The 144179-nt window shown below is 35.5% G+C and overlaps 10 protein-coding genes across 13 annotated transcripts; 5 read left to right on the forward strand and 5 right to left on the reverse strand.

Annotated features, from left to right (window-relative positions):
- Positions 1-1940: 1940 nt before the first annotated feature.
- LOC108206405 (pentatricopeptide repeat-containing protein At3g23020) lies at positions 1941-5054 on the reverse strand. The gene has a single exon (XM_017376695.2). It carries the CDS (start codon positions 4884-4886, stop codon positions 2316-2318), a length of 2571 nt encoding a protein of 856 aa, XP_017232184.1. The 5' UTR covers positions 4887-5054; the 3' UTR covers positions 1941-2315.
- Positions 5055-6407: 1353 nt separating this feature from the next.
- On the forward strand, positions 6408-8545 carry LOC108207264 (uncharacterized). Its single transcript, XM_017377724.2, has 5 exons — positions 6408-6477; positions 6561-6731; positions 7217-7221; positions 7342-7589; positions 7786-8545. The coding sequence occupies exons 1-5, from the start codon at positions 6408-6410 to the stop codon at positions 8543-8545; spliced, it is 1254 nt and encodes a 417-aa protein (XP_017233213.2).
- A 1987-nt stretch (positions 8546-10532) lies between these two features.
- LOC108209769 (uncharacterized) lies at positions 10533-16557 on the forward strand. The gene is made up of 5 exons (XM_017380862.2): positions 10533-10692; positions 11090-11257; positions 11414-11641; positions 13479-15380; positions 15718-16557. Exons 1-5 carry the CDS (start codon positions 10680-10682, stop codon positions 16395-16397), a joined length of 2991 nt encoding a protein of 996 aa, XP_017236351.1. The 5' UTR covers positions 10533-10679; the 3' UTR covers positions 16398-16557.
- A 2699-nt stretch (positions 16558-19256) lies between these two features.
- On the forward strand, positions 19257-24351 carry LOC108209633 (receptor-like kinase TMK4). Its single transcript, XM_017380637.2, has 2 exons — positions 19257-21645; positions 23174-24351. The coding sequence occupies exons 1-2, from the start codon at positions 19407-19409 to the stop codon at positions 23671-23673; spliced, it is 2739 nt and encodes a 912-aa protein (XP_017236126.1). The 5' UTR covers positions 19257-19406; the 3' UTR covers positions 23674-24351.
- Positions 24352-24871: 520 nt separating this feature from the next.
- LOC108206528 (probable glucan endo-1,3-beta-glucosidase A6) lies at positions 24872-26665 on the forward strand. The gene is made up of 2 exons (XM_017376858.2): positions 24872-26339; positions 26418-26665. Exons 1-2 carry the CDS (start codon positions 24965-24967, stop codon positions 26453-26455), a joined length of 1413 nt encoding a protein of 470 aa, XP_017232347.1. The 5' UTR covers positions 24872-24964; the 3' UTR covers positions 26456-26665.
- Positions 26666-26884: 219 nt separating this feature from the next.
- Positions 26885-30131, reverse strand: LOC108206530 (uncharacterized). Its single transcript, XM_017376859.2, has 6 exons — positions 29686-30131; positions 28822-29115; positions 27838-27998; positions 27578-27683; positions 27375-27500; positions 26885-27288 (listed from the first exon to the last, which is right to left on the reverse strand). The coding sequence occupies exons 1-6, from the start codon at positions 29875-29877 to the stop codon at positions 27148-27150; spliced, it is 1020 nt and encodes a 339-aa protein (XP_017232348.1). The 5' UTR covers positions 29878-30131; the 3' UTR covers positions 26885-27147.
- A 1829-nt stretch (positions 30132-31960) lies between these two features.
- Positions 31961-42486, reverse strand: LOC108210205 (uncharacterized). Its single transcript, XM_017381498.2, has 8 exons — positions 42215-42486; positions 41865-41927; positions 41527-41593; positions 41272-41372; positions 36777-36821; positions 36414-36689; positions 36229-36331; positions 31961-32191 (listed from the first exon to the last, which is right to left on the reverse strand). The coding sequence occupies exons 1-8, from the start codon at positions 42350-42352 to the stop codon at positions 32109-32111; spliced, it is 876 nt and encodes a 291-aa protein (XP_017236987.1). The 5' UTR covers positions 42353-42486; the 3' UTR covers positions 31961-32108.
- A 4144-nt stretch (positions 42487-46630) lies between these two features.
- LOC108207265 (uncharacterized) lies at positions 46631-81308 on the forward strand. Its single transcript, XM_064086801.1, has 15 exons — positions 46631-46723; positions 71731-71857; positions 71961-72103; positions 72204-72313; positions 72531-72614; positions 76903-76951; positions 77029-77120; positions 78236-78343; positions 78430-78436; positions 78549-78676; positions 78799-79339; positions 79388-79591; positions 79697-80217; positions 80559-80637; positions 80946-81308. The coding sequence occupies exons 1-15, from the start codon at positions 46631-46633 to the stop codon at positions 81306-81308; spliced, it is 2649 nt and encodes an 882-aa protein (XP_063942871.1).
- A 1046-nt stretch (positions 81309-82354) lies between these two features.
- LOC108206177 (APETALA2-like protein 1) lies at positions 82355-91950 on the reverse strand. Of its 4 annotated transcripts, none has more exons than XM_017376395.2 (10): positions 91176-91949; positions 91003-91028; positions 90850-90880; positions 90621-90708; positions 90361-90506; positions 89919-89963; positions 89717-89820; positions 86075-86205; positions 85593-85694; positions 82355-82396 (listed from the first exon to the last, which is right to left on the reverse strand). In XM_017376395.2, exons 1-10 carry the CDS (start codon positions 91604-91606, stop codon positions 82370-82372), a joined length of 1131 nt encoding a protein of 376 aa, XP_017231884.1. In that variant the 5' UTR covers positions 91607-91949; the 3' UTR covers positions 82355-82369. The 4 variants fall into 4 exon arrangements, with proteins under 4 accessions (XP_017231884.1, XP_017231882.1, XP_017231885.1 ...); XM_017376393.2 differs by lacking the exon at positions 82355-82396 and adding an exon at positions 84685-85003; XM_017376396.2 differs by lacking the exon at positions 82355-82396 and adding an exon at positions 84965-85003 and having other exon boundaries at positions 85600-85694.
- Positions 91951-98071: 6121 nt separating this feature from the next.
- LOC135150481 (uncharacterized) lies at positions 98072-108816 on the reverse strand. The gene is made up of 3 exons (XM_064086802.1): positions 108784-108816; positions 100996-102449; positions 98072-98177 (listed from the first exon to the last, which is right to left on the reverse strand). Exons 1-3 carry the CDS (start codon positions 108814-108816, stop codon positions 98072-98074), a joined length of 1593 nt encoding a protein of 530 aa, XP_063942872.1.
- Between the last annotated feature and the right edge of the window lie 35363 nt (positions 108817-144179).

The raw sequence follows: 144179 nt of genomic DNA on the forward strand, positions 1-144179 counted from the left end.
GATTTTTCTCTCCTCTGTATGGTTTCCATCTTGGAGAATTCCTCCTTGATTTGGTCCATCTCAAATTGAGCCTTCAATTGTTGATGTTTCAGGCTCTTCATGAAAGTGACAGAAGCCTTCATATGTGATAATATATCAGGATTAGAGACAAAAATTTTAGTTGTCTCCAAATGCTTGAATGTCGTAACTGACAGAAGTCGAAGTCATGCTCCTTCCATTTAAAGCCCATTTAACCACTTGACATGTTCATCATTCTTTTTGATAATCATTGCTCAAAAGTCCCTCCCTCCGGAGCATTATCAGATTTAGGATTTGGTTCAAAATATTTTAAACAGCTAGATACTACTTCATCATCAACATATGTAGTGGCTTCTTTGCCCAAATTTTAGTTGGTGCCTGACTATTTGAGTCACCTCTTCTTCATTGACAATAATATTATCTTTTTAAGGAGACACATCTAGAGTTAGTGTATGAGATGCCAGTTACTCCTCAACAATTTTTTCATGAGTAATATCAGCCCTGTCAATCTTATGAACTATGGCTTCAGAAGGAATATATAAGAACTGGATTGCGAATCTTTGTCTTTGCTCAACTTCCATAATAACCTTTACAAGGAAGTTAAAGTTTAAATTTTTTCTGTAGTATGTGTCTTCTCTGCAATCAGAGTGTTCTCTGCTACTAGAGGTTCAGCAATTAAGGGCTGGACCAATGGAACATCAGCTTTAAATGTAGAGAGGGGGATAAACAATCCCCTCAAGATCCATCTCCAAAATAGGCTCCTCAGTCTCATGAGCATCAGATTTGTCGGACCCCCATCGAGTAAACGAGTACGATCGGTGCGTTGGAGTTAGTCACAATGTTCCTTATACAATAGTTAATCTCTATAAATATATTGCGTCAACCAAAACACACAAACAAGATCACGCTAGTCACAAATATATAAAACTGAAAACCACGCTTTAAGATTGTTAGCCAATCTGTGAAAACAATAAATTAAATAAAAATTGTGTTCATGTGTGTATACGTAATAATAACATAAATTAGATGAGACAGAAAACAAACGATGTAAACAAATCCGAGTCCGGTGTAAATCTGTCTCCTTAACATGTATTCGCCCCCTCACCGTATGTCTTGAACGATCATTGATAAAATGGATTACAATGTCATTGCAGAAGAACGACACCACTAGCGAGCTAGAAATCGAGCAAGTAAATTATCACCAAAGGAGAGAAGACATATAAAAGATGGAACGGCTAGGTATTTTTGAGATAACTAACCCTAACAACCTTTAAGAATATATATAGGTGCAGGGAGACCAGCACACTACTCTTTTCCATAATTAAATATCATTAATAAGGGAATTCGTGTAAAACTTACAAGCTATTCTATTTCATAAATTATGAGAAATAGAATCAGATTAAAACGTGCAAGTTATTCTATTTCATAAATATCATGAAACGGAATCACACTAATTTTTATCAAGATATACACCATATCAATTAATATGAAACAAAATAATATTAGTTTATGCCATAATATTTGAACCCAATCCCAATGAAAAAAAAATAGTTTCCGCCGTTAAGGAGTATCTTTGAATCATCTTATCTCACACTTCCCTTATCATAATGCTCTAAACATGTGACTTGCCAACAGGGGACCTATACCCACTTTTTCCAACAATAAACCCCTTATATCATATAACATAAGCGAAGTGCCAAGTTGTCGATTGAAATATGTAGCAGAGCACTAACACATCCTCCATAATATGCTAATAACCAACTAAAATGCCAAGTGGCCCAAGTCGGTCGTATGAACATTGCAACCGCTGTCATATATGTTCAGTGACAATAATGTTTAACTTAGAAAACCTTACCTCTACAACTTATTTCTTAGTATAGGCAGGACAGCATCACACGCTCGCAGCAGGAAGGAGATGAAGATTGAAAGTATATTATGCACCTCCGTCATAGATTCCCCATAAAGCCGAGATGAATAACAGAAGCACAAAATATCCACGACCTGGAAGGATGTTACAAGAAGCTAAATGTTTAAACAACTTCCACGTAAAATTATTTATCTATACACCTCCAACTGGCCAACTTTTACAGATTCTACTTAAATCACTAATACATATTAAATTTGGCATCGACTTCTATCACCGGCCATATACTATAAACGAGCAAAGAAAACTACATCCTTTATGATTGTATTAAAGCATACAACAAGGCCTTAGTAAAGTTACCTTCCCTCCTACAAACTACATAGTAAATCTTCCTTTTGAGCTCAGAAAAATCCTTATAGGATGTGGTTAATGGTTATGCATAATCAGCAATAAATGTTTCATCGTCATCATCAGCTTTCACATCCATTGAATACAGTGTATTCGTCCATTCCTTTAAACCGTTATGCTGATCCTTTTTCCACATCACTTCTAGATTGTTAACAGTTTGCTTGGGAACTCCCCTTTTCACAAGAACAATTCCTAGTGATCTTAATGTAGAAGCATCAGGTTGCACACCAGATTCCAACATTTCCCTAAAAGTTTTCATTGCTTCCTTGAATCTCCCATCTGATGCATACAACCCAAGAACATGATTATAACTCAACAAAGAAGTCAAAACCCCTAATTCTTTCATCTTCTCTGCTACCTGTATGGCATCCTCTATTCTTTCAAGTTTTTTGTACATGCACAATATCATAGCATATGAGAACTCATTTGCTTTCCCCTTTACCCTCAAGTTTTCAAAAATTTCTTCTGCTTGTTCAACCATATATCGTTCGCTGTACAGATCGATCATACAGTTTGACGGATAGACATCAGCACCCATGTCTGATGACAGAAGCATACGGTATGCTTCTTCTGCCTCTTTCAGGCAACCAACTTTTGTGTAGAGCTTCATTAAGGAATTACATATAACATCATTCATGGGCAAGCCCATTTCTCTCATTGCATTTACATAACCTAAAGCCTCATTGACATTTCCAACATCAGCAAAAGCATTTATCAATACACCATAAACAATAACATCAGGATGGACGTTCGAAGCGATCATCTCTCTGAATACACCGACAGCCTCTTCCAGTTGATTTAATCTAATATAGCTTGAAATAACTGCACAATAAGGGATGCAATCATTGACCACTACGGCCTCCTGCATCTTCCGCAAATAGGATTTTGCTATGTGTGGCAGTTCTGCATTAGCTAACATCTGAATAAGAGAATTATAGCTAATCTTATCTGGAACTACACCATGTTGTCCCTCCATACTATCAATTAAGTGGCATGCTTCATCATATCTCTTGTTGAGACCATATGCCTTGATCATCACGTTGAACTCAAGTACAGTAGGATTACTCTTCTCAAGACAACATCTGAAAACTTTCTCGGCTTCCAGAACATGACCCCGCTCCCCAAAAGCATCAATATTCGCCGAGTAGCACTCCGAAGTCATATACCCCTGAACATGAAACCTGTGGAACCATGCCCATGACTTGTTAAGCATATTAGCTTCTATGTACATTCTGGTTAGTGCAGACTGCGTATACTCATCAATCTCGAAACCCTTGTCATCCATTTCGGAAACTAGTTCTTCTGCTTCACCAATCATATGCCTTATTGAGAATGCATATAAGAGAGTGCGGTAACTTACAAGGTCTGGCTCTAGGGAAGCATCCTTCATTTTCCTGTAGTAGTCAGCTGCTAATTCAATATTATCATGCCTGGTATGGAGGGATATAAGAATATTAAAAGTCCTGGTATCAGGTAGGCATCCAAGCTGATCCATCATCTGCAGTAAAGAAGCCACTTCTTCTAATTTGCCATGGTTACCGAACATGTGAATCATTGTATTAAAAGTCACTGTGGTCGGGGCAATCCCTTCTCGAAGCATCCATGCAAAAGTCTGGGATGCCTCTTTAAGTTGTCCAGACTTCCCGTAGGTATCTATCAGTGTGTTATATGTATAAGAGCTTAGACAAATATGAGCTTGAGATTCACCATCAACAGCACCATTTGTTGCCAAACTAGGTGCTCGCTTCTCTTCATAAAATTTATCTGCTGACCACTTCTTGAAGAAATTTTCAGCTTTCCGAAACTCCCCAGCCTTCTTATACATTTGAACCACAACTCCCATAGTTACCTCGTCCGGTTCCATTCCTTGTTTTTGCATTAAAACAAACCAATTTAGTGCCTTCTCCCTATGTCCACCCTTGGTATAAACATCAATCAAGGTCCCATAAGTCGAATTTATCGGAGTAATACCTCTTGTCCCCATCTCATCCCACAACCTCTCAACCTCATCCCAAATCCCTGCTCTCCCAAGACTCCTAAGCATTATATTATAATGAATTACATTCACCTCATAACAACCCCTCATCTTAAACCACTCGAAAATCTCCAAAGCTCGTTTCCAGTGCGTCTGCTCCTTCAAAATTATAGTCCTCTCCTTTTTATTCAAAGTCTCTTTCCATGGCCTCAACGCTTCATCCAAATCCTTAACTCTTTCCAAAGCCTCCAACATAGGGACAATGCGACCCCCATAACGTGCCCATTTGGCGTGCACTCTCTCCCTGTCCCTAAATTTACCATTACACTCCCTTATTTTGTCCATTTCACCAATGCTTTCCTTATTTCTCTCAGACTTTTTCACAAACACATGGTGGGCACTGCTTGCGCCATCACCTTCTACAGTTTTTCCAATACTTCTGCTGCTTGTTTTACCAACCCCGTCTGAATTTTCAACAATTAGGTGTTGTTTCTTGATGGGTTGGTGCTGAAATGTGCTAACTTGGGGAGAAATGGAAATTGGAACACTGGTAATTGGAGCTTGTCCAGGACATAGTTTGTGGAAGGAACTTGTATCTATGTTCTGAAGCTTAACAAACATTTTCTTGTCTACTCAGTTTTCAACTAATGAACAAATAACTATAACGGAAATGAGGATTTAAAGGTTAACTGAGGAAATAAAGTTGACTTGATAGTTGATACTCTGCTGGGGAGCCCAGAAACTTTGCAAATTTTCAAATGAAAGTTTTTTTTTTTTTTTTTTGGCTAAATAAATGAAAGATTTTCTATCCCAACCCAAAATTATCCAAGCGGCCCGCCAAATCATTCCCAACTGGAAGGGGAAGTAAAAAATTCGAAATTGACTTCGACTCAGATTCAAAAAAAATAAAATTCTGAATGGAAAATTATTCAACTCCGATTTAAAAAATGTAATCAGAACCTTAAAATATTTAATTAGAATTTTAAGTTATGATATAAAATTGGTTAGTATTCGATTGAGATTTTAAATGATATTTAATTGGGATTTTTAAAATTCATTACAGAAGAAATTAACTAGAAATAAATTAACAAATATATGCTTTTTCTTATTGAAAACATTTATATTTATATAAGCGATAAATATATTAAATAAACCGTAAATTTAATTGTAGTAACAGCAGAAATCGAAGTAGGAACAAATTTGAAGTGGGGGAAATATGAGAATAATGTTTTCTTCTTTTTTACGTTCACGACTCTGCACAATTAAAATAAGTACATTAATAACTTAAGTATTCAGAAAGGATCATATTAAAAATCATCATCTCAAAAAGTAGATTAGATAACTATCATTCTTTCTCAAAAATAAACATTAATTGCTATGTTGTCTTACTTGGGAGGAATTATCAATAGTTGCAAGGGAGCTGTTGCACAAGTTTGAGTACTAGGAAACAATATAGCTCATCACATGACGAGATACAATTATAATATTGCCGATTGTATTTAGAGGATGGGCACTACACATTCGGAGTTCATCAATAATTTTTTTATGAATGATTTGATTAATGAATGAAATTAATTTCTTCTTGAAAAAAATTGAAAAATAATAACTATCTCAAGCACAAGTTCAGGATATATTCATGAATGTAATCTTATTGTCAATATTTAAATATAAATAAATAAATTTTATTACGAATTTTCTATGGTGTGCCCAAAGGCACACAATAATCACTAACTTTGATATTAATACTCCCTCTGTCCCAGTTTATTAGTCGCTCTTTCATTTTACACACATATTAAGAAGTATATCTACTCCACCTATTTTGTTATTAATTCACCCTTGTTTTCATATTTTGACCTAGATATCATCACCTATGCATAACTACTCTCATATGTATTAAATACACTGGAATAAAAAAAAGTCTCTTTCTTTTCTTTTTTCTTCCGTCCTTTCAAGTTTTAATCTGCTTACATGTTTTGTGCTGTACAAAAAATTTCATTCCCTCCAAAATTTTCAATTTGAGTTAAATTTTGTTTGTTTGAATTTTTTCAAGTTTTAGATTTCCCTCCAATATAGACTATATATACATAAAGAGAATCACCAAACATTTTCAACATTAGTAGAGAGTTTTATGATACGTAAAAAATGAATGTTAGATATAGGTTTGATTTGAATGTTTCTCTTAATCTTCAAGAAACTTCATCAAATGTAACAGGTAAAGTCTCTTCTATCTTTTTGTATTAGGGTTTTCACCTATTGTTTATACTCATAATTCACAAACTATATTATGTTTGCAAGGTGAAGTTTTGCATGGAGAAAATATATTTCAGGAAGAAGAAACAAGTGATAGAGCAGCCCTCGTCACAAATGCAAGACATAACCCTTTTGATTTTGATTTAAACAACCCTCCAGGTTTTGACTTAAATGAAGCTCCTTCTCCAGAGCCTCCTACACCTCCTCATATACAAGGTAGAATTTTTATTTTTAATTTACAAAGTGCACTTTTTTTTGGCAAGAATGAATTTAGACCAAGTTAATAAAGATTAATTTTGTTGTATTAGATTTTGTTTTATAAGAGTTAATATTTTAATGTTGAGTTACTATTTTTAATTTTTTTAATATTATGAATCAAGTGTATGTTAATATATCTCTAATGTTAGAATTTAATTTTTTATAAAAAAAATAAGTTGCAAATGTGATTTTTCAATGGAGTAAGGTAGAAAGTTAATTTATTTTATTGTATTACAACTATTAAATAATAACATTATTTTATTTATAATTTTTCTTGTTAATTTTATATATTTCTATGTTAGTAAATTAATAGTGATTATTTATAATTTTTTTCTTGTTAATTTTGTATATTTTTATGTTAGTATATTAATAGCCATTATTTATTCTTGTTAATAGTGTTTAATTTCTTTTTCATTTGATTTATAAACAAATTTATTTTGCAGGTGATGTAACTAGTGGTCCAGAGGGAGTGGCCGTCACCAGAACCAAAACAAAACATTTGTCCAATGATCAACGTACTGCTATATATATGGCTCTGTTAAGAAAAAGTGCGAATGGAAAATTATAGCGAGGCACAACAAAAGCAGTTGCAAATGAGTTCTCTGTGACAATGCGTACGGTTCAAAGAATTTGGAAACGGGCCAGGGAGACTTCTATCAACGGGATGGTTGATGTGTCACATCTTAAAGCAAAAAATTGTGGTCGTAAAAGAGTACAAGTTGATCTTGAGCAACTTAAAACTGTTCCTTTGTCTAAGCGGACAACCATCCGTTCCACTGCATATGCCATCAAAGTCTCCAAATCAACACTGCACAGGTGCTTCAAAGATGGGAAAATAAGGAGAAACTCTAATTCTATCAAGCCACTGTTGACAAACAAGAACAAGAAAAATCGGGTTGAGTTTTGTTTGTCAATGTTGGATGCAAACAGTTTTCCAAACAATCCTCGCTTTGTCAATATGGAGAATATGATACATATTGATGAGAAGTGGTTTTATCTGACAAAAAAAAAGGGAGACTTACTACCTTTTTACTGATGAAGAGGAGCCTTACCGAACATGTAAAAGTAAAAACTTTGTCATGAAAGTCATGTTTTTGGCTGCGGTAGCGAGACCACGGTTTGACATACATGGAAAAGAAATTTTTTCAGGTAAAATCGGAATATATCCTTTTGTTACTAGAGAGCCAGCCAGGAGGAGTAGCGTTAATAGAGCTGCAGGTACTCTTGAAACAAAAGCCATGACTTCAGTTGGAAGGGACATAATAAGATCATATATGATCGACAAAGTTCTACCGGATATCCGAGCAAAATGGCCAGATGGAAATAGGGTGACAATATACATTCAACAAGACAATGCACGGACACATCTTGATCCAAATGATGCACAGTTCTGTCAAGCGGCCTCACAGTATGGGTTTGATATTCGTTTGATGTGTCAACCATCAAACTCTCCTGATCTAAACATCTTAGACCTTGGGTTTTTTAATGCCATTCAATCATTGCTATATAAGGAGAGTCCAAAAACCATTGATGAGCTTATTGATGCAGTTGAAAGATCATATCAGGCATATCCTCCAAGAATTTTGAACAGAATATTTTGCACCTTACAGACATGCATGATAAAAATTCTGAAAGGTCGAGGTTTTAACAAGTATAGCATACCTCATATTAAGAAAAACATTTTGGAGAGACAAGGCAGGCTTCCTAAACAGATGAGATGTGACGCTCAACTCATTCAAAGTGTAATTCTCTGGTTAAGCTCAAGTAGTTAAATTTGACAAGAAAATTGTAATTTTTAAGTTTTTCTATTGATATAATATTACAATTAAAGAAAAATTATTTTTAGTGCAGATTCATATTTTGACAACTAAGTTTTAAGTCCTTAAAAAATTAAAAAACTTTTTTTCTAATGTCCCGTAAGAAATTGTTTTTGAGCTATATTTTTTAATACAAAATTACTCCAAAAGTGAAAGTATATAAAATCACAAAATATCCAATCACAAATTTTTGGTTGTTTTTGATAGTTCTATAATTATACAATTAATTCAAAATCATAAAATATTGTAAATAGATTTATTTTAATAAAATTAAGATTATCAAATCACAAGTATTTGTTTTTTTTTTCCGTTTGTAATACTTCTCTATAATAATAATCAAAATCATAAAATATTGTTAATAAATTGATGTTAAAATTTTGATATTTAACAACTAACTTTTGAGTATTTTTTAACTTTAGCAAACAAACAAAAACACTATTTTTTTTAAATTACTGGATAATCACATGTTTAAGTTAAAGTCGTCAAATATTGTCAAATAATTCTTTCCATTTATAAAAGATATTTTAACAACTAACCTTGGAGTATTTTTTATAACTTTAACAAACAAAAAAAATATCTTTACATACAAAAATTATGTCTTTTTGGTGTTGTAGTGCTACATTTTTAAATTGTTGTTAACAAATTAATTTTTATATTCTAACAAACATGTAAAAAAAGTAACTCAAAAAAATAATAATTAAATGTGCACTAAATAGATAAATTTCATTCCAATAATCAAAAGCTTTTCATTGCTCATACATATAAAAACCAAATCACATATTCTGGACATACATCACATGTAATCTGAAAATTATAATAGAAATTATTCAAATAATTTCAAAACAATGGGAAAGTAGATGCTCCACATCATGTAAATGACCTGGAACATTGATTCTCGAGGGAGAGGTATTCCTTCATCTTGTGGAATCTCATTCAGATCAAAATCAGCTTGTGCCCTTGCATCCCCATTAATCTCAGCTTGTACTCTTGCATCACCGTTAATCTCATTTTCTACTCCTTGCTCGTTATCTTTCTCAACTTTGTTTTTCCCCTCTCCAGACATTTTTTATGACCGCTATATTTATCTTGTGTTTAACATACATATAACTGAGATGAAAAATGTAAGTATAATATAGAGTATATATACAGGTGAAAGAGAAGGTGAAAGGTAGTAGGTGTACGCGTTGAAAAATAATATAGGTGATTAATAAAACTTGGAAACAGATACTAAGAGTTATTAGGGTATCATAAATAAGAGTAGTTTAAGTGTCTTGAAAATAAAAAACGACTCTTAAACTGGGACATCAAAAAATGACAAAAACGACTCTTAAACTGGGACAGAGGGAGTACTAGTTTTTGATTGGTGGATAGGTAATAAATGTTAATGACCCCCTGCATTCACACCAATTCCACCAATCAAAATAGCCCATCTTCACGAGAGTTTGTGCTTATTGTGTGCCCTTGGACACACATAAGAAAGACCGATTTTATTATAACTGTTTAAAGTTTTTTTAAAAAAAAATATATACTCCCTCTGTCCCATTTAATTGTATACGTTTCTTTTCAACTGCTCGACACGCATTTCAATGCTCTTATAAAATATAGTTCCGTAACTTATTTTTGAGATTTTTTTTTCTGAATAAAAATATAACATCCAAATTTTAATTCAGAATTTTTTTTTTAATAATAAATGACACAACTATACTTTACAGGAGTATTAAAGTCCGTGCCGCGTCCCCGTCCCCCAAATGTATACTGCCCGGGGACGGAGGGAGTAACTGTTTAAAGTTATTCACCGTATTGCCTGCGTTGACTAGTGTAGGAAAACAAGTCAAGTGAGAGTCTAGAAACATTAAAGAGAAAAAGGCGAAACGGCCAAATGCCATAAATTGTGGTCTCGGGGTTGGGTTGGTGTACAGAGAGCCTCAGTGAACAAGGGATCCGAGGACAATCACTCTGTACAAAACTTTTCTAACCTCCATTATTACGAGTCTCAAACTCACTCAATCTAATACCAACACTACACTCTCTTTTAGTCTTTACACCAACTACTACTACTTTTCTTTTTATAATCTCTTGTTGAAAAAGCATGGATTCTTCAGGTTTTGCCTCTTTTTTAATTGTTTTTCTATGTCTTTTGGGTTTTACTCCCTCCGTCCCTTTTTACTTGTCCCTTTTGAAAAAATAACGCATCTTAAGAAAATGTTAGGTGGATATCTTGTTTTCATACATATCCCTAATAAATGTAATGAATTAGATAGAGTTGTGTATATATACATGCTAGTCAAACATTGGAAGTTGTTACATTTTGAAAAAACATACAAAAAGTTGCTTTGAAAAGAGAAGTGGACAAGTAATTTGGGACAATTTTTTTTTTCAAAAGGGACATGTAAAAAGGGACGGAGGGAGTATATTTTAGGCTTCTTTTCTTGATTCTTATTGTGCAATGCTGTATACTCTCTTACATTTTCTTGTTTCATCATGTTTGTATGTATGCAGTTGCTGATGAGAATAATAATAATCAAGGGGTTCATGTGTGTCACAAATGTGGTTGGCCTTTTCCGAAATTACACCCAAGCTCCAAGCACAGAAGGGCCCACAAGAGGATCTGTGGAACAATTCAAGGCTACCCTGTTTCAGATGATGCTCAAATTTGTGAAACCCCTAGTACATTTCTTGTCTTTAACCCCGAACCCTTGTTTTTTTATTTCGGATAATGCTTGTTTACGTTTGAATTTACTGTTATTGATCTAATAGTAGTTTTTGGTTTATGAGTTGTAATTGGTATGTTATTGAGAGCTTAACATTTGCTGGTTTTCGAAGGTCCGGAAGCCGACAAGAGAAGCATTGCTGGAGTTGGGGAAAGATCTTACAGATCGGAAGATGAAGTGTTTGCAGATGCTGTTGCAGAGTTTTCGGATAGTGGAATGAGTCCAGCAAGTGAAGAGCGGCAATTGGAGGATGTTAAGGAGTTGGAGAAGAATGTTTCTATGACTGTTGTGGATGATGATGTTTTTAGTACCGGAACATTGAAACTTGATGACGTTTGTGGTAAGAAGGATAGAGTCATGTATTGCTAAATATACTTATTTACTACTCCCTCCGTCCCACCAGGTAGTTTACGTTCACTGTTTGCACGCATTTTGAGGCTTTTATAAAGGATAGTTGAATAATATTTTTTTAAATTATTTTTTTTCTGAATAAAAGTTTAGACATCAAACTTTTTTTCAAGATTTTTTTAAAAATTATATATATAATGTAAGTATACTTTATAGGAGCCTTAAAATGCGTGCTTAAAAGTAACGTAAAGAACCTGGTGGGACAGAGGGAGTACGTAATTACTTCAAGTCCTGCTAACCTACCCGTAGATAGTTTTGTTTTGTCTATTGATTATACAGCTGGTTCCTAGCTTATTCTTGTTGGAGAAATATTTTGATGGTCATGGCTCAATTATATGATGAAGTCTAATAAAAAAATATTATGAAACTAGAATCATTTACATTATGTAGGATTGAGCAGATTGTATAACCTCACCTTTGTCTTAAATAAAGCATCAAAGAGACCCTGCTTCAAGTATTATGCTGTCATAACTATATCTGTGAACTTTACTTGATATTGAATTTTAGGAAAATTTATATTTTTTTTAGTTGTATGATTCCATTGGTTCTCTGCGGGGATTATGGTGCTGTCCTATGTTTGATATTTACTAGGTTTACGTTATTAACCTTTAAATTTTTATTGACAACAATGAAAGTGTGTGCGAAAGAGGGGGTGGAAGGGAGTTCTAGATATTAGATAATAGGTTAGGTAAGTAAATAGGACTGTCTTATAAAATGAGATGATTAAGTAGACCAATAAGATTCATGCGACATGGCAAAAGTTTAAGGATAGTTGAATAGAAACATTTATGAAAACTGAACAGTTGTGGTAAAGGGGCTTGTAATTTATATAAGCTTATTGAGGAGGCAAGAACATTTTTAGGCAGGCAAGGAACCTGTTTCCTTGTAGATGTTATGATGGTCCAAAGTAGATTGTAGATACACATATGCTTACAATATGCAATATCGAATTTTTCATATCACACTTTGGTAGGCTGTTGTTTTTTGTGTGTTTAATTGGGTAGTTGGTTCCTGTTGATGCAAAAGTATATGGTTGCTGTGGATTTAACTAACGTAGTTAATGTGCAATCTTGTGTAATGAAAGTAAAATAGATTTTTATCAAACCAAGCGTTAAAGGCTAGTATATCTTTTATATTTCCTGACAAGGTAGATAGAGTCATGCCAACTATGTAACTTCTAATTTCTTAACATGAGATGAAGTCCTGAACCCGAAATTAGGGATGTACTTATGTCCTTGTAGCATATAGCAGGTTTTCGCTGAATTAATTCTGACCTATGTTTTCCGGACTCGGCTGAAAGTGTCCAAACTGAATACGTGTCCGAGTGTCGGACTCGGCAATATTTTGAAAATTTTACATGTTTTTGGCCTAAAATAAGTGTTGGAGTGTCCACACCCATGTCCGAGTATCGAGTGTCGGACACGGGTATTCGAGGCAAAATGAAGAGTCCGGGTAACGTAGATTCTGACTAGAGCAAATTTTTTTAATTAGCATTTTATATTCTATGTTGCAATAGATTTGTCCGCAACCAATATTGATCAACTTGTTAAATTTACCTTTTCATGATTTTTTTATGTGAATCAGATATATTAATGTATAACCGTTTCTAGTTTCAGCTGTGTTTCTTGCAGTTTTCTAGCATTGTTTCTAATATTGGCATTATAATAATCTTTACCTATTTGTTGGATGTCCTTTTGGTTTTGAAGTTTAATTTCTTGTAAAATAATTTTTCTTTGCTATAGTATACTTTTGTTTTATTGCTTTTGTAGATTCTGTTAAACCAATGAGCAGCCAACCCGCACATAACATTGCACCATCAACTGGTCTTGCCGAATCATCACCATCTGGTAAAGATGAAGCTGAGCTTTCTAATAATGGTCTTTTCCTTCTCTCTGCACCTGTCGAAAACACAGAGGTTGTTGTTGATGCAGTTCAGAACAAAGGTTATCTTACCCAGGACACCATTGATGGTAGCAGTAGTAGATTGTCAGAGATTCATGGTATGAACGGGGAAGAGAAGGAAGCTACACATGTACAAGCAGTTTTCAGTGATCTGCCTATAGTAGAGGATGCTGATATCATGCTGAAAGATGTGGAAAACCAGAAACTGCTGAAGTCTGAAATTCCTTTAGTTTTAGGCTCTGTTACTGTAGACAGAACCCTCACTAAGGATAATAAGAACATGCCAGAGAGTCAATCAATTGAGCCAGGTAGATATTTGACAGAACTTGAATCTCAGAGTACTGAACATGAACTGTCCCACCTATCAGGACGTGCTAAACAGGAGGCATCTGCTGTTACTGTTCTCATCGGAGAGGTTGTTACCCAGGACGAAAAGTCTGGTACTCATTGTGATTCGGTTGAGGTTTGTAATTCAAACAGGGAACCTGAGGAAAATATGCATGTGCTTTCCGTGGCTAGTGATTTACCTATAGTAAATCATGCTGATCTTATGCTTCAAGACTTCAAAGACCATAGAATAGTCAAAAGTAGGTTTCCTCTGGGTGAAAATGTAATCAGATCTCTGGAAGGTGATAATGAACTCATGGTTATGGAGGGTCCTTTGAACCTTCATTCTGTTAATCTAGATGGTGCTGCTGGTAATTCTGTAGGTAACATGAATGATGTGGAAGAGGACATGATTACAATTGAAGGGCCTGACAAAGGATTAGCTGACAGTTTAAAATCCAGTGTCACAACTTGTAAGAGTTTTGAATCTGAGGATTTAGAAGTTCCTCCTAGTACATCCGGAAGTGAGAAAGGGAATATTCAACCAAATTGCTCTCTACAGGGTGTAGAACCTGATTATGAAGCGAGAAATACGGAGTGTACTGAAAATGATGGCTCGAGCATATTAACTGACCATATTAAGCGAGATGAAGTCTGCCAGATGACCATATTAAGCGATGACAACAAAAATAAAAATGCAATGGCTTTAGCTGAAGAAGTCAATACTGAAGGGAATGATAATAGTGCGGTGACAAGAAAAGAACATTCTGCAGAGGCAAATATCATCTTATTTCATGGAGATGATAAACAAGCTATTAAATTAGGACAAAACAATGAAGGTGAACTTGTAGATATTACAATGAACTTATCTGACGAAGCTTGGATTGAAGACAATACAGAGGCAGCAACTGTAGAGAAGTTCCCGACACCCACAATGGCAATCCTTGAACCTGAACAAGAACTTTTAAGTTCAAATCATTCAGCTTCTGTTCAGGATACACCTCTATCAAGTATTAAGACAAGTGTTGCAGCTACCATCATGCCAGCTCATCCCAGTTCCAGAAAATTATCACATAATGACTTTCAGGACGTAACCGAAGCACCTGAATTAAACAGTGAGAATGAGAACAGCATTTTTGTTAATTATGTTGATGGAGGCATTGTTGATTATGATAGCCAGGGTGGGGATGTTGAAGTAGAAGAAGTTAATTCAAAGAGGACCATCAGAAAAGAGTCAGAAACTTTGCCTATACATTACAAAACTTCTCATGAAAGCTTACCTGATATTAAAACTAGAAACGAAATAGATAGCAAATCTGAGATAACGCAAGAGAGTAATGTCAAGCTCATTGGGCAACCGGGTGGTGCTTCTGCAATTAACCTATCAGTTGATTTGAGTAGCCAAACTGAGAGTGTAGAAGGCAACTGGGGATTAGTCTCAGGTAAATATACATTACATGTTATCCACTGCCTATCAAAAACTATTGGCAACACTTTTCCTTCTTGACCCATATTTAGGTTTGTTTGATTGTATATTGAAAATATGATGGATTATATATGTTAATTTTACTAAAATTATAACATCTAATCAACTTCGAATAGATGGCATGACATTTGATGATTATGTTAGATAACTGACATGTAGCACTGCCACTAAGACTTCATTTTACTATATTTTACTTATTTGTCTAGGGTTGATGCCCATAGTAAAAAATGATAAAATAAACAACACCATGCTTACTTTGTAATCTGTATGTTCACATGTTCTTATTGTATTAGCATGTAGAGCCCAGTCAGATGAACCTGCTGCTGGGACTGATGTCCAACCAAAGACTGATCCTGAAGGACCTGACAAATTAGAAGGCACCAAGTTGCAACAAGAAATTGCATCCGAGAGACCAGATCTGCACAAGGCTGATATTTATGAACCTCCGTCTTTCTTGACACTGGTTGAACCAAGAGGAGGATCAGATCAGGGAAATGTCACATTTGAGATCGAGAAAGTACAGGCCAGCCAACAGCCAAAAACTGAGGTTTTACAAGCTGGATGGTTACCTCTACTTTCTAACATAGCAAATGAGTCTTCAGGAAGGAAAAAGAATGAAGAAATGATCGCCAAGGTGACAAACTGGAGTGCGGCCAAACAACATAGTATCCCCTTAAAAAACCTTCTGGGGGAGGCAAAGGTGGAAACCAGAACCAAGTCACCAAGCCCGAAGCAAACAAAAAGCAACATTCAGATAGATGCAACAGTGGCCAAAAGCAATGTCTGTTCCACTACGACTGTGAAAGAAGTTTTGGGCTCTGAAGTTTCTGCTAGTGATCGTACTGTAAGAGGTGTAACAGCAGAGGAATGGAACTCTCCTGCAAGGTACTCAGTTGAGATTAAGAAAGTGAAGAAGAAGAGCAATGGGAAACCATTTTGGGTTCCCTTTGCTTGCTGTTCATCAGTAAATTGAAGCCTCCAGGAGTTCCTGGTTAGTTGGCAAACGACGATGTAGAGATATACAGTTCTTTGCTGAAGTAATTTTTGCAGTTGAATTTTATTGAGCAGTATGGAAGAATGGGGAAAAATAGTTATGTTCATTAATATGAAAAGAGATCTAGAACTTATTATAATTCAGTAGATAAAAAGTTTATTTGGTGTAGAAATTTGGGTGATATTATCAAACTATTTGACACGATTAAGAGCTAATGTAGCACAATTAAGAGCTACATTACCACCTTTAATTTATATTTTTTTTTATAAACAATTGGTTATATTAACAGAAATCATTAATCGGAACCGGGACAAACTCCTAAACTTCAACTATAATCTGATTGTGAAACAAAGAACGAGCGAAACAAATAGATGTTTTGTTTTAGAACGCTTAACACATATTGAATATTCAAATTCTTAGATCTAAAAAGTATAAAGTATTATAATTGACCTTCACATAAGTATCATCTGTAGCGGAATGTAGCGCAATGTTCAGAATTATCATATTGGAGCAACAAATGCCTCCAAAATATGAACAAGTTTTTGTTGCAAAAGGTGAGCTCTTGCGATATCTATCGTCGTCTCAAAATCGATGCGAGTTTTATAGATCACCGAGAATATCATATGAATCCTTTTAGAGAAACTTCCGACAACAGTACGAAGACACACACAAAACTCAAAACATAACATACCAACATCCCAAATATATGGGCACGAATAACAACCTTGATAACAAGGTACTCAACGACATCTGACAGAGAAAGACTGAAATATAGAAGAGAGGATAGGAGAATGAAGATGGCTTAACCGGTGAATGGATGAAATTTTAGAAGAGTGAGAAGTGGCGGCTTAAACATAGGTACGGGAGTCGACTTTCAAAATAGAGGAGCCAGAGACTAGTTCTATTGATTTATTTCTTTTCTACCTTTAATTTATATTTATTTACTAAAGAAATGTATACTTTCTTCTCTTTCTTTTGTATTTTTTATATCAGAATTATATTTAATATTAAAAAGAAAAATACATAGTTGCTATAATTACATATTCAAAATGCACCTATTAATATAAGAAATTAATGCATAACTATACAGCGCTAGTTTATCTCCAATAATCCTCTTGCATCTCTCTTTGTTTGTTGATTTTTTTTTTAATACTAAACACACTTGAAGTGCATAAATTACAAGAAAATAGATGCATAAATAAAATAAAAAATGTTTTTTGAAGATGTTTAACAGATATTATTGGAAATGAGCTAAAACCTTAAAGCTAAATAACATTTTTCTTTATTTCGTATGAGTAATTTATTATATTATTCTCGGAGATAACAATAATAATAATATTGATTTACTTTATATTTGTAATATTTGTTTAGAAAATTAAGTTCCGATAAAGATGCCCGGTAATACTTTATAGGAGATGTAAGGGTGTAAAAGAAGTAAACAAAATGCAGACGAAATTCATATTCTCAATTATATTTTCTTACAATTATCCTTGTCCTCGGGGATAACACATGTTACGGAGAAATCTGATAATAATAACATTCGGTAATGGTTGTTAGAATTAGTGATGATTGATGATAACGTACGAAGGAGCAGAGTTTATGATTTTGAATTTGATTGAGATTATTTGGAAATTACGATTTTCTCACAAGATCGAAGGAGTATTTTATCTCCAATGTAGTTGAACATCTAATCTAATTAGAATAGGTTTGTTATTTCTTGGTTCCAACTATAAATCATCGACTTAGATCAGACAGATATTGGTCGCTGAGATGCAGCCTCCTCCGACGAGTATGACATTAGATGGGTTGATCCGATCTAGGCCATGTGGACCTCTCCAAAGCTAGCCTTACGGGTTAGCCCTATATCCCAATACGCTGAGATCTAGTATTCGCAGGGCATCAAAGAGACTACATCCTTCGGTAGGGTTGAAAGCAAATTGGTTGCGAAAAACGTAGTGTTGTTAAAGTAAGATATGGTTGAGCAAGAATGGTCGACTACTTCGGAAGATCTTTCCATGACCTGCATCCGAAAGCATAAATGCCCAAAATCTACGAACATGTTGGAGGCCGGTATAACTAAGGCCTATTATGGGCTGATTGGGTCGAAGTCCGTTTAGACACAATCTATATCTGTATTCATGAAATCCGAGACCAAATCCGAGATCTAAGACCTCGTTGAGATGTTGCCGATACAACATCCACTAGGTTTGTTTTACGTGGTTCACATACTCCCGCTCTCTTCGATCATGACTGAAGGAGACATTAATATTTTGAATATAGACCGATCAAATTTGAGTTTCATTTATTCATTACTAACATACACTCAATAATATTTCTAGTTTTCTCTTTAACCGCAAAAATCCTAACTAACTTATTCATCGAAAATGAATGAGAAGGGTTACTTACATTTTTCTCTTTGCAAATCATCTTGATCGGCTTCTTAGGTAGAAAACTGGTTTCAAGACACATAAAATTTTAATAAAAAATATAAAATTTTAAATTTGCATGTAAAGTTTTAATTTAAAAATATATCCGAGGTAATATGCTTTTTGACGATGCTTGAGGATTAATTTTGAAATAATTTGTATTTCCGATATTGAATATCAAACATGATAATTGTAACAAAACATACACTCTGTCACATGACATACTCAACAATAAATGAAGTAAACATATATTTCTTCCGCGCTAGTTAAACATGTAATAATAAAATAGACTCTTTTATAAATCTTCTAATGCAAATATTAGTATTAGCTATTAGGCTAGAAGCACATGACAAAAATTTTTTAAAGCCGCGGTTAAGCTGGATTAATGAAATTATGATACTCCTGTGAAAAATCAAAATGGTGGAAAAAGAAAGAACGATGAAAAGCAATAAAATGCAATTGAATTTGAGTCCGGTGAAAAGAAAGTGAATATTTTAATGGTGACGCCGTTAAACTCTCCATCCCCACCCACCCACATCTCGATTCATTCAGGGTAGCAGCCATGGCGACCCACCTCCTCCTCCTCCTGGTTATGATCTCTTTCGCCGCCGGAGACGACGGCGATGCAATGTCGGAACTCATGAGCTCCCTCTCCCCAAGCCCACCAGGATGGTCACCTTCGAAATCGTACTGCCAATGGCAAGGCATCAACTGTGATGACTCCAAACAACATGTCACTGCCATTAACATGCCCTCTAAATCTCTCTCCGGCTCTTTACCCTCCCAACTCTCGTCTCTCTCCCAGCTCAAAACCCTAGCTCTTCAGAATAACAATCTCTCTGGATCTCTCCCGTCTCTTGCAAATCTCTCTTCTCTTGAACAGGTTTTTCTCGGTGACAATGCTTTCTCTTCCATTCCCCCAGATTTCTTTGTGGGTCTCTCTAGTTTGCAGTCTTTTAGTATTAGTGAGAACAATAAGCTTTCTTCTTGGGTATTGCCAGACTCTCTCAAAGATTGTGTTAGTTTGGTTAATCTTAGTGCTAGTAATGCTAGCATTGTTGGCCCCATTCCTGATTTCTTTGATTCTTTTCCCAGTTTGCAGAATCTTAGATTGTCTTATAATAATTTAAGTGGCCCGTTACCTAAATCGTTTGGGGGTTCTGAGATTCAGAATCTTTGGTTGAATAATCAGTTGATGGGTTTGTCGGGTACCATTGATGTCTTGTCGAACATGTCTCAGCTTTCGCAAGTCTGGCTTCAAGAGAATAGGTTTACCGGTCAGCTCCCCGATCTTACCAAGTGTGACAGTTTGTTTGATTTGCAACTTAGGGATAATCAGCTTAGTGGGCTTGTTCCCCATTCGTTGACTCAGCTTCCCAATTTGGCTAACATCTCTTTGCAGAATAATAAGTTGCAGGGTGAGCTGCCTGTATTTAAGAAAGGTGTTCAGAGTTCGCTTGGTACAGAAACCAATAGTTTTTGTAGAGATACACAGGGGCCTTGTGATCCTCAGGTTAATGTACTTCTTTCTGTTGCTGGGGCAATGGGGTATCCGGGTAGTTTGGCGGAGTCTTGGAAAGGTAATGACGCGTGTGCAAAATGGACATTTATTACTTGTGATACGCAGGGAAAGAATGTCACGACTGTTAATTTTGCCAAGCAGCATTTTGGAGGTACAATTTCCCCAGATTTTGCTAATCTTACTTCATTACGAACTTTGTTGTTGAGCGATGATGATCTTAAAGGTTCTATACCCCAGAGCTTGACAACGTTGCCTGACCTCCAACTACTTGATGTGTCCAATAATAATTTAAGTGGGCCGATACCAGTTTTCCGACCTGGTTTCAAGTTAGTGACAATAGGCAATCCTTTACTTGGAAAAAATATAAGTGATGGCGGTAGTGGGGATAAACCTGGGTCAGGACCAAATTCCACTCCAAATGAAGATTCGCCTGGGGGATCCAAGGGGGTTTCAGGAGGTATTATTGCTGGTGTTGTTATTGCTGTTCTAGTTTTTGTTGTAGTTGTGTTATTTGTCTCTTACAAGTGTTATGCTAAAAAACATCATCAAAGATTTGGGAGAGTCACAAGGCCTGATGATGGGAAAGATTTGTTTAGTGACAATGTGGCAGGTGGTATGAATGGTATTGGTGGAGTGAGTGAATTGCAAAGCCAGAGTAGTGGTGATCATAGTGAGATGCCTGTTTTTGAAGGTGGGAGTAGCATTGTGATTTCTGTCCAGGTACTTAGACAGGTAACTGACAATTTTAGTGAAAAAAATATATTAGGTAGAGGTGGATTTGGTGTTGTTTACAAGGGGGAACTGCATGATGGCACTAAGATTGCCGTGAAGAGGATGGAATCTGGGGTGATGGGCACGAAAGGACTAAATGAGTTCCAAGCAGAAATTGCTGTCCTTACTAAAGTTAGGCACAGACACTTGGTTGCTCTTTTGGGATATTGTATCAATGGAAATGAGAGACTTTTGGTATATGAGTACATGCCACAAGGAACTTTAAGCCAGCATTTGTTTGAGTACGAGGAACTTGGGTACCCTCCACTTTCATGGAAGCAAAGAGTCACAATTGCATTGGATGTGGCCAGAGGGGTGGAGTACCTACATAGCTTGGCACAACAAAGTTTCATCCATCGAGATCTAAAGCCTTCCAACATACTCCTAGGAGATGACATGAGGGCAAAGGTTGCAGATTTTGGTTTGGTCAAAAATGCACCTGATGGTAAATATTCTGTTGAAACGCGGTTGGCTGGAACCTTTGGGTATCTTGCACCAGAATATGCTGGTAAGTTACTCCTGCCTTTGCTAATTTACATATCTCATGTAATTCCATCTTGTCTGGTAATATATATTGCCTCAAACCTGTCTTTTAATGAGGAAAAAACATTTCTCAGAAATGGAAGCTAGTGTACTTTATTTGTGCAAATAACTAGATCAAAATTGGGTAAGAGTCTGTGCATCAGGTTTTTTTTAGGACACAGTTAAGCTAGATATAATTTTACAATTTATCAATCATGGACAGCTTGATAATAACGCTATGTTTTTATTTAAGCATTAACATATTTACTATGCAGATAGGAGATAGCTGTCTGTTTAAAGTTGCCCGTATCTGTATATGTTTGTTTTATGCGGTAAATTCTACTCATTTATATCCTTTAATACATGCATAGCATAACATTGTTAAATACATTTAAAACCGCTTAATTATAGTTTTTAATCTAACTTGAATTGTGGCTAAATTATCTTCATAATGAGTATTGTATGACGAACTATAGCAGGTACACAGTTTCTTTTGTATATAGATTATATATTTAATTGGAACTTGAGAATAGGAAGGATTGATTTATGAATTTAATAACTTCCTTTGTATTTAATTATGATTCTATTATGTATTAAATTCCAAATCATTTAAAAAAAAATCAAGCATAAGTTTGTTCATCTTATTGTTTCTGCGGAGATCTTAAAGTGAATAATATCATGTAGATAGTCGGGTTTTGGTTATTTCCAGTAACATACAAAGACAAACAATAAGCAGACAAACAATAAGCATAATGCTTAATAAGTTCCTCTATAACAAAGTTAGTGTTGATGCAGCTGGTTCTTTTTTCTTTCTTTTGGAATGATTTTTGTGGTTGTCTCGTTATGTGGTTAAAATTTTCTAAACATATTCCCCTCGTATGCTTTTATCCAAATAACTACCCCACAGCGACTATATCTGATTGCTCTCAGCACTATTCAACATTCTTAACTAAGCGCCAAATGTAATGGTAAGAATTTCTAATTTGGCACTAATTGTAAAAGTAATAATTCATTAACTCCTACTTTGGCATTAGATGGTTCTTGTGATGGTTTTAAGAAGCATTAGAACTTGTGAAGGTTAAGAATATTTTCTTTGTTTTTTCTCCTTTGATCTTTTCCCTGGTTTAGATGTGAGCCAGGAAGAGGCAGAATAGAGTTGAATTATACTTTTTGTTTGTTGGCCTCTTTTCCTTTCATCTCTATGTTCTTGTCTGCTTCAGTTTTTTGTTCCCAAGATTAACTATAGATTTGTGTGCTTGCGTTGTTACACTATTAAACAATTCAGCGTTTGTGGTTATATTTTATGTACATGTGTTTTGATTAATCATGAATTAATATATGTTGAAAGGGCCGCATCAGAGACAAGCCTGTTAATGTTAAAAAAAATTGTATTACGTCCTGGCTCTCATCTAAACCAGTATTCCAACGAAAACAATCTGAAGGTTTCCTGATTTTCTTGTAAAGATATGTATCCAAATGTGAACATCACTAATCTTGTATGTTTTCCCTAACAGCTACTGGCAGAGTAACTACTAAAGTGGATATCTATGCTTATGGTGTGGTTTTGATGGAGATAATTACCGGCAGAAAAGCTCTAGATGAGAGTTTACCAGAAGAGATTTCACATTTGGTTGCATGGTTCCGGAGAGTCTTGATCAATAAGGATAACATACGAAAGGCAATTGATCAAGTTCTTGATCCTGATGAAGAGACATTTGACAGTATTTCTAAGGTGGCTGAGTTGGCAGGACATTGCACAGCTCGTGATCCATTACAGAGACCAGATATGGGCCATGCAGTTAATGTGTTGGGTCCTCTTGTAGAACAATGGAAACCTTCTCATCGAGAGGAAGAAGAAAGTTATGGTGTTGATCTCCATATGAGCCTTCCCCAAGCTCTTCAAAGATGGCAAGATGAAGGTTCTTCCACGATGTCATTTAGCCAAACTCAGTCAAGCATCCCATCAAAGCCTTCGGGATTTGCAGACACTTTTGATTCAACGGATTGTAGATAACATAAAAGGAAAAAGAGTATTTTGAATTTCGATCAGAAATCAAATTGTGAGCACTGAGCAGAGAACGGGCAAGGAAGAAGACAAATTGAAAGACATATTCCTCATTATCAGATCATTATATTTGTCAATTTTTGTTCCACTTATGGAGATGGCTATTGATATGGGTGTTTTTGATGGTTACTGTTATGGGTTTTCTAAGATAATTTGTCGTAGCTTAAGCGGAGACAAGAATGGCAGAATATTTCCGCACCCTTTTACTGTCCTCATCAAAGATGCATGTATATACCTCTTGTAACATTCGGGAACTTTGTTTTAATCTATGTTTGCAAAAATAAGTATGCACTTGTGAGGTCTATTGAAGACGATCTTGGTACCGCCATTCGAATGTCAGGTGTAACCAAGAAAAGTTGCAAAATCAGAGCATTACGGGCAATGTTTTTTGTGCGAGGAAGGTAGGAAGAGGTCAGTGGATGAGGTTCCAGCTATTTAACAAATTGTTCTGCTATAAATTTCAGTTTTTGGCTCCTTTTACTTTTCTGTTTTACTGGATTTGCAGATTTACAATAGAACTAAAAGGAGTTGTCTGTTTAATTCAGAAGTAGTTCTTTGTATTTTGAAAACCTATACTGTATAATACAACCTTCGGTTTGCAGATTAAAGACTATGATGCTTAGTGAATGTGTTTATCAGTGAATGCTGTTTTCTGCCAAGCTTGAAAACAAAGGTACTAGTGTATTCTTATATTGCTGCATACAGGTTATATACAAGTTATTTCCAGGGTTTATAGGGCCATTGGAGGGAAGGGTCAACCATATTAGATTTGATCTCAAATATTACAAGCAATGTCCTGAAAGTCAGTGATTAATCACCGATTCATCCATGTTCCGTAGCTCGCCAAACTGATTAAATATCTGATTATTTCAATAATCATCCGATTAATCCCCGATTAATTCTCGTTCCGTGATTAATCGGATACACCCAAAATAAGATTACGCTAAAAATTGAATTAGAACGCACGGGGGATCCATAGAGAGTGCGTGAGGCAACTGATCTGGAATATCTTATGATCTTGAATGTACAAATAAGATCTGGTCATCATGGAAATATTGTGCTGTGAGAGATTTTCTACTTTACTAATCTCTCACAAAGATCATTCCTTTTGTTGTTTATATTAACCTCGTCTCAGTTAGTTCAACTGTCTGCAGTTTGGTCTGCATATAAATATACCCGACATAACAATCATCCTTTCTACATCACTTCTTGTTTCTTCACTTTCCCCTGTCCCCTACAAATGCCTCTCCGTGGTCTCCTCCTCTTCTTTGTTCTCTTCTATTCCTCGACCGGATCAGGGACACCAACAACCACAGTGGTGGGAGTGAATTACGGAAGGCGAGGAAACAACATACAGTCCCCATACCATACCATAAGGCTTCTTAAAAACCTCAATGTCTCTTATGTTAAGATATACGATGCTGATTCCGAAACCCTCACACTCCTGTCCAAAACAAACATCCACGTCTCGGTCATGGTACCCAATCAACTCATTTCAAACATAGCTTCAAGCCAAAGCGTAGCAAACCAGTGGGTACGCGAAAATGTTCTTGCTTACTACCCTGATACCAGGATTCGCTTCATACTCGTGGGAAACGAAGTCCTCAGCTTCAACGCGACCAGCAGCGACATAAGGATATGGCGTGATCTGGTACCAGCAATGCAGAAAATTAAGAAATCACTAGCGGCTAAGAACATAAGGAACATCAAGATCGGAACACCCCTTGCTATGGATATCATGGAATCTACGTTCCCTCCTTCGAATGGGAAGTTCCGTGCTAATTCACTAACCGATGTGCTGCTTCCAATGCTGCACTTCTTGAACTCGACAAAATCATACTTTTTTCTTGATGTTTACCCTTACTACGCGTGGGCCGCGAATCCCTCTGGAGTTGGGCTTGACTATGCTCTGTTCGAAGGGGGAAATGGCTCTCTGTACACTGACCCGGCCACTGGCTTGAATTACACAAACCTCCTTGATCAAATGCTTGATTCTGTCGTTTACGCCATGTCAACCTTGGGGTATAAAGATGTAAAGCTTGCGATAGCAGAAACTGGATGGCCTCACTCAGGGGGGCTCGAGGAGCCCGGGGCAAACATGTACAATGCAGCAACATACAATCGCAATCTTGTGAAGAAAATGACAGCTCAGTCACCAAAAGGCACCCCAGCTCGACCAGGAGCGGTTATACCCACCTTTATATTTTCATTGTACGATGAAAACAGAAAGAGTGGTCCAGGGACGGAGCGACACTGGGGCCTATTTCATCCTACAAACGGAAACCCCATATACGATCTGGACATAACTGGGGTCCGAACAGACTATGGGCGGGCATTGACAAGGCCAACCAACAACGGGGCGTATAAAGGGAAGGCATGGTGTGTGGTGGCACGAGGGGCGAGTGAGGCGGAGTTGGGATCAGCATTAGAGTCCGCGTGCAGGCAAGTGGAAGGAATGTGTGAGGCGCTGAGGCCGGGCAGGGAGTGTTATGAGCCGCTTAGTGTAACTTCCCATGCAGATTACGCTTTCAGTTCATACTGGGCAAGAATGCGGAATGTGACAAGTGCTAACTGTTATTTCAATGGACTTGCTGTAGAAACTACCACGGATCCAAGTAAGTTCTTGCCAAGCCTGCTTTCTTTATCTTATCTTATTTTAACACACTGAATGATTAAGTTTGTGATGTTAATAGGCCATGGATCCTGCAAAGTCCCCAGTGTGACCTTATGAAGAAGATAATGTCCTAACAGAGAGGATGATTAAATAAATGGAAGAAAAGCTGGGGAAAGGACCTCTCAGATACATATGTTGTGTTCATACCTACAAGGGATGCATTTCTAGGTCAATAGTAATTTTCTTAATTTGTTACTGTTTGCTTATCAATCCTACAAGAAAAGGGATCGTTTATAACAGGCTATGTCATAACAGAATTTAAGGCTATTCTTTGGTCTCTATTAAGGACATCTAACACCTCCATAATAATCATTGGAACGTGCCAAGAAGATACATTATACATGAAAATTAAAAAAATTAATAAGCAAACTCAAGTCTATACTAAGAAAAAGGTTAGAAAACAAGATGATGCAAGTAATAATTGTTGATAATCGGGAGAGCACATCAACTTTCAAAAACATGAAATATATACATTTGGGAAGCATATAACCAACATTAACTTTTATATCAATGGCAATGAATAGAGAATCATTTCCAATGTTCTCTTTCACCCTCCAGTAAAGGCCCAATCAGTAGTTACAAGCATAGTAACGTAAATAACAGTAACAGAATGTATCATCAAGGCTATGTTATTTATAAAAAAAAAAATCTTCTACGGATGTTACAAGTGCCCGGGAAATTTAATTCGCCATTTGCAAGATAAGAAGTATAATGAACTACAGTTAATGATAAATTCTTCACAGTTTGCTTCAAGTAAATTCTGGACTCGGGCAGGTTACATTTTCAGTTTGCAAGGGATATAAAGGCTGTCTTGTTGAATCAAAATCACTTAGATCAATTTTCTTTGTAACAAGGCTACCCATCTTGGGGCTAGATTTCCGCTTATTTCCCTGCAAGAGGTTAGGGTGACCATTGATGAATATCTTTAACAAGAAAACTAGGTATTTCAAAAATTAGTTTATAGCATAATTGTTACCTTCACAGATCCACTGCTAGTGTGTTTTCCAGCAGAATCAGAGTTTTGACCTTCTTTCAGGACTTTCCTTATCAACCTTTTGTTCTCAGTATCCAGTATGTCATTCTCTTCAGATAAGACTTTCACCTAGGCAAATCAAATGCATTTGGTCAACAGATGTGCACTTAATATTAGATAACGTAAGCAGGAATAAACAAACTAACCTCCTCTTCAGCTCTATGAAGATTGATCCTCAAATGTTCCTTGTCAGTGTGGAGGCTCTTAATCTCTGAGAGTAGTGCTAAAACATTTTGGGTTGATGGCCTCAAGCTACAACCAAAGAAAGATTGGGCTTCAAATTACGTAACCAATCAGGGCAATAATACGAGTGCGAAAGTACAGTAGCTGGCCTTTCATGATTCAATGAGAATCATGATTACCAAAAGTATCCAAGTACATCTGCAGTGTAACTGAAGGGGCTCACCTATTCCTCATTTTTAGCAGCCTTTGGCATACTTCCAACTCACTGTTTGCCTCTAAAAATGCAAGTGATTTTGAAGCAACATCATCTTTGCCAATCAAGCTTGTCAACAGAGATTCAACTAGTTTGTTTTCCACAGCTGTGGCTCCTACTGATGTATCAACCTTCAGCAATGCATAAATAAATAAACAACATACCCCAAAAAGCGTTCTATAGCTTTCTCAATAATTAATACCATTCGGGAGAAGCAAACAATATTACAAAAAAATTAAATGAAATTAATTTTTAGCGTTCTATACATTTTATAGCGTTCTATACATTTTATTGTGTAAATGAAATTAATTTAAATGAAATTAATTTTATTTACACAATAAAATGTAGTATGCTGTATGCATTTAGGTTAAAAGTTAAAACTCTCACAATCTCTTGCGGAAGTTTCTATTACACAGACTACTCCATGATTTGCCAATTACAAAAAAATTGTTCATAATCAGAGGCTTCTATTTTTTTGTTAAGAGCCACTGATATGAAGCAGTTTCATGATTAATAGCCTTCTTAGGGGTTCTGCTACATAAAGAAATATAATTATATATATTTTTTTAGTGTTAAACAAACAATTAATTAATTGAGAAATGGATATAAGTCTGCGAATTCAATGTGTTTCTGCAAATTTCTTGCCAAGATATGTAGTTATTACCTCTGTCCTACCTTTTCTGGATCCTGTCCTACATCATTTAGCAAAACACAGGTAAAATGTCATATCACACTCACCAGGTATTGGATCATTCACCTATTAATAGATTTTGCTAATTTTACATACCAAGTAGAAGTATTTGATCATTCTAAGCAATTTGCTGAAAACTAGTATTAATCAATATGTCCAAGCACACATTGAGGTGAGTGTCCAAGACCATCACACAATGAGTGAGCAAAATTATCACTTTGATATCAGAAAATACAGCGGAAGAAGAAATATATAAATATTACCACTGGCATCTCAAACTGATGCTTGTAAAACCGCAGATCCTCGGATAATCTTATCAACTCTTGAGATAATTTTTTCAACTCTTCCTCCAAATCATGTACACGGGATTCTGCTTGCTTCGCACGGTCATCAGCTTCATTTCCGAAATCCATCAATGCTTCGCGGTCACGATCATACAGCGCACACTCTCGCTCCCACTTCTTACACTGAGAAAGTAAGTTTGAGCACTCCATAGCCAATTTCTGGTTTTCTTCTACAAATTTCTTCACAGCTTGGGCATTCATACTCGACTCAGCCTAATAATCATAGAATCAGTGGACTAAGAAGAAAGCAAAAGACTCCACAACAGCCAGCATGAAAGGGACAATGACGTGAATCAAAGAAGACACGTGATACATTATAACAATTCCTAGGAAATACAAGCAAATCAATAATAATATCAGTTATTTTGAATAAAGAAACAGTCCTGCTGCTATCATTATGTGTGCATCATTAACAAGTACATAAATGAAAATTTGTCCACCTATTTCCCTAGTATTAGAAACAAAGTCATAACCTAAAATTAAAGAAAACAAGAGAGTAGCGGCTATTATTATGACAATGACTCGAAAATAACAGAGTATATAGCAAAGCAATGGGGAAGAATTTAATAAAAAAAATACACAAAAACAACAGAGACCCTACAAAAAGATAATCATAAGCTCTGGAAAACAATACAATCGAATCCAAGATAGAAATTTTCACTGATAATCATCATCATCCAAGAAATACAAAGAGAGAAAACGAATAGATATTTAACAAAAAAGAAAAAGGATTAAAATTAACGATAATTGAATGAAACAATTAAGAGTGTGCGAGTAACAAACCCTAAGACATTGAATTTGTTGATCTTTGGCGTTGAGATTGGCTCGCAAAGAGAGATACTGGTGGTAAATTCTCCGATGCGATTCCTGGGAAACACGAAGCTTGGTCTCCAGAGTAGTTGTAGAGACGGGAAGGCCCAGAGAGAAATCGACGGTTTCTCTCAAAAACGACTCTGTTTCTGGAGGAACATCCATGGGTGTGATTAAAGTTACGATTCTGTGTTTCTTGAGGGAGGGTGTGTGTTGTTGTTACTGATGAGGAGATCTGTGGGGAGAGAGAGAGAGAGAGAGATCTGTGGGGAGAGAGAGAGAGAGAGAGAGAGAGAGAGAGAGAGAGATTTCAGTGAATAAACAAACACAAAGGGGGAAGAGGAGGGGGAGGAGGGTTTTGATTTTCAAGTGAAATAGAGAGAGAGAGAGAGAGAGAGAGAGAGAGAGACTGTGTGTTTTTGGAGCCGTTAGACAGTGGGCCTCATTTGTAAATCCCACGAGTCCCCTTCCCTCGTCCCTTTGAGTCTGCACTGTATTATTCAATTTCATTATTTATAATTTAACAACTAATATTATTTTGTTAATAATTTAGTATTGTTACAAAAAGAATTATATTTTATTTTATCTATTTAATTTTTAATTTTATTTTAAAAATAAATTTCTGTCATAATAATATACATTGTTTGGTTAAAATAGTTTTTTAATAATTCGTATACGTGTTTGAGTTAATATTTTAATTAGATATGTTAATTTAATTTTTGTATCTAGTATATTAAATAAGTTTTAATAGTTAAACTCATCAAAAGGAAAATTAAAAATTGAACTGAAAAGATATATTTTTATAAGGATATTTAATTAAGTTTTAATTATGGTGTAAAATATCCGTTAATCTATACTATCTATACTATACTATAATAAGCCATAAGCCAACATAGGTATAATTTGTAGTTAGTACAAAATTTTGGTTTGGTCATCTCCTTTGTAACTACACAAGTTTGTCACATGTAAACTTCTCTTACTCTTACAATATTAAAGAGTTTTATACCGCTTAAATTACAAACACTTGAGATGTAGTACAAGATAAAAACTCCACCACTATTCTTTTAAATATAATTTATATACAATATTATAACAAATCGACATTGGTATAATTTGTAGTCGTCCAAAAAATATAATCAGTTGGTAAATATAATCAGGTTAAAATCCAATTCATCAATTCTAAAATACTAATAAGATGATGTTAAAATTTAAATTATAATTAATAAATTACGAATTCTATATCCGCCCGTGCTTCGCACGGGTTAAGAGGCTAGTATATGTTACAAGTTAAATAGGTCTCTGAGTGTCAGGAATGCCTGACCACCAAAACTTTGATGTTTCGACTTTAACAATATACTCCCTCCATCCCAAATTAGATGAACTAGTTGACTTTGGACACGTAACTTAAGGTGCATTGACTGTCTAGTTCCGAAATTTATTTTTTTAATTTTTCTTTTGTAAACGAAAATTTCATATTTAAATTTTTATTTGCAAAAATAAAATTTTAAAAATATGTAACGTAGCTATGCGGTCAATAGACTTTAAAATACATGTCGAAAGTCAACGAGCTCATCTAATTTGGGATGGAGGGAGTAGAATAGATTAGTCGATTGATTATATATTTTTTAAATTTCATGTCATCATTATAAGACATGAAAAGTCATCAACATGGCGTGCTTTATTCTTTAGATCAAATGGCATGGCCAAAGGTAGATGGACATCCTACTGTAGTTGTTTATCTTCTAAATCAGATTGGAGCCTTCCGACACTTTCAGAGGTGTCGACAATTCATGCTCTATCATGGTGTCATCATGTTTCATTTTACGAATCCGCCCATAAGTTGATCAAGTTGGAACCTAATTCTGAATATACGTCATGTCTAATGATCGGTTTCATATCCTCTGCAAGTAGCTCCTCTTGAATGTTTGTACTAATCTTCTCAAGACTATGCATTCATTGGTACATCTTGTGTTCATAGTTAATAGAAAAATCCCACAATAGCTTAGAATTCATGTTATACCTTGGTATAACCTGATGATGTCTCTATGCTTACTCATTTATTTGACCAGTTGTGACGATTGGAACCACTTTTTCAGAAGATGACATTGAGGCCCATTTGACTTAAAATGATGACTTTTGGGACCTTTTCTCCGGTCAAGACAGACAAACTGCTGGCGGTAGTCTGAACTAAAAGCATGTTCCATAAAAAGATCACCCAGACAAAAGAAATAAAACACATCACCAAAACTTGTGATAAATCCAAGACTCTTGGCAAAAGCTTTAATTATTAGCATCGAATATCATTGTAAAACCACAGGTAAAACCATTCATCAATTACATAGGAGGCAGCGTACTCCTAAGAAGCCCGTGACTATATTCCAGTGCTGCCACCACTTCTACTTAATTTCAAGCTTCCATACCTCACGAACGTTGGAAGAGCCATCTGCAACCTCCGCAACCAGGCTCGCTTTCAAAAAACCTGAAATAAAAATATATACTTTGCAAATTTGAGAAGAGGAAATTTAATGTTATTTCTTAAAGTATATTTGGTAAATTATATGTATAAAGTATAAACACAACATTAAAATTTGTACCAGCTTTGGGATATTGAATAGAAGGGGGATTACAATTTCGGGTAATTTTTTTAATTCTTCTTTACCCCATAAAGATATTGAATAGAAGGGGGTATTCTTTTTGCCACTACGATTTTGAAAATGAATGTATAAATGTCCTTCAAAAGTAAGTAAATAGATTTGAAACATATAAATGCGGTTAATCCCGCTGTAAACCAAGCTATCATTGCGAAAATTGGTGAATATATATATATAACAGATATAAATTCTTCTCAACGCATAAGCAACATAATTCATGATGAGAAACCATAGCAAGTCATTTATATCGATAGAGAAAAAACTAGATCAGAAATATTTTTCTAGTGACTGAGATACAAGCTATTTACTACGACTCGGATACAAAATGTCTACACACATATCCGAGTGTCGGACTTGCATATTCCAAAATTTTAGGACATGGGAACACTGCCAGATTTTGGACACAGGAACGGGAATATGACACAATATATTAATAAACAAGCATGGTAAATAGATACATTAAAAAAATGCAACAATCAAATTTCAGATTAAACTTGATGTTTTATAGAACTTTGCAAATTCAGGGGTCTTTTGTACTTGTTTCTTGTTTCTACTTTTTATCTTGCTTCTTTAGCTTCTTGTATTTCCCAATATTAAGATTCTATCCTTATTTTTATAATTAAAATTTTGCAACAATAGGTTGGTAGCATTTCATGACCCAAGGCCAAGAAACCCAACCATCCCAAGTGTATTATCACTTACATAGAAATTTAATAACATAGCTTTACATTCACTAGTGTAGTCTTACATAAAAAATGATCACAAGTAAATAATCAATTTAAAAGTTAAATACAATATATAATAGGTCATAGATGCCCTCAACCTAGCCCTGTTTCTAAAGGTTAGCTTCTCTATCTGTAAATTATTATACGAACATTTAAGCTTTTTAGGCTTTAAATCCTAAATCCCATAACAAAAGATAAGTTCCAGGAAAACGACCTTTTTATAGAAATTCTTAAATTGCCACGATCTCGCTTTTGTTCTGCAATCTAGCTTCATTTTCCCTTTTTTACTAAATTTTAGTATGGACATTTCAGCTTCATAGGCTTTGATACTAACCTCTCCGACCCCAAAATAGGAGATGGATATTAGAAAAACAAGGCTAATTTTATCTTTTTAAACTTATATCACATAGTTACAGAATACATCTTATGTTAAATTGCTACTCCCTCCGTCCCAATCATATCTCTACACTTTCCTTTTTGAGATGTCCCATCCAATTCTTCACATTTCAAAACTTACCAAATATAGTAAAATTTTATAATATAAAAATCAACTACTCCACCTACTTTTCTCCACTATACTTACTTTATACATCAAATATCAACCGGTCCCATCACTATCTTCACTTTTTCTTACTTCTCCACTCATACTTCACTTATATTTCTTAAACTCCGTGCCCAAAATGTTTCCCAGATGCAAACATTTGGGTGGGACGGAGGGAGTCCTTGATTAAAAAGCAAAGCACCGTCTGGAACTTCAATAAATTTAAAACTAGAAATTAGAACATTATGAGACATGAATTTTCGATTTTAAAACAAGAATATGTATAATTTAACTCTAATTTATATATGCAAGTCATCCATCTGATTATATTAATTATTACTACATTCATTCTGGTTCACATCCTCTTTCATTCTGGCTTTTGGTTGACAAAAAGTTCATTTGAATTATTACAGCACTTGACACATTATCTTCCCCTTTTAATATACCACACACTATTCTAATATACAACTAATATGTATAAAAAGAGTGGGAGACCATATGTAATTATATAATATACACTCAGAACTAGAAAACTTCCATTGTATTCGCAATCAGTTGAGCGTGATTTTATAATTATTTGTGTATTCTACTTGCTATAGATAGTGGACATTGAATGTGCAACATCCCTTAAAGAAAAGGAGTAAAATAGCTATTTCATGACTCAACTCACCCCATGCAAGTGGATCACTTAACTGAATAAGCATGCAGTCAAATCATTGTACTATTCAGAACTTTTAATATGGTCTCCATCATTACAAATATTAACTTTTGGATGGAAAATTGACTTGGCTGTCAGATGTGGCAACAACATGGTAAATGTGGCAAAACAAACTCAACTAACCTGAATCCTAGTACAACCCAATATATCAAACTAACCATCAACAACCCATTTATCCAATTTTGAGTTTCCAGTAAAATTCTTAAACCCATCTGCCTTTACTTTGACTTGAAACCTTAATCAACCAAAACATGTAACCGTAACAATTCTTTAAAAGAAAACCATAATAACTCCCTATATCTACAACTTTTCTGTACTCTATTTAAAATTTTCATCAGATATACACATCCCACATAAACTTAACTGCAATGTATCCTAGTCCGAACCAATATTTCTATCTACCCAACGATCATCCATTTATCCCATTTTTTATCGCCACTAAAAATCTTAAATTCATCTAACTTTATTTCTACTAAGAACCTTAATTAACAATAACATGTAACATAAAATAACTTAAAACCATAATAATTCTTAAAAAATAGGAGCACGACTCCCTGTATCCATAACTTCTCTTTGCTTTCATTTAAGATTTTTGTCACATATACACATTTCAGTGTATATCCCCCCCCCCCCCCCCCCCCCCCCTCCCTGAAAATATATATATATAATATTACCAATTCAAACAAAGTAGCAATTACTGAAAACAGTAATCTCATATGCCATAACTCAAAACATCTCTGTAAACACATCCATTCACATATGTCAATACACACACAATAAAATGTATGAAAAGATGAGGGGAGATTAAAGAAGTATACCCATATCTACCTTTAGACCCCAAACTCAACTTCACAATTTCAATGTTAGAGTTAGGGTCCACAAAACACTTCTCATCCTCTAAATCTTTCTTTAATCGCCAACCAAAAAGATTGGATCATTCAAGTTTCCGGCTATGAAAATGAAGATATAAAGATGGGTTTGAAGAACTAATACAAAGCTAAGGTGTCACTATTTTGATCTTCTTGGGTGTCTACTACGGGTCATCTAGGTCTTTGTTGCACTTAAAGATATCTTCAAGATGCTCGACTGTTGAAGGTGCGGGTTCTTCAAGATGGTAGCCCAGTACTTTCTTTGTTTGTTCTTGCATATAAGAAATCTGAAGCAGCTTAGTTGTTGCAAAGCTGGCAGCTTGACTCTTGTGCATATAGTAATTTTGTTATTGGAGGACTGTTACAAGTATTACATTATTAGTGATTATTGTTTTTCTCTTTTATCTTCCCTTCTTGACTGGGGTTGTAGATATTATAATGTGTATCTATACATATTTATATGCATATATTTATAGAAGAAGTTACATAGAAGACGTGAGATATTAAGGAAGTGGTGATGAAGATTATGGGTGGGGTTTTTTAAGGGAATGTGTAGGATCTGATAAAGTGAAACAGATATTTTTATTAATATGGAGTCTAGTTGGAGGCTGATGTGTAAATACCAAACGCATTTTTGAAAAAGTAAAAGACAATTTAAAGTTCGTAAAATGTTTTTATTGTTTAATGACTTGATTGCAAGATAGTCATAGTTTACTGACCCGATTGCAAGTGTTTCGGTCGGACGACCCACTTGCAAGTTAGAGTCTTAGAGATCAGTTGAGTGATAAAAAAAAAATGCCATTTAAACCAGGAAAAAAAAAAAGATATTTGAATTGGGATGAAGCAAGTATGACAATATGCTTACTACATAACAAAAGGAATCTTTTCAGCGAAGAATCAAAGAGTTGAATGATAAAGGAAAACTACAACCTACGAAAAAATTATCATGTGAACAAGATCCTATTCTGATACTTCAAAATCATGCAAATGGAGATTTAAAAGATCATCTTACCATCCTTCTCCACCACAGATAGGAACCGCCTTGATCCCCCCCCTACTCCAAAGTAATGCTTTTTTGCTGCCATATACACAACTCCACCAGGACGACTAATACACTATATAAAGATACAACAATTGTAATTAAAATCCGCAATAGACTTGTATCAAAAGCATATATAAGAATGTAAATAGAGTTACCTTTTTTATAAGTTGATAGAGGTTCGGGAGAGTAGAGATCGAGTACACTGTCTCTGCCATTAGAATAATATCATACCCACCATACTCATTCAGCTCACAGTTACAGTTCTCGTCAGTATTTAAATGACGGAGCAATTGATGCACTTCGCCCCAGTCACCAGCAAAGTAACGAATATCGGCCTCGGAATTCTGTAGAATATTAGCATTCACGTTGGGGATGGTAAGACATTGCAGGACTTCAGCATTAAAATCCTGGAAATGAACAGCAGCAGCCCCCTGATGCACCAAAGAACAGGTAAATAAAGCGAGGAATTCTGAGCATATCTACTAAGATACTAAGCAGACCAAAACATGCATGTTTACCTTTAGGCATGCAAAGATTCCAGGTAGTCCATGACCACAACCAAGCTGAAATCCATAAAAATTTAATTAGCGGAATGGATACGAGCAAATTTAAACAGAAAAATAGCTCACAACTACGAGGAGTTCTATACATGCATATATGTAGAAGGCATACTATTATCTTGTCACTTTAAGTTATGGGGATGAGAGGTTAACAATGTTAGCCGGACTTTCTTGCTTTGCCTATAGTAGATCAAGTACCTGTCAGATAATATACTTCCAATTTGGGTCAAAACATGTAAATCTCTTAAAAAACTTGTGTGAGTCCAGCACTTGGACATATAACCATGTTGGACACTTTCATAGAAGATGAGGAACATGGATGAACAGCTCTAAGCAACTGCAAGATGATATCATATATAGTACATACTTCATTCATCCTGATGTCTTCTAAATGGTTCACTCAAGTCCAAATCTAAGTAGCTGCTGGGAGCATTGATACCATAACGCTGAGGGTGTTTGGCTGAGGAGCAAGTTCATCAAGAAGAAGAGTATGATTCTGAAGTGGAAGCTGAAATATGTGGTTCACATCTGATTGCTCGAAGAATTTTACAAGCAAAACCAAGTACTATAGAGGTTGATCAAAGGGACAAAATATTTATGACAAGGGTTTTAGTTCGAGACAAGTTATGCAACATAATCGTAGATACAAGTAGCTGTGCGAATGTAGTTTCCACAACATTGGTTGAAAAACTTAATTGGTCTACAAAATGACATCCAAGACCCTACAAATTGCATTGGCTAAGTAATGGCAGCAATGTGAAGGTAACAAAACAAGCACTTATCTCATTTGAAATTGGTAAATTTAAAGATGAAGTTTTGTGTGATGTTTGTGATATGGATGCCTGTCATATTTTATTGGGTAGACCATGGCAATATGATAGATTTGTTAAATTTGGTGGAAGGAATAATGTTTACATTGCTAAAGCAGTGAGCAAGTGAACAGCTCGAAAACCTATAGTTACAAATCGAGCACCAAAGGAGAACTTGTTCTTGAATTAGAAGCAAATTGAGCATGAATTGGAACAAATGGGTCGTGGTTACTTGCTGATTGCTCGTAAGGTTTGACCTAAATAGGATTCTAGTCCACCTGAAATTTTGGATGACGTGCTTAACGAGTTTAAGGATGTTTTTCCTGAAAACTTACCACCTGGTTTGCCACCTATTCAGGGGATTGAACATCAAATTAATTTGATTTCAGGAGCTCATTATCAAATAAAGCGGCTTATAGATGTAATCCTCAACAAGCGAAAGAATTGCAAAGGCAGTTTGAAGAGTTGCTAGAAAAGGGTTATGTGACAGAAAGCATGAGTCCTTGTGTCGTTCCTATCTTGGTGGTGCCTAGAAAGGATGGAACTACAAGGAAGATGTGGACTTTCAGCCTATAACTGAAGAATGTCCTAAGATTAATGAATACTACAAGGAAGATGTGGACTTTCAGCCTATAACTGAAGAATGTCCTAAGATTTCTATACGAACTTATGTGCTTCAAGATGGTTTTATTTTCAAGGAGAATCGTTTGTGCATCTCTTCTTGTTTTATTCGCGAACTTTTGGTGAGGAAGCTCGTGGGGGAGGTATTTCTGGACACTTTGGTATTAATAAAACTTTGGCTATTCTTCAAGATCACTTTTTCTGGCCAAAGATGTAGGTGATGTTCAAAGTATTATTGTTCGTGGTGCAACTTGTCAAAAAGCAAAGAGTACTTTTCTTCAAGGGTTGTATATGCCTCTACCTGTTCCATAATATCCTTAAGAGGATGTTTCCATGGATTTTATAGTTGGTTTACCACGCACGCAAAAAGGTAATGATTTGATTATGGTTGTTGTGGATAGGTTTTCTAAGATGGCACATGTTATTCCATGCCACAAAACTGATGATGCAATAAAATAGCTAATTTGTACTTTAAAGAGGTTGTGCATCTACACGGGGTTTCAAAGACTATTGTCAGTGATAGAGAGTCAGAGACACTAAGTTTATAAGCTATTTCTGGAAAACATTGTGGAAGCTGTTAGGCACTAATTTATATTTTAGCACTTCACACCATCCTCAAACTGATGGGCAAAACGAGGTTACAAATCACAACCCAGGAGTTCTACTATGTGGTTTAGTAAGTAAGTAAGACTACAACGGATTGGGAAAATGGGATGTGAAGCTTTCACATGCAGAATTTGCTTATAATCGTTCATCTACGTATGCGACTAAACACTCTCCTTTTGAGGTTGTTTATGGCTTAAGCCTTCCTATTGATCTGGTTCCTTGGCCTGAAGAAGAGTACATACATGTTGATCCCAAGACGAAGGCCGGAGCAATTTTAAAATTGTATTCGCAAGTAAAAGAAAGGATCAAAAGGGTGAATGAAAGGTACAAAACATTGGCTATGATGCAGGATCTTTATATTCAGCGCTTTGAGCTTTATACAGAACAACTCAGAAAATAAATACTTGAATATAAAGTAAAAATGAACTGATTTTATGGAAAGAAAGGGAGAATAAACTAGGCCTCACCTAGATTACTTAGATCTCACACCCAAGAAAGTAATAGAACTCAGGTCTCACACCCAAGAAGAGTAATAAAACTTAGAGTTAATTACAGTTTGTAACCCCTAGGATTGCTCCAAACGCACTTAAGATCCTGAACTATCAAACGTGACATAATGCACCCTGAACTTTACATTCCTGTGCAAGTTGTAACCCATGGTCACTATTTCGTCCAAATATGCCGTTAACTTTAACTGTTTGAGAGGTAACAGTGTGTATATTAGTTTCTAACAGCTACTTTACCTCTTGTGACCCCTCAAAAATTATGTATTATATTTTGAAATTATTTCTGAACACACACAACGATGTAAAAAAATTTAAAATAAGTTTTAAAATATGTATCTAGATTTAGAATCTGAAAAATTATTATTATTTTTACATAAACGATGTAACTTATTTTAAAATTTTAAAATAAATACATATTTTAAAAATTATTTTAATATTTTTTACATCGATATGTGTGTTCAGAAATAATTACAAAATATAATACATAAACTTTGAGGAGTCACAGGGGGTAAAGTAGCTGTTAGAAACTAATATACACACTGTTACCTCTCAAACAGTTAAAATTAACGGCATATTTGGACGGAATAGTGACTGTGGGTTACAACTTGCATGGGAATGTAAAGTTCAGGGTGCATTATGTCACGTTTGATAGTTCAGGATCTTAAGTGCGTTTGGAGCAATCCTAGGGGTTACAAACTGTAATTAACTCTAAAACTTAATTCAATCCAATTTGCCTCAAACAAACTGAGTACAAGAATTTATAGCTCTCTTTGGAACATTCTAGCTGAATAACATTCAAACTATTCAATATAAAGGACCTTAAATAAGATACTTCTAGACTTGTTTCACTAATTTACTTAGACTTTAGGACTTTGTCATTAATTAATCATAAACTTAGTATTTTCTTGAACATTTTTAATTATTTTCTGAACCTTCTTCTGCCTTCTTGAATATGTTTTCCCATATTTACTTGAATTTGCATCAGGCAAACAAGCATCGACACTGGTTGGGCAATACTACATGGCCGATAGTTAGCTTAATTATCAAGGGTTGCGCTCAAGAGAGAACCAATCCTTAAAATAGAACCTTAGAACCACTAAGGTTAAATATAATACATAAATACGACATTTTTTATGTGCAATTCTGTTGCAAAACCCTAATTGATACTAGAAAAAGGCGAAGGTTCTAAGGGTTCTTAGGCTAAGGGTTTTAAGAGGAACATGACCCTATTTACCAATATGGGCTAATCTATAGGATTAGGGTGATTATTATATGATTATTAAGTAGATTTTGGCTTGGAAGTTTTTGGCTTGGAAGTTTTAACCTTTCACTTGAAAGGGTTTTTCTTGTTTTAAGCACTCTAGGATTTAATTTTCTAGTTGGATTTGGTTTTTATATAATTTCCTTTTCAGATGGGGTTTTTGATGGGTTTTCAGATTGGGCTCAAATATAGCTAACTAGCTGATTTTGTATCTGATTGGGATTCTTTATGGGTTTAGGTTATTTTCCTAGCCTATAACCATATATTGTAATGTTTTATCAGACGAAAATTTGATGATGATAAATCGTGAGTTTATACTTGCAAAATCTAGAAAGTTGGTGGTTAAGTCTTTATATTTTCTAATCCAGATTTCATTTAGTTTGTGGATGATTAAATTCTTTAAGCAATCTTAACAAATCAATCCTTTAGTTTTGATTCTTGGTAATTATCTTTATAGATTCAAGCTAAAATTACTTTTTCCTGCTGCAAATCTGATCTACATAGAAAATATACATCACATATTCACATTCTCCTTGAATATGTAATGGAGCCTAACAGCAGACTTTCAACACTGAAGGAATGTCACAATGTAGTACAAATATGTAAAACCAGAAAAAGAGAGTACGATCACCTTAGCAATCACATCCCACCTCTAAAACTCTTTTTCCAGCAATAGATAAATGCTTGGCTTCATCTTCTGAGCGAAGAGCTTTGACCAGATCTAGTGAACCTTCCCAAAGCTTCAAACCTCCTATTCCATAAAAAAGCACATAACACATACGAGTACTTTTGATTATTTTATATAAATATTTGCAATCGCACGAATTGCTACTATTATGTCCATGCATTAAAAAATTAAACAAAAACAGTCAGAATAGTTGATTCATAGTAAATGTTGTGCAGACCTTCATATTTCCCTGGAACTAAATCAGAATTTGAAAGTGCAAAAACCTGTTGCGTACTGACCCGTCCCTAAAAAAAACAGATATTTAGCTTGATAGTATACGAAACATAATTTGGCTTATAATATGTAAGAAATCTGATTTCATGGATGTTAGAAAACTAATTGAAAAATGGAACCTTGGAGTTGTTACATTTAGACAATGAGCATCTTAGAAGCAGAAATAAGCAAACATAATGATACTATCATACTAGTAGGTAGGAAATGAATGGAACAGACACAAACCCGTATTTAAATGAGTGGAATTGATAGGAGTAGAAAGTAGGAGTTATGATGGTTGACCTTGAGTAAAGTGAGTCCATCTAAATTAAGTGGCTCCGGTGTATGTTTTACTGACGTAGGAACCTGTTGAATGAGTAAATAAAGTGAAGGAAGGTATATAGAGAGAGGGAGGGAGGGAGGAGGGCGGAGAGAGAGAGAGAGAAGGAGAGAGGGAGAAGGGGAGAGAGGGAGAGAGAGAGAGACAGAGACAGAGAGGGAGGGAGGGAGGGAGGGAGAGAGAGAGAGACGGGGAGGGAGAGGGAGAGAGAGAGAAAGAGAGAGGCATACATTAGAGGGAGAGAGAGAGAGAGAGAGAGGGAGAGAGAGGGAGGGAGGGAGAGGGAGAGAGAGAGAGAGAGAGAGAGGCATACATTAGAGGGAAAAACTTCAACACAAGGAGGTGGAGGGGGGAGTGGGGTTTGCAGGGAATCAAGAAAAGATAAAGCTAATCCCGGTTGCTGCTCGCCATCCGAAGAAAAGAGAGTGAAAGCTGATTGCTGCGCGGCCATTCTCCCACACTTCTCTACCTTCACACTTCAGGAAGACGCTCTCCAAAGACCAAAGTCCAAACCCCAAACACATTGCAATTTCGAAGCAGAATCCCTTTTTTCCCCCGACAACTTTTTCTTTTTTCTGCTAAAAGTTTTTCTTGACAACTTGGTCACAAACTAGATTTTTATAAGTGAAATTACTCAAGATATATTATATTTTAAAAAATATTTTTAAAAGTATTGTTATTTTGAAATTTATATCTGAAATTATTTTTTTTAATATGATTCGCAACTTTTACAATCGAAAATATAGTTTTATTTAATTTTAAAAAGGTTTTTTATAAGTTGCTTTCCCCTCCGAACAAAAATATAATACTTTATTTCCTAGTATTATTCATAAATCATCATTTCTGATTATAAGCCTTAGTCATACACCGATCAATCCGTTTCACCGAACCATCAAAATCCGCGCCGCTTGGTCCGGGTTAGTTGGTTTGCGGGTCACAAGTTTATTTGAAATTTTTAAAAACCGATAATGTATGGTTTGTTTCGGTTCTACCTTCAACCCGAACCAAACCGGACCGCGATCACCCCTGCGTAACGGCATGTTTTCTCTAATTTTGTGTATTTCATTATCGATTATCCACCATCCTGACATGTCATCCGTCTTTCTCTACCACATACTTCGGTCGACATAGTGAAGGAGGTAATGGGGGTGAACCAACGAAAGTTTGAGGAGATGTCCTAATAGTGGTCAGGTATAATACCTATTTATTATTGGATTATTTATAGACTCGGAAAGATAAAGCCCGTATAATAAGAGCCTGAAACATGAATTATTAATTAATTTCGCAATTAATTAATATGGGCTAAACTGAGGCCCACTAGACACATCAATCTCTGACACTTGAGATCTCTATATATAGGGCTCTACCCCTCACAACTAGGAATACGTTTTCGACTAATTCTTCATACAGTTAAAGATACGTAGGCATCTCGATTCTCGAGAACAGTCATGAGAAATAAAGATCAACCTTCATTTTCCAATCCATAACATGTCTAGAGATGGAGTTAAAACACGGGTTAATTAGCTAATTGGTCAATCAAGTGATGCCGAACTTTCATTTTGGCCATCAAACTGAAAAAACTTTCGCATGAACCACAAAACCAATATTTGAGCTGCATAAACATGATTCAACTTAAAAAGTGTTTCACTGCCGTTAAGTCCCATTGCACACTACTCACATAAACACTCAGTAAAGTTTGGTCAAGATAGATTGATATAGCCGAGAAGACTTGTGATTAGTTTACAATTGTCTTGCAGCTAACGATTTAAACGAACTTATCCGCTGATAAATTTTAAATCGAGAATTTGGTAGTGACGTATTCAACCCCCCTTCTACGTCATTTCGGGACTAATAATTGGTATATCGATATACAGATATGTGATCCGTACTATTAGGTATATTTAGAAAAGCTAGTTTTACCCCCTCAAATCGTAAATGTGAAATCATGAACTCTCAGGATCTTGAAATCAAGGTACCTCAATTTGATAGAGGAGACTTTAACAGCTAGAAGAAAACGATGCTTCTTTTTATTAAAGCTACAAATTTCATGTGCATCGGAATTCTTGAGAATGGTCTATTTATCCTAATAAAGATAGTTCCCGAGTCTATTGAGATTGGAGTTAGGATTCCTCAAAGGTCTAATCCAAAGGAACTTGTCGAATTCACTAATATAGACAAGGAATTCCTCACGCTGGACACTAACCTAACAACTTATTATAGTTTAAGCAATGAATAAGACAATGTCCTTAGATGTGAAAATGTCAAGCTAATGTGGGAAGCAATTGAGCTGATGATGGGGGGAACCGATGAATCAAAAGAGAACATATATGATTTCTTGATATCTAGATATGAAGCATTCAAGTCTCGTCCTGGAGAGTCAATTTCTCAAGTTTATGTTGACCAACAAAAGTATTTACTTTAAAGGACACCTAATTTCCTAGGTTGTAAGCATATTAATGATTTCTTTACATATGTTGGTATATGTAAAAATTACAAAAATACAAGTTTTTCTAAGATAAATATTAATAAATCTCATTAACTAAACAATGTTAGAATACAATATCTATGTTAAATTGTCAAGATTTAACTTATAATTTATAAGACATACACAGAATTGAGTATACTTAAGTATATTTTTTAATGACTATATGAAAAAATTGTCCATATTTAATTATTATCTCTATAATTCAAGTTTAAAATAACTATTTTGGCCTTATTCATAATTTTCTCATAATATTCTTGTGCTATAATAAATACTACTTGATATGCTCAGTAAATTTATAGAAATATCGAAAGGATTTTCTACATTTTTATTCATGGGTTTAATATGATTTTTAACCTGTAAATAACATATCCTTTTTTATTAACAAGATGTCACACAAAAATAATTTGGATAACAACTTTTTGTCATTTATTAATTAAATAATACAGTTGTAAATGTTGGAAAAATGAAGTATAATATACCAATTAAAAATTCTTCGTAAAAATAATATTACATCATTCTAAACGAATGCAAAACACCACATTAAAATATTCTTAATGTCCACCTTGATCGTTGTCTGGTTAAAGACAACTTTGGATGAGATCAAAATATATTAATTCTTATGTAAAAACATAATGATTTTAATTCGGAAGATTGTTACATCATTATATCACTATATGAGTTATTTATGATAAGATTAATAATTTACAATGTGAAACCCGCATAGCTGCTAAGTCGGCTAAGTCCAGTATATTACCTATTTATTAATTTTAACATCCCTATATTTATAATCAATGAGACGTAGTTATCAGTACATCGATTTATTATCTCCGTGACACGATTAATAATTTATAATCTGGAATCGTCATGGTGTATAAGTCTAATATTGATTTTAATATCCCCTTGGTCATTGGTAAATCGATATACTGGTCTCAATTTTTCATCAAATGTGTCACAAATTTAATAATATTGAGTAAAATCTCTCACCTATTTCATCCTCTTATTTTGCTATTATATATTATACACGGTGTTATAATAGTCTGCGATTAATTAGGATTATTCGCTGATTAATCGTTGTCCGGACGTAAAACTTATTGATTAATCGTTAATCAGATATTTTTTTGATGTTGAAAAAACGGTGAAAATCGATCAAAAGTCGGTAAAATCGGACAAACATTGGTTAGTTATAAATACTTTTTATTAAAAATTAAAAATTTTAATTTATAAAAAATTCGAAAAATATATAAAATTAAAAAATATCAAAATTATTTTTTTATATGTACTAATATATACATGTGTATTTTTTAATTTTTTTTGGTCTGTGGTATATAAATATTTGTTATTTTGATTATCTAAAATTATATATTCATAATATATATTTTCGTTCTAAAAGTCAGTGATTTATCGCGATTAATTACATCAATTAATTAACTTGCCGAACCGATTAAATTTTCAATTATTCAATTAATTTCAAATTTCGTTTTTATAGCACTGATTATACAGAAGAGATTTAGTTTTTTATAAGAATAAAGTATAAATATTAAATTGACTCCCGTAAAAAAACCCATTACAACCCAAAATCCGACCCATATTATTTTATTTTTCTATACGTCTAATACAAATACTGTACACAAACACATCTATGTATACACATATACTTGCACACAGTTTCTCACAATCTCAAAAAAGTGTTTTCAGTGTGTTTTTATTTGTGTGTGGCTATATCTTCCCTTTTCTCATCTCTCCGATTCGATCAATCTGTGAGCTCTCTTTCCAAACCCTAATTCAATTCATCTCATTTCTTTTCATTTGCGTGCGTGTGGTCAATTGGCTTCGATTAAGCTGTGATTTTTGTATTTATTATGATGGATGGTTGTGGGTTTGTAGAATTAGTGTGTTCTTCGATTGGATTGAACTTTACTTTGGTTTTTAGTGTTTTATTGGATCTGTTTCTATCGATTTTGTGTTTTATTGGCAAGACAGATTCAGTTTGTGGTTTGAATTGGGTTTTCTTTGTTTTGACTAGGGTGTTTGATGTACCTGATTATTTAATTGTGATAAGAGTGATATAAAAAGATCGTAAAGTGTGATTTAGTTGTTTCTGAAATGTTTTGAGTGTTTTTAAGATTGCAACTGCTGTGTGCAAGAGTTTTTTGATAAATTAGGGATTTTTATTATACTTTAGAAATTGATGGTGGGATTGTTGTTGTAATGTGGTTTTATTGATTCTTTCACTTAAAGGTAACCATGAGTGATCAAGGTGAAAAGACTTGTCCTCTTTGCGCTGAAGAGATGGATTTGATAGATCAGCAGCTGAAGCCTTGCAAGTGTGGATATGATGTATGAGCTTATACTCTTTTTTGTGCAATTGGAATTCACGGGTGTTTAATATGTTATCCTATCATAAATTTCCTAGGTTAATATTCTAATCCATTGAAAAATCAAAAGCACTTATATCAGTTATTATTGAAATTTCTAACTTTGAGTTTTCTTGGATCAGAACTCTTTATTCTATTATTTAGAGAAGGTCCGGTCCTTCTGTCTTTTTCTAACCATTATAATAATAATATATAAATTGTTCAATGATTAAGCACTTGGGATACACATGGCATGGGTGATTCCCTTTACTATCCACACATGGTAGGAGTGATTTACTCCACTAATTTTGTGCTTCTACTCTGGTTTACTATTGAGTGCCAAGTTTGAAGTCATCAACTTATATTGTTGTGCCCATCTCATTTGATTTATATTGTTGTGTTAGGTCCTGAAACGATTGTAGAAGGGGGGGGGGGGTTGAATATAATCGTCACTAAAAATCGCAGCGGAATAATCTGATTTGAATTAAACTTGTTAATCAGATTTTAATTAATTAATATAACAATGTTTTAAGTCGTTATATAATTAATATGGTTCGTTTTAATGTCCACTAAAGTTCGTAGAATAAATCCGACAGTATGTATTCTAACTTAGTGATTAAAACAACCGAGTGATCAAAGCACAGAAAACTGTGGATATAACAATTGCAAGTTCAAACAACTTGAAAGCTTTTACAAAGCTTGAACACTTACAAATGAAGAAGTGAAGCCATATTTATAGGCAAATCACTTGGATCTAGGTATGACAAAGAAAGGAATGACTTTCTAGCTTAACAATGACATTATAAAGCAAAGGGATGCCAACCACAAAGAAGAATGACTTAATAACACAAAGCCATGTTAAACAAAGGGAAGAAATGACTTTTTATGAGAAAGCCATACTGAAAAACTCGGTATGACTTATTCTACCTTGGCCTTCAAGCACCAATCGGTATGACATAGACAGACAAAGTCATAAGGCATCTTTCGGTATGACATATTAAGTCATACAGGTACAAGACACAAGTCATAAAGGAATGCCTGATAAGCAGACACGGTATGACATTAATAAGTAATGTCATAACACAATTAAAACTCATATGCAAGAACTCGGTATGACTTAGAAAGTCATGCTGTAGAAAGCCTAAACACATGACACGGTATGACATTCTCTGAGAATGCCATGCCGAGTCATTTAATCAATAAAACCTTTATATTTAATTAAATAAATACTCAATAATTACTCACTTAATTATATTAATTATATAAATTCATAAATTAAATTAATTCGAGGGTGAATTAATTTAATAAATAAATTATACAACTAATTTAATTATTTTGATAAGTGAAATAATTAAATAAATATTTATAAAATTATATCCTTTCAGCAGCAGAGACTTCAGACTTGATTAAACGTTGTAGATCTCTGTCTTGATTGAACGACCACTTGTAGTTGATGCTCAACACTTAATCTGATTAGCTGACACACAAATGTACTGTCTGGTTCATCTGTATCTAGCTGAATTAAATATTCTTTATCAAATAATCATTTGAGACGTGGCTTGTTCGTCGAGTCTTTGTCTTCGTAGATCTTCTTCATAAGTAACAATAGTATGGAATCTTCTGAATAAATAAAGTATTAAAACTTTATACCTTCTGGACTTCTGGACGTGCTACAAAAGATTATTTGTACACTGAGGCTTGAACATATTAATGAACTTCTTCCAGTGGTGTGCAGCAGCATCCTGAAATTCTTCAGACATATAATTTCAATAAATTACTTGACGTTCTTCGTACGGATTCCTTCAACAGTACTTGCTATTTACCTTGCTTTCTTATCAGAGTTGAGTTGGTACCTCTTTAATTACAAATAGGCTAAACATGTTCCTTTCAATCTCCCCCTATTTGTTTGTTATCATAACATGCAAATTATCGAGAGGATAACTCAACTAACTGATAAGACAAAGGATTAAACATGAATTGTAAATAGCAAAAAGTTTATGGTATTTAATTAAACATTGACCAGAATTCAAAAGATTACATTAGATTACAAAAGGATGTGCTTATTGAACATATATTACAAATCCCTAATGAATCTAAAGATCAACTTCTCCTTCTTCGATATCAGAATTGTGAAGGATAGGAGTTGATGGTTCTTCCCTGGTTGGCACTTCAGATGTAGTGGATTCACCATGCTTCTTTCGTTCTCTTGCCAGAGCCAGTTGGTGTAGCACTTCCAATTCCACAGGGTCTTCACGGAAGTCTGATGGCTGAGATTTTGTAACATTTTTCATCCTTCGAAAGTACTGAGCAACATTCTTTCGAGTGTAGTAAGCAAGAATCACATCATCAGCATCAGACTTAGCTTTAGAAGCGAAGCCCTTGGTTCTTAAAAGAGTGGAGGCAAGAGCAAGTTGCTTAGCGGGATACTTTGGCAAGGCTTCTTCGTTGAGATAGACAGTGCTGAAGATCTCCTTGTGAACGAACTTTACACAGTACAGATTCTTGACAACCTGAGGACTGTTGAATACAACACATTCCAGCAGTTTGTCACGAAGGAGTTCGTTCAGGTTGGAGCTGCGCTTTACCTTGTTCCGAAGCACCCAGAGCTCAGATACAGAGAATGATTTCAGAGATTCGACAGATAGTCTGAAAGAACCATTCCTCTGTGTATAGACAATTAGCTCCCATTCTTCTAACAAGTTATTGACTCCCACAGTCAAATAATTCAATTCCCAAGCAAAGGCATGCATAAAGACATCCTCGTCAGGGTTTACCTCTCGAAGATCATAGATCAGAGATAAGAACTTTTTGTCGTTGAAAGGTTCCCTTTGAGGTCCATTGAATATTATCTTTGCAATGTCCCAGCTTTTTCCGACTTTCCTTTTAATATCAAGATTCTTCTGCTTCCACGCAGCATCATAGATTTTCTGTTTCTCGATCTTGATTTGCTCATCTGTGATCAACTTGTCCTCTAGAAGTTTTTGGAAATCTCGAAGCTTACGCTTCCTAGCTTCATTTTCAGCTTTGAACTTCCGGACATTCTCCTCATGCTCTAGATCAACAGGTTCTTCATCCTGAAACAAATAACTCTCATCAAATTTACCTTCTTCTTCTGCTTGACGATAAGTAGCATCGAAGACGTCATCATCATCCATATCATTTGGATAGTCATCATAACTATCAGAGTTGAAAACATTGTCAGGCTGATGTAACGGTTCTTTGCCTTTTGACTTATCAGATTCTTTGTCAGGGGCAGATCCAGAAGTGGTATTTTCCTTGTTGCTTTGATTTGAGCTATTGCCTCTATCATCCCTGTCACCTTTGTCTTCTCTATTCTCCCCCTTAGTTGAGGGATCCTCTCCGGAGGGTTGATCATCAGACTTGTTTGAGTTCCTGAGAAGTTGATCAAGTTTGCTGTCGATGGAATCAAACTTAGCCATGTAAAGTTCATGATTGGATCGCATTTCAACAGCTAACTCATGGATCTCTTCTTTGAGCTCATCCCTGTAAGAACTGGATGGCCTTTCCTCTGCTTTCTCTGCTAGGGTCACCAACTGTGCACCCTTCAGCTTCTCATTTTCAGCTATCATTCTGGCTAATTCAGCTCGTAACTTAGCCATTTGTTCCTCAAATAGAGCAGGGTCAGTGTGTGCACTCACCTCGCGTACACTCAAAGCTGTTTCACTAGCCTCACGTGCATGTGTATCGCTCGGTGTTTGCCTTACATCACTCTGTTCATTCACTCTGCCTGCTGTACCTGTATAAACTACCAATGTCCCTTGAGATGGGAGAAAAGGTAGTGGAGGAACAAATTGTCCTCCGGATGCCTGTGAGGGCAGATTAACTTGCACGCTGCCAAGTTCCGCCTGATCAGAAAAGAAAGAGTGATCAGAAAAGTTTTCATACATAATACATTGATTTTGAAAATCTGTGCACTCAGTAAACATAGTAACCTGTGTATCTGTTTGGGCTTGCACTAGCGTGAGTGCTAGCGTAGTGCTTGACTCTGTACAAGTTACCGCGGCCGGACGGTCAATTTCAATGGCCTCATCCTGTAGAGAGAATGGGTCCAGAGACTGTTCTATTGCCATTTCAAAATCTAAACCTTGTTGGGAAGGTAAAGATGAGGCTGTAGATGTCTCCACGGCTTCCACCCTTTGCTTCTTTGAGGGAGACAGAGCTGCGGGTTGACTCAGTAAACTACTCGTACTCCGTTTTCTTGCAACTTTACGAACAGGTTGCATTGAAGTGTTGGTTGATCTGTTTGGAGAATGAGAGTTGGTTGAAGTGAATCATCAGCTAGGTTATGAACCTGTGTGTTGTCAGGTTCATTGCTGGCAGGCTGGAAAACAAAATCAAGGTCACAAACAAGATCACAACCATAATCTGATGTATCAACATTAAATTAGATGAGAAGTTAGAAAGTACTTGAGCTACCTGTAGGTCCTGACGAAAGGACTGCAGCTCCTGGTTGATAGGAGAGTCAGAGTGCAGAGGTTGTAAGGTAGATTGTGTTTGTGGTATGATTTGGGATTGTGTTTGGTGTGGTAGTGGTTCAGATGAAGATGGTTGATTTTCGAAGAATATGTATTCTTGTGGTTGATCTTCAAATGAAGGGATATGTTGTTGTTGATGAGTAGGGGAGTGATATGATGATTGGTTGGATGAATGGTGTGATGACTGTGCTTCTTGGGATTGTTGGGGTGATTGTTGTTGAAGTTGTTGAGGTTGTAATTGATGTGGTTGTTAGATTTGCAGGGGTTGAGGTTCTTGCGGTTGTTGTTGCTGTTGATGGTGTTGCTGAGGTTGATTCTGTTGTTGCTGAAATTGAGGAGGAGGAGCCACTTGAAGTTGATATGGCTGCTGAGGAATGTTGAGCAATTGCAGCATATGAGGAGTGGTGATTAGAGTAACATTTGCAAATTTGTTCTTGTTGTCCAGCTGAGTCATCAACTTAGAACAGGCACGAGGAACTGGTGCCACAGGAGAATTGACGTAGTGTTCCTTCTCAGCATCAGTCATTTTATCATTCAGAAATAGCATGATAAACCTTGGACAAAAGCACGAGACTTTGGCATTCGGCTCAACTGATCTGTTCCTCAGTGGTCCCTACTTTGTAAGAATGGATTGAAGTATGAGCTTACCAAAGTTGATAGGACGATTATAAGCAATGCAGAACCGAATCTTCTGAAGCAAAGAAGTTATAACATTGAAGTTCTTGCGAGTGGTAGGAACAAACACTCTAGCTAAAGTGTCGAAGAAAAAGTCCCACTCGGGCTTCAGATTGCCTTTCAACATCCTAGGCAAGTTGATTTCACCCTGATATAAGATCGTTTGAAAGAATTGGGTGATTTCATCTTCAGTGGGGAGTTCAACAAAATTCTCCCTTGGGAACCCCAGTATCCTATTCACATCATCAGAGTTGATATGAGGTACGTCCTCCGTGAATATCTCCAGAAACCCGATAATTATCCAATAAAGTGGTATTCAGGGCTGTCGAGTAGAAGTCCTGAATTGGCTGTATCTGGAGTTCTGCATGAGCTGTAATAGCAATGCTGACGAGCGAGTGACTATTCAGAAAACGGACCCACGGTCTAAAACGTGCCAAACTTGCCTCGGGGTCGAAGAATCCATTCAAATTCGTCTCCTCAAATTTTCAAATTTCTCACAAATTTCAATTAATAATTAAATATCACTTAATTAATTAATTAATAATTCGATTTATATGTGTAAAATCGAATTAAAATTTAATTAATCATAAAATGGCTTATGTTAAGTCCCAAACAATGTCTTAATCTCCAATTAGTCCAAAAATCCCCAAATACACTCTTAAAACCCTAATATTCGAAATCCAAGAACAAGGGTTTCAAAAGCTTTTGATCCAATCCACCAAAAACTGATCAAAACTGAAAATCCACGGCAAGAGAGTCACAGATGCAAACTCGGTCTAAATCGCCCTGACTCAGTCGAACTCAGTGAACTGGGTTTCGAAAATTCAAAATTTCGGCAGCAATTCGACTAAAATCGTGATTAAATAGTAACAAGCAAGCGTTTTAGGCTTGAAATAAGTCGTAACCAGCAAGTTTATCACAAAAACTTGAAAAAATCGAAGCTTGGAACAATGGCAGAGATGTATATGCGAGTGTGTGTATTGTGAAGGAGATGAAATGAAGGTATGACATTCAACTGGTAAGTCATATGAGTTTTGAGCAATCGGTATGATTTTCTAAGGAAAAGTCATACCGAGATTTCCAAAATGGCTTTCCAGGGTAGTTCGGTATGACATTTCTCAGCAATGTCATACCGAGAAAGGCAGGTGAGATGGATGCATAATTCGGTATGACTTTCACTCAGAAAGTCATGCCGTATTACGAAGTGTACAACAGAAGCTAAATACGATATGACTTTATCTGAAAAAGTCATACCGGGCTTTTAAACACAGAATTTACTAAAATAAATGAAAATATTATGATTTTTGATAATAATAATTAAAAAAAATAAAACGTTTTTGCACATATAATCAACAATCTAATACACAGAATATATAATATATTACACATATATTTTATAAAATTCAACTTTAATTAAATATAAATACTTATGAATATAACTTTAATTCATTAAAATGAATTAACTTAAAATCAAATATTTATGCTTAATTAATTTTGAAAAATACAAAATAAATACATATAATTATCTAAATGCACAGAGAGTATTACAGGGGAGTATGCAGCAATTAGAAAATTATAGAAACATATATGAACATGCATAATTACACAGAAAATTATCAGATAATTTATAAACAATTATATAAAATCTAATAAAATAGATATAAAAACACAGAAAATTCACAAAAATATATAATAATATATTGAATGCATATAAAATATATACAAAGAGAATCATGGCATATTTAACATCCCTAGCTCACAAACCAACTTAGAAAAAGTGGATTCATCAAGTGGTTTAGTGAAGATGTCTGCAATCTGATCAGCTGTGGGTACGAAATGTAACACCACAATACCATTCATGACATGTTCTCGAATAAAATGATACCTGATATCTATGTGCTTGGTCCTGGAGTGTTGCACTGGATTGTTTGAAATGGCTATGGCACTGGTGTTGTCACAAAATATTGGAATTTTGTCGACAGAAATAACATAATCATTTAATTGGTTTCTGATCTAGAGAATCTGAGCACAGCAACTGCCAGCAGCTATGTACTCAGCTTCAGCAGTAGAAGTGGACACTGAGTATTGCTTCTTGCTGTACCAGGAAACCAACCGACGTCCTAGAAATTGACAGCTTCCAGACGTACTCTTTCTATCAATCCTGCAACCTGCATAATCAGAATCTGTATAGCCGGTTAAGTCAAAACCAGTATTCTTAGGGTACCAAATACCTAAACCAGGTGCACCCTTAAGATATCTAAAGATTTTTTTGACGGCTATAAGATGTGATTCTTTAGGATCAGCCTGAAACCTAGCACACAAACATGTTGCAAACATAATATCTGGTCTACTAGCAGTGAGATAGAGTAATGAGCCAATCATACCTCGATAGCTTGAGATATCAACTTTCTTACCAGATTTATCCTGGTCAAGCTTTGTGGCAGTGGCCATGGGTGTCTTTGCTGGTGAACAGTCTTCTAGATTATACTTCCTTAGAAGATCTCTGACATACTTTGACTGGCAAATGAAGATGCCATCTTCCTTTTGGCTTACTTGAAGACCAAGAAAGTAGGATAGCTCACCCATCATACTCATCTCATAATTACTCTGCATTAACTTAGCAAATCTCTTGCACAAGTTATCGTTAGTGGAACCAAATATAATATCATCAACATATATTTGAACAAATATCATATCATTATCATGCAATTTGTAAAAGAGAGTTTTGTCTATGACACCTCTAGTGAAATTGTTTTCAATTAAGAACTCAGAGAGGGTGTCATACCAAGTCCTTGGTGACTGCTTGAGTCCATAGACAGCTTTGAATAGGTGGTATAAAAAGTTAGACATTCAATCTATTTTCTTTGGTTCTAGTTGAGATAGAAATCTAGAAAATAAACATTCGTTAGACGTAGCACTTCTAGTCCTTACACCAACATCAGGATCACCAATAATCAGATCAAAGGGATGATCTCTGCTCCAAATCCTTTCCCTTGGAAGTTGTGTCCTTGATGATTCAGCAGTATTATCATTAAGCTGATGTGTATGACTAGTTGATCCACCAGCTCCCCCTGAGTTGCTGCCAGGTTGACTTGTTGATCCACCACTAGCATCAGTGGAATCTCCAGCATTATTGCCATTTCTTCCACCATTGCCTGGATCATTATCATCATTGTTGTCATCACCTGTTGCAGCCTCAGGTGGCACATCATCATCTGAATCAGAATCTGGATAGTTGTCAAACTTTAGAGATTCAGATGGATTAGCAGATCGTAAACTTGGGAGTTTAGTGTCATCAAATGTTACATTAACACTAACTTTCACTGACAGAGTATCAATTACAAAAACTCTATAAGCATTATTTGTATAACCAACAAAAATTGCTTCAGATGCCTTTGGCTCAAACTTGTTCAAGTTCTCTTCTCCATCCTTGAGAACATAACACTTGGCTCCAAAGATATGAAGATGTTTGACATATGGTTTCTTGTTGTTATACAGATGAAATGGAGTTTTCATATGATCCTTGTTGATCAAAGTTCTATTCTGGGTATAGCAGGCAGTAGACACAGCTTCAGCCCAAAAGTACAGTGGAAGCTTTGATTCAGCAATCATAGTCCTTGCAGCTTCAATCAGTGTACGATTCTTTCTTTCGACGACTCCATTCTGCTGTGGAGTCCTTGGTGCGGAATACTGCCTTCTAATTCCCTTTTAAGAGTAATAGTTGATTAGAGTTTGATTCTTGAATTCAGTGCCATTATCTGACCTTACAGCTTTCACTGGCACACCTTTATCCAATTCAACTGACTTAATATGATCAATCACTGTCATCGGGGTTTCATCCTTAGAAGCCAGGAAATAAACCCAAGTAAATTTCGAGAAGTCATCTACAATAACCAAGGCATATCTTCCTCCATCAATTGATGCAACATTCACGGGACCAAACAAATCCATATGCAGTAAGTGAAGTGGACTTGTAATGGTATTGATGGTCTTGCCTTTGTGAGATGCTCTCTTCGCTTTTCCTTTCTGACAAGCTTCACAGAGATCATCAGTTGAGAACTCCAGGGAAGGCAAACCTCTCACTAGATCTCTCTTGACTAGAGAGTTCATGGTTTTGAAGTTGAGGTGTGAGAGATTTTTATGCCATAACCAACTATCTTCAGCAGACGCTTTGGCGTAGAAACAGTGAACTTCGTTTCCTGGTCCTGAAGACAAATCAGCTACAAATATATTGCCTTTCCTTATGCCACATAGTGAAGGACGCTTATCCTTGATATGTTTAATGATACATATCTCCTTTTCAAAATGAACATAATATCCCTTGTCACAAAATTGACTGACACTCAGGAGATTATGTTGAAGTCCTTGAACTATAGCAATATCTTCTATGATGATCCTTCCAATTTTGTACTTGCCATATCCCACAGTACGACCTTTGCTATTATCAGCAAAACTGACTGTTGGGCCAGCTCCTTCTCTTATGTCTTCCAGCAGGTATCTATTGCCAGTCATGTGCATTGACGCTCCACTGTCAAGCACCCAAGTAACTCGTACAATTCCACTGGCACCCTGCAAAAGACAACTTGATTAAACCTTCTTTGGGACCCACACTTGATTGGGTCCAGCAAACTTAAAGAATTGATTTCTATCAGGTAATACAACAGAGCGTCTTGGACTGATACTTGGTTCTGATTTGACTGAACTTACTTCCTTAACAATAGCCTTATAAACCTTAGTTTTAGGCTTTGGAACATAAGTCTCCTTCCTAATACGAGGAGGACTAGCAGTCTTTGATCTAGCATGCTTATTGTTTGTGTGTTGTCTAGGTGATGTGTTTTCATATTTAGCATGCAAATTTCTAAAATAAGCAGACATCATATTGAAAGCACAGGTCATGCAATTATCAACACCACAAGGTTTATGATATGCATCAAAAACAGGATCAACAAGAGTATCAGTAACAGTAGTAGGAACATCAATAGATTCTACTCTAACTTTGTTAACAGATTTAAAGTTCTCAGTAGAATGACATCTATTGTTCTTGTTCTTACTATTCACAAAGTTATTAGGCTTGTTGAATTTAGTTCTCTCAGAGTTGACACCTAAACCATCTTTGGGCAACCTAACATTGCCTTTCACTTTGACTGGTTTCAGTGATGTCAGGATCTCATCTCTCTTCTCATTACTCTCTTTCATTTTAAGGTCTTCCTGTTTAAGTTCATATTTAATGACAACAGGAGTTTCTAACAGAGGTTCAGCTTCTGAGGATTTGAACAGGGGTTGAGGGGAATCTTTCAAAACAAAAGGAATTCCTCTCTCCTCAGCACTCTTCTTAAAGGGAGTAATGTTACTAGCCTTACCTACAGATTTGTTATAGTCAAAACCTATTCCAACAGTTCTCTTGATCTCTTGTTTATCATTAAGTTCTTTGACTATAGTGGAGGTGTTAGGTCCTATAAACTCACTATATAAAATAATATAGTGAACACAATCAATAACACAGTATGACAATATAAGAGATTAATTGCAATAAACTCTTATTCACAATGCTCAGTAGGTTACAAAAACTCTCTTAGTGATTTATATATTATCACTAAGAGCTGCTAGGGTTCTTCTAAGAATATACTCGATTACTTAACTCATATAGAGTAACCCTAATCTGTGTTTATATATACACAGTTACAGAATCAATCTCTGATTTGATATCCTATAAATCAGCTATGTATTCTATCAATCAAAGATTGCTACTGTTTTCTGTTTGGTTTCCATAGTCAGCAAATCACTCCTCCGCTTCTATCCTTCCTTGAAGTATATCCGCTTCTGAGCTCTTTCCACGTGTAAACTCTGACGAGTCTTGACTATGTAAACTCTGATCAGACTTTATCAAACTCTGGTCAGACTTTATTAAACTCTGATCAGCTCCCAGCTCAAACTCTGATCACTCCTGTTCTAAAACAAACTTTAAGAACATTAGTAATCATCAATTATATCTAACAATCTCCCCCAACTTGTGCATAAATATGTTATGTGCAAGTTAACAGATAATTGATGATGTCAAAACAAATAAGTCAAATGCAACAGAGTTTAGCTATATAACCATAACATAAAACTTTTAAACCTTACAGATAGTTTTACTCCTTAGCTTCATAGACACCATTGGTTGTCTTCATGTATTCTCTGAGGAGTTCCCTTTCAACTTCTGCAAGTGCTGCAGTCATCTGTCTTTTGACTTCTCTTAATTCTGGATCTGAAACTCCAGTTTGATAGATGGCAGCTCTAAGATCATAAATCTTGTTTTTCTTCATGTCCTTGTCCAGCCTAATGTAGTAACCTTTGTCAGACTCTTCATTGAAACTAAGAGTTCTGATTCCAGCTACTGTTTCTATTTTTGCTGAATTCTTCTTCATCTCAACTAGCTGACCTTGATAATTGAAGTACTTTGGAACAAAAGGTCCAGCATTCTTGTTTCCAGTTATACCCATCTTTCTCTTGATTTGATCCTTGATCAGATTTGAGATGTGCTGACATGATTTGTTCTTCACTTGAAATATGTACTGAACATATCTCAATTCCTCCCAGTGTTTAGCATAGAGATCAGCTTCAATAACTCTAAACACTGTCCCATCAGACATAAAGTAGATAAGAATGTTATCACTTCTGTCATTCTTTACCAGTTGGACTGAATCAAGTTTGTCCATTCTTTCTTGCAATGCTCCAGTCTTGGGTGCACAGAGAGATGAGGGGTCTGTTGACATTGATCCTATACTCTGATCAAATTTTTCATATTTAGATCCTAATCCTCCTTTATCTCTTCCTGCTTTTCGATGAGAGATTGGTTGAATTGAGCCCTTGTCGAAATTTATCTCAGTCATCAGACTTGGCTTTGCAAATCCTGGCAATGGGGTTGTTGTTGGTTTAAACACAGCTTGAGCCTTGTCAGAGGTTGTGTCTTTCTTTGCTTCCTCATTAACTTGAGCTGTGTCAGAGGTTAATTTTTCTTCTTGTGATTCTGCAATATGAGCTTTGTCAGAGATTGCAGCTTCTGATTTCTTTCCTTTTACAACTTGATCTTTGTCAGAGGTTGTAGGCTTCTTCTAAATCCAGCCTTTCTCAAGGCTATCATCTACTATGCTTTTGCCTTTGCTTGTATATTCATCTTCAGAGTATACCCTTTTGATTGGTAAACTCTGATCAGCAATAGTAGTTTCCTTGATCATTATTCCTTTTTCCTTTGGTCTGGCAGTTGATTTTGCAGGTTTCTGGATTTTGCCTGAGGTTATAGCTTGCTCATATTCTTTCTTTAGCTCTGCTTCCTCTGCAGCAATCAACTCCAAATCTAATTTAGCTTCTGGATTTTCTTGTTCAAATAGCAGTCTAGCATATTCTTCATCAGTCATTGGTTTATCTGATCCAGCCACTGGTCTTTGCTTTGATCCAGATGTGACATTGTGTGTTGGAGCTGGAGTAGACTTTGAGCTTTGCTTAGACTGTTTTGTACTGTCAGAGTTTGAAACTCTTCCACCAGTTGCAGCTTGAAATCTCTTGTTCTTTGTGAAGTCATCCACATCATCATCATCATCATTTTTCTTTCTTTTCAGAGTTTGAGAAGTAGACTTGCATTTGACATTAGCTACTCTCTCCCCCTTTTTGACATCATCCTCATCAGGAATCAGTACTGAGGTTATCAGAGAAAGTGAAGATTGGATGGCTTCAAGCTGTTTAGACATTGTCTCTTGAGTGAACTCAATGTTTGACATTCTCTGTTCCAGAGATTGATTTGCAGACACCAGCTTCTTCATATCTTCCTTCAGAGGTAGGAGGTTTCTTTTCTTGTCCATGTTTTGAGTTTCAGCCAAATTTGCTACCTCAGTTCTAAGACTATTTACAGACTTGGATGTCTGAGCATGAGCAGTATGAAATGTCTTCAGATATAGAACTGTGGCTTTGAGGCTTGACATGACATCAGAGTTTGTAATCTTATTCTCTGCCATGGATAGAAATCCTTCAGCCTTTGCTGGCTCCAGAGAATGCTGATGACTCAGCCAGAGTTTATCCCATACTTCATTAGGTGGATCAACCTGAAGATCCCTGGGAAGAGGCTCAGAGTTTGTCTTCAGAGTCTGCAGTCTGGCATTGTATTGACTGGTAGACTCCCACTTTTGTTGTTGAAGAGACAAGGGGACTTCATCTTCATTTTCATCATCCTCATCATCATCAGATGCAGAATCAACATCATCTTCAACAGGATCTGGAACAACTTTCTCTTGATCTGCAGATTGTAATTTGCTGGGCTCTTCACCAGCCTTAGCAAGTGACTGCAATGCTTCCAATGCTACCTTGTCAGAGTCTGTAATTACAGCATCTGACTTGTAATTTTCTGGAGCTGTATCATGAATTATGGCACCCTCAGGAAATTTCAATGGAGATTGAGGAATTGGAATGGAGGGTCCATGATCAGAGATTGGAGTGTGAGGATCAGAGAATGTTGTCCCAGCTTCAGTTGGAACTGGTTCCTTGCAGATTATTTCCTCATCTACTTCAGATGAAGTAGAAGATGCTGTAGCAGTAGAAAGAGGAACAGCTTGAAGAGGATGCACCATCAGAGCTTGAGAAGAATCAGGAATTGTAGTAGATGGTGCTTGCTCTTCCTCAAGAGTGAAATCAGTGATCTCAGTTATTGGTACCTTTGCCTTCTTAGGCTTGTTTGCCCTTGCTTTAAATCTAACTTTTCTTGACTGAGGGCTAGCCTGAGGAGGTTCAGAGTTTGTTGCAGGAGAGGCTTCCAGATCATCATAATCATAAGCTGCAACAAGTCTCCTTCTTTTCTGCTTTGGTGGAGAAGCAGCTTCAGAGTTTAAAGTCTTAGAGACTGTATCAGAGTTTATAGTGGGTACTGTATCAGAGTTTGTTGGCACATCAGACTTTGTCTTCAGAACTTGTGTAGCAACAGAGGTTCTGGTCTTCACAGTGGAAGGGGCTGCATCAGACTTTTTAGCCCTTGTTGATTTTGATGCAGAAGATCTGCTTGCTGTAGGAGTTCTGGAAGGTTGAGGTTGTTGTTGTTGGACTGGGGGCAAATCCATCCTAGCTTTAACTGGAGCTGGAATCAGGAGGGGCCTCTGGATTGGATACTTCTCATCTTTTGAGATGAGGTCCTTGAACACCCTTTTATGAAGCCTAAAGGGCTTGATCTCATCATCAGCAGCAAAATCCACCTCACCAACAGTGGCATTGAACAGTAATTGACAAAATCTTGAGAAATATATGATTTGTCTATTTTCATGCATTCTTTCACCAATATTTCTAAGAACTAATCTACCAAAATCAAAATTAGTAGAGTAGATCAGAGAATACCCAATTTGTAGCATATCCATGGGTATAGCATCCCAGTTGGTGCTCTTCTTCTGAAACGCCCTTGTGATACAGTCAAAGAAGAAGCTCCATTCCCTTCTTAGTCCTGGACGCTTTAGTTGCCCTAATTTGTCAAGTGATTCACTGTAGCCCAGAGCATTCATCATGCCCCTGAGATTGGTATCTCCATTTGTGATGTACGCTGCATTCTCTGGTATGTTGAATGCTTGACGAACTGTGGCTGGAGTGACAGCATACTCATCCCCTTCATATGCGAACACAATAGATGGTGATCCATCTGCACCACCATTATCATATTGCCCTGTCCTCCAAAATGTGATGATTTGGCTTCCAGAGAGTCTGGCAGGAGCGGTAAGAGCAGTAGCCAGGGCACTCTGTGCCAAGAATTGCTGGATTGGATGATAATCCCTTGGAGCATCTGCTGAGTTAAGAATGGCAGCGTGGTTGTTGGGAACAAATTCCACACCTGCATGAGTAAACGCTGAAGTTGCCATTAGAACAGAGTTTGTGAAGGAAGGTGTTTGAGAAAGTGTGTAAGAGAAGATTTGAGTTGCAGAGAGAAAAGCGTAAGAGTTTGTTGAGAGAGTGTGTGAAAAGATGAAGTGTATAAGTGAATAACAAGCAATAAAATCTGATGTGATAAACTCTTCAGATTTTGTTTAGCTGTACACGCTTGGGCTTTTGTTCAGCTGTACACCTGTCAGATTTTAACTGGTAGATGAGTGTTAGTGGCATGGAGAAAAGAAAATAGTAATCATGAGCGCAGTAAAACTTGTGCAGTTATAAATGCTGATTACACGTTCTCCTATTAAAATGTTTTACATGTAAGCCCACTAACAATACAGCCGTTTAGAACACTCTCTTCACATTCTCTGAATGTTTAAACTCCTGATATGTACAAGATTTTAAAAAAATCAAGATCAAATCCCTCGCATTTTAAACTCTGAGATTTAAAACAAAGAAAATAAATTTCTAAGTACCTCAGAATAAAACATAATGTTTAGAAAATTCATCAAGAATCAGATTTTGTCATAAAATCCATAGCTCAATAATGTGCTTGTGAAAAAAATGTGTGTGATTTAACATATTAAATCAGAGACTAAAGAATTTCACAATTTCCTAAGAATAAGGAAGACAAATATAATCTGTTCAAACTCTCAAGACATAGAGAAGTGACATACTCTGATGAAGACTTATGCAATTAAATACCCCCTATATATAATTTTTTTTTTTTTTTGAAAGGACGCTTCTCAGTGTAAATGAGGCACGACCTTTAAATATAATATTGCATCAGTATTTCTCCAGTAATCAGAGATTGTGACTGGTCACCATAGATTATAAAATCTTAGCAATTACTTAATACCAGCAAATGTTTGGGTCTTCCCAGTCACTGTCATATAGACATCTAAGATCTCAAAGGAGTACCATGCTTATCATCTGGGGTGTATTGGCTTAGAAATAAAGTCATCAGAGTTTATAACCACTGTGCATCTCTAATTTAATGAGAGAAAATTCAAATTAATCAGTCTCACTTATAATTAAGATATGTGAAGTAAAAGAGTCTCAATGATATTAACATGCTTCTTGTGTAATACAGTTGCACAAAATTGAGATCAAGATTGAAGAACTTAACTGAGATGCATGATTACTAATTCAGATCATGCTTCATAGTATCTTCACAGGTTATTTGTCTCAAAGAAAAAAAATTGAGATCATTTATCAAGATTCAGAGTTTACAAACATCAGAGAATATCGTCAGAGAATGACAATCAGAGTATAACAAACAGAGTATATCATCAGAGAATGTCATCAGAGTTTAACAATCAGAGTATATCATGGCAAATTTGTGAGCAATACATATGGTAATTTGACAATTTAAGCTTGAAAGATCTGACCATTATGTTTACTCAGTTCCTGATATCATTCCTAGCTCATTCACCAGCCTAGTAAAGGTTGCTTCACTTAGTGGTTTGGTGAATATGTCTGCTAGCTACTGTTCAGTGGGAACAAAGTGAAGTTCAATGGTTCCTTCCAGCACATGCTCCCTTATAAAATGATATCTTATACTGATGTGTTTTGTCAGAGAATGTTGAACTGGGTTTCCTGTCATAGCAATAGCACTTTGGTTATCACAATAAATAGGAATTTTAGAAAAGGATAACCCATAGTCCAACAATTGATTCTTCATCCAAAGAATTTGAGCACAGCAGCTGCCTGCAGCTATATACTCTGACTCTGCTGTTGATGTTGATATTGACTTTTGCTTCTTGCTGTACCAAGAAACAAGTCTTCCACCCAGAAATTGACAGCTCCCACTTGTGCTTTTCCTGTCAATTTTGCAACCTGCAAAATCTGCATCAGAGTATCCAATTAGACTAAAATCTGATTCTCTAGGATACCATAATCCCAAAGATGTGGTTCCCTTGAGATATCTGAATATCCTCTTTACTGCAATCAGATGAGGCTCTCTTGGATCTGCCTGAAATCTTGCACATAGACATGTGGCATACATTATGTCTGGTCTACTTGCAGTCAGATAAAGCAAAGATCCAATCATTCCTCTATAGTTTGTGATATCCACTGATGCACCAGTATCTTTGTCTAGCTTGGTTGCTGTTGCCATAGGAGTAGTTGCAACTGAACTGTCTTGCATGCCAAATTTCTTCAAGAGATTTCTGGTATACTTGGCTTGATTGATAAAAATCCCATCTTCGGTCTGTTTAACTTGTAAACCCAGAAAATAACTGAGTTCCCCCATCATGCTCATTTGGTACCTAGACTGCATGAGCTTGGCAAACCTTTGACAGAGTTTAGCATTAGTGGAACCAAAGATGATATCATCAACATAGATTTGAACTAAAAGCAGATCATTACCATGATTCAAATAAAACAAAGTTTTGTCTATGGTACCTCTAGTGAATCCACTTTCAATAAGAAATTGAGCTAGAGTTTCATACCATGCCCTTGGAGCCTGCTTTAGTCCATAGAGAGCTTTGTCCAATCTGTAGACATAGTCTGGATGCTTTGGATCCACAAATCCTGGAGGTTGTTCAACATATACCTCTTCATCCAGTTTCCCATTAAGAAAAGCACTCTTGACATCCATCTGGAATACCTTGAATTTCTTGTGAGTAGCATAGGCCAGAAAGATTCTAATTGCCTCCAATCTTGCAACTGGAGCAAATGTCTCATCATAATCAATACCTTCCTGTTGTGAATACCCTTTTGCCACAAGTCTTGCTTTATTCCTTGTAATGACACCTTCACTATCAGTTTTGTTTCTGAAAACCCATTTTGTACCAACTATGGATCTATCTTTAGGTCTTGGTACTAGGGTCCAGACTTTATTTCTCTCAAACTCATTTAGCTCTTCTTGCATTGCTTGTATCCAGTCAGCATCTTGAAGAGCTTCCTCCACCTTTTTAGGTTCTGTTTGTGACAGAAAGCAATGATGTAAACACTCATTTGCTGTAGCTGTCCTTGTTTGCACACCTGCTTCTGGATTTCCAATTATCAAATCAGGTGTATGAGATTTTGTCCACTTCCGAGCATGTGGAAGTTGGCTACTTTCATCATTGAATCCTCCCCCTTGATCCATGCTCTCTTGATTCTGTTGATCTTTCTCTGTAGCTCCCCCTGAATTTGTGCTATCAGAGTTTGAATCAGTATTCTCTGATGAGTTTGAGTCAGCATTCTCTGATGAGTTTGAGTCTTGGGTAGAGTCTGAAACATTCTGATGCTCCCCCTCAACATATGCTTCATCATCATGAACTTGTAAATTTTCACCAGAGTTTGCTGTATTTTGCTCACAGTCAGAGTTTAACTGTTCATCAGAGTTTGTCGAATCAGATAATATTTCTTCATTTTCAAAATGCAGTTCTTCATGATCATCCATATCTGCTAAACCCATAATTCTCTTGTCATCAAATGACACATGTATGGATTCCATGATCACCTTGGTTCTTAGATTATAGACTCTGAAGGCCTTTGTTGTCAGAGGATAACCTACAAAGATGCCTTCATCAGCTTTTAAATCAAACTTGGTAAGCTGTTCTGGATGAGTCTTTAATACAAAGCATTTGCACCCAAATACATGAAAGTATTTCAGATTTGGCTTCTTTTTCTTCACCATCTCATATGGGGTCTTGCCATGCTTATTAATCAGTGTTGCATTTTGAGTGAAACAAGCTGTTTGAACAGCTTTTGCCCAGAAATAAGTAGGTAATTTAGCCTCATCAAGCATAGTTCTGGCAGCTTCTATTAGAGTCCTGTTTTTCCTTTCAACTACACCATTTTGCTGTGGTGTTCCAGGTGCAGAAAATTGTTGCACTACACCTCTTTCTTTAGCAAGTTCTGATTGAAGAGATGCATACCTCTTTAATAGTTCATCTTTGATAATGACAGCATCATCTCTTTCTTTCTGAACTTCTAACATCTGAACTAATTCTTTTTCTAGATAATCATTCCTTTTCTTTACACTTAGAGTTTCAGATTTTAATCTTTCATTCTCTAAAGTCTGATCTCTAAAGCTGATATGCAAAGTTTTAAGGAACAATGTTAACTCAGTTATATCTTCAGTATCAAAGGCAAGAGTAGAATGAGGTACCTTAGCAGTAGATTCAGAGTTGTTGTCAGTGTTTGCCATCAGAGCATAATTGACTTCTTCCTCTGAATCAGATGTATCTGTCCAGTTTCCTTTCTTGGTGATAAAGGCTTTTTCCTTTTCTTTCTTGGCTTTCTTGCATTCAGATGCAAAGTGACCCTTTTCACCATAGTTGAAACAGGTATACTTGTCAGCTTTTCCAGCTTTTCCTTCCTTGCCCTCATTCTTCCTGAAGTTCTTCTTATCATAAACTCTGTCAGAGTTTCTGTCTTTCCTTGAGAAACTTTTGCCTTTGTTGAACTTTTTGTAAGCCAACTTCTTGAAGCTTTTCACCATCAATGCTGCTAACTGCATCATCTCATCATCACTTTCTTCAGAGTCTGAGGGAACATCAGAGTTTGAGTCATCAGAGTTTGATGACTCAAAGTCAGACTTTGTGACATGAGCTTTTCCTTTGCTCTTAGCAGCTTCCTCTTGAACTTTTAGAGCAACAGACTTTGATTTGCCTCCATGACGTTTGCTCCTCTGCTCCATCTCAAGTTCATGAGTCTTCAGTCTTCCAAAAACATCATCAAGAGACATTTCTCCAAGATCAAGATTTTCTCTTATTGTAGTGACTTTCAAATCCCATTTTTCAGGAAGAGCCAGAAGGAATTTGAGGTTTGAGTCTTCAAGATCATATTCCTTGTTCACCAGAGATAAGTCATTCAACAGTTTGACAAATCTGTCATACAGATCTGTCAAGGACTCACCAGATTTTGAGTCAAAGTGCTCATACTCATGTGTAAGGATGGTTTTTCTGTTCTTCTTGATGGCTTGAGTTCCCTGACATCTGGTTTCCAGAGCATCCCAGATTTGTTTAGCAGTTTTGCACCCAATCACCCTCTTAGACATTGCATTATCAAGGGCACTGTGCAGAAGGTGTTTCACCTTTGAGTCTTTGCCAATTGACAAGATGTCCTCAGGGGTATAATCTTTCTTGTCTTTTGGAACCATCTTCTGAGGTTCATCTCCAAGCCCAACAGAGAGCTTGGTGGGCATATGTGGTCCATCATAGATCCTGTCAAGGTATTCTGGATCAACAGAGTCTAGAAATATAATCATTCTCTCTTTCCAGACTGGATATTCAGATGCCTTAAGGATTGGAACTCTAAAAGACGAAGCTTGTGATTTTTCAGACATGATTGTGATTAAGATCTCACTGTAGTTATCTTAACAGAGCTGGCTCTGATACCACTTGTTAGGTCCTATAAACTCACTATATAAAATAATATAGTGAACACAATCAATAACACAGTATGACAATATAAGAGATTAATTGCAATAAACTCTTATTCACAATGCTCAGTAGGTTACAAAAACTCTCTTAGTGATTTATATATTATCACTAAGAGCTGCTAGGGTTCTTCTAAGAATATACTCGATTACTTAACTCATATAGAGTAACCCTAATCTGTGTTTATATATACACAGTTACAGAATCAATCTCTGATTTGATATCCTATAAATCAGCTATGTATTCTATCAATCAAAGATTGCTACTGTTTTCTGTTTGGTTTCCATAGTCAGCAAATCACTCCTCCGCTTCTATCCTTCCTTGAAGTATATCCGCTTCTGAGCTCTTTCCACGTGTAAACTCTGACGAGTCTTGACTATGTAAACTCTGATCAGACTTTATCAAACTCTGGTCAGACTTTATTAAACTCTGATCAGCTTCCAGCTCAAACTCTGATCACTCCTGTTCTAAAACAAACTTTAAGAACATTAGTAATCATCAATTATATCTAACAGGAGGCATCCTTAAAGGCTTTACATTTCACTTTCTCTTCGTCTAGCTGAAGTCTTAAAGCAATCTCACCTTTCTCTAGAACTCTGACTTTAGCAACTTGTAATCCTAAATCCATAGTCAGTTGTTCAATTTTAGGTTTTAATACGTTCATCTCATTCATTTTATAAGCATGAATATCTAAGACTAATGTATCAATTTTAAGATTGGCAGCTTTCAACTTTTTAATAGCATCATCTCTTTCAAGTCCTAATTGCATAAAAAGTTTAGGGCATGTAGGAACTACCTGAAAGCTTCCAGCAGGAGGAGGTGAAGATGATCCAGCATTAGCCATAAGAGCAACATTCCCTAGCTGCTCCTCTTCATCACTATCTGTATCATCCCAGCTTTTCCCTTCTGCCAGATAAGACTTGCTTTTAAAACTTTGACTTCCAGAAGTACCCTGATGCTTTCTCACTAGTGCATCATACTTCTGCTTCAGCTCGTCGTAGGAATCTTTTTTCTTTCCTTGAACCTTGGGCTGTTTGCAATCAGTTGCAAAGTGTCCTGGTTCACCACAGTTAAAGAATTTGAACTTGCTTCTATCCACCATCCCAATCTTGTATCCTCCTTTGCTCGTAGAAGATGAGTAACCTCCTTTTTGAAACCTGTTGACAGTAGGTTTGTACTTGTAGGAGGAGTTTTTCCTGAATCTCATGTTTCCAAACTTCTTGGCAAACAGTGATAGAGATTGATCTTCTAACTGCTCTAGCTCTTCCATTGTATAGAACTCTTCATCACCACTGGAAGAAGCAGTCTGATCCATCTCAAGTATAACAAACGCCTGAGTGGTTTTAGAAGGAACAAAAACATCCTTCTTTTCTTCCGGTGTAGGTGATTGAACAACTAGAGCTCTTGAATGGTTCAGTGTTTTACCCCAGCCATATCTCTGTTTACTTTGAACTTGTTCAAGTTCATAAGTTTTCAACACTCCGTAGAGTCTCTCCAGAGATATCTCATTCAGATCTCTACTTTCCCTGATGGCAGTGATTCTGTGTTCCAGATGTTCAGGAAGTGTTAAGAGAAATTTCATGTTGACCTCTTTCTTGTCGTAGTATTTCCCATTTAGATTTAGATTATTAATCAGATTATTAAGTCTGATAAACACTTCTGAAATCCCTTCTCCGGGATTGGAACCAAACTGTTCATACTGAGCCATCAGTATTTCTTTCTTGTTTTCTCTGACTTCATCTGAGCCTTCGTTTATAATCTCTAACGTATCCCAGATTTGCTTGGCGTTCGTACAATTTACAACAGCATTGTACATTACTGAATCTAGAGATTCCACCAAAATCAGTTGAAGAGCTTCATCTAAGTTCATTTGTTCACCCTTTTCATCTGTGTACTCATGAAGTTCTTTCGGAATAGTCTGATGAGGTATTAACACACCATCTTCTTCGTGTGCTAATATGACTTTCATCGGAATAGAAACACCCTTGTTTAATATCCCGATATATTTTCTGTTGGCGGTGCGGAGGAATAACAACATATGCCTCTTCCATAGGCCAAAGTGTTCCTTGCTGAACGGTGGGATTTTAATGCTACTGATCTTTTGTGTACTCATTTTTAAGGATTTGAAGTGAATAGTGTTTGGATGAGATTTGGATTTTTGAAAGAAAAATATTTTAAATCAGAATTAATTTTTGGAATAAAATTAATTCGAATAAAAAATATTTGGACGTTATAGAGTGTGTATAGGATCTGATACGGAAAAATGGTATCAACCTGACTCTGATACCAATTGTTAGGTCCTGAAACGATTGTAGAAGGGGGGGTTGAATACAATCGTCACTAAAAATCGCGGCGGAATAATCTGATTTGAATTAAACTTGTTAATCAGATTTTAATTAATTAATATAACAATGTTTTAAGTCGTTATATAATTAATATGGTTCGTTTTAATGTCCACTAAAGTTCGTAGAATAAATACGACAGTATGTATTCTAACTTAGTGATTAAAACAACCGAGTGATCAAAGCACAGAAAACTGTGGATATAACAATTGCAAGTTACAAACAACTTGAAAGCTTTTACAATGCTTGAACACTTACAAATGAAGAAGTGAAGCCATATTTATAGGCAAATCACTTGGATCTAGGTATGACAAAGAAAGGAATGATTTTCTAGCTTAAGAATGACATTATAAAGCAAAGACATGCCAACCACAAAGAAGGAATGACTTAATAACACAAAGCCATGCTAAACAAAGGGAAAGAATGACTTTTTATGAGAAAGCCATACTGAAAAACTCGGTATGACTTATTCTGCCTTGGCCTTCAAGCACCAATCGGTATGACATAGACAGACAAAGTCATAAGGCATCTTTCGGTATGACATATTAAGTCATACAGGTACAAGACACAAGTCATAAAGGAATGCCTGATAAGCAGACACGGTATGACATTAATAAGTAATGTCATAACACACTTAAAACTCATATGCAAGAACTCGGTATGACTTAGAAAGTCATGCTGTAGAAAGCCTAAACACATGACACGGTATGACATTCTCTGAGAATGTCATGCCGAGTCATTTAATCAATAAAACCTTTATATTTAATTGAATAAATACTCAATAATTACTCACTTAATTATATTAATTATATAAATTCATAAATTAAATTAATTCGAGGGTGAATTAATTTAATAGATAAATTATACAACTAATTTAAATTTTTTGATAAATGAAATAATTAAATAAATATTTATAAAATTATATCCTTTCAGCAGCAGAGACTTCAGACTTGATTAAACGTTGTAGATCTCTGTCTTGATTGAACGACCACTTGTAGTTGATGCAGAACACTTAATCTGAGTAGCTGACACACAAATGTACTGTCTGGTTCATCTGTATCTAGCTGAATTAAATATTCTTTATCAAATAAACATTTGAGACTTGGCTTGTTCGTCAAGTCTTTGTCTTCGTAGATCTTCTTCATAAGTAACAATAGTATGGAATCTTCTGAATAAATAAAGTATTAAAACTTTATACCTTCTGGACTTTTGGACGTGCTACAAAAGATTATTTGTACACTGAGGCTTGAACATATTAATGAACTTCTTCCAGTGGTGTGCAGCAGCATCCTGAAATTCTTCAGACATATAATTTCAATAAATCACTTTACATTCTTCGTACAGATTACTTCAACAGTACTTGCTTTTACCTTGCTTTCTTATCAGAGTTGAGTTGGTACCTCTTTAATTACAAATAGGCTAAACATGTGCCTTTCATGTTGCTTGTTACTTCCACTCTCTTTTTTTTTGGCGATATGTAAAATTTTTGAGTTTTGCTACTTATGTAATAGTATATTTACTTAAATTTATTTTGATAATATTTACTACTTTAATGTGATATTCTATTTTCTAACAGGGGGATTCTGGTAGATAACCGTATCTGTGGGTACTATATTTGAAATTATTTACACAGCAAAGCTTATATCACCATCACATCTGCTAATAGAATGTATCCCTCTGAATAGATACTCAGAGCTTAACAAGTATACACATTTTCTGTTTTAGAAGCCTGCTACACCCTGTAATCTACATGGCTGCACCCACATGAATCTTAGATGGTGGTAACTGACACTCTTGAACAGAAGATTTACTAGTGGTATAAGCTAAAGGCAATTCTCACAGTTCCAACAATTTTAAGTATGGGTGTCTGGATCATCTTGAGTTTCTGTAGAGAATTTGTTGTGTCACACGCATATAGGATTTAGAGTAACTCTGAGTTTGCACTGTACTATCAAATTAATGTGTATTAGCTTTGTCAAAATCTCTAGTGAGTAGTTGAATCCAGTCATATGCCAAATAAATATCTTTGTCTGTTGAAGTTATTGGAATTTTGAGAAAAAGAAGGAAATATTTATAGAATTGCAATGTCTGGACGTTGATACGTTCTTGTTTCTATCATTTTAGTTAAAGGTTTCTCGATGCTATCAATCTTTGAGCTAATACTTCTACGACGCTTTAGGCATCATCATGTAATTTTTCGGGGATAAAACCTTTTGCCTTGCACAGATATGTGTTTGGTGTTGGCATCACATAATGGATATGGCGGATAAAGATGGTACAGAAGGTCGTTGTCCAGCATGTCGTACCTCGTATATTAAGGAAAAAATTGTGGAGACTTCAGATAATTTGAAAGGTTGGCACTTGTGACTATTGTATTTTTTCGTTATAAATGACTTCTGAAGGATCTTGCTCATATGTGGCTTGTATGTCATTTGTTTTCTTATAATGGCTAGTAGCTGAAATGAGCATGGAGAAAAAATCAAAGGCCAAGTCAAAAAGTAAAACATCTGATGGAAGAAAGCAACTCACCAGTGTCCGAGTGGTTCAGCGGAACCTTGTTTATATTATGGGGCTACCTTTAGATTTAGCAGATGAAGATGTATGATCATCTTGTCTTTTATGATTCTATCCTTGCTTACTATACTCTTTCTTTCCATCTCCCTGATAGTGTCTGCTATTAAAGTTAGTTCCCTTTTTAGCTTCTACAAGGAAAGGAGTACTTTGCACAATATAGGAAGGTAATGAAGGTCTCTATATCTCGTACATCAGTGGGGCATATTCAACAATTTGCAAATGATACTTGTAGTGTGTCAGTAAATTTTCGTCATATTTTTTATCATTTTCTAAACCTTAATTATTAAGATTACTTTAAGTTATGTTTCTTTAGTAAATGTCTAAAAATCTTATTAAGTAGATGTTTATGTATGAATTTTTCTTCCGTGAAGTTGGAAGTGCCAAAATGGTTTGATTACATGTGGCTTTCCAGATTCGGAAGTAGTCACTTTTTAATCAATTTTTTGCTTCAGATATATTACTTATTCAAAAGAAGAAGAAGCCGTGCGTTGTATTCAATCAGTGCATGGGTTTACATTGAACGGTAGACCTTTGAGGTACGGTGATGTTGCTCGAAAGAATAATTATCCATGTCGTAATTAATAACTAAAGCACAAAGGGAATTATTGTTGCTTTCTTGTTGAATTGCTCACATTGTCTTCCTTTATATTATATAAATTTTCCCCTACTTACTAAGACAATTAAGTTATATATTAATTTTATTTGCATAGTTTTCCTTTTCTTTGAAGAAATAATGAAAAAGATAAAAATAACAACCAAATTTGCAATACTAATCGTTGTCTTTTAATTTTTAATTTACAGTTGATGTGACATCCCCAAAATCCGGGGGTCTGGATTTGGTGCCACTAAAACAAAATCATTTAAAAACCTGTATTTGTGGAAAAAGGTAAAACAGATATATAAAATATCTGGACATTTTAAAAGAGATTAAAATCAAAATCACTTTGACCCCCTAAAAACAGGATCACTAATAGGTTACAGCATTTAAATCAGAAACCAAAACCTTAAAATTTCATTACAACTTAAACTACATTATCAGTTAAACTTCGATAAAAAGAATAACTCATAACCAAATAAATAAATCTATTATACAACTAAACTGAAATAGAACAATTCTAACCATAATTGGTTTCACAGACATCTCTCTGGCATTCTCGCCTAGCATCAATCTTACACGCAGCTTACGCAGATGAATCATCTTAAACCCTAACTGAAAGGGTTAGAAATAATATCAAGGGTGAGCGAAAATGCTCAGAAAGATAAATTTAAAAGCACAATAAGATAAATCCATAATATGCAGGGAATTTTCCAATCCAATAAATAATGGATTTCTGTTTAAAACATTGATAAATGCAATTCCAAACTGGAGAGAGAGTTTCTAAACATGAGAAACATTTGGAATCAAATAATTGATTCATTTCAAAATCTTTAAAACCTTTGATTTGCATTGCAGCAAATCTCATAAAATAATACCTTTGCAAGAACTTCAAAATTTAATCATTTGAGAAGTTCAAAATAACTTTTGATAATCAACTGTTCATAAACCACAGTTCAAGAAATCCCTAAATATTCAGTGTCCATCATTGTCGACTAAATTTCCATATATTTAGTTGCTAAACCAGCATGACAATGATGAGTTGAATAAATAGGAAGATCTCAACTCATTCTTGGCTCTAACTATCACTGAGCAACAAATACTTCAGCGACAATATGAACTTCGAATTTAATTTATAAAACTTTTCTGAAACTTAATGCTAATAAAGAATAGCATTATTATATAAACCTTCCACAACATTTTTAGGGATTGGAATAATTTCACGCTATGTTATAGCCGATGATCAGTCGTGAGATAGCACCGGATCATGCACGAAGCATGTCACCAAATTTTAAGGGATCCAAGGCACACATTGGCCTAAATTGTAACTGGACCGGCGGTCGGTCCCCGAGGGTACTTCCAATCACAGAATAAGCAAGGTATCGAAATAATCGACAACCTTATTTTATATCAAAATCATAATACTAACCGTTAGATTAACAGTTCAACATTTCTAGAACATATAAATAAAAGTTCTTTTCAGGGTAAACATTTATAGAAAACAACAGTTGATAAAATATTGTAGACATGATGTTGAGTGTAAACATGTCAAAATAATGATTCAAGTAAAACAGGTTTTATGCTCGAAATTGTGTAATGTAATTTAATGCAACTAATATACTCGTAAAAAGTACATGTTCAAATATAAGAGAGAGAATAATTGAAAATCTTTAAATAAATAATTTCAAGCTTAATCAGCTTATCTTTTTTAAAATGCTGAAAACAACAACAATTTTATAAAGACATTCAAAAGATCATGAATGCTTGTGTGCAATAGCAGAGAATATTTGTTAAGTGAAGAAAATAAAATATGATTGGTTATGCAGAGATGTCAAACAGAATACTTGTAGTAGCTACAAGAGATAAATAATAATATTGTATTTTTAAATATATGATATGCACTACTAGTGGCCATAGGAAAATATCAATATGAATGATTCTTTTAAAATAGAAGAGAACAAAAAGATAACTTCCAATAAGTACAAGTCATACTTAGAAAATTTGCCTCTGACAACAAAACTAGTGACATCACAGTCACGCTACTCGAAACTTTAGATTGCCTTGGCATCTAACTTCTGGCTCAACACAACACGACTATTCTGAATGTCATTGATAACACGTCTTCGTCGACTATATATAATAGAAATATAATTCAGTTGGCGAACAAACCAAATTGTCGTTCGAATCAAGAAATCAGACCGAAATCTATTCTACCCTTCGTGGTATATAAATATTATTCAATCATTATATACACGTAATATTCATAATTTAAACACGTAATCACATTGTCACGTATCACGAGATTGACATGCTTTATTAATTATAAATAATCATAACCAATAATCTAAGAATCCCTGTCCAAGTCTTAATCAGAACCCGAATTATAATCAAATTCTGATTCTCAATTTAAATCCAATTAATATTCGGACAACACCTCCTTTGTAATAAAACAATCCCAACAATCAATTTTGTATCGTCTAACTCGACAGGATTTATAACTAAACATGTTATCAACATTAATAAACCGATACAATATTTGAGAACAACCGTCCGTAATTAATAACCAAGTCGTATTATAATAATAATAATAATACACTTTGCAACAAAAAATAACAATCAAAATTATATATTAATTTTGTTATTGTTATCATTTATTAACAATAACAATAATCTGTCCGGGCGCCACCGAGGGCTACCATCGGACAGCCACCGCCTCGCCGGACTCCGGCAGTCTCCCTGCTCAACCCCCCCCTCTCTCTCTCCCCCCATCTCTTCTTCGCGCACCTGCCTTCGCCGTTCCGAGCAGCTGCGTTGCACGCCGAGCGGTCACAGCGCCGCCTCCGATCCCTGTATCATCTCCGGTCGGCAGCAGACTCGCCGCCTCCACCGTCAAGACGCCACACCGGCAACCCATCAATCGCCACCCACACAACTTCCAGCCTCCGTTTCCAAATAATCACAATCATAGCCGCATAATTCATATATAGACATATGTAATCATACACCCAATTAATACATGTATATAATCAATCCTCACCTGCAGTGTTGGATTGATCAAAGAGGTTGATATTTCCTCGAAACCCTAACCCCTAATTTCTCTCGCCGCCTCTGTTGCTGTATATGTTGTGTCGAGTCCATCTGTTTTCTTTTTTTTATACTAAACTGTGATAGAGCTGCGTGTCCCCAATGCAGCAGCTTCTTGATTTAACAAAATATAAATTACTCCCCAATTTCTACACAAAACTAAGTTTGATAATAATAAAAATGTAGTTGCTCAAAAATATTTAAAAATGTCAAAGTAAAAATGCCCAAAATTTCTAAATTTTCTAATGTGAATAAAATCGTGAAAAGTTTTGTTTTTACATACTTTTAAATATTTAATTTAAATTGTCCAATAATTTTCAAAGTGCAAATAATTAAGATAATTATCTTCGAAATTTAAAATGTTTTGAAATCAGTTAAAACATAAAAATACCAAAATGAAAATATTCTGGTAAATTTCAATTGGACAAACTTTTGTAATATAAATAAACACGGATTTTAATATTTTAAATCAAAGAGCAACTCTAATTTATAAATTCTAATAAACCCAATTTAAACTATTCACTCGGACAGAAATTAAACAATTAAAATTGCTCATTTAAAAAGTACCACAATTAAATCAAATAATCACATGAATTCAAAATATTGCAAACAATATATTTATTCACAAAATTATATAATCACTAAAATTCATTTTATTGGCAAATAATAAAAAAATAATTATTTGCAAAAAACTTGAACCTTTGTAAATGATTCGGAAACATAAAAATATTACAAATTAGATAATTTTATAAATTAAATCCGAATAACATAATTGGTATAAACAAATACCAATTAAAATTCTAACTCTAGATGATAATTTTGAAATGTCTAAAAACCACAAAATAAGGTTTTACTAAAATCAAAAATAATTGCTCAAATGAATTTAGATCCAAAATACACATAAACAATAATGCATTTAAAAATTTATCAGATAATTGCAATCTCTCAAAATTGTTCTCGAAATCCAACAATTTGGAATAAAGTATAAAACTTTATTCTTTCTCTTTTAGAAAATTATTAACAATTAATAAACAATTGCAGAAAAACTCGAGTCATTACAGTTGACCTTTTTTTCCCCTTCCTTTGTTGTTGGTATTGTTGTATTGGGACAACTTTATTACCCTAAAAACATATTTATGTTGTAGGGCATGTTTTGGAACTATAAAATATTGTCATGCATGGCTGAGGAATGCGGTATGATCTCCACCAAAAATTTCTGGTGATTGACTAATTTCTTTTGTGATTTCGTAATATAATCTTTTCTGTATCAGCCTTGCAACAATCAGGATTGTCTTTACTTGCATGAAATTGGTTCACATGAAGTCAGTTTCAGCAAAGATGAGATTATATCAGCATATACAAGGTATCTTACATGTGTGAGAATCTCGAGTACTACTTTTTGATAATATTTTTGTTTGGAGATTTAATAATATTGTTGAAGTTACTCTGTATCCAACAATGATAAATTGTTCTTGGAGTGAATGATGTTCTTTTAGTGAAAGAATCGGTGTATAATGTCTTCACGCAAAAGAATTCACCGGCTTATTGACTATATACTCGTATACTTGTAATAGATTAACTGTCAATTAAATGATGCAAGCCTGTGGGTTTAGCACCACCTAAACTAATTTTATTATTAAACATTGACTGAATATTGATATACACACACGCGCATGAGGTTTATGCTTAGTAGATGGTATGTAATATTTGCATGTATCTTTCTGCTGTCAAACATATTCTAGCATAATAATACTTTATGTAGTGTATTGAAGAAGTCTAAGCCCCCTGAACTGTGTACTAGTACTTAGACGTGCATAACCTTTACCATAAATGAGGTACATTTTTGTAAACAAGTTTCTTCAGTTGGATGATGGACGAAGGTCTTGGTGTGAAATTATGTCTGACGTCGTTCAAAGATCTTTCTTGTTGTTTGGTTTATTAGGTTAAGAAATTTATATAAATTTTTTACTCACCCCGTTTCCAAAAGAGAGCAAATAAACTAATAATTCCTCACTAGAATCTTGATGGTTGATATGTTTGATGTTGTCTGTAAAAACCTTCACTTTGTACAGCCTAGCTGTATCAGATGTTATTTTTGTGCTTAATATGATTGATTAGTTCTTCGGAGGATGTCGGTTAAAAGTATTAAATAGAAACTAAATTAGTTAACGAGGTTATTTCCTTGGAGAACTATAATATAATGTTTTGTTTATAAGTTGTAAGCTTACCTAATTTTAATGATTTACTGTTAGGGAAAATCTTCAGTGTTCAGAGTGAAGTTTAAAAAGTTACTGGATGACCTTACAGTTGTTCCTTACACACATAGATTAGCTTATTCTGAATTTTTTGGCTTAAAATCTTTGAAATTTGTTACAAATATTGACTTTGTATGTTCTGGAATGGGTTAATGTTCATCTCATTGCACTGTTTTGAGCCCAATGTTCTCTCTGACCGATTAATTATCTGGTTATTTTAAAGGACTAGAGTTCAACAAATTGCTGGTGCCACATATGACCCGCATCCACGCTCGGGGAGTGTACTACCACCACCAGCAGATGAGTTCTATCCATTACTTGGAATTTTCTTGTAATAGAAATTGGTCAATGCTCTTCATAACTTGCATTAGTAATCTGTTTGACTTGCCAAAGGAATTCTGTGCACATATTTTCCAGGGACTTTGTACAAGTCATGACAATCTTGTTCTACAACCTTTCTTGTTGAGCTCACTATCCAGCTAAAGGTATGGTGGCACTGGTTGGTTTTGCAACTGATACGTATATTGTTGGTGCAGAACATAGATACACAATCTGATAATATCTTGGGCGCGTCTGTTTGGCAGACTCCTGCTGGCAGTGTTAGTAGCTCTCCTCCTAATAGCAGTTCTGGTAGATCTGTGAGTCTTCCAGCAGCAGCATCATGGTATACAATTGATTGATTTACCTATTTATTTACTTTAAATTTGTTGCTATGTATATTACGATCTATATAACTTGGTAGCTCACTAGAATTTGTATATTTTAGGGAGTTTGCCCTTTAAATAGCCAGCCTCCCTCTCTAACTGTGGCTAGTTCAAATGGTTCTTCTAAGCAGAATGCTGACGTCTGTAGTGGTCCTCTAGCATTTTCAATTGTGGTAGCGAGCCCAACTCAGGTCTCTATAATACATAGTGATGTGCAGAAGAAGCCTCATGAAGCATGCCTTAGACAGATTGGTAGACCAGAGTTGGCGGTATCTGAAAAGGTGGATTTACAAACTGCATCATATACTCTTGCCATACCAGGACATCCCATTACTTATGTACCAACTACCCAATATGTGGACCCATTGAAGGATAAAAATGACTCTCTCAACATGTCACACAAATCTGAAAAGGTGGATCACACTTCATTTTATACTCCTGCCATACTCGGACATCCTGTTACTTCGGGACCATCTATCCAATCTATTGATTCAGTGAAGGATAAAGATGAGTCACTGAATATGTCACATAACCTGGTGAATTCTTATGATAAGTTTGATCGTTCTCGCAATCTTGGTCTGGAAAGAGAGCCAATCCCTGTTGCAGAAACTGCAATTAAAAAGGTATGCTCTGATATGCCATCACTGCGTATTGATGGGCCCCGTTTATAGCAATGCATAAGCGAAAAGCATACAGATCCATTGTCTTTGAATGGGGCATTGAATGCCGTGACTTCGTGCAGAGATGCTTTTGTTTCTAGGGAACATTCTGAATTAAGATCTGATGAGCAATCTAAAGTAGCTGGGAGTGCTAATTCTGAATTTGAGTATGATTTGTTATCATTTAATTTCCAGCGAATAAAGGACCCAAAAGTTGTTAGTCACCACAATAACTTGCCAAGCTTATCTCAACCCTTCAATCATACATCTAGGACTTGACCAGCTAATTTCAGGGTTGATCCTCTTACTGTAAATAATAAGATTGCTGATATGGGTTCATCATCAAATGTAGACAATATTCCGTTGAATTCCAGTGCATATACTAAGAATCCAGCTAGTAGATTTACGAAGTTGGATAATGGTTACAACAATTCTTATATGCTGTCAGATGGATGGAAACATGCTATAGATGATGTAGGAGAGAGCAGTATTATATCTAATATTTTGTCAATGGACTTTAATTCGTGGGATGATTCTTCAGGTTCTCGGGATCTGGCCAAATTGTTGGGGGAAGCTAAAAACAAGCAGGGTACTCAAGGAGTATCAACTTCCTGGAAAGTGCAATCCAGTAATCAATCTAGATTCTCTTTTGCCAGAGAGGATAGTGAAGTACCCAAATCAGAACCATCTTTAACCAACTTTGGTCGAGCTCTGGAGGATCATCACTCCTTTGGTAATGGTTTTGTTAGCAATGGAGATTATTATCTTGGCAAGTCCAACGATTTATCTCCTGCTAAAACTTCGGGTAATTTTGCAAATATCCATGCACTTGGTTCTAACAAGTCTCCAGGTCAACTGACTCTTTTGACTAGTGGTTTGTTTTTAAATATTTACGCTTATTTGACTTTGGTTAGCTTCCTCATGCTATGCCATGATGGTTACTAGTAATCTCCTCTTTAAGTCTTACCAGGGAAATACATTCACAGCTCTTTAAATAAAATAAATGAATCACATTAGATATATGAGATTCATAAAATCCCCTTAATTTCACTATTAATACAAGTAGATGCTTTAACACTGCTGCACCTTCTCACGATAAAAGTGTGGAACATATCCTTTAATTGCCCACACTTCCTTTGGGGCTTGGGCTAAAATTTTCCTTTTATATTGTTCTATAAAATAGTTTCAAGAGCTCCAGCATCAGCCCCCCTGGATTTTCTGGACCCGCCAAAGCTCCTCCGCCAGGATTTAGCGAAAGGATAGTAGACCCGACTTTTATCATGCATTCTGGTTCGTAGATTCCTTAATTCACTACATTGCTCATATTTGTTGTTTAAAATTTACTGCTGGGATAGAACATAAGTAATTTTTTCTACAATTTGCAAGGGGTTATTCACTGGAACATTCTTCCTTGTCCAGAAAAACCTATCAGGCAAACCCACCAACGAATATTGGTAGTGCTGCAGATATTGAATATATAGACCCCACAATATTGGCAGTAGGTAAAGAAAGACTTCAAGGTGGGCATAACAATCTTGGTTTAGACATGAGATCAAGTTTTCCTCAGTAGATTTATGCTTATGAAAATGAGGCACAAGCCGAGTTATTGATGCAAAGATCTCTTAGTGCACACAACAATCAACACCACCGACATGCAGAAATGAGTGGAAATTTTTCTTCACATCCTGATTACTATGGTAGTCCAATAAATGTCTCCCCTTTCGGGCAACTTAGTCATCCACAGTCCAGGAATCAAGTATCAAATGGCAACTGGGATGGTTGGAGTGAGCTTCAGGGGATAAATGACTTAAGTATGGCAGAGCTTCTTAGATCCGAGAGAATGGGAATTAATAACTTGTTTAACAGTTATGAAGATTCAAAGTACCGAATGGCTGGTTCTAGTGACTTATACAACCAAATATATCGGATTTAAATTTTGAATCGATTTGACAGTAGTCCATTGAAAAGGAATAGAATGACCATGTGTTCTTGACATTTAAGGTTTGCACCAAGAAATTGAAGTTGTTCTTTTGATTGTTCTGGCTGGTATTTTGCCGATGAAGACGATGTTTATCAAACCTTTTAAGAACGGTCTTCACCAAGAGGTACAATTAATATGATGCGAATTTACTTTTGGTGCAAGTAGATTCAGTAAATAAAATTTAAATGATATATCAACATAGAAATCTCATCTGCAAGTTTTTAGTTTAATCCCCTCCTATCTTTTGTGTTTGGCCTGAAGGTGTTTACCAATTTTGTTATCATGTGTCCATCTGTGGGACGACGAAAGTAGCTTAGGTACTGAGTTGTTTTTTGTTCTCTGTTCAGCAGACAATGCTTGCTCTGCAAGTCTCAGAAAGATGCTTGGACACACAGAGATAGATGCATATTTATCGGTTTCTGCTGCAATTGCTGAAGGAAAAGTAAATGCTCACAACTGAGTTGTTGAAGTTTGATTTTTTTTTTCAGTGTTAGCTTGTTTATACAGTTTCCCAACCAGATTTTTGTGAAAGAAAATCAGGAGTTTTGCCTAGTTACTATATTTACAAATATTATATTATATATATTAAGCTGGCTATTAGTATTGCAACTTTTGATGTAGAATTGTTAAAAAAATGGGGAGAAATACTAGAAGCTTGCAGGTTTGACGATTTGGAGTTTAGCGATTTTAATAATATGACGAGTACAAACGAGTACAAATCCGTCTGTATGTTATGGTTTTATGTTTTTGTTATATCGATAAATGGTGAATGGAAGTATGAAACTGATATGGAAAGAAAGGGGAGATTACCACTTTTACCACATGTTACCACTTCTACTTGCTCGCTTCCAGCTGTGTCTCTCTGTCAATAGATAATACATACAAATCTTGTTCATCTCTCTCAAGGCCTCAACACAAACTCAAATTGATCAACTCCAGGTCTCGTTTCTTCATTGTCAATTAGGCGTCTGGTGTTGTTTGGGATCGTGATTGGCCTGATGATGATAGTTACTTCAGTCAGCCCCAACAAATCTGATGACCTATTTCAGGCACGTAGGCATTCGATTATGAAGGCTATACACTATAAATGGGAACTCTAATATTTCATTTTTGAAGGCGATACACTCAAAATGAAGCTAGATAACTTTTCTGGTAAATTACATTTTCTTTTGCTGGTAAAACTAAGCCGGGATAAGTACATAAGAGTATGATTAAACACCTTTTTTTTCATGTTAGACCTTTCGAAAGATTCAGTTCCTATATCATCCTCTGCGACCAGCGCCAAGTTGTGTAAGCTCACCTCCGATGTCTCCGTGTTGTATGTGATTGCTCTCAAGTTTGAAGTGCCCCAGTCAAAATTTGCTTATACATCAAGTTAATACATTGAATATTGTAAAAATTCTAAATCTAATCTTTATAATTGCTCTCTATTCATATTTTATTATAATTTGAGAAAAAAGTTGGAGAAAGAATTAGAGAAAAGTGAATAGATTAGGAAGAAGTGAATGGTGTATTCAATAAGTTAAGTGATGATAAGTTTAGAGCACATAGATGTTTTTAACAAAGCTCTTAAATTTTTTAAAGAGCCACATGAGCATGTTGGAGTACTAATTTTTTACATCCTTGTTTGAAGAGTCTGTTGAAGATAGCTCTTAATCCTTACTCTTTGTTCTGAGTACAGGACGTTTGCTGTTTTTAATTCTTACTCCTTATTCTGAGTACACAGGACGTTTGCAGTTTTAGGCCGATTAAGATTTCAAACTTTTAAATATTGTGTTTTACCTTCATTTTATTTTTACCTAAATAGTTGTATCTACGCCGTCCCAAAAACGCGAACCACTCAGAGCATCTCCAATTGCTTCCTAGCTGGCTACTAAATATAATAGAAACAATGTGGCTCTTAGTAATTTAGTACGAAATTAAGAGTGTAAACTCCAACAATACTTTCTATATCTCTTCTCTATTTCATATTTTATTCATATTGGGCTCCACTATATCAAAAAATGCAGGAGGGAAAGGTGGAGGTCAATTGGAGGGGAAGAATTTTTTATTGTGAAAAAAAATTGAAGAGCCAAGTTGTGGCTTCTAAAAGAGAGGAGAGAGATTGAGCTCTTAACTTTTTGAAGAGGCTCTTGGAGCTCTAAATTTATACATGACTCTTTAATTTTTCACTTAAAAGCTTGAATAGAGAGCCTCTTGGAGTTGCTCTTAGTCTTTACACAAATTTTAATGTATCATGGTTAGATTTGAAGTCAATAAATAACTAATAGTTAAGTGTTTTCATTTGACAACAACAAACAATTGTATTATGCACACTACTCATATAAACACTCTGCAAAGATTAGTCAAGGTATATTGTTATAATAGCCGAGAAGAATTATGATTAAGTGTACTGTTGTCATTTCAACTAACCTCGTGTTAGAATTGTAACACCCTCGAGGTTTATATAATAAAAAAATATTCCTTGAAATTGCCCGAATTTGATTACAACTTAAATGAACATATAATGAACTTATGTGCAAATGATTTTAAATCACTAATTCGATAATGACGTATTTAAACCCCCCCCCCCTTTCTACGTTACTTCGGGACTAACAGAGAGTGAGAGGAAACACAAACAAAACTCGTTGTATACAACCCTACCTCTAAAATGAGAGATTTGAGGGAAATGAGTGAAGTACCTATACAACGAGCTAGCGAGACACCTATCATAACCATAACTCCACCTGCTAAATCTATTCCTAATGTGTCTTTAGGAGAATTTGAGGCTTTAAGATTCAAAGTTACACATTGAAGCTGAGAATGTTGCTCTGAAAGCAGAAGTTAATGAGATGTGGGAGAACATAATAATATATGACACAATTTAATAATCAATGGAGGACAAAATGGCTACACCGGAAGCATAACTCAAATCTTTATTGTTGTCTCAATCAACTCCTATACAACGTCACGAGGATTACTCAACTGAGTTAAATTAGTTAATTTATGTAGACTATCTAAATTAAAAATTGTTTAAACATATGCATTATATTAAGTATTTATAGATATTTAATATATAATGTGGCTGAAATATATTATGATAAAGAGTGTTTGAAATATATATATGAAGAAAGATAACGGTTATCATTTTTGTGAAGATTATTGTATTATTGTAAAATGACGATGTTAGAGTATAGTTATTTGTAATGAGTGTTATTAAACAATAATTTTCGCCCTATGTTACTAAATTTAATTTTTTTAGTTTTATAATAATAGTAATATAAATAATAGAAAATTTATATTTAAAAGGAAAAAGTGAGCACATAGTAAATTAATTTTAATGATATAGTGAAAATAAACTCAAACAGTAGGCTAATAAAAATATCAAAAGAGTTGAAGTAATACAAATGATTAATAGCCTGCTGCAATTCTAACTAATAAAAGTATTGAGAGACGTTGATAGAAGATGTGTGAAAGTATTGACTTGTTGCTACTGAAGAATGAGTGGATGCTGGGAGACTGTTGGCAAGAGCTGGGAATCCTGATGATATTGCAGTTGAAAGAAATCTAACCGAAGGAGAATGAACTTGACAGTTATTTTTTTGGCACGACAATTTTTGGGGCCCGAATGAAGAACTTACTTCATTTAATTTTTCAGTTGTTCTTTCCTGCATGCCAAATTAGTGATTTATAACATTTCAAATGCAATGAATGGTGAAAAAAATTAGACTCTTCCAAACAACAACAGATATAAAATGTATTTTCCCTAGAGTGCAATTAAATTTGGACTTAGATATTAAACATTCTTCTACATATTGACGGTGCTTCTTAGTAATAAAGTTTTACTCGATTAGATTTCAAAATATCATCACACTACTGCATGCTTCACCTTCACACACAAATTAAGTCTATTATGATTAAAATTTAAAGGTTACATGATCTTGACCAAATTTGATACAAGAAAATAATTAATACTTCCCATAATACAAAAATCTCAAGTTATACTTCATCAAGACTTAAATATGGATAATACTTAGTGTCATCTTATCCATCCAAACATATACTTTTAAAACATTTAAAAGCCTAATTTTAGGTGTTCCGAAGTCGGTTCAAAACAAAACCTTTCATTAATTCTAAATTACAATAAGTAGGTCAAGTATCCAAAACTGCGAACTCGTTGTAGAGTATTGATTATCACAAATAAAATAAATAGAGGAAAACTAAATTCCATTTGATCTAGAAGCTCTAATCACTTACCGTGTACCTTGAATGATCAGGATGTATACCCAAAGAAGGATGTATAGATATTATTGGTGACTCACTTAAATCATTGTTACCGATCATTGTCATATCAGGATTCTGCATAAGTAAAATATGAATAGTTACACAAATAAGAACAAGAATAAAATTAATGTTTGAGCTGTAAATTGAAGCAATAGAGTTATTTAACTAGTATTATGTAAAACTATATCAAACTCTTTGTTACCTGGACTCAGAACTTTATCTCATACACCATTTAAGACTCACTCAAACACTATTATTTGTTCAGAGATACATAATTTTAAACACGTGCACACATTTGTGTTTCCCTAGACCTGCACCCTCGACTTCTTGTTATAGAAAGGAGGGGTATCCATGAAAATTATTAGCACAAATTTATTTTCAAGTCCAAGTAACATATGTAGAAAATCAATATGTATATGATAAAAGTCGTGAGCAAATATTGATGATAAAATTACCTGTAACTTCCTTGACCTCAATGTATCAAATTGATTATACCGTGGACTCAACATGTTCTCATTTTCCGGGAGTCCATTCACAAAAGAGGGGATAGACATACTCAAATTGAGATTAAGATTGCTGCCGTTAGCTGCAATATAAATGAAATTATGATAATGTCGATTTTTAGTACATGAGAATAAAAGATATATTACTTGTATGAAGCTTATTATTTTATTAAAAGTACTCTCAAAAAGGTAAATATGAGATTAATTTGAATGTTCACGACAATTTAAATAGCCTAATTAGTTACATATCTTATAACATCAAACAAATTAAAGACACAATTATATCTTCACATTAAAGATTTTAACACATTTAATTTGAAATTGAAAAATGCTAGGCCTCCCAAAAGAATTTCCCAAAACTTTACCAAATTTCACGTGAAATCTTTTTATTAGATATGCTACCACTAAATAGGTATGTACCCTCTACATTCACATCAACCTTACCAATAAAATCATCCCATACTGACACATCATCCATTTGGGTATTTTTTGAAAATATAGTTTGGGAAAAATTTATTGAAAATATATTTCATTCATGCACTTTTCTCCATATATATTTTGGGTACACTTTTCACCAAATATGTAACTCTTAATAACTTAAATTTTCTAGCAGTATTTCTCCATAAAAACATAATCCTCAAAGCATCTCTAACCATTGAAAGCCCTTGGCTAAAAAGTGAGTTGGCATATTTAAAATAAAAAAATTTAACCAATAGCTCGAATAACTCAACTCCAACCATGCTCAGTTGTTGTCTATAAATTTAGCCAACCTCTTATGGATGACTAAATTTGTCGAACCTCTACAGGTCTGTAAAAAATCCGTAGGAAGATTACACATCATTTATTACCATATTGAACTGATCTATTCTATTTTAACAATCTAAAATATTAATAACATACTATTTTTAAATTATAACCAACCAATATAACCAATACCATTGAAGCAAAATGTCTTACAAATTGAGCAAAAATTTTACATAATGTCTTACGGATGCCATTTAGCCAACGATTATAGCTAACGCCGTTGGAGATGGTCTTAATACACTTCACGCTAAATTCTATGCTAAATTTTATTAATTTATCACACTTCCCATAGAGTCTATAAGTAAAGGGCTTGTCTAACATTTGGCCTTAGGGCACAAGTTTAGAACATTTATTAACCCTAGTTTTCTGTAGATCATGCAATACAGCACAACAACGCATTAACTACTAACTAGAAAATTCAAATGCTTATTAACTTACCAATTAAATTCGATACTTTATCTATTTATATTCTATTGTAATTCTAGTCAATTATTTTTTTAATATTGTTAAAATAATTAAAAAATGATAAATTTACTATTAAATATAAAATTGGCTGATTTTAGTTGGAAGATTAATTTTAATTAGAAATTTAGTGTATATGCAGGGGGGGGCCTCAATATTATTTGTGGGATGAAATTAATTAAAAATTTTCATATAAAATATGACAAAAATAATAAATCTATGTTCTCACATTTTTTAAATAAAATAATATTTTATTAATAAATTTAAAATTTGAAAGATATATCAAAAGTAAATGTATAGTTAATATTTAATAAAGCTTTAAATGTTTTTGTATATACACTGATAATGTTTTTGTATATACACCGATAACTATGTAAATTAGAGAGTTGGTAGTCACATTAATTATAACTTATCATGTGCCCTCGATTAGACACTCCGAGAAGTAAAATAATGTAACACTTTTATCCATCTAAAACTTTAAAACAAATATTTTTTTTCATGACCACGTGTACCAAGATTTCTTTCACATCTAAATGACACCTGCCGATTTGGTGTCTCTTATTATCAGAGCCTGCGGACCCTCATTCATGTTGTTTCTTAGATACGTTTCATAAATTATTTTCAAATTTTTTAATTTAATGTAGTGTCATATTATCTTAAGAGGTTACATTTCTCTCTTAGATTTAGGGTGTATTCAACTGGATTTTTATTGTATTATTTTAAATCTATAAATTTTAGTGGATTGTATTTGATTTTGATTTTGTGCGGATTTTGATAAAATATCACAGTGGTGATGTAGATTCTTTAAGATTGAAGCACAATACTTCAAAATCTCATGTATTTTGGCGGGGTTTCAAAAAATTTAAAACATACTGAACAATCTCACAAATTCATCATTTATGAAGTCCAAAAATATCAATCAACATTTTAATATCATCTCAGATTTTAATGGATTTGAAACAATATCAATTGAATATCATCGGATTTTTAAGCATAATTTAAAATCTTGATTGAATACCACCAGATTTTGTAGTATAATTTAAAATCTTAATTAATTATCCAAAAATTCTTATACATTTTTTATGATCATAAATGAATATCCTCCTATTTCATGAATGAAAAAAAATTCTTCTAAAGTTTCAATTGAACAGACCCCAAGTCCTCCACAAAATTGGACCTTTCACGAATGTCATATATATGCTGACTCCTCCATGCATGGTCTAATTGGCTCCAGGGGATAAAGATCAATTGCTAGAGCTCTACTTTTACAATTAGGTAGTTGCGTTTACGGTTGGATGTATAATTGTCTGGGAGGTAATAATAATATCTTGCGTTTAAATCGATGGCTCACTTTGTTAACTAATGGGAAAGATGACCGAAATATATCATTGAAATATTCCAATGAGACAAAGATGGACTGTAGACTATAGTCGAGAGTCGAGACACTAAGATGGGCAGTTAGTTAGATCTAGTATTGATCGTATACGGACAGTATTTGGAGTAGGCGGCTCTCCTAGAATTTACTCATTAAGCGAAATGTGAAAAAAGAAAAGAAAATTCATGAACCGACCCCACCACTAAAGCTCCATTTTAAGGTTTTTAGTACAAGCAAGAAAGATATTTATTATTTATATGAATAATATTATTTTATTTAGGGTAAACGACAAAATGGTGGCTGTTATTTTTCAAATTTTACAAGATGTTGGTGGCCGGTGTTTACTTCCCGCCTTTTAATAAGGTGGCAGCAGTGAACCCACGTTAATTTTCAACTGTTAACTCCAAAAAATAAAAGAGTAAACGACAAAGTGGTTGCCGTAGTTTTCCAAATTTTACAAAATGTTGGCTGGATTTCCACCACTTTGTCGTTTACACTTTTATTTCAGGAGTTAATGGAGGAAAATTAACGGAGGTTCACGGCCGCCACCATTAAAAGGCGGAAGTAAACTCGGCCACGATTATGCAGTTTTTAAAGTCCAACCAACATCTTGTAAAATTTGGAAAACTACAGCCACTAATTTCTCATTTATTTTTTTATTTATCATAATACCCCGAATTCATATGATACAAGTTTATGTAATGAGTATCACATAGATAGAAATATTGACACAATCAAATAATACTAAAAACGTGATCCGTTTATCGTCCCTAAGGACTTAGGTTCGATTCTCACCCATATCGAATTAAATATAGAATAGATACTAATGAGTATCCATAGACATATCAAAAAAAAACAACTTATTTAGTTAATTTTTCCGATACTATTTCCAGTTAAACATTTCAACAAATAAATGCAATAAAGAGGATAAAGTAAAATAGATAGAACAATACCTCCTCCCTGAGTTTCGGATATCATTTCATTTTCATATGCACTTGGGTCAAAATTTGTGACGGCTTCCCTTCCATTACTTCTGATGGCGGCTTTGTCATAAGCCCTGTATTCATTTGGACAATAACAGGGAGAGATGTCTTACTAAATTGAAGAGTGAAAATAAAAAATTTCATTTAGGGAGCAGATCATGATCTTAAGGACCTTGCAGCTTCTACTTCACTCTTGAACAATCCAAGATAGATATATCTGCAATGCAGGCATTGTATCTCGATTATAAATTCTCAATCATTTCCTTCTATAAAAACTAAAGATATTTTGGTTTCTAATAAGACTAACGGTCCATGGCATATGATTGTCAGTCTATTAAATAACATATAGGTTCCTGACCATTGGATGAATATTCAACAACCAGGATCATAACAAAGTTTTGATACATACAACGTTTATAACCGCTGTATGGGGACTTATCCGGCGCTTAAATAATGCTAGATGGGGTAATTTTCCCTGTACAGGGATTAAAACACACTGTATGTAGGTGCCAATATGTTGTTTAACAGGTCTGAACAATCATATGCCACGGACTATTACTCAAAAATAAAAGCAATCAGGAAAAAAAAAAATGAATCAATTTATAGGTCCTCACTTTTTACCAAGAAACTGTCCCATCCTAGCTTCCCATCTGCCACATTTGTGCAGGGTGACACCTCTGTATTTTGAGCTTCCTCTGGAGAAACCCGTGCCATGACGACGCAGTATGAGGACAAATTCCTCTTTGCTCAGATTCTCCATCTGCAAATGTGTCATGCCTTGAACACTATTAGATTTACTATCTGTTTGTAACCTTCCAAAGTTGATTCTAGCTTCTCCAAGGGATGACATAGAAGTGGTCTAGTAAGAACTGACCTGTTTCATACTTTCCACATAATCGCTAATGTTGAAATTGATGTCAGCATCCACCCCTCGAAATTTTATTGCAGCTTGATCATAAGCTCTGTAATTACATCAGAATTTTAAGAAAAAAAGAAAACGAAGGAAAGATTAATCGTTAACATTTCAGAGCTTCTATAAGTTAAGACAATCACTTCCATTTCCAGAGAGATGCACAATAACATTATAGCTAGATGATATGTACCTCGCCGCAGAGTGAGCAGTGTCAAATCCGCCTAATCCAAACATCAGAAATCTAAATCAGTAATTAATTGACATCGCAAACAAAATGCAGAACAAACAACTGCTTAAATAGGTAATAAAAACGAGAAAGTTGAATGTGTCTCTCAATCCATACCTAAATAAACTTGTTTCCCGCAATCCCTAAAAAAAAAAAGCATAGACGTCACAAAACATTTACTCACAAATACATATAAACTATGGACGCGTTTGTTTGATGGGATTATAAACCGCGGACTATTACCCTATTTAACTCAATTATATATAGGAATGAGTAATATAGATGAATACCAGATATGTGATTCCCATCGACCCGTCCTCCGATAAAAAGTGATTCCTCTGTACTGTGAGCTCCGTGATCTCGGCCCTCTCCTCGTCTTTTTTTTCTCAACTCGTGGTTGAAACTCAGCTTGATTGAATGAGATTCCAGCATGATGAGTTTGAGGCTCCACAGGAGTCCAACTCGAACATGAATTCATCCAGCTATTTTGTGCAGTCACAGTAGTACAAGTAGTATTATCATTAACAGGAAACAGTTGTTGAGTCACCAACTCAAAGTGCCTGCTCCGATCCACTGCACCTGCATTACTTGAATTACAAGAAGAATTTCGAATTGACGAGTTTGAAGTCATTGAATCTTCTGCATCCATAGTATTTTCTTCGATCATCCACGAATTATGATCGGTGTCATTGTTTAAAAGACTAAGATTAAGATCCAACATCTCAGAAAGGGTGCTTAAATATAAATATAAAATAGTAGTGTGTTTATTTAACTCCGATGAGCTAGCTAGGTTATTATGTTCACTTCAACATGATGACTATTAATATGTGAGAGATAAACGGAATCAGGATTTCGAAAAAGTCGACAAATGAGTTATGCAGACTTGAATAATAATAAGAAAAGGTGGAGTGAGCAGATGTAAGGTAGCAAGAGGTGGGATGGGGTATTTAAGGGATAAGATTGTCAAGATTTTTTGTATGTGAAATTTGCCAAAACAAGGCACACATATAAAAAGGCAAGTGTAGTTATCATTAAAAACCAACAAAAAGTTTGGTGGTGGTGGTCTCATGGACGGAAACACCTCGTTTCTTGCTTAGTGCTTAGTGCTGCAACCTTTAATTCATATTCCATCCTCCACGTGGCAAATGCCAATGGTTATGCATTTTAAATATGGGTCTTTCTAGTGTGTGCCCATGAGCACACACCAACAATCACTTTTTGTTGAGGTGGAGAGCTTTTACTGGTCATGTTTTTTGTACATTTGAGGGGTACCATGATTATTAATGAGATTTTGGCTAATAAATTTCCTCCACCTCAACAAAAAGTGGTTGTTAGTGTGTGCATATGAGCACACACTAGAAAATCCGTTTAAATATTTCCGTGCTTATATTTAGAATAATAATTTATTGGTACTTAGAGTTGGTTTAGTTTCAAGTATATGTAACATGGGGCTACTCCAGTAGAAACTAATAAAAATAGAAATTAGAAACTTTTAAACCCAGTCCATAAAACCACTGCCCGGCCCAAATTAAAGCCACAGCCCAGACCCGCTTATTTTGAAAAAAGAATAGAAACACAAAACTTTATTACGAAGCTGTTAGGAATATGTGATGCTTGATGATACAAAGTTATTATATTCTGTACTTATTCAATGAAGCGGATCAATGGCTAGCATGCTTATGCAGTAGCAATTGATTTGATTCACCCATCAACGACTGATGTGGTACTGTAACAAAGCTGGAGTATCTTAGCAATTGATAGGTTAATGATATGATCTTTTTAGATTAACAGTTGATCTATCAATGGATGAGTAGATAGGGTGATATAATTGTAAATATTTGAAGTCATGTAATCTATCCAAGTGAAGTGAAGATCGATCGCTAGTCAAGAAGCATCGATGGCTAAATACACAAACTATCGATCGCTACATCAATGCCATCAATGGCTAATCAAGGAGAGCTATCAATCGGTAATTCAAAGAACTATCAATGGCTGATTTATTCTAGCAATTGATGACCACCAATTGAATGCTCCAAGTCAAGTAAAGGACAAAAGGCACATGGGTTGATGTGAAAGGTGTTGTACCAGTTTTGGAAGCTAAACCAAAAGCAGTTTAGTCAAATATTGAGAACCTCGAAGCCTATCATTTCTGGCAAAGCAACAAGAATTTCAAGCTGCCAAATGTAATATCAAGTCCAAGAAATTCTACAATTGTAATAGCTAGAAAGGAGTAGGAAAATACTTTTGCAGACTATTCTTGTTTGTAGTAGTATATATTCACATTGTAACTTTTCATTTCAATGTATCCAAACACTTAGAACTGAAGAGCAAAGCAGTAGAAATAGCAAGCAAGAAATTGTAAGCTTCTGCTCTTCATTTTCTTTTATAAGCAGCCAAGTATTTTACTTGGAAGGTTCCTAATATAAAAGTCTCTCAGGTGGATCATACAATCCACCTGAAATTTTTAAGATCCTTGTTCTTTTAATTTCTGTTTTAGCTTTAAATATCTCTTGTGTTTTGAATATAATTTGTAAAACAAAAATTATTTGAAAATTTTGTAAATTGTATTCAACCCCCTTCTACAATCTAACTTATTATTTGCATGGTCAAATAATGGAAGCAGTTACAGTTGCGCTCCCACTTTCTTCTTCACTGTTCATCTTCACCTCCGAAAATCAGAGGTATTGTTCATGTTTTTCTTCAATCGTCTACTGATTTTCTGTCTTCTTCACTTCTAGTTAGTGATTTTACAAACTTTCCGAGTAAATTTGACGTCGATATCAGATCTACTTTTGTTGCTGAAGCCGACGCAAGGAAAAATCACCAAAAACAACTTCAACTGGTACTAAATCACTTCTAATTAGTGATTTATCAAGTAATATGATACATATATTTACGGCGTTCATTGCATGTGATTTTTTTATTGTTTTTTAGGGTTTATAGTGATAACTAATATTATATTGATGATATTGTTTCATAACAGCACTTATTTAGCTTATTTCACTGTGAAAGCTGCTAAGTTATGGCTAGAACTAGAGGAGGTTGTTGATATAGGGTTTAAACTTTATAATTTGATTTTTTTTCGTTTTATGAGCATGTGTTCATATTGTAATTTAGCATGTGTTGATATGAGCAGAGTGTATTTGTGATTTCATATGTTATAAAATTTGATGCGTTTTTGATATGTAATTTTGTGTTTTTTGATGTGTAATTTTGTGTTTTTTGATCTCTGTACTGATGTGAAATTATGTGATATATGATTTACATTTTCTTTTGATGTTTTAATAAGTAAAATATCAAAAGTGCAATAATGTTTTGATGTTCTGTTATACCACCAGTTGATTCATGTGCCTGTGTATTACAAGAAATAATAAGTTTGAGAAGTTGTTGTTGCTAGTCTGGTAGTAATTGCGGCTTGAGTTTGTGGTCCAATAACTTGTAGGTTTAGTGTTCTAAGTCACTAGGACTTTAGTTTACAAGAACTAGTTTGAGAAGTTGTTGTTGCTAGGCTTGATTTTGTGATCCAATAACTAGCTTTAGTTTAGATTGGCAAGAGAACACCTCTGCTGCAAAATTGAGAATAATGTACTTAAATTGCTTTGTTGCATTATACATTTTGTGCTAAATCACACATTTTATGAAACTGTGTCAATTTGTGATCACTTGGTATCAATTTGTGATCACTTCTAACTAAGAAAGAATATCTTAGTTATTTCGAACTAGATTTGATTCTATAATTGGCCTCATTTGAAATAATCCCCCATACACATACTACTAGACATATTAGTGAAATTATGCAGTATAAAACTAGAATAGTAATTAGTAATTATGTAACCTACATTTGTATGATCACATACGGTTCATTAGTTAACAAGAAAATATTGCAACATTATTTAATATTTTTCTCGAGTTTCTTGTTAATGAATGCAAGTTACAGAACTCAACTAAGAAGAAGTTCATGAATTAGAGAACATAGCTTTCCTAAAACAAGCAACACTGAGCCTATTGACTTAGTGCAATCTGACAGTGAAACTATGGATTAAGATGGGAATCAAAATGCTGAACAAAACCAGGGAGAGAAGGCACCAGTGAAACCATGGAAGAAGATGGAGCTTAAATTCGCTCGAAAATCAACCAACCAGCCAAAGGAAACTGCAAAAAGACCAAAATCCGTTTCCAATAATGAGGTCTTATTTATTACTTATCATTTTTTAATTATAATGATGCTCCATATTTATTAGTGAATTTATGTTCTATAGGAGAGTGAGGGTAATCAAGATTATACTGTATCAATCGTCCATAAAGAGGATATTATAGAAAATGCTGCTGAAACAACTAATGTACCTCAAGGGACTACTGTACTAGATACAACTACTGCGAATGAGGATAGCGAAAACATTGATGATACAACTATCAACAATGAGAACGGCGAAAGCATTTCAGATACAAATGGTGGGAATGAGGATGGCGAAAACATTGCTGATACAACTATCAACAATTAGGGTGGCGAAAATGTTGTTGAGGATGATCAAGCAGACTTGAACAAGAAGAAGAAAAAGACAACAAAATTCAAGAGGAAAAAGGTAAAAATTATTAATATCACAAAAAATTACACTAATATCACTAATATATGGCACAAAAAACCCTAATTTATGACACAAATATCACTAATAATCACTTTAATATGAAACACTTATCGCTAATGTCTCCTCTATTATCACTAATATATCAATCATGTACCAGGAAAATGATGATGAAAATGAAGCAATCAGAAGGAATAAGGTCAACATAATATATCGTTTAGTAAAGTATACAAAGGATAGTATTCGACTACTTCATTGTATTTTATTAATATCTTATGTATATTTATATTCATATTTTGTTTTTGTTCTTGTATAAAATTATAATTTCATATGTATTTGACTTTTACAAAACATAGAAGGAGCTAAACACTTGAACATGCCAAAGGATGAAGTCAAGATAAGGTTTCTCTAAGGATTCTTAGTGAGACGATATTCCATATAACATATGAACAAAATAAATGGGTTAGACGGTCAGGATTTGATTTGTTATTGAATTTTCAGTTGGAGATGTTGCCGGCAAAAATTGCATACAATGTTCTTCAAATTTTTGACCACAACTCAGTCTCATTAAAACTGAAAAACACAGACATCCAAATCACAGAAGAGGATGTCTTTGATGTACTTGGACTACCGTACGGAGGTGTCAAAATTCAGCTAGCTGATGAAATGAAATTCAAACAAAGAGAAGAATCTCAATATGCACAGTTCTCAAATGAAAAGGAAAGAGAGCAAGTAACAGCTCAAATGCTTGTTCAAAAAATGAGACGTTAGGGAGTTAGTGATACTTTTAAACTTAACTTCTTGATAGTCATGTCAAATGCCCTGATTGCGACAACAAGCTCATCCTATGTTGACAAGCAACTTGTTAGAATTGATGATGATTTGGAGCATTTACAAAGGTACAATTGGTTAGAATATCTCCTCAATTACCTTGTGATAGCAACAGGGTGCTGGAATAGGACAAATTCAACTTTTTTCCGTAGATCTCTGTTTTCCTCACTGTAAGACTTTACAACCTACTAGTTAAAACCATATTCTTAATATTAACTATTAAATTTTTCATATTTTTCACTAATGCTTAAATTCTTTTATTTTATTACATTTATATAGTTGTTATATGTTGATCGTGTAAGGCATATGGGAATAAAACTAGTTGAGAGAACATTGCCTTCTTATATTGGCTAGACACACAATGAACTGAAGGAAAGGCAAAGAATGGAAATAATTAATGGAGTTTTTGGAGTTGGATCACTTGTCCCTCCTATTAGGGAAATTTTAAATGAAATTGATCGTTTCAACGGACAAGAGAAGGTGCCTTTATTTCAATGATAAATTGATTCACTACATCATTGCATCATATCTAATTTTTATAAATAAACTACAGATCAAAATGATGATGATTGGGATGATTGTGATGTGTGGAATCAGGTTGATGAAGTTGTGAAAATGCACATAGAGAAGAAGAATGCAGAATCAGAGCAAGACCAAAATGAGACGGCTCAAGATCATACAGATCAAGAACCTCCAACAGAGGTAATCAGTAAACTACTGTTTACAAAAATCACACACTAATGTATAATTATTCACTATTATCCAACAATCATAACTATTGTGTTTTATTGTCAATAGTGGGATAAATAATAATTTATACAAATCACTAACTACTGTTCACATGTCAGACACTAATGTATAATTAATCACTACTATTTATTTAACTGTCTATTTTATTGTCAATAGAAGAATAATTTATTTTAGATGTAATTGTATAAAAATGATGTATAATGATACTTTGTTGCGGGATATTATTGAAAATTTACTTACAAGAGCACAAGACTTGCTGCCAGCCAAGTTGGAATTTGATGATGACCTCAAGAAAGCTATGAAGACGTACCCTGATAATGACACCCTCCTCTTCATTGTTGAAGTGATGGACGAAAGTTTTTACCAAAAAAATCAAATCATGTGGGAGATGAACAAAATTGGGAAGAGGATATTATTTTTAGTGATCCACAAACAGATGATCCAATCATTCAGGACGATCCAATAATTCCAAAAACAGATGATCCAATCATTCAAGATGAGAATCTGGAAAATAATCAAGATACAAATATTTCGAAGTCCAGTACAAAGGCTCTAGTTGACACTAACAACCAAGATGCCAGATACATACCATCTTTCTCCCTTGGAATTGAAGTTTCAGAACCTGAAATAAAAAATACGACCGAGGAGAATCAGAATGCTTTTGTCACCACAACCACCACAAAGGAAAAAGAGCACAGGGGACAAAAAAGTCGGTCCTTATAGGAAAATCACCATTCATCAACAGAGTAATTGATATTAAGACAATTAAATCTGCAAACTAATAAATTTATCTCAAATTTAGGCTTTCACCCTTGATCCAAAAAAAAAAAGTTTCAGAAACTTTTTCTCTCTTCACTGAAGGCATGGATAAGATTTATGAAACGTTTGATGTCATGTCAAGACTGGATGACGTCGATACGGCAGCAAAATATAAATGTATTCATATTTTAAATGTATAAAAATAAATCAGTGTTTATATAATTTTGCTTATGTAATTGTAGGTATTCTTTCCAATCACCAAGTCAGAACAATTCTACTTGATATGTTACGACGTCAAAAACACAGCAATCTTCATCATTGACAACATCAAGCGCGACGACAATCCAAAGCCATACTATGAAAGGATCCCTGACATATTGGTAAGAATTTATTTCCTTATTTAATTACTAGTGAACTCAGAATTACTAGGAACAATATGTTATGTGATTAAGACAATGATCAATTGTGATTACATGCAACTTGGTGTGTGATTATCAAAAAATGTGATTAACTGTGATTACCAACCTATGTGATTATTAACTTACATTATGTGATTATCAAGTTCTGTGATTATTTGTTGAAATTTGTGCTTATATGCGACTTGTTGTGTTATTATCAAAGTATGCGATTAACTATGACTATCAAATCATGTGATTATCAAGTTATGTTATGTGATTAAAATACTACTCCCTCCGTCCCCTCCAATTCTTATCATTTGAAATGGGGTGCTCGGCACGCATTTCAATACTCATATAAAATATAGTTCCATAACTTATTTTTATAATTTTGTTTCCTTGAATAAAAATTTAAACAATAAATTTTTATTCAGAAAAAGAAAATTTTAAAAATAAGTTATAGAACTATATTTTAGATGAGCCTTAAAATGCGTGCCGAGCACTCCCCTCTAAATGATAAGAATTGGAGGGGACGGAGGGAGTAGTGATTACCACTACTATTTAAAATACTAGTGGTTTAAATTTGTGATTTCTCTCATTCTTATTCGAGACTATCAATTAACTACTAGTGGTTATCACTATTATATATCGTAATTGTTTTTTATTTGTATCTGTTAGGCCGACTAAACTCACTATATATGATAATATAGTGAACACAATCCAAGACAAACACAAGTATAAGAGAATAATTCAATAAACTCTTATTCACAAATCTCAGTAGTTTACAAATAATCTCTTAGTGATTTATATCTTATCACTAAGAGCTGCTAGGTTACACGAGTGATATTCAATTGATTAACTCATCTAGAGTAAACCCTAAGCTGTGTTTATATACACAGTTACATGATATCTACTGATTGATTTATAATTATCTGCTTCCTAAAATAATCTAATCAGTAGCTATCCTTCTGCTGTCCTGATCTGCACAATCTCTCTTAATCTTTATCTTCCTTATTTAGTCAGATATGCTCCTGAAAATCAGCCGCCTGCAAACTCTGATCATCGCTTAAACTCTGATCCAGCTGTCAGTCGTTAAACTCTGATTTCCAGCTAAACTCTGATATTTGCTTCTGCACACTAAACAAGTTAGATACCTGTGACATCATCAAATATGTAACAATCTCCCCCAACTTGTACATTAGACAGAATGAACAAGTTCTATATAATTACTGATGATGTCAAAAACAATCAAGGACAAATGCATGAAGTAACTGATCTGCATAAATAAATTAATACTTACAGAGTAGGCAGAACTAATTACAACTTACAGATCACAGCAGAACTAATTAACCAATCAGTCTATACCCATAGCTCTCCTTAACAAACTTGGTAATCAGATCTTCTTCAATTTGTTTCAGAGTTTGTATCATTTGAGCTTTGACAGTCTTCAACTCTTCATCTTCATCTCCTGTCTGGTATATAGCTGATCTCAAAGCATTAGCCTTGCTTCTCCCAACTGAATGACTCTAGGCCTGTCTGCTTCATTATTATAACCCAAGATTCTGGTGTTTGCAATAGTCTCCATGACAGAGCTATTCTTTTCCATGCTGATTTCAGAACCATCATCTTGAGCTATTTGTGGAATATATTCATCATCAGACTTTATTCCATAGAATCTTCTCTTTTCACTAATTGTTTTCTTCATCAGATCTGACCACCTCTGAGTAGCTTCATTCTTGATCTCCAACATATAGTGAAAATGCTCCAGTTCTCTCAGAGATTTCAGCAATAAATCAGCTTCTGATATCCTGTACACTCTGCCAGATTCTAGAAATATAGCAATCTTTTCTTTATCTTCTTGCCCATCATGAGTGTCTACCAGAATCTGTACTGACTCAACTTTGTCAAGATCTTTCTGTGTAACAGCTTCTCCTACTTTTTCAGTCAGAGGATAAGGATCCCTGAAAGTAGTTGCTGAGCCTGTTTGAATCTTTTCTTTTCTGTGACCAAGACCAGTTGTGTCATAAGCTTCTTTCCCTCTGGTACCATGGGTTCTTACTCTGGTAAGCATTGAGCTTTCCTTGTATAAGTTTGTACCAAGACTCCCATATAAACTCTTTTTCTTCTTCTGATCTTGAGTCTTCTCAGAATTTAACTTTAACCAAGAGGCTTTAGTGTCTTCAACTTTCTCTTCTTCAACTGAAACTTTAACTTGAGCATTGTCAGAGGTTAAAGCCATATCAGATATTGGCTTGCTTTCACCTTTTCTTCTTCTGATCAACCCAGCTTCTCTTTCTATAGCTTGATCAGATACATCAGTGATTATATTTGCATTTCTGCTCAGCTCTAACATCCTCTTAGAAGGATTCTCTGATGCTATCTTGATCATTGACTTCTTTATCACAGGAGGAGCTGAAGGAACTCCATCAACAGGTTTCTTTCCTTTATCTGCTATATCAGATTCAGATTGAGTCTGAGATCTAGTTCTTGGTCTGTTGATATCAGTGTAGTTTACTTCACTGATTACTATTCCCTTTTGTTTCGGAATTTTCTGTTTCTGAGAGGAATCAGTAATCTGTCTTTGCTCATCAGATTTTGTTTTGCTGATCTTCTTCTTCTCAGCAGCCAATCTTTCTTCTTCAAGTCTGATGGCCTCAATATCCACTCCTGGATTTTCTTTTTCAAAGATTTTCCTTGCCATGGCTTCATCAATTGCTTGCAAGGAAGGAGATTTATAGAAGAGAGTGGTTTCTCTGCCTCTGAACTTCAGAGTTTGACAAAATTTCTGAGACTCAGGGTCTCCAGCTTCAATCAGCTTTTCAGCTTCAGCAACCAATTTTCCTTTCTTCTTTTCCACTTCAGAGTTTACAAGATCTATCTCTTTGGATATAGCCTCTGAATCTCTGACTGCTTTGGTTATGTTCTGAGCTTGAGTTACAACAGTCAGTTCCATTGATCTGTGTTTTTGAGATTCTCTGGGTGGTCTCTCAGAGCTTGCTGCTTTTCTACTGTTCTTCTTTGTTTCTTTACTCTGCAGCAGCTTCAGCTTTTGCTGTTTGTTTATTTCCCCTTTTTCTTCCTCATCATCATTTGGCTTTTTCCTTTTTAATTGCTGATCAGGTTTGCATTTGTCTTTAGATGTTTTCTCCCTCTTTTTGACATCAGCAGAGGTGAGAACCTGTACCAGCTGTGCCACAGAAGCACTCAAATCTGCCAGAGTATAATGCATTGAAGCCTGAGTAGCTTCAATAGAGGTAAGCCTATCTTCCACAGAAGGTGATGTGGTTCTGCACATCCTGTGATTATATGACAAGTGGCAAATTTTCCTTCTAGCAGGCTCAGAGAATGGAATTGGAGAGCTTGGAACTGCAGGTGCTGGAAAGGGAGTGGATTCCCTAACTGGTGACAGTGTCTTAACTGGGGAATCAACCCTTTCTGGTGTAGTTTCTCTGACTGGCTCAGAGATTATAGGGGTTGATGTGACTTCTGTTCCTTCATCATCATCAATGTCTGCAAGAAAAATACTCAGAGTATGTGACTCTAGAGCTTCAGTAGCTGCCTCAGAGTTTTCTGCCATTTGGATCTCCTGAGCAGGAGCTGCAACAATATCATCAGGTTGAACTAAAGAATCTTGAATTAGCTGGAGGACCATTTCTATTTGTGCATCCTCTGATTGAGCAGGTGCATCAGATGGTTTTTCTGATATTTCAGTATCAGCTGCAATTTTCTCTTCAGCAGACTTTGTCCCTTCAGTTTGATCATTGTGATCAGATGTGGACTCTGACATTTGTTGGTCAGCTGCAGCAATATCAAGTGGCACTGCAGAAATAGGTTCTATCAAAAGTGGCTCTGCAGATTGATCAGAGAATGGAATCAAAGGTTGTTCAGGATCCTCTGATTGTGGTGGTTCCACAGTCAGATCAGTAATGGAGGTTGCCTTTATTTTCTTTCTCAGTCTCTTTGCTGGTGGAGGAGGATGAATATCTTCTTCTGATTCAGAATCTGAAATTTTCTGAAGGAATCTTCTTTTTCTGGGAGGAGGAGATGGCTGTTTGGATGGGGATTTAGAAGACCTCAGTACCCTTGTTGGTGAAGATATTACAACTGGTCCTTGTTGAGAAGAACCAGAGGTTGGTTTGGGATCAGAAGTTGCTATTGGGTCATGAGCAGGAGATGGAGGCTGTGGGATATTCTCATCAGAGAATAAGGCTCCATACTTGTCTGGTAAAGCTAACTTCAGTTTATCCTGTACAGTCACAGGAATAGCAAATACAGGTGCAGTATTCTTTTTACTATCCTTCTTAATCAGATCAGTAAAAGCTCTTTTGGTGATTTTAAAAGGGAGTTCATTTCCATCTTCAGGAAGGGGCACATCAGGGAAGCAATAAGAAAATATGAGCTGACAAAATCTTGAATAATAAACAATATTCATATTTTCTTTTCTCCTATCACCAATAAATCTCAAGATAGAAGTGGCAATATCAAATTTGAGATTGTGGATTAGGAAATACCCAATCTGCTGGCTGAAGATGGGAATGGCATCAAAGTTGCTGCATTTGTTACCAAAAGCTCTGGTTATGCAGTCATAGAAGAAGCTCCACTCCTTGCAGAGGTGTGGACGCTTAAGTTCCCCCATTTTGTCTGTGCTTGCAGAATACCCAAGAAAGATCATCATGTCACGCAAAGTCTGAGTGGGTACTGAAGCATCATATTTCTTTTCTTCAGGAAGATGAAGAGCCTTCCTAATGGTTGCTGGTGAGATAGCATATTCTTGACCTTCATAATTGCAGGTGAGAGATGGAGAACCATTTTCACCTCCATCATCGTAATTTGCTGATCTCCAGAGGGTGAGAACTTGAGAAGGAGAGATGAGCTCTGGCTGAGTCAGAGCATACATCAGCTCACTGTGAGCCAGAAAATCTTGAATAAGATGAAACTCCTTGGGTGCTTCATCGTTATCCAGAATAGCTGAGTAGTTGTTGGTGACAAACTTTGCTCCATTGAACTCGAAAGCAGTAGTCGACATGATTGCTGAACAAAAAATGAGAGTTTGAGTTTATGCAGGTATGGTGTTTGACAAAATGTTTGAGAGAAAACGAGTAGAGGGTTTGAGAGAGAGAGAGAGTAAAAATCGTGTGTGTAATGTGAAAAAAATTCAAAATCGATATATATACTGGTGTATATACGAAATTTTGATTTTTGCGTTAGTGGGGCACGTGGCAAAAACTGAACGGTAAAAAAACTTGGTAGTGGAGAAGTAATAATGAGTAGCGTGTGAATCTGAACAAACATGCACCATTTACCAATAAAACACAATTATTTACCGTGTTTTTCTCCACTCAGGAATTCAAATGGTTTTTCTACCGTTTGATAATAAAAACTAATATTATCTGACCAGAATATTTATTTTAACTCGGACTTCGATCAGAGGCTGACCATTGACCAGAGTTTAAATAAATGACTTATAAAATGACAAATCAAAGAGTGATCACAGAATCTTGTAATGATGAGAGATAAATATTCAAGGTCTAAACGACACTTGCTCCTCAGAGTTTGCAAATATTTATTTAACTCTAGTCAAAAATTACTCGAAGCCAAGAAAAATTGTTAATCACAGAAGTGGAGTGAGGTGTGTGTTAACATGAATATTCTAATGTTACAGAGATTGGCAAATTTCTCAAATAATATTAGAAAGAATCAGATAATAAGAAAATGTTTTGAACATCTCATAAGCCGAGTTTCTCACAAATGGATCAGAGTATATCATTTCTTCTCTTTTGAACAACATTTGTCTTTTGAAAGGGAACTTCTCATGGTAAGTGAGTCATAACCTTTATCAGACTTTTGTTTGCTCAGAGTATTTCTCCAGTAATCAGAGAATGTGAAAAGTCCCCAAAAATTAACTTAATTTTTGATGCATTTGCTTAATACCAGCAGTGCACTTGGATCTTTCCTTTCACAAATTTTCTAAGATCTCAAAGGAGTACCTGAGATAATTTCTTTTGTTTTTCTTTTCTTTTGATTTTCTTTTCTGAGAAGAAATATCTTGAGGATCCATAACTGAAATATATTAACTCTTAGCTCATAAGAGGAGAAAAGCAGATTCTTTTCTGAGTACATATCTAATACTTAAGAAGTAAGACAGTCTAGGTAACAAAATTAACTCATGTGTTGTGTGTTGAGGATTTCCACAGCTGTAATATCACAAAAATTCAGACTTTAGAGAGGCTTATGACTAAATTCAGTTAAGTGCAACATATTCTTCACAGGAATATCTTTCATCATGAGAAATTCAAGTCATCAGAGTTTGTCGGGTCAGAGTTTAAATATCAGAGTTTATCAAATCAGAGTATAATCATCAGAGTCTTGATCAGAGAATAACAGATGCAGTTGTAGATCATGTTAATAATAACAAACATTAACAGATATAGTATTATGCAATGTATCAGAGTTTAGAGAGGACCAGAGATCATCCCTAATTCGTTTACAAGCCTTGTGAATGTTGCTTCAGCCAGAGGTTTGGTGAAGATATCTGCCAGCTGCTGATCTGTTGGAACAAAGTGAAGCTCTACTGTTCCTTCCATCACATGTTCTCTGATAAAATGATACCTTATGCTGATATGCTTGGTCATGGAGTGCTGTACTGGATTTCCTGTCATAGCAATAGCACTTTGGTTATCACAATAAATAGGAATTTGAGTCAGAGTTAACCCATAATCCAGTAGTTGATTCTTCATCCATAAAATCTGAGCACAGCAGCTTCCTGCAGCAATATACTCTGCTTCTGCAGTGGATGTGGAAATAGATTTCTGTTTCTTACTGAACCAAGAAACTAATCTTCCTCCTAGAAATTGACAGCTCCCACTTGTACTTTTTCTGTCTATTTTGCATCCTGCAAAATCTCTATAGTTAGTAATTTCTATTGGTGATCCAGTATCTTTATCTAACTTAGTGGCAGTTGCCATTGCAGTGGTGGCAGCTGAGCTATCCTGCATGCCAAATTTCTTTAGCAAGTTCCTGGTATATTTAGACTGATTAATGAAAATACCCTCATCAGTCTGTTTGACTTGAAGTCCCAAAAAGTAGCTCATTTCTCCCATCATGCTCATCTGATATCTGGACTGCATAAGCTTTGAGAATCTCTCACAGAGTTTAGGATTAGTAGACCCAAAAATAATATCATCTACATAGACTTGAACTAATAGCAGATCATTACCATGGTTGAGATAAAATAGAGTTTTATCAATTGTACCTCTGTTGAAACCACTGTCCAAAAGAAATTGAGCCAGAGTTTCATACCATGCTCTTGGAGCTTGCTTTAGTCCATACAGTGCTTTATCCAATCTGTAGACATGATCTGGAAATTTTGTGTCCACAAATCCTGGAGGTTGTTCAACATATACCTCTTCCTCCAGCTCCCCATTGAGAAAAGCACTCTTTACATCCATCTGAAACACCTTGAATTTCTTGTGTGCTGCATAAGCCAAGAAAATTCTGATTGCTTCCAATCTGGCAACTGGGGCAAAGGTCTCATCATAGTCAATTCCTTCTTGTTGAGAATATCCCTTAGCTACCAGTCTGGCTTTATTTCTTGTAATTATACCATCACTGTCTGTTTTGTTTCTAAAAACCCACTTGGTACCAACAATTGATCTGTTCTTTGGTCTTGGTACAAGTGTCCAGACTTTATTTCTCTCAAATTCATTTAACTCCTCCTGCATTGCTGTTACCCAGTCTGCATCCTTTAAGGCTTCTTCCACTTTCTTTGGTTCTGTCTGAGATAAAAATGAATGAAATAAACACTCATTTGCTGTTGCAGTTCTGGTTTGTACTCCAGCATCTGGATCCCCAATAATCAGATCTGGTGTATGAGACTTTGTCCATTTTCTTTCATGTGGCAGTTGATTTCTGGAACTAGATCCTCCCCCATGATCCATGCCAGTATCATTTTGATTTTCTGATGCCTCTCCCCCATTATTCATGCTATCTTCATGAGCATTCTGAGATTCTGATGCTCCCCCTGAAGATGTGTTCTCCTGATTCTCTGATGCAGAGTGATCAGAGTTTGAGGAGTCAGAATCAGAGTTTGTGTTTTCTGCCGAGTCTGCAACATTTTCATTCAGATTTTCATTTTGAAAGTGCTCCCCCTCAACATGTGCTTGAGGTTGGTGATTAGAAGTGACATGCTCTGATATTGTCTCAGAGTCAGAGTTTATGGAATCAGAGAATGCATCTTCATCTTCAAATCTCAGTTGCTCATGATCTTCAAAATCTTCCATTCCAGTAATTTTCTTATCATCAAAGGATACATGAATGGATTCCATGATTACCCTTGTTCTCAGATTGTAAACTCTGAAGGCTTTTGTTGATAAAGGATAACCAACAAAAATTCCTTCATCAGCTTTTAAATCAAATTTGGTTAGCTGTTCAGGATGATTTTTCAGAACAAAACATTTACATCCAAAAATATGGAAGTATTTGAGATTTGGTTTTCTGCCTTTAACCATTTCAAATGGAGTTTTCCCATGTTTGTTAATCAGAGTTGCATTCTGTGTGAAACAGGCAGACTGCACAGCTTCAGCCCAGAAGTAGGTTGGTAACTTTGCTTCCTCCAACATGGTTCTTGCAGCTTCAATCAGAGTTCTGTTTTTCCTTTCTACAACACCATTTTGTTGAGGTGTTCCAGGTGCTGAAAATTCCTGTTTAATGCCATTTGCTTTACAGAACTCCTCCATTTTAAAATTCTTGAACTCAGTGCCATTATCACTTCTTATGATCTTTACTGCATCTTTAGAGATTTTGTTCAACTGCCTGACATGCTCAATCAATAAAGATGGTGTTTCATCCTTGCTGTGAAGAAAATATACCCATGTATATCTGGTAAATTCATCAACAATAACCAGAGTATATCTCTTCTTTGCAATGGACATTATATTTACTGGTCCAAAAAGATCAACATGCATCAGATGATATGGCTCAAGAATTGAGGACTCAGTTTTACTTTTGAAGGAAGACTTCCTCTGTTTTGCTTTCTGACAGGAATCACAGAGTCCATCTGGAGTAAAAACTGATTTTGGAAGTCCTTTCACAAGATCTTTCTTCACAAGTTCATTTATATTATTGAAGTTCAGGTGAGATAATTTCTTGTGCCAGTTCCAGCTTTCTTCAATACTGGCTCTGCCAAGTAGACAGATTGCAGAGCTTTCAGAGTTTAAAGATAGCTTAGCTTCATAGATGTTGCCATGTCTGTATCCTTTCAGAACAACTTTTCCAGTTCTTTTACTAATGACCTCACAGTGTTCTTCCAAGAAATTGACATGATATCCTCTGTCACAGATTTGACTTATGCTCAGCAGATTGTGCTTAAGTCCTGAGACAAGAGCTACAGATTGAATGATGACATTTCCAAGATTGATGTTGCCATATCCCAAAGTTTTCCCTATGTTGCCATCTCCATAAGAAACATTTGGGCCAGCCTTCTCCACAAAGTCTGATAGCAGGGCTTTATTTCCTGTCATATGTCCTGAGCATCCACTGTCCAGAACTAGGATGTTTATCCTGTTGCCCTGCAATCACATACACAACTAATGATTAGTTTTAAGGACCCAGACTTGCTTGGATCCTTTGTTCTTGTTAAGTTTGTTAACACTAGCAGCGGAAGATTTATCAGAGTTTATATCAGAGTTTGTGCTAACAGACTTTCTAACAGATGCTGAATTAGGAGAATCAATCCTTTTCTTCAAAGAAGGTTTTAATTCATAATAATCATAATATAAACTATGGTATTCCTTACAAGTGTAAATGGAATGCCATAAACTACCACAATGAAAACAAGGATTCTCTGGTCTAAATCTAGTATTCCTAGTCTTAACTTCTGATTTTGGAGACATAGCATTTATGTCCTTATTTTTCCTGCAAAAAGAAGCAAGATGATTAGGATTACCACAATTATGACAAGTTTTCCTAGGAGCATTTGGAACAGGCATGTAATTGTTGCTTTTGTTTATTCCAACCTTTCCATTCCTATTTTTCCTAGGTTCCTTAATCCTGTTTTCTTTCTTAACCTCCTTGAGTTTATGCTTAAGCTGTTTCTGAGTCATTAAACCAATATTAACCTGTTTAGGAGTATCAGTTTTTGATTCTGCAACAAATCTTATTGGAACTACCTTAGGTTTTTCAATTTTAATGGTTTCTTGTTTATATGACTCAGCTTCATTTTTATCAGAGTAACCTAACCCTTTCTTCCAGTTTCCACTTTCTAAGATATTCTGAGTAGTTTTACCTGAGTTAGTCCAAGTTCTGATTATCTCTCTTTCCTTAACAAGTTCTGTTTCAAGAGAAGCATTTTTCTTTAAGAGTTCATTTTTAATAAAGATAGCATCATCCCTTTCCTTCTGAACTTCTAGCATCAGAACTAGTTCCTTTTCAAGATAATCATTCCTTTTCTTGACATTTAAGTTATCAGATTTTAGTCTTTCATTTTCTAAAGTCTGATCTCTATAACTAACATGCAGAGTTTTAAGAAACAATCTTAACTCAGTTATATCTTCAGTGTCAAAAGCAAGAGTGGAATGAGGTACCTTAGTCTCAACAGTCTCAGTGCTGTTGTCCATGTTTGCCATCAAGGCATAGTTGACTTCATCTTCTGACTCTGATGTGTCTGCCCAGCTTCCTTTCTTTGTGATAAAGGCCTGTTCCTTTTCTTTCTTAGCTTTCTTGCACTCAGTTGCAAAGTGGCCTTTTTCTCCACAATTGAAGCAGGTGTACTTAGACTTATCAGATTTTCCAGATTTTTCTTCTTTGCCTTCATTCTTTTTGAAGATCTTTTTGTCAGAGTTTCTGTCTTTGGTTGAGAACTTCTTCCCTTTGTTGAAGTTCTTGTAAGCCATCTTCTTAAAGCTTTTTACCATTAGTGCTGCCAGCTGCATCATCTCAGTATCACTGTCATCAGAGTCTGAAGGGATATCAGAGTCTGAGTCAATATCAGAGTTTGATGACTCAGTATCAGACTTTTTGACATGAGCTTTTCCTTTGCTTTTCACAGTTGAATCTTCTTGAACTTTTAGAGCAACTGGTTTGGGTTTCCCACCATGTCGTTTGCTCCTTTGCTCCATTTCAAGTTCATGAGTTTTCAACCTTCCAAAGATTTCATCCAGAGACATCTCTTCAAGATCATGGTTGTCTCTTATAGTGGTTACTTTCAAATCCCACTTTTCAGGAAGAGCAAGTAGAAATTTGAGATTTGAGTCTTCCAAATCATATTCTTTGTCCACAAGAGACAAGTCATTCAGCAGCTTGACAAACCTATCATAAAGATCAGTCAGTGATTCACCAGATTTTGAATCAAAGTGTTCATACTCTTGAGTAAGTATGGTCCTTCTGTTCTTTTTGATGGCTTTGGTTCCTTGACATCTGACTTCCAAAGCATCCCATATCTCCTTTGCAGTTTTGCATCCAATTACTCTATTTGACATAGCATTGTCCAGAGCACTATGCAACAGATGCTTCACCTTTGCATCTTTACTTATAGATGAGATGTCCTCTGGAGTATAGTCCTTCTTCTCCTTAGGAATCATCTTCTGGGGTTCATCTCCCACTGCAACAGAGAGCTTTGTTGGCATGTGTGGACCATCATAAATTCTATCCAGATATTCTGGATCTGTAGATTCCAGAAACATGATCATTCTTACTTTCCAGACAGAATATTCAGATGCCCTGAGGACCGGAACCCTAAGAGACTCATATCTACTGTTTTGTGATTTCTCAGACATGATTGTGTGTGATTAAGATCTCACTGTAGGTATATCAACAAACCTGGCTCTGATACCACTTGTTAGGCCGACTAAACTCACTATATATAATAATATAGTGAACACAATCCAAGACAAACACAAGTATAAGAGAATAATTCAATAAACTCTTATTCACAAATCTCAGTAGTTTACAAATAATCTCTTAGTGATTTATATCTTATCACTAAGAGCTGCTAGGTTACACGAGTGATATTCAATTGATTAACTCATCTAGAGTAAACCCTAAGCTGTGTTTATATACACAGTTACATGATATCTACTGATTGATTTATAATTATCTGCTTCCTAAAATAATCTAATCAGTAGCTATCCTTCTGCTGTCCTGATCTGCACAATCTCTCTTAATCTTTATCTTCCTTATTTAGTCAGATATGCTCCTGAAAATCAGCCGCCTGCAAACTTTGATCATCGCTTAAACTCTGATCCAGCTGTCAGTCGTTAAACTCTGATTTCCAGCTAAACTCTGATATTTGCTTCTGCACACTAAACAAGTTAGATACCTGTGACATCATCAAATATGTAACAGTATCATTGTGACAGCATTCTCAATTCTGCAACTATATCGCTTCAAAAGGCAATCCCAATTTATCTAAAAGAATTCGCAAATTAAAGCCAACATACTTGAAAATACCTTGACAAACAACTTGCAATTCTACAGATTGTGGAATATTTGTTATGAGGCATATGGAAACTTTTAAAGGAGACCAAAAGAAGTGGGATTCTAGACTTGTAGATGAAGGGGTGAGTGAAATACTTACCTATGATATTGCATTATTCATCACCATGTCTCCCATATTTTTAACTTTATTTCAAATGTTATGCATATTATCAAAGACCATCAGATTAGAAGACTTCACATTAAATATAACACAGCCATTCTATCTTCAGGTCTAAATGCATATCAACATGGGATTGTGGATGAGGCAGTCAAGTTAGCCGAACAAGCAGCACAATACAAAGATTTCAAACTGGGAACTTTTAAGAAGAATCCAACATTTCCTAAATCAAGTTTAAAACAACAAAACAAAGCAAGTTCGGCGAAGAAAACTGTTGTTTTTGCAACTAACTTGAACATAATATTTGAAGCTGCAGCCGAAGAAGAACAAGGGACACAAGAAGAACAAGAAACTAACAATCAGACATATACAAAGAATGTAACACACAATTTAATTCTTTTGCCTGTGAATAGTTCTATCTTCTATGAATTTAGCAGTACGATAATTCATATTAACAGATTCAGTTGTGAGCTTAATGATTTGTAAACATTACTACATTTTTGCAAACCTTAATGATATCTAGTGTTTGGAATTTGCAAACCTTAATAATCTCTACATTTCATTTAAACCTTAATGAATGATAACTGTCACATCATTTTGAATAATTTTTTTTGAAGTTTTATTAAAACCATTTTGTTTTAAATTATTCAAAAATCATTCTAAATCCCAAATATGAACCCTAACAAGTTAAAAACTACTAAACGCGTAAGTTATCTTTTAAACCAATTCCTCGGCTTCCGGACCTCCCAGCCCTGAAGCCTCACGCATCATTCTAAAACCCAACACTAAACCCTAAGATATTAAAAAACGCAAATTATTTCTTGGTCCGGTTCCTCAGCTTCTGGGCCTCCCGGTCCTGAAGTCTCGCATTAATTAGGGTTTAGGGTCGAGGGATTAGGGCCACCCCTAAACCCTAACCGATCGTGGGTTATTCTAAAGCGTACACACATTATTCTAAAACCCAACACTAAAACCTAAGATATTAAAAAGCGCAAATTACTTCTTGGTCCGATTCCTCGGCTTCCGGGCTTCCTGGCCTTGAAGCCTCACATTAATCAGGGTTTAGGGTCGAGGGATTAGGGCTTAAAGGCCCTAAACCCTGCACCCCTAAACCCTAACCGGTCGTCGGTTATTCTAAACTGTACACGCATCATTCTAAAACCCAACACTAAACTCAAAGATATTAAAAAGCACAAATTATTTCTTCATCCGGTTCCTCGGCTTCCGGGCCTCCCGGCCTTGAAGCCTCACATTAATTTGGGCCCCGAAGCCTCGCATTAATTAGGGTTTAGGATAGTCGAGAATTTTAGTTTAAATAATCCAAAAATCATTCTAAGACACAAATATGAGCCCTAAGAAATTAAAAACTAATAAACTTATATTTTTAAGGTAATCTTTTAAACCGGTTCTCGGCTTTAGGGCCTCATGGCCCAAAAGCCTCAAATTAATTAGGATTTAGGCTTAAACATTTAGGGACTAAAAAGCCCTAAACCCTAACCATCGATTATTTTATTTTAAAGTATACAAAAATTATTCTAAAATCCAAATATGAACCCTAAGAACTTAAAAACGTATATTTTTAAAGTAATCTTTTAATTCGGTTTATAGGCTTTAGGGCCTCATGGCCCTAAAGCCTCGAATTAATTCTAAAACCCAAATATGAAGCGTAAAATGTTCGGTTCTCAACAATAATGAATATCAAAATATTTATAATGCTTGAATTGTTTTTTAGGTCTCGACATAGTAATGTAAAAACATTAATCACACTTTCTGCCTCTTTGCACATATCCTTGGATCATGAGTTGTTACTGAACATAGCTTGTATTTTCGCATCCTTTTCATAGATTTATTAATCGCCTTCTCCCTGTCACTAATCAACCTCTTGAAAAAATTTCCTTTATTCTTACAAACATTCGACGCAAGAACTTCAATATGTCCGGTAGGCTGCTCACCCACCAAAGCTGCCAAATGATCTCGTTTAGTAAATTCAGCATGTTCATTAGAACTCTCAAGATCAGCCGTCAACTGCAATACAGTTTGATGAACAACATCAAGCTTTTCCAAATGAACACCAGCCTTGTTAACCAATTACCTAAAATCAAACCAAATATATGTTATTTTTCACGAAACTTCCTCCATCTTCAAATAATCTTTTAATACAGTGGAGGAAGTACCACTTTCCGCGATTTTCATCCATCGATATGTCCTTATATGTCCTTTGTAATTGGTTATATATTTAGTTATTGAATTTTATGATTCGTTTTATAACTAGATTTATAAGACTTGTTGTTTTTTTGATTTTAATTATTGTGCCCCTCTCGAGAGAGTGCCTTAGCTGATGGCTTTTTGATCTTGTATTGCAATTATGTTTGTCGTTTATTAATGTTTGTGTCATTTTAGATGACTATGTTTCGGTGCCTGGCATAATCTTTCGTGATTGATTCTCTCTCTCTCTCTATTTTCTTCCTTTCCGTGGATTTTTGTCTTTCATCTACGTTTTCTTTTCAGTCATTAAAGCTTATTGGCTAAATTTCCAGGGCCATCTCTGCATGACCTTTGGTTAGTCAGTAGACTTTTTTGAATGAAAGTTTTCCTTTCTTTTTAGTTCCGCGGATTTTATTTTTCTTTCGAGTGTTTTTTTTCAGACATCAACATTTTTATCTGATTTTTGTGGGGCTTTTCGACCTTGGTTAGATGAAAGTTTTTCATGTATGAAAGAAACTTTCCGATCCTTTCGGTATTGTATTTCGATACAACTCACTGAAGTGAAATTCTTATGAAAAAAGAACAATGATTAGTGCCGTATAAATTAGTGATACCCGTAGTTATAAATAGTGGTAGGGAAATTGGTTATTAGTTTGTATATATAGGGATAGGGTCAAATATAAACTTTTTTAATTTACAAACTTACAAACTTTTTTTTAAAATTTTTTTATTCTCCCAACGTGTTAATCTTTAGTTATAGAAAGGATCCATGTTGAAAATTATTGAAAAAAATCACAGTTTTTAAAAATAACGCATAAATAAATCGTGCATTCAACACATTTGTAACTGAGGTTCTTACGTTTAACTTAGTTCTTACGTTTAAAACTTAGTTTAAGTACTTTTCCAACAAAACTTTAACTATGTTCAACAAAATATGTTAAAAAATATGGAACTCAAATTATATATATGTGTAGAACGCATAGTTTAATTATATGTTTTATATATGAATAACGATGAATTTTCAATTATTTTCAACATGGTTATGTTATATAACTAATAATTAACACATACGAATAATAAAAAAAATTAAAGAAAGTTTTGTTAGTTTGTACTGGAACCCTCCCATATATATATATATATATATATATATATAGGGGAGGGTTCTGGTACAAACTTACAAACTTACAAACTTTTTTTGTTCAACACATATATAATTTGAGTTCAACATTTTTTTAACATATTTTGTTGAACATCGATTAAAATAGTGGTGGAGAAGTACGTAAACGAATTTTAAAATGTAAGAACTAAGGTAAACATGTTATATAACTAATATTTATGTTTCTATACCCTACCCAAACCCCAGAGATATAGTTTAAACATCTTTTTAGATATATTCAACACAATGATAATTAGTGTTCAACACCCGATGTTGAACCCCAGTTATAAATGTGTTGAAAACGCGATTTATTTATGTGTTATTTTTAAAAATTGTGATGTTTTTTGAAAAATTTTCAACATGGATACTTTATATAACTAAGGATTAACACGATGGGAGAATAAAAAAAAGTTTGTAAGTTTGTAACTTAAAAAAGTTTTTATTTGATCGTATCCCTATATATATATATATATATATATATATATATATATATATATAATCCTAAATTTGAATTTGAATCGGACGGGATTCTCTTCAGAAAAAAAATACCACGAGTCCGGTCTTAGACCAATAGTACATCTTCAATGAATTTTTTTTGTGATAAATAGATAGGGTTTTATATCAAACTGGCCACCCGTTACATTAAAATATCTCACTTGACCCACCCATCTCATCGGCGACTCAATTAAGCCACTATAAACCAAATATATATCATTTTACCCACATCACTGTTAATACCTCTTTACTGAATCATTTATCAAAAATTAACCATTTAACATTTTACTACAAAATCACTTCGAGTACTTTCATAATTGTCTCTCTAGTATTTATCAAAATAATTTGGGAATTTATCAAAAAATTAAAATAATTTTTAAATATGTATTTATTTTAAAATTTTAAAATAAGTTACATCGTTTATGTAAAAAAAATTTAGATTCTAAATCTAGATACATACTTTATAAAAAAATTAATTTTTTTTTACATCATTGTGTGTATTCAGAAATAATTTCAAAATATAATACATAATTTTTGATGGGTCACAGGGGGTAAAGTAGCCGTTAGAAACTAATATACACACTGTTATATTTCAAACAGTTAAAGTTAACGGCAGATTTGGACGGAATAGTGACTAGGGGTTACAACTTGCACAAGAATGCTAAGGGTCTGTTTGGGAGTGCTGTTAAAAATTGCTGTGCTATTAGAAAAAGTGCTGGTAAAATAAGTGATGTTGTAGAAATCAGATAACTGTTTGGTATTTTTTTTATATTTACTTATTTTGAGTTATAATATAAAAAAATAATGTTTTTGGTGAGGTTTTATAATGAAATTTATAACAGCATTCTGCAAAAGCTGAAAAGCAGCTTTTTCCAAAAGCATGGGAGGACCTGCTTTTTCTAACAGCAGCTTTTCAGCTAAAAGCTGCTGTTCGGAAAAGCTGCTTTTCGATTTACCAAACAGTTTTTAACCTGCTTTTCAGTAAAAAGTTGCTGTTGCTGTCTGCAACAGCAACCCCAAACAGTACCTAAGTGTAGGGTGCATATTGCCACATTTTTAAGTTCAGGTACTAAACTGCGTTTGGAGCAAATCTAGAGATTACAAAATGTAATTAACTCTAAAAAGTACCATCATTAACGTGTGTCCAGAAACACACATTAAAAAATACCTTTTTACTATGGCGGTAAATCGAGCCAAGACGGACGAGTTTCGAGCCGAGCCTAATTCGAGCCAAGTTTAATCGAGTCGAGTCGAGCCGGCTCGATTAACTAATCAAGCCTAAATCTTTGCCCGAACTCGACTCGGTTAATTTCACGAGTCGAGTCCAGACGATCTAGATTTAACGAGTCGAGCGAGCCAGCTCGTATAATTTTACGCTTAATCGAGCCCAAACCTCTACTCGAACCCGGTTCGTTTAATTTTACGAGTCAAGTTGAGCCGGCTCGTTTAATTAAATGAGCCAAAATCTTTACCCTAACTCGACTCGTTGAACAAGACGAGTCGAACTGAGCTCATTTAAACGAGTTCGAGCCGGGCGAGCTCGCGAGCCGCCCGACTCGAATTAAAGCTCTACTTTTTTACTTTCTATATAATAAATGAAAGTATTCTGCCAGTGTCGGTAAGGTGGGGTTACAGGTTTTGAGACGTGGCCGTTTACTCTCCATTCCTTTCCTCTTTAGTTTGCTGGGGACTGGGGTACTAGATAAAGACAGATTTGTAGCCGCTCTCTGTCTCTCGTGCGTCTTGCACTCTTCAATTATATTGTCCTTTCCACTTTTGTCAAGTCGGGCAGCTCTGCTGGTCCATATTTTATATATCTCCGTCTCTTTTAATTTGTCACATTTTTATTTTCATCGGTCAATTTGACTAATTTTTGACCAAAATTTATAAGTCACTCTTTCATTATTTTAAAAAACTCAAAATTACATCTTAAAATAGATTGAAAGTTATTCTTGGTGGCACATTATTTTTGTTTTATCAATTAATAAAATATTAGTAAATTCCAGTCAAATTTTGGTCAATTCGTCCGGCACAAAACAAAATGTGACAACTAAAAAGGGACGGAGGGAATAATCTTTTTGTTAAATTTGAAACTGTTTAATCCAAAAAAATATTTTAATTTACATACTAAATCTCAAATCGTCACAAATCTAAACATAAAAATCAAATACAATGGGATTATAGTTGAAATCGAAGAAATCATAGTCTGACATATAAATTTTAAATAAAATGACATGACTTCATGAAATACTAGTAACATGCAAGTTCAATTGTTTAGAACAAACTAAGCCAATTCTTTCACAATACAAAATCAAAAATCTAGATACTTAAAAATTTGTAAGTAATGAGTTATACAAACCTAACAAGACAATTAATCGTACAAGCTAGTAGATCAAGTTTTCAGTATAATTTCATAAATCCAAAATCATTGTTTCAAATTTAAAGTTCAGAGTGACATAAATTAATTACAATTTACACAAACTCGTTAAATACACAAATATCATGTGACACGATATCATAAATTCATAATTTTTCAAAAATGCGTCCCTTATCTAGATATCATGAAATGTGCAAACTTGAAAGTATCTTAATACACACTCGCTAATAAGGTATCAAAGGCCGATTTCGTACGTATAGACTGATACCAAGAGCGTCTCCAACCATACAAAACCCTCAACTAAAAGAGTTGGCATATAAAATATAAAAAATATAGCCAACCTGTGTTGAAAAAGTAAGAGCATCTCCAGTGATAACAGGCCTTAGCTAAAATTATCTAGGTGGCGCTTATTTGACATCTATGTGTCACTTTTAGAGATTATGTAAAAAAATTGAAACTCTAGCCCTCTCTCCCCTTAGCAAAAAATATAGCTAACCATGTTTGATTGACTATATTTGTCGATCCAAGAAACTTTTTACGTATAATTTTACATAAGCATGAATATAGATAACCTCATTGGAGTCATCATTGATCCCCTCCGCAAAAAATTTACATACTCAATATAACCAATGAAAATAGCCAACCATTATACATATTACCTTTGGAGATGCTCTAGCGGTTGAATAAGTCAGGGTTAACTAGCAATTCTTGTATCAACAATATGTAGATAAAAGAAATTGTAAATCTTAATATTTAATAAAATATATTTTATACATCAATTAAATTTAATCATTCAAGTTAGGATATCACACACATGCATAAGTTTTAAGATAACAAAATATTTGTTTATGTTATAATAAGTCTGAAATATTTTTGATATTAAAAATAAGTCGGACCCGATGACTTAAAGAAATTGGTATAATATATTTTTGAACAATTTATTTTATTTTATAATTTTTTCTAATAAATGTTAAAGTCTGTAAATAAACAATTCAATAAATTTAACTTTATTATTTATATTTTCAATAACTTATAAATAATATTTAATATTAAATTAAATAAATAATTTAAATTGAAAAATTCATCAAATTAAATTAGGCATTAGTTTAAGTCTATCCAACACATCGTTCTTGAGAAACCTATGGAATGAACTTTACTTCTCGTTGCAGTATTAAAGTCATTGTTATCATTGCTTGTCATTACACAATGCATACTGATTCTTTGTTGTGTCGGAGATGAATCACGAGTAATTTTGCTTTTTCATATAATCGAAACCTCCCTGTATTTTGATTTTCACATGTACAAATGATCGACATGCACCAATATATTTGCGAGTGGTAAATATTCCTCACAAGTCAATCATAATGTCTTTACGTGTACACTAGATTTAAATTAGTACAAAAAGAGGTCGACCAGTGCGCTTAATAAAAGAGCATTATAGTAAAGGTTGAAAAATTCCAAAGGTTAAGTTGCCACTAAAGGGAAATATCACTGGAAGAATATTAAACTGTCGGGTATTATTCATAACTCAGATTAATATAGATGTCGCTGTTTTGAATGAGCTTACAAATATAATTAATCAGAGAAGGTGCTAGAAACTTGAATAATCTAATCGTTTTTAGAAGAGAATCGATTACTTCGACGAAATTAAAGATGCTACCATGTTGATGTAGTATAGACTACTAGTTTATTAAGCACGCAAATTCGTTGTTGGTGAATGCTCGTGCCCAGACCTAGACCAATTGTCTACTGCCTCCATCCCAGTATATACTAACCTTATTTCTTTTCAGGGCGTCTCGAAAAAAATGAATCTATAATACGTACAATTCTCTTCGTCCCTTTAAATTATATACATATACATATATATATATATATGAGATGAACACGGAGATTAAAAAAAATGTATAAAGTAGTACAAAGTAATAGGAAAGAAAAGAGAAAGTATTTAAAGTGGTGGGACCCGTCAATATATACTCTCTCTGTTTCATAATACATGTCCACTTTTGAACAAATCACACATACTATCAAGAAAAAGCTAACTTTTGTAGAAAACCTCCATTTATTATTGTATTTATTGCATTGACCAAGTATAATATGTGGGATATATTTGATCTAGGAAATATAATTTAGTAGGATGTGGTATAAACTTCATCTAGGAAATACAACTATTGACTACATTGCATTGAAAGTTGAAATGAGACAACTAATTTGAAATAATTTTTAGTTATCAAAAGTGGACATGTAATATGAAACAGAGAGAGTATTAGATAAATTTGAGAAAGTAGATGAAAATAGTGGATGGGTGGGATTTTTGTATTATAAAAGTATATTAAATAAAGTTTTGAAATGTATAAAATTGAACGGGACGTCCAAAAAAAGAAAGTGTATAGAAATCAATAGGATGGAGGGAGTACCTTTTTCTTAATCTCCATGAAAGTCAAACATGCTCACTCTTTTGGTACAGAGGGAGTATTACGTATGCTTCTTTTGTTTTAAAATTATTACTGCTTAAATCTTTTGTATATAAATTAAGTTGAATAAGCAATATTTTAATACATTTTTTTAGTTTTTTTTAAAATAAAGAATTAATATCTATACTCTTATTTAGAAAAATATTGAAAACTAATATGTAAAAATATGTTTTTAATATCTAACAACGACTTGAAAAAATAATTTTTATTTTTGGACAGAAAATGTATTCCACTATGAATTATTAGACCTGACAATTCGTACAGATCGTGTACTTTCGTGTCGTGTACCTTTTCGTGTCGTGTATTTAAAGGTCAAACACAAAACCGAACTGTTTAGTGTTCGTGTATTTTTGTGTCGTGTACCTCCGTTTTTGTGTCGTTCTCGTGTCGTATTTTCGTGTAAATTATGATATATATTTTAGGCTATTACAAACAAGTGTGCATGACGGGAAAATTTTTGAGTGCTAGAATTGCCCACTGTATATAGGTCAAAATTAAATAACATCTTCCCCGTGCTAACCCAATATCTATGGATAATTTTCTTTGCTGGTCCCTGGTATCACTTTCACAAATCATACTAGAATAGTCTTAGAATCTACTGTATTTGTTTGTGCGTACAAACGCTAAAGTTTGAGATTTTTCGGTCTTGTGTATTTTGATATTTCTTTGCTAACAACACTAGTATAGAAAATACTTTTTGCAACGGGCTTTTTGTGTCGGTTTTTGTAACAACCGTCGCTTAAAAATCCTTCTAGCATCGGTTCAGTACTTAACTGACGCATAAAATGTTTTTTCCTGATTTATAACGTCGACCCTTTAAACAACCGACACCTAAAATTTACTTTTTACATCGGTCAACTAAACACCGACGCTTTTAGCGTCGCCCTATAATTGCTCGACGTATGAAATTATTTTATAATTTTAAAAATCTGAATATCATATATTTCCTCCATCGGGTTTTATTTTCAGAAACCATCAGACTTGCTCGCTACAACCATTCCCTCTCGACTAAAATCTCAATCGCTGCAATTTTTTTATTCGATTCTATCAATCTTTCAATTACTCTCGTTTCTCTCTCAAACTTTGCTCAATCTCAATCGGAATCTTTTCTTTCTCTAAAAAATTCTAGACCTGACATTCTATTTTTGACTCATTTTTTCTAATAATTACAATCACATAATGGTGGACAACAGAGGAATATGCAAGGAAAATGTGACACAACGCAAGGTCATGCGTACATAAGGCGTGAGAAAAAGGGCAACAAAGAAAATGCTGGAAATATGCATGGGCAGAATAGTAATTAGCAAGAATAGGCAAAAGGGGAACAAAAGGATGGAAGGAGGAAATTAGGGTATCGAGTGTTTAGTTTTCTAATTAGTAGCTTGGGAGAGTGTGGCCTCTTGAAAGTCCATTTGTGTGGTTTTCCTTTCATATTTGCTATTCTGTGTAACGAGACGAAACTTGATTCTGTGTTTATGCTTAAGTAATATTAGTAGTCCATTACAAGTGGTATCAGAGCCCCGATCTATGCAACCGCCGATCGCTAGTCAACGGATCGAACAGTTGGAAGAGAAAGCTACGGAGATGGAGGACCATATGGTCGAAATGGTTTCTAAGGCAGTAGAGGCTGTGATGTCAGCTATGCGTCACTCTTTCACCGAGTTGTTCCTCGAGGGCCAGGCAGCGAACTCGCGCAAATAGATCGAAGATTTCAATGCCCTCGCGATGCGTCTGGAAGGGTGCCTCAACCATTCCAGGGAATCACAGGAGCACTTGATTAACTTGATCCGTGAGGAGCAGCTCAAATTTCAGTCGGACTTCCGATCTGTAGTCACCAAAAGCCTAGTGGGTAGTACGCTTGATCCCAGCTTGAATCAAGGGGGTTCTGCAGCCGGAGGAGTGAGTGGGGGCGGCAATCGAATGGGATTCGAACAGTTAGGGTTTGGCCGCGCCGCCGAGTTGGGAGGGCCTGGCGGCCATGGTGGGTTTGGGGTACGAGTGCTATGGGCAGTTATGGTGGTGGTTTGGGCAGAGGACCTGGGAATTGGAGATATCAGAAACTAGATATGCCCATTTTTGACGGGCATGACCCGGATGGATAGATACTAAGGGTTGAACGATACTAAGGCCAATTAGGTTCTGGCAGGAGTCGAAAACATTCGTGTTGAGACAGTTTCAGCCAATGAATGGTGGATCGCTCTATGAACAGTGGTTAGCAACTACTCAAACATCAACTGTGTTGGAGTATCGAAGGCAATTTATCGAAACAGCGACCCCCTTAGACCATTTGTCTGAGAACACCCTGTTGGGACAATTTTTGAATGGGTTAAAGGATGAGATTCGAGTGGAAGTTAGGCTACTCAATCTTGTGAACTTGGAGCAAGGCATGGTGCTAGCGATTAAAGTGGAAGAACGAAATCGATTCATGACTCCACGAAAACAATCCCTCATTACTTCTAGGACATGAGGCTCCCTGACCCTCAGCAAGACTAGCCAGGCAGGGTCAGTTTTCTCGAGTCCCAGCACGAACAAAAACTGGGGCTCCAATTTTTCAGAGTCGCAAGCCTCAGGGTACTCTTTTACATCCACCAAGGCCCCAGCAGAGTTCCGCCGATTGATAGACAAGGAGGCTCAAGAGAAGAGGGCAAAATGATTATGTTACCGCTGTGATGACAAATGGATCATGGGGCATAAGTGTCGCAGGAAGGAGTTGAGTGTGATTCTAATAGATGATGGGGAGGAGGATGACACGGATGGGAGTGGCATAGTACCGCCATTGTCCCCTTCACCCACGGATGAAATCACCTCAAAGGTATCACTAAACTCAGTTGTTGGTATTTCTAGCCCAAAGACCATGAAGATTAGGGGTCAAATGGAAGATCAGGAGGTCATTGTTATGGTGGATCCAGGAGCCACACATAATTTTGCCTCACTAGCAGTGGTGAATAAGTTGAATCTGCCAGTGGACGGGTTGGGGGAGTTTGGGGTGGCCTTGGGAAAAGGAGATGCAGTTAAAGGGTGGGGCAGATGCATAGCGTGATGATTTATGATGACTTCTTGCCCTTGGAATTGGGCACAACAGATGTTATTTTTGGCGTCCAATGGTTGGAGACCCTGGGACTAGTTACTACGAACTAGAAGACGCAGACCATGTAGTTTGAAATTGGGGGTAAAAAGGTGCAGATCAAAAGTAGACCCGTCATTGGTACGTTTACAATTGTCCATAAAAGCTATGCTGCGGTGTCTGAGGAAATCAGGCCCAGGCTTCTGGGTGGAGTGTAATCGAATGGAGCAATGGGATTGGAGTACTACGAAGCCAAAGGTGCCAGAAGCCTTGTGACCATCATTGCAACATTTACAGCAAGTGTTTGATGATCAAAAGGGACTGCCTCCCTCACGGGGACATAAGCATACCATTACTTTAAAGGCGGGCAGTGATCCAGTAGGGGTACGACCCTACAGGTACCCTCAGAGCCAAAAGGATGAGATTGAAAAGCTCATTAAGCAGATGATGGCCGCCAAGATCACTCAACCTTCAAAAAGTCCATTTTCTAGCCCTATGCTATTAGTAAAGAAAAAAGATGGCTTGTATAGATTTTGCGTAGACTATCGAGTATTAAACAAGGAAACTATACTGGATAAGTATCCAATCCCGATCATCGACGAATTATGGGATGAACTAAATGGGGCGCGAGTGTTCACGAAACTGGACTTGAAGGCCCGGTACCATCAAATCAGGGTCCGAGCCGAAGACTTCCCCAAAACTGCATTTAAAACACATGATGGGCATTAGGAATTACTCGTTATGCCTTTCGGCCTTACTAATGCCCCGGCTACTTTCCAATCCCTTATGAATGATGTCTTTAGGCCCCTTCATAAAGAAATTTATTTTGATTTTCTTTGACGACATCTTGGTGTACAGTAAGGTTGAGGAGGAGCACATAAGTCATTTGGAACAGACCCTAAAGGTGCTAACCAAGCACCAGCTATACGCCAACCTAAAGAAGTGTGAGTTTGGTAAAGCATCCATATTTTATTTAGGACACATGGTGTCCAGTGAAGATGTGGGTGTTGATCAAGAGAAAATCCAAACTGTGGTTGAGTAGGAACAGCCACGCAACCTCCGTGAGCTTTCTTGGCCTGACCAGGTATTACCGTCGGTTTGTTGCCCAGTACGCGCATATAGCAGAGCCCTTGACCCAGCAACTTAAAAAGGACAGTTTTGGTTGGTCCGAGTTACCCACAAATGCGTTTCAGAGGTTGAAAGCCGCCTTGATCAATCCCCCAGTATTACGGTTGCCAAATTTCTGTGAGGAGTTTGTTGTGGAAGCTGACACTTCAGGTTATGATTTGGGGGCGATGCTGATGCAATAAAAGCGCCCAATTGCTTTTTTCAGCAAGCTGCTAGGCTGGCGTGCTCGTATGAAATCCATATACGAGAAAGAGTTAATGGCAATAGGTTGAAGTGACGAAATGAAAACATTATCTCTTGGGCCGCCAATTCATTGTAAGATCAGATCAACAGAGTCTAAAATACCTCCTACAGCAAAGAGAAATCAATCTTGACTATCAAAAATGGGGTCGAAAATAGTTGGGCTTTCAGTTTGAAGTCCAATTCAAGCCAGGGTCTGTTAACAAGGTTGATGATGCTTTGTAGCGAAAATTTGAAGGTGAAATAGAGCTGTAGAATATGAGTTCATTATCAATTATGCAGGTTGATTGGGGCGAGTTAGGGCAAGAAATTGAGGCCCGTGCAGAGTTACAACAGATTAAGAGTTTAATAGCGAATGACAGACTAGAGTATGCGGGTGTTCATCTTCATGGTTCCACTTTGATGTGTAAAAATAGGGTGGTCATTCCTCGTAATTCAAAATTCATTCCTTCTCTTACTTCAACAGTATCATGATTCACCTTTGGGAGGACACGCGGGAGAGATTAAAACTTACTTACGGTTGGCTAAAGAGTGGTTTTGGCGATGTATGCCGCATGATGTGACCAGGCATGTGCAGTGTTGTGTGATTTGCCAGCAGCAGAAAAACTTACAATAATGTCCCAGAGGGTTGTTAAAACCCTTTCCAGTATCTTCCCATGTTTGGGATGACGTTACCATGGATTTCGTCAAAGGGCTACCACTGTCAAAAGGGGAAAATTGTAAATAGGTTGTAGTGAATAGGCTGTCCAAGTATGCGCATTTCATTCCCTTGAAACACCCTTTCACAACAGCTACGGTGACAGAAACATTGATGCGAGAGGTTGTACTCTTACATGAGTTTTCGGTATCCATCATCTCAGACCGAGATAAGATATTTCTGAGCATTCTGTGGCGTGAGTTATTTAAATTACATGAGACAGGGCCGAAACGCAGTACTTCATACCATCCACAAACCGACGATCAGTCAGAAATTGTTAACAAGCTGTTGAAAATGTATCTGAGATGTTTTGTGATGGGCCAGCAGAAGAAGTGGGCTTATTGGCTGCCGTGGGCAGAGCTGTCATACAATACTTCTCCGCAAACGTTGACTAAATTTAGACCGTTCCAGGTGTTGTATGGACGAGAACTACCGCGTTTGATGAGGGTGGGGCATGGGCAAATTGTGGTAGATAGCTTGGAGGAATGGCTCCAAGAAAGGGATGAGGTGTTGGATGAGCTGAAATTGAATTTGGTAGGTGCTTAACAGCGCATGAAACTGTACGCTGACAAAAAGAGGAGAGACGATTGCTTCGTGATAGGTGCGAAGGTGTTCCTCAAGCTACAACCGTATAGATAGAGGTCCCTGGCTGTGAGAGCAAATGAGAAGTTGTCCCCTCGTTCTTACGGCCCGTTTAAGTTCATCAAGAAAACTGGGCTAGTGGCGTATGAATGTGTTAATTATCAACTAGGTCAATTTATACACCAGAAAATATCAAGTGGATCACTCGGAAATTTTTGATCTCATTTGGATCACCAAAGTCATAAAAAATATCAAATAGATACCTCTAATATCTTTTCGAGAAGTAAACTTTATTTTTCATTGAGTTCCATACATTTTTCTTGGCTGTTATTATAATCAAATGAAAGGTTATGAATTCCAGTATTTATGTTAATATCTTCAGATTTTAAGAAATTTATTTACTATTTATTTTTAATTTTACAATTATTTTGTTTGATTTATATCAAATAAATAATAAATAAATTTCTTAAAATCTAAATATATTACGATACATACAAGAATTCATATCTTTTCATATGATTATACTAACAGCCAAGAAAAATGTGTGGAACTCAACGAAAAATAAAGATTACTTCTCGAAAAGATATTAGAGGTATCTATTTGATATTTTTTATGACTTTAGTGATTCAAATGAGACCAAAAATTTCTGAGTGATCCACTTGATATTTTCTAGTGTAATAAGTGACCTAGTTGATAATTAACCCGCGTATGAATTAGCCATCCTAGCCAATAGCAATATTCACCTGGTGTTCCACATTTCACAACTGAAACGTTATGTGGAGTCAACTGCAGTCACACCGGTCTTACCTCCGTCATCTGAAGATTTGGAATTCACAGGGGAACCGGAGCTTCTGTTGGACGTACAGAACATGAATGTGCAGGACAAGGAACAAGTATTGATCAAGTGGAAGGGACTGCCGGTATATGAGGCAACTTGGGAAGCTAAGCAGTTGTTCAATTAGCGTTTTCCAACCTTCCACCTTGAGGACAAGGTGAAACTTTTGTGGGGGAGTAATGTGACACATATGCAGAAGTCAACGCAAGGTCATGTGCACACAAGGCGTGAGAAAAAGGGCAACAAAGGAAATGCTGGAAATGTTGGCAAAAAAAAAAAGGAAATGCTGGAAATATGCAAGGGCAGAAGAGTAATTAGCAAGAAGAGGCAAAAGGTGAACAATAGGCTGGAAAGAGGAAATTAGGGTGTCGAGTGTTTAGTTTTCTAAATAGTAGCTTGGGAGAGTGTGGCCTCTCGAAAGTCCATTTGTGTTTTTTTCCATTCATCTTTGCTATTCTATGTAACGAGATGAAACTTGATTTTGTGTTTATGCTTAAGTAATTTCAATAGTCCATTACACAAAAAGGAATTTTTGTGATTTTTAATACACAACAATATAAAAGTTAAAGCGTGATTTGATAAAGAAAAGGAGTAACCAGCGTAATGGCTTGTGTATAAATATTTACTTGCTCGGTATGTCTTATGTTTACGACACAGTAATAGCGCAACATTATACCCATGACATAAGGTTTATCACTCTCACAAGCTCGTTTCTGGTGTGGAAAAATTTGGGACAAAAACGTGATTTTATGATCCGATTAATATCTAATTGATGACAAGTTAAAATATATGCAATGATGATAATCCAGCAGTACATCCAGTGCTCTAAAAATCGGTCTAGGCGCCACCTAGGCGCTAGGCGGAGGAAAAACGCCCCGAGAAGTGGTTAGGTGGGAATTTAGGTGTTTTTTCGAAAAGTCGGTCAACCTCGGATTTAGGCGGGTCAAAATCCGCCTAGGCGGTCAAAAAAAACCTTTCATGTGGTAAAAGAAAATGAGGGCATTATAGGTAATTTACAAAACAAAACAAATAAATATTTATTTAGAAATTTCGGAGAGTAGTTACAAAGTCACAGTACCCCCAAATCGAGCTCTTGTTTCCCTAATTCTCTTCGCGACGATAGGTAAGTTCTTCACCTTCTCATCTCTATTTCACAAATTGATATGGTTAATTACATCCCCAGTTTTAGTTTTCATATAATGTATTGTATAAGTGTATATCAGTAACATTGTAGCTTGTAGGCTTGTATAGATTTGACGGTTCGTTGATTTTTCATTGGTTATATACTTATATTTATATGGGTTAGTGTTCTTGTGTTGTTAATTGATTTGTATTTTCTCGTTGTTATCCTTTATATCTTGTTAGTTGTTTACTTGTTTCTCGACAAGCAAATTAAGTTATGATTTTTGTGTTATGTTTGTGTTTATAGAAAAATGGAAAATTCCTCTGCAGCTGCATCTAATTCAGAAGCTGTTGGTTCAGTCACCTCTTTAAAAAGAAAATCTGATGATGCTGGTTGAGAGTTTTGTGAACTAGCAGTTAAAAATGATCCAGACAAAGTGAAGTGTAAACTATGCAATAGAGTGATCAGTGGAGGTGTCCATCGGCTAAAACAACATATAGCCCATGTTAAAGGAAATGTGGCCTCTTGTCAAAAAGCTACTCCAATTGACAAGGCAAAGTGTATGCAAGCATTACTTGATCAGAAAAAGAAGAAAGAAGAAAAGAGAGAAAAACTTTAAGAATTGCAGGAGCGTGTTAATATTTCTGAAAAGAGCTCAAATGAAGTTGAGATTCTTGAAAGTTGTACGACACCACGTTCGCTCGGTCCCATGGATAGCTTTGTCAGGCTAATATCTCCGGCAGATTCATTGGTTGAATCACGCAAAAAACTGAGACAACAAAATATTAATGATGTCCTATCTAAGAAAAGGACTAGTGAGGTGCACGTGTACTTGGCACGCTGGGTATATGAATCTGCAATACCTTTTAATGCTGTCAAAAATGACGCATTTCAGCAACTTCTTGAGGCTGTGGGTCAATTTGGTCCTAGGTATATTCCTCCTACTCAATATCAACTTGGGAAGCCTCTATTAAAGCAAGCAGTTGAGACAACTAAGGAAACAGTTAAGAAACAAGAAGAGTGGAAGAAAAGTGGTTGTTCAATTATGACAGATGCTTGGTCTGATAGAAAGCGGCGGAGTATAATGAACTTATGTGTTAATTAAACTTGGCACAACATTCTTATCTTCTATCGAGAGTTCAGCAGATGCTCATACAGGAAAATATATTTTTGATTATGTTGACAAATGGATTGAAGAAGTTGGTTCAAAAAACATCATTCAAGTAGTAATGGATGACGCTTCTAACAATATGGCAGCTGCAAAACTCTTAAATGAGAAGAGGCCGTACATATTCTGAACCTTTTGTGCTACACATAAAATAAACTCATTCTTGAAGAAATAGGTATATAAATTGTTATTTATCATGTAACTGAATAATTAAATCTGAAAATATTTGCGTTTTTGGCAGCTCATTTATACTTTGCAGATTACTGACACAGGAAAGACATTTTTATTGACTAGGAAAGATGCCAAAGTTCAAATTTGTTATTGACAAGTCTAAAGAGTTGACGATATTTATCTATGCTCATCACAAGACATTGTCCTTGATGAGAAAGTTCACCAAGAAGAGGGATATAGTGAGGCCTGGAATAACAAGATTTGCTAGTTCCTTCCTTACTATGCAAAGTTTGCTGGAGAAACAAGAGAATCTGAAATATATGTTTCTCTCTAAAGAATGGCTGGAATGCAAATGGTCTTCACCTGCAAAAGGTACTAAGATATATAACATCATTGTTAGCCAAACCTATTGGCAGGCTCTTTCGATGTGCGTGGAAATTTTTAAGCCTTTGGTGAAGGTTCTTCGAATTGTTGATGGGGATTGGAGACCATCTATGGGCTTTGTTGAACTTAAGGATGCTAAAAAAGAAATCATCCGTATTTGTAAAGGTGCAGCAGATATGTACGAACCCATTTTTGATATCATAGAGTCCAAAGCTAAAGGTCGACTTGACTGTCCATTACATCTTGCTGGCTATCTATTAAATCCCTACTTTTTCTATAGAGATGATGAAGCTTAAACGGATCCAAAATGCATGGAAGCCCTGCTAACTTGTGTTGAGTCCTTTTTTCCCGATGATTATGACAAACAGAATTTGGCATGTAATCACGAGCTGTTAAAGTACAAGGCAATGGAGGGAATATTTGGAAGAAAGTTAGCTATTTCCGGAAGATCAAACAATAATGATGCTTTTAATCCTGGTAAATTTTATAACTTGTAAGTATTTAGAATTTAGATTTATGTTATCCTATACTTCTTGTAACACCCCCATCTTAAATTAAGACGAGGAGTTACCTACAGATCCAAAACCTGCAAATAGAGCACTAAATATATTCCAGACGATAATAAGCAAATCTGATAATTCCTAAAATGATTGAAATCCTCCAAAATAATTAAATCCGAATAATGCGAATAATAATAAAATGGAATAAATGATAGAAGTCCATAAATCCTAATCAATGAAAAAGAATGGGCTGCTCTCCATCACACAGTCCCGAATCCCCCTAAGTACCTGACAGAAGAAGAATACGGCATGAGCCAAATGCCCAGTACGGATTGGAAGCATTTACAAAACAAGAAACATTTAAAAATATTTTAACAATAATATAAAACAATTATTTTAAAATAACAGGCTGAAGCAACAAGGGGCTATGATATTTCATACCGAGATCAAATCAGAACAGATACAAATACACACATCATAGGGTACCTAATGTGTGCAACAAATCGGATAACATGTACGGCATATACAACGTCACCGCCAAATCACAAATCAAATTAAACTGGGTGCACCCATGTATCCTGAACAAATAATCAAAATGGCCAAAGCTCCTCTTCAAGAACACATGATCACCGGGTTCAAATCCACCAAACTTTCTCTTCTGATCTGCATAAATCTTTTGACGTGATTGAGCCTTCTGTAAATTTTCTCTAGCCTGCGTCACCTTATCATTTGTCACTCTAACCAACTCTGGCCCTTCAATATCTCTCTCTCCAACCTCATCCCAACAAGTCGGTGCCCTACACTTCTTACCATACAAAGCCTCAAATGGTGGCATGCCAATACTTGCGTGCCAGCTATTATTATATGCGAACTCAACAAGATACAAATACTTATCCCAATCACCTGTCCACTCTAAGGCACAAGCTCTCAACATGTCCTCTAATGTCTGAATCGTCCCCTCTGACTGTCCCTCTGTCTGAGGATGAAAGGCCGTACTAAAATTAAGGTTTGTTCCCCAAGCTCGCTGAAATCCCTTCCAAAAGTCTGATGTGAACCTCGTATCTCTGTCAGAAACTATAGACACAGGCATACCATGAAGTCTAACAATATCCCTCTGAAAAATCTCCGCCAACTCATGAACAGGAGTAGTCTCTCGAATAGGCAAGAAATGAGCAGATTTAGTAAGTCTATCAACTACCACCCATATGACATCATTCCTCCTAAAAGTCCTTGGTAAACCGGTCACAAAAACCATGGTTATATTTTCCCACTTCCAAATCGGAATATCTAACTGCTGTAACAATCAACTAGGCCTCTAATGTTCTATCTTCACCAGCTGACATGTAAGACACTTTCCCACAAACTTCGCTATATCTCGCTTCATTTCATTCCACCAAAAATGTGTCTTCAAATCCCTATACAACTTAGTAGAACCCGGATGAATAGAAAATGAAGAACTATGAGCCTCGGTCAAAATTGCCTCACGAATTGTCGAATCTGAAAGAACACAAAGTTTACTACCCAACCATATCACGCCCTCATTTTCAACACGAAAATCGGTTTGCTTCCCATTCGCCAGCTCCAATCTAATAGCATCCAACTCCGAATCATTCTTTTGAGCATCTTTAATCTCCAAAATAAGATTAGGTTCCACCTTTAAGCTTGCTACACTGCCATCTGACCATCTAACATACAACTTCACACCTAAGCGCTCTAAATCTGAAATAAGGTGCGGCTGAGTAACAAGAGATACCACACTTCTGAAGTTCTTCCTACTAAGAGCATCCACCACCACATTAGCCTTCCCTGGATGGTACTGAATCTTAGCATCATAATCCTTAAGAAGTTCAAGCCACCTCCGCTGCCTCATGTTCAACTCCTTCTGCATAAAAATGTGCTTAAGACTCTTGTGATCAGTGAAGATATCACAAGTCTCTCCATATAGATAATGTCTCCAAATCTTCAATGCAAATACCACTGCTGCTAACTCCAAGTCATGGGTCGGATAGTTCACCTCTTATGGCTTAAGCTGTCTAGAGGCGTAAGAAATCACCTTCCCATGTTGCATAAGAACACACCCCAAATTTCTCTTAGAAGCATCACTGTAAACCTGATATCCCCCACTGCCTGATGGTAAAACAAGAATAGGAGCTGACACCAACCTCTTCTTTAGCTCTTGGAAACTCTGCTCACGATCATCATTCCACTCGAACTTATCACCCTTCCTCATTAGTTCAGTCATTGGCAAGGCTATGGATGAAAACCCCTCAACAAACCGCCTGTAGTAGCTTGCCAAACCTAAGAAACTCCGCACCTCTGTAACATTGCTAGGTCTTGGACAATTAGTGATAGCCTCGACTTTCGCAGGATCCAACTCAATTCCCTTACTAGACACAATATGCCCCAAAAATGCAACCTGCTCCAACCAAAACTCACACTTTGAAAATTTGGCAAACAATTTCTTCTCTCTCAAAATTCCCAACACAATGCGCAAATGCTCCTCATGCTCCTCCTTACTCCTAGAGTATATCAAGATATCATCACTGAAGACCACAACAAATTTATCAAGGTAATCATGAAAGATCCGGTTCATCAAGTCCATAAACACGGCTGATGCATTCGTCAACCCAAAAGACATCACAAGAAACTCATAGTGACCATATCGAGTGCGAAAAGTTGTCTTAGGAATATCCTCATCTCTTACCCGTAACTGGTGGTAACCCGATCTCAAATCAATCTTTGAAATATACTTCGCCCCTTGCAACTGATCGAACAAATCATCAATACGTGGCAACGGATACCTGTTCCTGATAGTCACCTTATTCAACTCCCTGTAGTTAATACGTAATCTCATAGACCCATCCTTCTTCACAAACAACACCGGAGCACCCCACGGTGACACATTAGGCCTGATAAATCCCCTATCCAACAACTCTTGCAACTGCTCTTTCAACTCATGCAACTGTAGTGGTGCCATCTTGTACAGCGTCTTAGAAATAGGCTCTGCACCTGGAACAAGTTCAATACTAAACTCCACTTCTCGATGCGGTGGCGAACCTGGTAACTCATCGGGAAACACATCTGCATATTCACTCACAACTGCATAATCCTCTATACGAGCCTCAACCTTGGATGTATCCTTCACAAAAGCAAGATAACCATCACAACCCTTATACAAGAGCTTCTTCGCCTTTAGAGCTGAAATCAACTTAACCTCCCCTTTTGGTTGAGACCCCAAAGATAACCTGTTTCTCCTGACAATTAATCGTCGCCCTATACTCACTCAACCAATCCATACCCAGAATAATGTCAAAGTCATGCATCATCATCGGAAGCAAGTTGACCTTATAATTTCTATCCCCCACAACTATCAAACACTCTCGGTACACATCATAAATATTAACAGAAATCCCCATAGGGGTAGCAATAGACATATGCGGAGATAATAATGAAGGTAAGACACCAAGATAACGAACATATGATAGGGACACCACAGATTGAGTTGAACCAGTATCAAATAACACATAAGCATCACGTGTACCCATAAAAATCGTTCCAGAGACAGTACCTGGATTAGTTGCTGCCTGAGAAGAAGTCAATGCGAAGACTCTGCCTGTACAATTCTGCTGATTCTGCTGATTCGGCTGACCTCCAGTGCCACTACCTCCATTACCATTATTACGTGGACAGTCCTTTGCCCTATGATCCATTAAACCACACAAGAAACATGCTCCAGTCTGTCTATACGCTCTTTCTCAACATCCTTGGCTGCATCAGCCACCTCTGCTACATTCTGAAATCTAGAAGAAATGATAGACATCCTAAGAGACGACTTCAGCCCCCATTTAAATTTTTCAGCCTGCTGTGCTGCAGTCCCTGTAGAAGTCCCATAAAATCCTGCCAACCTGATAAATCTCGCAAGATACTCGGTGATACTCTCATCATGCTTCTGCTGAATAGAATTAAACTCTCTCAGATAACCATCTTTCTCTGCCTTTGAGAAATACTGCTCATAAAACAAATCTGTAAACCCCTGTCAAGTCAATGCCTCAACAAATGCATCACCCCTGATAATCTTCACTCCTCTCCACCACCTCTGAGAATCCCCCTCTAACTAATAGCATCATCACATCCCAATGCATCAAAAATCTTCTCAAGATGAACAATCCAATTTTCACCATCAATAGGATGTGGTGCTGAATGAAAAGATTCTGGTTTCTGCTTAATGAACCTATCGAACCAAGCTAATGCATCTCATTATTTCCCGGGTTTCCTTGATTTTGCGCAGCTTGTTGAAAAGCCTAAGTCACTGCTTAAGCTATCAACTGAGCTAACTCAGCTACACCGATGTTAACGTTATCGCGCCTAGGAAGCTCACGTCTAGGAGGCATCTACAATATAAGAAACGAAGCGAATAAAGGCAACGAGATTGGATAAGAAAATAGTACAAGAAGATATCAAATGAAATACGCAGATGAAGTGAGCAGTTAAAATGAATTTAAATAGAATACCCATCCTAACGTCTACCCACTCTCACAGGTCAACCTAAATAGGTTTTCTAAAGGAAAGAACCTGAGCTCTGATGCAAACTTTGTAACACCCCCATCTTAAATTAAGACGAGGAGTTACCTACAGATCCAAAACCTGCAAACAGAGCATTAAATATATTCCAAACGATAATAAGCAAGTCTGGTAATTCCTAAAATAATTTAAATCCTCCAAAATAATTAAATCCGAATAATGCGAATAAATAGAATCTCTAACAATAAAATGGAATAAATGCTAGAAGTCCATTAATCCTAATCAATGAAAAAGAATGGGCTGCTCTCCATCACACGGTCTTGAATCCTCCTAAGTACCTGTCAGAATAAGAATACGGCATGAGCCAAATGCCCAGTACGGATTGGAAGCATTTACAAAACAAGAAACATTTAAAAATATTTTGACGATAATATAAAACAATTATTTTAAAATAACAGGCCGAAGCAACAAGGGGTTATGATATTTCATACCGAGATCAAAGCAGAATAGAAACAAATACACACATCATAGGGTAACTAATGTGTGCAACAAATTGGATAACGTGTACGGCATATACAACGTCACCGCCAAATCGCAAATCAAATCAAACTGGGTGCACCCACGTATCCTGAACAAATAATCAAAATGGCCAAAGCTCCTCCCAAGAGCTAACAGAAGGATACGCCGTGACCAATCTCACGGCCACAGAAGTGTCATGTTAATGGTGCCGCAAAGACATGGCTGTAGTACCCCTACAGTTGGTTAACTCGGTATACCCTAAATCTCTCTAAGGGTTCAAACAAATAGTTTTCACAACTTTAAAATCGCATGGTACAGATATTTCAAATAAACTGAACAAATCATATTTTGTAAAATTTCTGAAAAACGCATAATGAATACTTGAATATCTCAAAATAGATTTTTAAAATATTTTTCGAAAATCGCAAAATAATTATTTGATCTCAAAACAGATTTCAAAAATATATTTTGAAAGTCCAAACATTCAAGTATATAGCACGGAACAAACTTACTAAACCAAATGGATCAAAGCAGGACAGATCAAATATATTTAATATTGGAAGGAGTAGCGCGGAATAAAAAGAATAGAATCCGTACCTCGAAAATAGTTAATCGAACACTCACGAGACGCTGTAAATAATTCGCTAAACTCTCGACTCCGAACCTAAATATATATATATAAAGATTCGTAGATTTATTAGCCATTTTCTTTTGAAAACAGAGCGTGCGACACAAGCAGACGAAATAGATGTTAATGGAGTGAGATTCTGTACGTGATGAGTTTGAATGAATAGAGACAGGGTGCATGATAGGCATTGATCACAAAAACTATAAATAATTAACAATGAAAGTTTAACTAGTGTTATCTACATTACTAGTCTGTTGGGTCATGGCACCAAAATCATGCGACTAGAGATCATGCAACATAAACCAACACATTTGATAATCAAACAATATCCACCAGTGAATTACCTTCTAGTTACTGAATGTTAAACGCGACTTTTCTTCCGTCCAATATCGCCTCACCTCTTATTCCTATGCTGCTCTGTTTTTACTATCTTAGGATTTTGCAACTGATTTTAATCCAAGGAGTACGACCCACTTATATAGATTTTAAAATATTAACAAACTCCTAATTAAATTATTAATCTACTGATAAATTCTTTTTTCAAATCTGCTTACGAATTCTTTTCTAATTAGATTCTTGTATATCACCAAATTCTATTATAACTCAGATTTTATATTATTATTATTATTAGCTTAAATTACTACAAATCACTAAACTAATATTATTATTAATTAACTACGGATATCACACTTCTGTACTAGTTCTTATATTAAATTTTTGGTTTAGTTTCTTGGTGGTCTAATTATGGATCTGAAACACGAATTTGCAATCTATGGTTTGCAGGCTATTACGTGAGCTCGTGGGTTTACCCAGTGCGCACCCGAAGGGTAGCGGCTGCGGGTTCCTACGTTAAAAAAAAAAAATACTATCACTGACTACAAGTTCTTCAGGTTGTGAGAGAAATTGGAGCACTTTCGAAGGGGTAAGAATTTAACTATACTATATAAGATTTAATATCATTTTATAATTTATTATCATCGTTCACATTTAATATGGTTTAATCTTATGATTTATAGATTCATACAAAAAAAAAAAAGAAATAGACTCGATGCTAATAGAATGAGAGACCTTGTGTATGTTCAATTTAATTCAAAACTTCTCAATAAAAAGAAGAAGAGGGAAGCTCATGATATTTTATTAGCCGACAATGCTAGCATGGCTCAAGCATGGATTGTAGAAGTAGATGAAGAAGATGGTTGAATCTCAGGGGTCTACTAGCATTGTAGATGAAATATTTCGAGATCTTGATGAAGATAATTTTGAATCGGATGATGAAGAAGTTAATGCAGAATTAACATTCGAAGAAGATGAGGAAATTAATTGTCACTGGTGAATTTAACTGGTAAGCATTAAACCATTAGTGTAACTTAATATTAGTTGTTGTCCGTAGCTTGCAAGTCTAATTTTGTTCCCTCTGTTCTTGTTAAGCTATAGTATTGCAGTACTGCGACAATTGATAGTAGTAATTTTTTTACATTTATGCAGCTAGAGTTTTTGGGAAATACAGGATTCAGAATCATGAAAGAAAGCATTTTGAACACAAAGGATATATCCCTGGAGGACCTGGACTGAAGAATTCAATTAATAGTGATCTCAGTTTCATGGTTTTGTACTTATATTAATATAGGAGTGCCATCTGAAAGCTAGTATTATGTTTTCACTCAAGTTTTTATTTTGTCGATAACAAAACATTATGTTCCACTTTGATCTATCTTGTAAGTTTGTTATGATCGATGCTTGAATGAATGAAAAAGACTTGTCAAATGTTATATTTTGTAATAAGATATATATAATTAATTTTAATAAATAAAAATAATATTTAAATATGACCGATTAATGCTCCGATTAATCTTTTCGATTAATCCCCGATTTCCCGATTAATCGCTAGAAGGTAACTTGACCGCCCTGGGACGCCTAGCGATTTCTTGAACACTGAGTACATCAATGCAAGAATATGTAAAATAAGATGCAGAAAAATAGCCAAGCTAATCACTGAATTGATTATATAAAAACTGCATAAGGTGAGTCCATACAGACAGAGGAGCATATATAGTAAAACAGACTAGTACTCTACTACATGACAAAATAACGGATTCTAGGCTAACAAATCAGCATATGGATCTGAGCCCATTATTGAAATAGACCGAATGGACAGATAGAGAAATGTTGGAAAGGTGGAGAATAATTGGTGGTTGGTTACATATGGTGTAGACCCTTCAATACTCCGCTAAAGATGGTATGAAACTTGAAGAGTGAGATGCCAGCTTGTGAACATGGGACTGGTGAAGTTGGACTGGAAGAATCTTGATAAGTATGTCTGCAACCTAATCAGTGGAAGAGACTATCTTGGTGATAATGTTGACTGCCTTTAATTCATCCTGAACAATAGTGGCAATAAATATCTACGTGCTTGGTTTTTTCATGAAGGACAGGGTTGACTGCAATAGCCAAAGCTGCTTGATTGTCACAGTGTAATATAGCTGGAGGTAAATCGGTGAGGCCAAGATCCTTGAGAAGATGCTTCAACCATGTGATTTCACATGTTGTGAGTGTCATCACTGGATATTCAGGCTCAGCAGAGCTTCGAGCCACCACAAATTATATTTTGACCTTCGAGATATGAGAGTCACCTAGAAATATGCAATACCCAGTAGTCGACTTCCTGGTGATTGGGCAACTGGCCCAGTCACTATCACAATAGGCTTGTAGCTCAACAGTACTTTGAGAGGCCAATAGTATACCCTATGTCACTGATCCAACAAGGTAATTCAACAATTTCTTAGCAGCTTGAAAATGAACAGTAGTTGGTGCTTGCATGAACTGGCTCAACAATTGAACTGAGAAGGAGATATATGGCTGTGTTATTGTCAAATAGATAAGTTTACCAAGTAAGCGTTAGTAGTTGGTGGGATTTGGCAGAGGATCTCCTTGACTATGTGTGAGTTTAAGATGAGAATCAAGAGGTAATTTCACTGTTTTGGCATGCTGAACTCCATATTTTGCAAGAAGATCTCTGGTATACTTTTGCCGGGAAATAAAGAAACCGGTTGTAGTTCGATCAACCTCCAATCCTAAGAAGTATCTGATAGGATCTCAATCTTTCATGTGAAAAGATTTGGCAAGTATATCTTTTAAGTAATCGATTTGATCTTCATCATCCCCACAAATTAGTTGATCATCAACATAGATTAGTACCACAGTAATGGTTGCTGCCTTTTTTAGTGTAAACATACAATAGTCAGATTTGGCTTGAATGAAGCTCACATTGAGTAGTGTAGTTGAAAGCTTTGAAAACCATTATCGTGGGCCTAGCTAGTTTCAATCCATAAAGCGCCTTGAGTAGAAGACAGACCAATTCTATAGTTGACTTCAGGGAAGTACCATTTAATTCAATTCTGTTGCCAAAATGTGTATACCCTTGTGGCAGCTTCAGCCTTCATGTACACTTTTTCATGTTCACCATTGAGAAACGCATTGGTGTCGTTTATCTGTGTTGTGTGCCAATTGTGAAGAGCAGCAACTGCCAGTAGTGTTCGAATTGTAGTCATCTTTGAAACGGGAAAAAAGGTTTCAGCATAGTCCTCACCATACGTTTAATTGCAACCAAACACTACAAGTCGTTCTTTCTTTCGATCCACAGACCCATCACGATTATAATTAGTTTTGAACAACCACTTACACCCAATAGCTTTCTTGTTTGTTGGCAGAGTAGTTAGTGTCCCTGTGTTGTTGTTTTCCAGTGCGTGTAGTTTAGTGTTCATAGCTTGTACCCGACCAGAGTCTTTGACAACGTCTTTGTAGTAGAGTGGATCATTATGAATTGTCAATGTAGACATGAAGCAGTTGAATTCAGGTTGAACTGCTGTTTGGGCCAAGTTTGTGATGAGTGGAACAGGTGAAGATGAGGCTTGATAAGTCTGGTATTGTTGCAAGTATGCAAGAGGCTTGTGGGCTCTGCTTGAATGACGGATATGTGGTGGAGATGGCGATGTTGGAATATTTGAGTTATCAAATGTAGTTGAGGGGTTGGATGATGTTGTAGTGGATGAATCTGCACGTGTAAGTATATTAGTGGTGTCTATGTCATCCCATGAGGGTTTTGGTTGAATAGTTGTTGTAGAAACAGGTAACGGGGGTCATATATTTGGTGATTGAGTCTGGGTGGTATGGATTGACATCCTCATGAAAGATAACATCCTTTGAGGTGAAGACTTTTTTGATGGTGAGATCCAGTAGTTGATACCCCTTTTTGAAGAGTAGCCTATAAATAAACATGGAACTCTCGTCGCTGCAAATTTGTCTGTGGTAAAGCTTGTATTGGCAGCAAATACAAGGCATCCCAGAACCCTGAGATTAGAATATTCAGGAACTTCATCAAACAATGCTTCATACGGTGTAATCATGTATGATGGTATAACTGAGCTTGGCAATCTGTTCATGAGATAAACAGTTGATTCAATGCAGTACCCCCAAAAAGACAGAGGCAGATGGGCATGAAATCTGATTGATCATGCTATTTCAAGAATAGTGATGATTTCGCTCAGCTCTCAAATTTTTTGTGGTCTATGAGCACAAGATTGTTTATGAACTATGCCATGATGTGCAAAAAACTAAGCAAATTTAGTGTTCAAAAATTCTAAAGCATTATCTCAGCGAACAATTTTGATGGCAGTAGAAAAATGAGTATGCACATAGTTATAAAACTTCTGAAATTCTGAAAGAAAATCTGACTTGTAGGCAAGTTGTGTGATCCAAGTATACCTACTGTAATCATCTACCAAGGTGAGAAAGTACCTCATATTACCTCATATTACCTTTCGTTGGTACTTTGTATGGTGCCCATATGTCGACATGAATCAAGTCGAACTTGCTGGCTGTTCTGGAATCACTCAATTCAAATGGAAGTTTGCTGAATTTATCCATGCGACAACTTAGACACACCAGTTCTTGCTTTTGAACTTTAGGAAGATCGGGAATCAGTTGCAGCTTGGACATAGGCAGGTGTCCAAGTCTGTGATGCCACACATCAACAGTAACACACTTTGAGGTAGCAAGGCATGATTGAGGTTTTCTGGTTTGTACTGACAACCACTACATAGGATTGTTAGTATTCACAAGATAATACAAGCCATGCTTTTCTTGTCCAACTACCTTCACAGGTTGTGACTCATTGTCTATGATAACATAATATGTAGGAAGGAACTTGACTTCAAGTTATTAGACTTAAGCAACTTCTGAACCAACAACAAGTTGTGTTTAAAATTAGGCACACATAAGACATCAGTCAATAACAAGCCAGAAGAAATAGTGATATTACCAATGTGAGAAATTTTTGTTAATGCACCGGTTGGGAGATTAATATGTTTTGATGAGTACAACAATTTTGGTACTTTCAGATTGTTGATATATGATGTCACGTGATCTGATGCACCAGAATCTATGATCCACTCATTGTTGTAGGAATGAGCATTACAACAGCTAATCATGCCAGAAAATGGAGAGTCTCGAATGTCTTCCCTTGAGGTTGATGACTGTAGATGCAATTCGAGTACTTTGGGAAGGCCTGTAGTTAGATTTCCACTTTGCTCTGAAAGTGGAAGAAAAGGGTTTTTCTTGAGAAGGAGACCCTTGATTGGCTGGATGATTTGGATGCCACTTTTGGATAGCCAACAACAGTCCAAGACCTGTTGTTGTTATGCCCTTTTCCACCATATAGTGTGCATTGATAGACTTTGGAAGGAGGTACTTTGCCGTAGAGAGCAACTACGTCAGTAGTATCAGTTTTGTGACCCAAAGTCATATCACGCTGAGCCTCTTCTTGTTGAAGAATAGCAGAAGCACTTTCAACTGTGGGTAAAAGAGTCATCAGCAACAATTAACTCCTTTGCGGTGAATACATTCCATTTTACCCATTTAAGAATTGGAAAAGTTTAGCCTTTTCTCGTTGAACAACAATATCAACAAGAAGTTTTGTAACTTCTGGTGTAACAATGATAACACTGGTACGGTGTTGAGGCTATCCAATTCCTCCCAGATGGTATTCATAGCAGTATAGTATTCATTAATGGGCTTTGAGGATTGTTTAAGTTCATTAACATCTCTATTGAGTTTATATTTTCTGAACCCATTTGTGAGAGAAAAACGTTGTTTCAGATTATGCCAAATCTCCTTAGATGTGCTCATATAAATGACATATTTATGAATGACTGATGAAATATTAGCAGTAATCCATGAAATAAGCATATTATCACATGTCCCCACATTTCATCTTTCAAAGGATCATCAGTAGGAAGAGGAACAATACCTTTTACAAACCCCAATTCGCGCTTAGAATAGAGACTTATTTTCATGGAGCGAAGCCAAGATCTATAGTCGGAGCTGCCCTGAAGTTTTTCAACCTGAATAGAAGTACCTCCATCTAAGGGATGTAAGAACAGAGGATCAACATATCCTCATATGTTGAGGCTATCCAATTCCTCCCAGATGGTATTCATAGCAGTATAGTATTCATTAATGGGCTTTGAGGATTGTTTAAGTTCATTAACATCTCTATTGAGTTTATATTTTCTGAACCCATTTGTGAGAGAAAATAGTTGTTTCAGATTATGCCAAATCTCCTTAGATGTGCTCATATAAATGACATATTTATGAATGACTGATGAAATATTAGCAGTAATCCATGAAATAAGCATATTATCACATGTCCCCACATTTCATCTTTCAAAAGATCATCACTAGGAAGACGAACAGTACCTTTTACAAACCCCAATTCGCGCTTAGAATAAAGACTTATTTTCATGGAGCGAAGCCAAGATCTGTAGTCGGAGCTGCCCTGAAGTTTTTCAACCTGAATAGAAGTACCTCCATCTAAGGGATGTAAGAACAGAGGATCAACATATCCTCATATGATATTCTAGAAGAAGCCATGGTAAAGAATGACTTTCTGAGATCAAAAAAAGAAAGTAGATCTGAAAAACAAAGCAAAAAAGGTGTAGATATAACACCCAGCAGGATCAAAATAAAGAAATCAAGTACCTGGCTCTGACACCATGATAACAAGTTAAAATATATGCAATGATGATAATCCAGCAATACATCAATGCAAGAATCTGTAAAATAAGATGCAGAAAAATAGCCAAGCTAATCACTGAATTGATTATATGAAAACTGCATAAGGTAAGTCCATACAGATAAGGGAGCGTATATAGTAAAACAGACTAGTACTCTACTACATGATAAAATAACGATTTCTAGGCTAACAAATCAGCATATGAATCTGAGCCCATTATTGAAATAGACAGAATGGGCAGGTGGAGAATTGTTGGAAAGGTGGGGAATAATTGGTGGTTGGTCTCATCTGGTATAGAACCCTTTAATACTAATATTATAATACGTGATCATGGTTCATGACATAAATTTTACAAGTTAAATACAATGGGCCTGTTTGGGATGAAGAAGCAGAAACTTTTTCTGACTTCTGCTTTTTTTTTTACCTGTTTGTGTATATAAGTAGAATCACTTTTAAGAAGCTGAGAATACTAGGGTTTCTCCCACAGCTTCTGCTTCTGTTCCAAACACTTTATTAACTTATTTACTTCTCATTTCTACTCTACTTCTTTAATTTAAGTAAGAAATCACTTCCTTTAAGTTAACCCAAACGGCCCCGGTATACAAGGGAAGTTGAGGGTAAATATCTCAAATCTCAGTATAGTCCGTCAGAGCAATTGCATTATGCATACGTAAACAAGCGCAATGGGTGCATGAGAATGACCTGCTCTTTACTTTCTTTACTTTCAATCATTTTATGTTACCCTTCGGGATTTATTATTTTGGCATCGGTTGGCTTTCGGAATTATTATAACTTTGAAATGTTACCCAACATGCTCCTTGGCGGTTTCCTTTCTTCTTTTCCTTCTCTGCAAAAATCAGAAACTCATCACTAATCTCTATAAACCAACCCAGCAGTAAACCCAGATTCCCACACAACACACGTCATATTGCATCATTCACCATTCCCCAAAATCTACACAAACTCAAAACACCATCCCACAAAATTGCCTACCGAAAAGCCTAAAGGCCGAGACACATACATATACAATTATAGAAATTACACACACAGAAGAAGGGTGACCAGATTCTTCTTTTAATCAGAAGATTATAACCGCTATTATTTCTTCGTGATTTCACGAGGTTTTGAATCTTCTTGCCCGTTATTGTCAGAAGGACCATAGGGGTGTAACATTTCATCAAGTGACTGATATTTGATCACTGTCAACCATCATCGACAAACAGAAACTATTTAAGTAAGTCCCATGTGAAAAAAGTCATGGACTAAGGTATTATATTAATACTATATTACACACTATTTAATTTGTTGTGCACTAAGCCGGGGGTCTTCACGGAAACAGCCTCTCTACTTTAAGAATAGGGGCATGACTGCGTACATCTTATCCTCCTCAGACCCTGCTCTAGGCGGGATATACCGAGTATGTTTGGTTTTTATGTTACCGAGAATTTGATGAAAATTTTGATCACCCAAAAAATAGTAACAATCTATGCAAGAAATCCAGAATCCAGCCTGACCAGGGCACGCAAGGTTCAAGCACAAAAATGAGGAAATTCAAAGCAAGAATAGATACTATTTTATATAGCTGCACCGATGCGTACAACATACTGAGCAAGAACACGTGTTTTCTATCAATCGGCTCTTTATCTGTCCTGGAACATCTATTTTGAAGCCTACCATCATTTTCTTTCGCATAATATTCTCTCTAACCTTGTCAATTCTTGCATGAGTATGTTGCATTCTTAAATTTTTTTCCTGTTTTCCTTGCCTCATTTTGCAATTTTCTTCCGCACTCCGGAAAAAATTTGCTTAAATGCTCTTTCCTTGCTCCAATGGAATGGATCTTCTGCACTAACAAATACAGTTTTGCCCAAAATACTATATATTCATTATTCAGACATTAATATATTTTTTGGTAACTAACTGATCGTTTTAAAATTTTCGGTTCGGTCCGGTTTTGAACTGATTCGACTGAATGCTGACCCAAAGTTTCAATCATCTTTGTAGCACTGTCTCTATTACTCTGAGATGAATACGTTTGGGACAAAAGACTAGCC

Source organism: Daucus carota, chromosome 2 (genome assembly GCF_001625215.2).
Source record: "Daucus carota subsp. sativus chromosome 2, DH1 v3.0, whole genome shotgun sequence".
Lineage (NCBI taxonomy): Eukaryota > Viridiplantae > Streptophyta > Magnoliopsida > Apiales > Apiaceae > Daucus > Daucus carota.

Bases quoted from the DNA above. Each gene is read 5' to 3' on its own strand.
- LOC108206530 (XM_017376859.2), bottom strand. From the start codon at position 29,877: ATGGATGTTCCTCCAGAAACAGAGTCGTTTTTGAGAGAAACCGTCGAT. The intron at 29,116-29,685 runs GTTTGTTACTCG...TATGATTATTAG, and splicing joins AACAAATTCAATGTCTTAGG to GCTGAGTCGAGTATGAATGC. The intron at 27,501-27,577 runs GTTAGTTTGTTT...TGATTTGCCTAG, and splicing joins TTCATAGAGCTGAAGAGGAG to GTGAAAGTCTTATCTGAAGA.
- LOC135150481 (XM_064086802.1), bottom strand. From the start codon at position 108,816: ATGGACAACAGCACTGAGACTGTTGAGACTAAG. The intron at 102,450-108,783 runs GTACCTCATTCC...GTGACTGTACAG, and splicing joins CTGAGACTGTTGAGACTAAG to GATAAACTGAAGTTAGCTTT. The intron at 98,178-100,995 runs GTCTCAGAAATT...CCAATATGTCAG, and splicing joins ATTGAAGCTGGAGACCCTGA to GGATCCTTTCATAGTATGGC.
- LOC108209633 (XM_017380637.2), top strand. From the start codon at position 19,407: ATGGCGACCCACCTCCTCCTCCTCCTGGTTATGATCTCTTTCGCCGCC. The intron at 21,646-23,173 runs GTAAGTTACTCC...TTTCCCTAACAG, and splicing joins TCTTGCACCAGAATATGCTG to CTACTGGCAGAGTAACTACT.
- LOC108206177 (XM_017376393.2), bottom strand. From the start codon at position 91,606: ATGTTGGATCTTAATCTTAGTCTTTTAAACAATGACACCGATCATAAT. The intron at 90,881-91,002 runs GTATGGATTGAG...TGTTTGGATTAG, and splicing joins CGGGAAACAAGTTTATTTAG to GCGGATTTGACACTGCTCAC. The intron at 85,004-85,592 runs GTAAGTGATTAG...TTTGGCATGCAG, and splicing joins CTGATCATTCAAGGTACACG to GAAAGAACAACTGAAAAATT.
- LOC108207264 (XM_017377724.2), top strand. From the start codon at position 6,408: ATGAATGTTAGATATAGGTTTGATTTGAATGTTTCTCTTAATCTTCAA. The intron at 6,478-6,560 runs GTAAAGTCTCTT...TATGTTTGCAAG, and splicing joins AACTTCATCAAATGTAACAG to GTGAAGTTTTGCATGGAGAA. The intron at 7,590-7,785 runs GTGCTTCAAAGA...ACAAAAAAAAAG, and splicing joins TCCAAATCAACACTGCACAG to GGAGACTTACTACCTTTTTA.
- LOC108206528 (XM_017376858.2), top strand. From the start codon at position 24,965: ATGCCTCTCCGTGGTCTCCTCCTCTTCTTTGTTCTCTTCTATTCCTCG. The intron at 26,340-26,417 runs GTAAGTTCTTGC...TGATGTTAATAG, and splicing joins AGAAACTACCACGGATCCAA to GCCATGGATCCTGCAAAGTC.
- LOC108210205 (XM_017381498.2), bottom strand. From the start codon at position 42,352: ATGGCCGCGCAGCAATCAGCTTTCACTCTCTTTTCTTCGGATGGCGAG. The intron at 41,928-42,214 runs GTATGCCTCTCT...CTCATTCAACAG, and splicing joins TTGAAGTTTTTCCCTCTAAT to GTTCCTACGTCAGTAAAACA. The intron at 41,594-41,864 runs GTCAACCATCAT...TGTTTTTTTTAG, and splicing joins ATGGACTCACTTTACTCAAG to GGACGGGTCAGTACGCAACA.
- LOC108206405 (XM_017376695.2), bottom strand. From the start codon at position 4,886: ATGTTTGTTAAGCTTCAGAACATAGATACAAGTTCCTTCCACAAACTA.
- LOC108209769 (XM_017380862.2), top strand. The intron at 11,258-11,413 runs GTACATTTCTTG...TGGTTTTCGAAG, and splicing joins TCAAATTTGTGAAACCCCTA to GTCCGGAAGCCGACAAGAGA. The intron at 11,642-13,478 runs GTAAGAAGGATA...TTGCTTTTGTAG, and splicing joins GAAACTTGATGACGTTTGTG to ATTCTGTTAAACCAATGAGC.
- LOC108207265 (XM_064086801.1), top strand. From the start codon at position 46,631: ATGAGTGATCAAGGTGAAAAGACTTGTCCTCTTTGCGCTGAAGAGATG. The intron at 72,615-76,902 runs GTACGGTGATGT...TTTATGTTGTAG, and splicing joins TTGAACGGTAGACCTTTGAG to GGCATGTTTTGGAACTATAA. The intron at 79,340-79,387 runs GTATGCTCTGAT...CCCCGTTTATAG, and splicing joins CAGAAACTGCAATTAAAAAG to CAATGCATAAGCGAAAAGCA.